The following is a 113,620-nucleotide window of genomic DNA, read 5'->3' as shown; positions in this document are numbered from 1 at the left end:
AGCCCTCTAAACTCTGGTGTGCATTTCTCCGCACTGACAAGGAGCTCTAGGCTTCCCCTCTACTTGCTGGGTGAGACAGCCTTGGTGCTAGAAAGTTCTCCCTTCTACTGAACTGAAATGCCTCTCGATGTGACTTCCCTCGCCTTCCCTCCCTCCGCACAACCCCAGCAAGTCAGCCTCCAGGCTCCTCGTGGCTTCTCCGCGGCACTCTCCTCTGCACAGCTGGGCCCGCATCCTCTTCTTTCAAACCTCACCTGCAGCAGCATTTCCTCCTCGCAGCTTCCCCCCATGATGATCTCTCTCTTCTGGCTTTTCCTACAAATCCTGGCCTGCGTTGCCGTCTGAGCACTTCCTCGATCATACGGTAATCACTGGCTCAGCTGCCCAGATCTCCCGTGAGCCGCTACACTGCTCAAGGGCCAGGGGCTTTTCATTCATTTCTCTGTCCCTGGAGTCCTGTGCAGTGCTTACTCCCGAGAAGGTGATCAGTAAGTGTCACCAGACTGGAAGGGCACTGAGAGGAGAAAGCCAGTAACACCCACACTGACCAGCTGGGGGAGCCCCAGAGAGAAGCAGCCAGGGCTGGACCACGGGCTCCCGATTCCCCAGGCCAGTGCACCCCATGTCACCATCTAGATGCAGGCAGCTTAACACACCACCAAGGGACACAGGCTCTCATCTGAGGCTTTCCAAAGTGAAGGACTCACAGGGCACAAAAGAGGCATATTGGGAGACACTAGAACCTTCCATCACCGGCATTCACCTCTTTCCATAAGCACTACCTAGTTGTTGATCTCGAAAGACTCCAAATTACGGTGGCCACAAAGTAGACTCCCCTTTGTTGTGTCTGCCTCGCACCTACTCAGCCCCAGCAGTTTTGTTCACATTAGCTGCTTCAGCCCAGAGAACTTTCTAGAGTGACCTGGGTAAGGGAGAAAAGGAGGGAAAAGTGTCCCTCCTTTTGTCCTCTACTGCAGCCTGTCTCCCAACTAACTCTTGCAATACGCCTCGTCTAGCAGGTACTAGGAGACACAGGCGCCGTTGGCCGTGGCGGGGGAAGTCGGGGACCATCAACGCAGAAAATATTAACTGACCACGCTAAGTCCAAAGGGATACAGAAGTGACCAAGATAGAGCCCTTACTCTCAGTGAGTCCCACAGAGAAAGTAACAACTCAAGTGCTCCTTGCCTCAAGAGCAGAGGTCTGCAAACCGTGAAGTCAGGGTCACATCCTGCTTGTTGCCTGGTTCTTTTACATATTGTCAATGGCTGTGTTTGTGCTACCTCGGCAGCGTTGACCAGTTATGACAGAGATCATGCGACCCACAAGCCTAAAATAGTTCATCTTTACAGAAAAAGTTTGCCAACGTCTGCTTAAGAGTGACCGATACGCCAACAGGCACATGAAAAGCTGCTCGACATCACTGATCGTTAGGGAAATGCACATCAAAACCACAATGAGATATCACCTCACACGCATCAGGATGGCTACTATCAAAAAAACAAAACAAAACAAAATAGAATGAGACCGATTTGGCCAACTTGAGGAAGAATAGCATTCCACCTTCCAGGCTAAGGGAACCACCGTGGGCTCTGGCTAGAAATGGTAGGAGACGAGGTTGCAGGGGTCAAGGAGCTTTGACTTTCTTGCCCCCTGGAGAGTGACATGGAGCTCACGGTCTGGTGAGGGAGGAAGAGGTAGTTATTAATGACAGAATCACAGTTCATTACAAGTGGGCTCAGTGGTCACAGAGAAGCTGCAGCCTGAGGCAGCAAGCATTGTCAGTCAGTGGTACTCTTGTACCCAAAGCAGATTTCCATGTCCTGCTCGGGCAACTCGAATCCTTCCTCCGTCTTCCCCTCCGTATTCTTCTTTGACGGTCGTCTTCTCAAGGGCAGATTTTCTTTGACTTTAAAGAACCCTCCAGCTCCTGACCCAGATGATGCTATTCACACCAATGACACTCCAGATTTGTTAAATGATTTTGATAGGAGAGGACTGGAGAAAAGGCCAAAGAGGAATGCAGAGCAGGATGACAGGAGCAGGGTCTTAGGGAGCGGGGCAGAGGGCTGGCTTTTGTTCAGCACCTCCTCAGCCAGCACATTCCCAGATATACGGATGAACAGACACACGGGTCAGTGTTCTCTTCTTTGATCCTCACAACAGTCCTGTTTATTCTAATCCCCACTTTGTACAGGGAAGCCCAAAGCCTTGGGCGGGGGAGAGGGGTTCTCTCAAGACACACAGCTGATTGAGTCACAGTTGTGCCTTCACCCCAGGCTGGCTGCCCTCTGGCCCAACTTTCTTTTCCCCAATGGCTTTCCACTCTCCCAGGATAATCCTGAGTGGCCTGAGCCCCTAACCCCTGCACTGGATGGGAATACTAGACGTATGAGTTTCCTGTGGCTGCTGTAACAAATTACCGCAAACTTAGTGGCTTAAAACGATGGAAACTTATTCTCTTACAGTTCTAGCAGTCAGAAGTTCAAAATCAGTTACACTGACAGAAAGTCAAAGTGTCAACAGGGTGGTTGCTTTTGGAGGCTCTGGGGGGAAAATCCATTTTCTTGCCTATTTCACTCCAGTCTCTGTTTTCCATTGCCACATCTCCTTCTCCTCAAGATGTAGACATCTTTGGGAGCCATTAATCAACCTACCACAGTGGCTAATGAGGTACATGGGACCTAGAAAGGGATTCCTCTGGGCTGGTGATCAGTGGGGTAGGAGTGTCCTGGTCCTCTAACATTCGTCTGGAAAAACCAGTCAAGCATGAGGTTCTGTCTGAACCCAAGTGCAAGGCAGTGAGACAACTAGCTTAGGCGGTGGCCAGGTAGAGTTGCAACACTATGGGTAGATGCATACAGAGGGTGCTGAGCAGGCCATTGAGGCATGGGAGGGGCCCAGGTACGTGGCAGGCCCAGCTGGAAGAGGGAGCCAAAGGGCAGACAAGTCCTGACAGGCTCAACAGCCGTGAATCCAGTGTGGGGCAGCTCCTGCAGAGCTGGCTGGAAGAGACGAGGCCCTGAGTAAAGCACCAAAGGGCTGCCTACCTAACGGTCTAACCTGCCTCTACTGGGCCAAGGGCTTTGAGCAAACTGCTACATCCCTGGAGCCCTGTCTGCCAAATATTATTCAGATCATTCACCGGGCTAGTTTGGCACAAGTGATGATTGTAAAACCTGTACGGAGGTCACTAATAGGATGGCACTGGCTTAGCAGGTGCTGAGAAATGTGGGTGGATCTGTAGGGTGGGCTCAGAAAGGCCTGAGAATCCAGTGGCCCAGGTGAGCAAGTGTTTGCTCCAACACTGCCTCCAGGCCCGGGACCAGGGCCCCTGATTCTGGACTGGGCCTTGGGTCCCAGTAGGGGAGGGACTGGGATTTGGACATGCTCTTTGTGCCCTGTTTGGGGCTGGGATTAGCATTCAGAGGAAGGAAGCTCAGAGGCTAAGCGAAGGCCAACCAGCCAAAGGCCATCTAGCCAGAGCCAACTAAAGGGGCTCCCAGTATGGGCCCATGTGGTGCTGATAGCAAACCCGTAGAGACTGGGCCCTGCCAGAGAGGCAGGGACAAGACCCAAGGCTCGACGGCACTGCAGGCTGTGCAGGAGAGGGTGCCCCATGCCGCTGCAGCGCCAAGGGCTCCAGAGGTCCCTGTCCTGTTAACATGACTGTCTGATCGCTCAATTTTCCAAAGCCAGTTCTGGCTCGGACCACTGGATGTTGAGAGGCTGTTTTCAGTGTGGAGGGGCCCAAGGTAACCTTTGACATCTATGGCCGGGGGGGTTCCATGCGCACTCTCCCTGGAATGCCTCCTGTCCCCTTTGCCTGGGCTGGCAGCCTGGCCAGTTGAAGGTCCCGCTGTGCCCTCCCCCAAGCTCCCACTGTGCCTGCTTCCTCTACCACTGGCACTGGCCCAAGATTCCTGGCTCTTATGCCTGCATCCGTCTAGACTAAGGAGTCCTCCAAGACAGGGCCCACTCAGAACCTCCCTGTGACCCTTGAATTGCCAGTACAGGCATTGGCACCCTGGAGCCTACCTCTCCCCACCTCAGCATGAGTGTTCCACAGAGCTGAACTAAATGGAATTGAAGAGCAGTACAGTAATGAGAAAGCAGTAATTACCCAGGGCTGAAGGGATTCTCCAGGACCCAAGTTCCATGAGTCCAAGTTGGCCTAAGACTGCCTGGGAACAGCCAGGCTCTGCCTAGCGGTCTTCAGGGGCCAGAGTCCAGCACCCAGTCGGCTGAGCTTCCTACTCTAGGGTCTGGAACTGAGTGAGGGCACCTAGGTCAGCCCCTTCATCGCTCAGATAAGGGGCCAAGACTCAGGAAGGGCTGAGATTAGTCTAAGAAGAAAAGCCTATTCATGAAAGAATAGCTATTACAATGATAATCCCATCCTAGAGTCTTCTGTCCAGCTCCTTCTAGAAGTCTGTGCTGAGGAAAGTAGTGAGGGAGGGTAAGTCACAGGAATAAAGCTCTCACTGACCCCTGGAAACCAGATGGGCACTGTTACCAGTTGCCTTGTGTTCCTCCAAAAGACACGTTGAAGCCCTAACCCTCAGTACCTGTGAACGGGACGTGATATGGAAATGGGGTCTTAGTAGACAAGCAAGTTGAGACGAGGGCATTCAGGGGGACCCTCATGCGATAAGATGATGTCCTAATGAGGAGAGGAAAGAGAGACATGGATTGCCATGTCGAGATGGAGGCAGAGCTGGGAGTGATGCGGCCACAAGCCAAGGAAAGCCTAGGGCCACCAGAAGCTGGAAGAGGCAGGAAGTATTTTCTCCTAGAGGTTTCTGAAGGAGCACGGCCCTGCACATACCTTGATTTCAGATTTCTGGCCTCCGGAACTTTGAGAAGATAAATGTCTGTTGTTTAAAGCTCCCCCGCACCCTGCCCTGCATACGGCACTTTATTGTAGCAGGCCCAGGACACTCCTATACGCGCTTTGACACTTATCTCCTAGTAGCCTCACAGCAAGTCAGGGACAGAAGCCTTGCTTACCTTCCCATTCCAAAGTCACTGCTGCGCCCCAACCATGAGTAAACAGCGCTCCTCGGCTTCGAAGCGCTCCGGACATACTAATTAACTCTCGGTTAATTTGGAAGAAACAATGTGAAGCTCTAATGACATCATCTCCATTCTGTGCCCAGATCTAGCCACAAGTGAAGTCTGGTGACTGCTGGGCTGTGAGCTTCATCTTGTGGTAACATGTTGTGCCTTTCACAACCATCCCTGGAACAGCAGTCTGGGAGGCCCCTCTACCCCTCAGCTCCACGGGCTTCAGAAAACCGCCAGCTGTGGGCACTCTTGGTCAATCAAGCACATGTGACCCAAATGGTTTCTGTGATTAAGCATGTGCGTGTGTGTGTGTGTGTGTGTGTGTGTGTGTGTGTGTGTGTGTGTGTGTGTGTGTGTGAGAGAGAGAGAGAGAGAGAGAGAGAGAGAGGAAGAACCACACAGCCCTGCACTGTTCCATGTCACTGAAATGGTCTTACTGGAGGTTCTAAACAGCAGCCTACAAAAATTCAGGTGTATCTTCAAGTATTCCACCACAGGAGGGCCTTCTGTTGTTCTGCGACCCTCAGGGTCTGGCCACCCCCTGCCTTGTAGAACCAAAGGGAGGAATCCCTCCACCCTTTATGTTCAGGACCTCAGTGGGTGATCAGTACTTGAGCTGGGCAAGTAGCTGCTTGCAAGGCCTGGAGGCAGGAGCCTGCCCTAAGTCAGTGGGGAGAAACTCAGACCAAGGCCCGCTGGGCATAGCAGGGAGGGGCAGGGCTGCGGCTGTCCCCACAGCACTGGGGGCCCCAATAGATTAGACAGTGGGCACAACACTGATTAACCTGGGGGAGGGAAGCAGCCCTGGCCCAGGTCTCCCTGACTCCGCACAGGCTCCCCTTTGTCCCCCACCCAACAACCAGGGGCTCCGTGCAGCAGGCGGGTCTGGTCCTGCCAATCCCCACCAAACACTAGGCAAAGGCTTCCGGCTGCCCTCACCAGTATGTCCCAGTGGGTGCCCTGGGATACCATCGGTGGTACAAAACCATCGTTGTCCAATAACAAAGGAAGGAAGGCCATCCCTGCACAATTCTTCTGCCAATCCTTCAGATTATTTTTTAAAAAAAACAAAAACTCCAAGTTTGGTGCCCTTGTGTTTTTTTTTACTTTGTACTGAAGCAAAATAGACACTAAAAAGAGTGCAGCTTGATGCCGGCTCACAAAGAGGACACTGTCTGTACGAAAGCACCCAGATCAAGAAACAGAATATTACCAGCACCCCGCAAGTCCATCTGCCAGGTCCCCTCCCCGAGGGGAACCGCTCTCTTGATATCTAGTAGCAGACATTAGCTTTGCACATTTTTACGTATTACATAAATGAAACCACACAGTATGTGCTCTTATATGTCTGGCTTCTCTCACTCAGCATTATGTTTGAGGGCCTCGTCCATACGTTTGTGGTTCTGTGGAAATGCTCTGATGGGCATTGGGTTCTTTTGACTATTATAAATCATGCTGCTATGGCTATTCCTCGTGTGTGCCTTTTGTTGAGCATATATATGCAATTGTGCTACATGTGTACTGTGTTAGTCTGCTCAGGCTGCCATGACAAAGTACTACAAGCTGAGTGGCTTAAATGACAGAAATTTATTTCCTCCCAGTTCTGGAGACTAGAAGTCTGAGATCAAGGTGTGCACGGGGCTGGTTCCTCCTGAGGCCTCTTTCCTTGGCGTTTAGACAGCTGTCTTCTCCTTGTGTCCTCACATGGGCTTCCCTCTGTGTGTGTCTGGGTCCTCCTTTTCTCTTCTTATAAGAAGTCATATTGGACTAGAGCCCTCCCTAGTGACCTCATTTTTACTTAATTACCTCTGTAAAGACCCTGTCTCCAAATACTACAGTCACATTCTGAGGTATGGTGAGTGAAAACGTCAAGATAGGAATTTGGGAGGAACGCTATTCAACCCATAACACTTCAGAGTGTTTGGGATATACTTTTACCTCCTCTTTCCCTGGCCCCCACTCCCAGCTTCTATAACGGTCAGAGAACATGCATATTAAACTTTAGTAGACAAGGTCAAACAGTCTTTTAAAGTTCTTGTACCCATTTACCCTCCCTCCAGCCATGCATGAGCATTCTAGTTGCCCTCACATTCTTGCTAACGCTTGGTATTCTCTGTCTTTTTGTTTTTTGTTTTTGTTTTTTGTTTTGTGGTACGCGGGTCTCTCACTGCTGTGGCCTCTCCCGTTGCGGAGCACAGGCTCCGGACGCGCAGGCTCAGCGGCCATGGCTCACGGGCCCAGCCGCTCCGCGGCATGCGGGATCTTCCCGGACCGGGGCACGAACCCGTGTCCCCTGCATCGGCAGGCGGACTCTCAACCACTGCGCCACCAGGGAAGCCCTCTCTGTCTTTTTTAATTTTAGATCTCGTGGTTTTAATTTGCATTTCCTGCGAACTAATGAGACTGACCACCTTTCCATATGTTGAACCATTTGCAGTGGGGATTCATCAGCAATTTTTCCATATGAATACACAACTAGGTGACCTTGTGTCCTTGTAAGTGTGTCATCTAGATGTTATTAATTTTGATTGCCCAATCAAAGTGATAGCCAATTTCTCCCCTGTGTAGTTACACTTTCCCCCCTTACAACTAATAAGCAATCTGCAAGAGACACTTCAGGACCATATGCAAATAATTTTCATGAAACTTGCCCCCCTCCCCCATATTTAGCATCCATTGATGATTTTTGCAATGATGATTTTGCAAAATGATGAGAAAAGTGTTTTTAATGTCATGTTACAGATAATATTTATTGGAAAATCCATCCTTTTCCTACTGCCTTGCACTGTGCTGCTAGTATTTCACTAGGTCCTCAAACACTTGTTAAATCTTCTATCTTTAACGATAAGAGAGCAGACCTCAGCCTCAAAGCATTCATCAGATAATAATATTTTAGACGATTTGTCATATTATTTCCTTTTTATTGTAATGTTTCTTTTTATGGCAAAAATTGGTGAAAATAGCATGCAAGTGACTAAAGGGTGGGCAATACTGACCTCCAATAAATGTTCTAGCTCGTAGTGAGATATGCAATATCCTAAGCTCCCCTGTGGCAGGTACCCCCCAAACACCATTATTTATCAGACACATACTATAAAAGAACTACATTTATTATGTTTAAGGAAATGAATGAAAAACTTGAAAAATATCTACAGGAAACAGGATTGAAATCATATGAAGTATATACCCTGTGACAAGAATGCAATTAAGCTACAAATTGGTAACAAAAAATAGCTGGAAAAATTGTGGCATGTTTGGAAATTAAGCAACATGCTTCTAAATAACTGTAGGTCAAAATTTCATAATAGAAAGTTGAAAATATTTTGAATGTTTTGATAGGGAAAATACTACATACCAAAATTTGTGGGATACAGTCAAGGTCGTGCTTAGAGGGAAATTTTAGCCACAAATGTGTGTGGTTCAGAAAGAAAGAAGGCTAAAATTAATGAGCTAAGTATTCCTCTCAAGAAATTAGCAAAAGTAGAGCAAAATAAACCCCCCAAAAGAATGAATGCATGAAGATAAGGACAGAAATTAATTAAAAAGAAAAAAACCTCAATGCAGAGGGTTAACAAAACCAAAACTTACTCTTTGAAAAGACTAATAAAATTAGCAAAACTTTGGTGAGATTAATCAAGAAAAAAGACAGAAAGCCCAAGAATAGAAAAGAGGCTGTAATTTTAAATGCTATGGACTTTAAATGATAATAAGAGGAAATTATGAGCAAAAACAGGAAGTTTGAAATAGAATACAATTCGTAGAAAAAAATGCAACTTAGAAAAGTCCAAATAGTCTTGTAACCATTTAAAAATTGAATCAGCAATTAGAAGTCCCCCAACCCCGTGATGGCCAATTTTACGTGCCAACTTGACTAGGCTACAGTCCCCAGTTACTCAATCACGCTTCTAGGTGTTGCTGTGAGGGTATTTTATAGATGTGATTAAAACCCATAATCAATAGACTTTAAGGGAGATTATCCTGGATAATCTGGGTGGGCCTGATTCAATCCATTGAAAAGCTCTAAGAGCAGAGAGTTCTAGCCTGTCCTTCCTCACAGCCTGCCCTACAGGTTTCAGGCTTCCTAGCCAGCCCTCAATTCCTGACAATACATATCTTCATATATCTCCTACTGACTCTGTTTCTCTGGTTGAACCCTGACTGATACACTCCCCGCCCAAACACAACTTCCAGGCAAAGATGGTTTCAGTAGTGAATTCTATCAACCACCCAAGGAAAAAATTCCAGTCTGACAAAAACAATACTTTCCAGAGACTAGGAAAAGAAGGAAGTCTCCCTAATAGGAACAGAATGGAAAAGAAAAATGACAGACCAATCCCACTCACCATAAATACACACACACACACACACACACACACGCACACGCACACGCACACGCACACACAAACCCTCAACGAAATATTAGCCAAGTGGCCACAGTCAAAGGATGTTACATCATGACCAAGTGTGTTGGCACCACAGTGCAGTTGCACACTGGGTCTTGCAGGGCCGATTCATATTGATGTAAATAATGAAATTCAATTTGGGAAGTAAATAGCACACCAACAGTTAAACTTTCTAATGAAATGCGTTTGAAGTCAACGCACGTCCTTCAATTACCTTCATATCCTTGGTATCCTTTCCAACTTCCTGAAACTCCACACGCAGTCCTCCAGGGTTATTTGTTTGAAGCCGGTGAGGTGATAGATGTGGAAGTTAGGAGTCCAGGCTCTGGAGACAGCCCAGGCTCAAATACTACCTCTACCATGCGCTAGCTGTGTAAGCTTGGGCCCATCTCCTCAACTGTAAAATGGGGATAATCACAGAATTGCCCTCAGAGGTGAGGTTTCAGAAGTTTCTCCTTTTTGGTTACTGAAGTTCAGAGGAGACTAAAATGTCAATCTCAGACTGGATTTAACTCTCCCCTCCCCCCCTCCCGCCCAGGGCAGCCTCCCTGAGACCCTCCTGCTGGGACGTTCATGGGTGGGGGGAGGTGTTGTGAGTTCTTTTAAGGGTTCTTTGGGAGCATCTCCACTGTCAGTCCCCTGTTGTGGTCAAGCCAGCCCTGCTCTTTTATCTCCCCTGGTGGGGAGAGGCATGGGGGTGGGGAGGGGCTGTGGCAGTGGCTGGTGACAATGGCAAGGCCTGTATTGCTACCTTTTGAACATCTCAGTGGAAGGTATCTGGCTGCCACTGTTGGTGGATGCCTTTAGACTGTGAGGACACTTAATGCCGCACGTTTCATTTTCAGCGTGGGGCTAGAAGAGTGCCCGGGTCTTAGTGGGAACAAATCAGTCATTTGCGAATAGCCCCTGGGAGCAAGCAGGTCAGAGCTGCAGGCGTCCTGTTCCCCTCTGCTCAGGCTTCCTGGCAACTGGATGAGTCTTGACAAAAGTGACTGCTCATGCCTGATCTCTGACCCCTGCTTCAAAGGCTCTTTCCTCATGGGGGATCCCTTTCAGTTTAGCTGGGCGGGGCTCCTCCCTGGCCTTCCTTATCATTCTACACACTCAACCCTCCCATACTGCCCAGCGGCCATCGCAAGCTACCTCTGCCCGCACGCACTTGGCCTCCACCCTGGACAGTGCCTCCGAGCCCCAGCCCCGTAATATCTGAGTGTCAGTCTTCTCCACCTGGTTGTTGCACAGGCCCCTCAGTCTCACTCCCTTCCTCAGTTATTTCACGAGGCTTCTCTAAGTCCCGAATAAAAGATTTGTGCAAGCAACTGAAGCAAGCAGGCACCCTCTCTGTGTCTCTCCAGTTCCCGACCCAAACCCCCTCTGGGCTCAGCCCATTTCTTGTTCTAAGGCCCCCAAACACCTACCTCTCTCTTTGTGGATGGGCCAAACGGTTCAGCTCCTCTGAACCTAGGGAGGACAGGGCTGGTGGCGGTCTCCCTTGTCAAAGCCGGGAGTGGGGGCCAGGGAAAGAGGAGATGCACCAAAGTGGCCACAAGATGAGCTAATTGAAGACAGACAAATGTGACTCCACGTTTACTTAGTTTTACGTGGAGTCTTGATTTCATAGTGAGGGGGGCCTTGGAAAAGCTGCTGTGAGTCCAACTTTTACATGTAGGGAATAAACAGCAAAGAACCTTGATGCGGGTGGCATTTCATCGACAGGAGACTTCCCACTTCCTTCCCTTTCTCCCTCTCTCCATCTTTTTGCAAACATCGACCGCGGCCCATGTCCCCTGTGGTGTAGCCAGGGGCCAAGACCTATGACCTGAAGGAGCTCTGTGCCACCCCAGGAGGACGTGATTTCACCTGCCATCTCCGTCTCCTCCTGCCCTGAGGCCTGAGGCTAAAGGGAGCTTGGAACTTCTTTGCAAAGGGGTCTGTGCCGTGGCCGGGCTCCCCCGAAGTCCACTCTTCCACGGCCATCTCTTTCACTTTTCCCCCAACAGCCCTCTGCCCGCTCCCAACTGGCACTAGTTCTTGCCTCAGGACTCAGTGACTTGTTGCAGTTTTGTCTCCCGTACGAGACAAACGTGCAGGCCACCCGAAGCCTGCCTTCCAATGTCATTTCCCTCTGTCCTGTGTCATGGGGAGAGGGCAGGGGCGGAAGCTCCAGGAGCACCTTCTGGGGTGGCATCATACCATCCTATGCAATTTTGATATTTTAGCGCAAGTATGTATGACGTTTAAGATGTAACTTGAAAAAGCACAATTTAACCTGTTTTAATAAACATACCAAGTATTTGCTGGGCTCCTCCAAATATTATCCTCACGCAAGTGTTAAGAGTGGCCAAACTCAGTAATCATGCAAGGACAGCTGAAGGCTGGTTCTGCCTGCCGCCCACAGTGGGGGAGGGGAGGGAGGTGGGCACTGTGAAGCCCCATACACTTTGTGTTCTGTGTGGCTGTTCTATTAAAGGGAAAGTATATGTTCAAGAGAGTCACCTCCTCCAAGCCACTCCCTGGGGAGGGCCTGCTGGACCACTGCAGATTGGACGGTGATGCTGGGACACCTCCAGCTCTGACTCTACCTTGACTTTTGAAAATGAGCATTTGCAAAATGGCATCTCCATTTTCTTTCCATACTGGAGATGATTCCACTCCGTTGACCCAACACTCACTGAGCACTGAGCGTGTGCCAGACCCCGGGCCTGTCGCGAAGAGGGGGGGTATGAATGGGAGCCGGGTTCTGCCTTCTAGAGCTCACGGGCTGTGGGGGAAACAGAGGCAAACCACACGACCACCATGTGACGTGCTCTGTGAAGGGACTGAGCCATGTATGTTGACAAGGCAGTGGCCAGCAGCTCAGAGGGGCTACTGTGAGGAGGAAGTAGCCCCTTCTCGTGGCCCTCAAGAAATGACAAAGTACCTTCCCATCGGCCCACACAAACCCACTGCCTAGACGCAGCCGCTCTGATCATTTTCATGTGAAACCTTCCAGAAATATAATGATGTCGTTTTTGAAAATCACTTTTTTAAACAAAAAAGAGATACGCACATTTTTCTAAAAAATCAAACGTCGCACAAAAACAAAAAAAGAAAGTAAAGGTAACTCAAAATCCATCTCCTAGAGATACCAAGTGTTAATATTCTCCAAGGTGTTTCTCAATGCCTCAGACAATGTTACAGAAATGAAATCACGCTATACATGCTGTCACGTATCTCATGGAAACTGCTTTTTCCCTCTTGTTCAACAATATGTTTTATAGGCATTTTCCATGGGGTTGAGAGAGAGAACATGTAGTTGCCACCTGAAGATAAATGCCAGTAACTCAAAACCCACAATGAGCTAACACTTCGTATCCTTTACATTGGCAACCGTAACACCTCTGGCAACACAAAATATTGGTGAGGATGTGGAACGCTGAGCGCTCTCGGGTACTGCTGATCGAAAGGAAGAGCAGTGTTCCGTTGTGCGGTTGAATATGTACGTATTCTATGACCCAGCGTTTCCACTCCTGGGCATAATACACCCTAGAGCTGTGGATCTCCAAGTGTGATTTCCCCACCAGTAGCGTCAACATCGCCTGGGATCTTGTTAGAAATGCAAATACATTCTAACCAAATTGGCATTTCTGGGGGTGAGGCCCAGCACTCTGGGTTTTAACAAGCCCTCCAGGGGATTCTGAAGCCCCCAAAGCATGAGAACCACTCAGCTAAAGAATCTCTTTCCCATGTGGTCAGATGTGTACAAGAATTCCAGAGCAGCCTTGTTCTTAACAGAAAAACCACCAGATAGTAGAGACGGGGAGAAGTGGCCAGATTTCTGTATCCCCAACTTCAGTGGGGACAACTGTGGAAGGAACAGGTTTGGAGGGGCCGATAAGGAGTTTCATCTGGGACACCAAGTACAGTGCCTAATAGGTATGCATAGAATAGGCCTTGGGATATAGGAATCTGAAATTAAGGGGAAAGGCCTGAGTTGGAGATATAAATTTGGGAGCTGCCAGTCTTCAGATGGTGTTTAAAGACACGAGATGGATAGAAAACACCATAAAAATGAGTATCATTGAGAAGAGTTCCAAGGACTGAGTCCTGGGACCCTCCGAAGTGAAGAGGTTGGACAGGGAGGGGAAAATGAGAAGGGGTCAAGTGAAAAGTGTTTCCAGAAGGAGTGTTTCCTGTGTCCAATGCAGCTGACATATCTAGTAAAATGAGAACTGAAAGCTGACCATTGGATTTCGCAAGATGGAGAGCACCGGTGGCCTTGACAAGAGCCAGTTCTGTGAAGTGCTGGCCACGAGATAGAGGAGTCAGAGACAGGAAGTGTAGATAGTTGTCTCCAGGATTGCTACGGAGAAACGGACAAGGGAAATAAATGGAGAGTAGCTGGAGGGGAAGATGCAAACAAGGAAAAGCTTTTTGATGGCAGGAAGAATGACAGCATGCTTGCATGTTGATCAGAAAGATCCAGCCAAGAAGAAATAATTGATGATCCAGGAGAAAAGGAAAAAAATGTTAGCGGGCCGTCCCCGACTAGGTGGCAGGAGATGGACTCAAGGGCCCAAGCCAGGACAGGCCATCCCAAGTACTAGGACAGAGGGCAGAAGGTGTAGGGAATGGCACTGGCTGGTGGGTAGACGTTTAGATGCATCACATTTTATATAATATACATATATGTCATTTCATATATATATCAGATAATAAAAAGATTTTTTTTAATTTTTATTTTTTTAATTTAATTTTATTGAAGTATAGTTGATTTACAATGTCGTGTTAGTTTCAGATGTACAGCACAATTAAGCAGTTTTATTTTGTTTTGTTCTTTTGGCCGTGCCGCACGGCATGCGGGATGCGGGATCTTAGTTCCCGGACCAGGGATCGAACCTTTGCCCACTGCAGTGGAAGCGCGGAGTCTTAACCACTGGACCGCCAAGGAAGTCCCAGAAGGAATTTTTTTTTAATTAATTAATTAATTTATTTATTTTTGGCTGTGTTGGGTCTTTGTTTCTGTGCGTGGGCTTTCTCTAGTTGCGGCGAGCGGGGGCCACTCTTCATCGCGGTGCGCGGGCCTCTCACTGCCACGGCCTCTCTTGCTGCGGAGCACAAGCTCCAGATGCGCAGGCTCAGCAGTTGTGGCTCACGGGCCCAGATGCTCCGCAGCACGTGGGATCTTCCCAGACCAGGGCTCGAACCCGTGTCCCCTGCATCGGCAGGCAGACTCTCAACCACTGCGCCACCAGGGAAGCCCCCCAGAAGGAATTTTTGAACGTTGCCATTGCTAGGTCAAAGGGAGTCTTCAACGTTCTTTTTGTTACGTATTTCTAGAAAGGTCACAACAATGAATCCTCCCACCTCTAGGGCCCCTGGGGCCCGAGGGTGACCATTTCCCCACACCTCAGGTAACCCCGGGTTTTGCAGATCTAATTTAACTTTGACTTCTCTGAGTCTGTACTTGTATTTCCTTCACATGAGGTTAATGCTGGCCCATTTTCCTATTGCTCGCTTTGAAAGGAGCCCTTTTTTATTTTAGGAAAATTAAGTCTTTCACTGTCACATGCAGCGCAAATAACTCTTCTTTGTTTGTCATTTGTCTAACTACAGTTATGATGGGTTTTGCCATACAGAAGTTTTTAATTTCTCTGTCTTTTCTTTTATGGTTTCTGGTTTTCATGACATACTTAGAAAGGCCGTCCCCACCCCAGGATTCCTTCTAGTACTTTTATGGTTTCATTTTTCTTTACATGAAATTTCTGAGCCATCTGGAGTTTATTTCGGTGTGGAGTATGAGGTAGGAAATCCAGCTTGTTTTTCCACATGGCCAGTCGTTCCAACGTCATCTACTGAGTGGTACACTTTTAGTTCACTGATTTGAAAAGCCAGTGTATTATTTGATAATACACTACATTTGACATGAACATTTATCCCTTCGTTCATTCATCTGGCAAATATTTCTTGTGTGCCCGCTCAGGAGCCCTACCAGGTGCTTGGGTGAGCAGGTGAGCATGAGACATGTTTCCTACATCCAAGTGGAAGGGAGGAGAGAGACAGGAGACAGGGACGCTGCAGGGTAATGAGTGCCGGGTCTTGGTGGTTAGGGATGACTTCGTGCTAGAGGTTTGCACATAGTGGGAGTTAACCAGGGCAGGGAGACCTCAGTCAACACTAAGGTTTGGAGACAGAGAACAAGGCTTATGTGGGGATCAGCAAGAAGTCCAGTGTGACGGGGACTTGGAGTTTGAGAGTTGGGAGAAGAGGCTGGAGGGAGAGAGGGAAAGAGGAGTGTCAGATGGTACCCCAATTCCCAGCTTGGAGAACTGGGTGAATTAAGTCACTGCATCGCTCAGACTGAGAGCACAGGGGGAGATTGCTCTGACTGATTGGAGGAGAGTAGATGCAGCAGGACAAGAGTGGAAACCAGAAGACCAGGGAGGAGGTGAGTGAGAGCGGTGGCTTGGAGTAAGATGGTGGTGGCAGTGGAAGCGGGCAAAAGTGGTCAAGCTCTGGGTATATTTTGAAGGTGGAGCCGTGATCAGGACTTGCTGATTGATTGGCTGTAGGAGATGAGGGAAGGAAAGAAAATCAAGTTTGCCACCTGGGCCTTTGGACGTGCACATCTGGGAGGTGCCACTGATGGAGATGAGGAAGACCTAGGGAAGAGAGGTTTGGAGGGTGTGGAATAGGGCACAAGAGCTCTATTTGTATGTCTTCAGTTTGAGTCAACCCTTGGACATTGTAGGGAAGGAAAAAGGTTTCCTCGACTTTCTCAGGGTCCCCGGCTAGGTCTGAAAATTAGACTGACAAAGAAAGATTGACAGGAGGAAAGCACACACGTCTATTTCACATAAGCTTGGGAGCCTTCATAAGGAAATGCAGACCTGGAGGAACGGTCCGTCCTGAGTGCTTTGATGCTAGGTTTGATGAAGAGTTTGAGCAAAGTGTAGTAAACTGGGGGGAGCTCAGCAAGGCCTGTTCGTGTGGATTCTTCTTGGCATTACCCCTGTCTTAGAGATAAGGATACTCCTTCTCTCCAGGCATGGGGAGGGCACCTCTTACGTGAGGGACTTATGACCTGCTTCCAGGGAGAAGGGCAGGAGTGTGGGGAAGGTCAGAGAGACCTTCTTGCTTCTGCCATTTTTTCAAACTCCTTCATCTTAAAATATTCAACATGCCAAGATGCCATGTTTGGGGGTAGTGTGTCTTGAACCCCATCAACGCCCATGTGGTGATTTCATTGAGCATCTCTCCATGTAACAAGCTCTATTGTTAGTACTTTTATCTGTTACCAGTATAACCTTCACAACAACCCCAGGAGGTAGATGCTGGTATTCTCACCTCCTTTGTACAGGTGAGAAATGGAAACCTAGAGAGGGAAAGTAACTTGCCCAAGGTCACACAGCTATTAATTGGCACAGCCAGGATTTGCGCCCAGACAGCCCCGTTCCAGAGTTTGTGCTCCTAACCTTCAATACCTTGGGGGAAGTGGAGTGTCAGGGAAGCCAAGAGAAGCATGTTTTTCCAGAACAAAGGAGTGATCAACTGTGGTTTAGAGGTTAAGCGAAGACAGAGGTGTGAGCACCAGGTTTGGCAACATGGAGATCACTGGTAACCTTGACAAGAACGATTTTAAGGGAGCAGTAGGGTTGAAATCCTGATGGGAATGGGTTTATGAGAGAATGAGAAGAAGCAGGGACAGAGAGTGTAGACAACTCTTTCATGGAGTTTTGCTCAGTAGAGGAGCAGAGAAATGGGACACTGACTGGAGGTGGGAGTGGGGTCAAGTGAGACTCTTCTTTTTTTAACTTTGAAGGGAATGCTCCAAATAAAATGGACCTTCTTATGATGCAGAAGAGAAAGGGATAATTACAAAGACAAAGTCATTGCGGAGGTGAGAAGGGGTGGGATCCAGGAATTTACATTGGCACCATTCTGCATGATTGTGTGAACTTTGCCAGCGCCTTCATCACCTTGGGACAGGCAGGAGGAAAGCAGATGGTTAGATTTGTCCAGATGTGATGCAGTGTCAGGTGGAGGTGACAGAGGGACAGCAAAGCAAGGGAAATTCAGATGTTAGCAAAAGAGGTGTTGAAGTGATGGGCCATTGACTCTATGCTGGATAGGGAGAGAAAGGAAGGGGAGTAAGGGCTAATGGTGGGAAGAAAGCAGACCAGCGGACAGGAGGTCCCCACAAGCTGGAAAGATAGTTGGTGGTGTCTTTCATCAGGAGGTAGCTGAACAAGCCCAGTAGAAAGAGAGAGCCCCGCATAGAGTGTCCAGAGGTGGCAACAAGATGTAGGCTGCCCCTGTGGGAAGAGGCAGCTGCAGTGGACTCGACAGGGTCTTCAGAGATGTCAGGTTCGAAGAACTGGGAGGCCTGAGGGTTGAGGATCGATGGTCCACAGGCAGGCATGCTGAAGTCTCACACTCACTACTCCTCGTCGCTACTGTCCTGTCCCATTCTCGCAATCCCTTTCTCACATGCAGTGACGTCTGGGTGGAAAAGAAGAATGAGCCCACTGCAAAGACTTGACTGAACGTTGGAGAGTGCGTTAGCCAGTTGGCCTGAGCCTCGAAGGAGGAGAGGTTTTCATCCAAGGACAGACTAGTCTACCCCAAGGTAGGTGGGGTGTGGGAGAAGGAAACGCCTCCTTTGGGTCAGGTTACGGGGGCACCTCGCTTAGTGGAGGGACCCCGGCTTCAGTTAAGGAGGAAGTTGAGAGCTTCCCTCTAAGGAGAAGTGAAGCAGCTAGAGTGGCGATGTCCATGGGGCTAGATGTGGCTATTGTGACTGAAGAACTGAAGGTTCAATTTTATTCCATTGTAATTCATTTAAATTTAAATAGCCACGTGTGGCCAGTGGAGCTCTACAGAGGTGTGCTGGGGAGGGAGCTGCAGTCTTCAAGGTCACAAAGGGGGCAAGCGGGGGAGAAAGGGGAGCGGTAGAGGGCACAATGCCAGGGAGCCTAGAGCCATGTGGTCAAGTTCCTAGTCCCCAAGTACAGGATACTGTCTACGCACACAGGGAGGTTTCTGGAAAAACTAAGGTGAGTCTCAGTAACCTGGCGCTCCCGTGTGAAGGAGTTTCAAGGATCCACTGCATTTCCCCTTCCCAGGTGGGCATTGCCCAAGTGCGAGGTCAATGCTTGACCCAAAGGAACAAATCAGCAACCCTTGGAGCTGGACAGACCTTCAGGTGGCTGTAGCCTCGGCTCCTCCCACGAGTGTTAGCCAGCCCAGGCTTAGCAGGGCCCCTGAGCGAGAGAGTCCTCCCTCTCCAGACAGATCTAGCTGTTCAGAAGTCAGTTTCCCCGTGCACCCTGCATCCTCGGCTAGGTCTCCCAGCCCAGGGCCCCAGTCAGGTCTGGGGGCACCTTCCTGTTTCTTGAGCAGGTGGTTGCTTCCACACCTTTCCTCTTCCTGGCCCGTGATCACAATGCCCAGGGGGCATCGGTCCTGCCAGAGGGGCCTGGGGGCCTGGGCGGCTTCTGGGGCCACAGTGGGGTCCCTGGGGGACAGGGCTCGGGCCCGGCTCGGGGGAGGGCCTCCCAGCAGGACCAGACAGCCTCCAGATTCCCCAGGCCGCTGAGCTCAGGGGACGAGGGGGCGCTGGGCAGCCAGCCCACTTTCTCCTCCTCATGATTTCCCTTCCTCTTCATCCCAGGAGCCTCCTTGCCGGCCAACTGTACTAAAACTCCGGAAAACCATGGCGGGGAGGTTTTCCAATTAGAACATTCTTTTTCCGATCTGTGGATGATTCTTAAAGCAGCAAAAAGCCATTCTTCAGGGCATGTGGGGATTATCCGCCAGCGAGGCCTTGGCTCGGCTCGCGCACTCGTGCTCCGGAGGCCTGGCCTGGGGCTGCTTCAGAGCCAGAGACAAAAGGCAGTCTGCGTTCCGGGGGCATCAGGTCACACAGGCCAAGACTGACGGCTGAGCGTTTCCTGGGCTTCTCCAAAGTAGTAGATTCAAAAGGGAGTGGGGAGTCCAGGCTGCAGGGGTGGGAGATGTCCATGTGGCTGGGGAGGCCTGCCTGTACAGTCTTCCTGCTCCTGGTGGGGCCACTGTCCACAGAGCAAGAGATCCTCGGGTGTGCATTCTGCCCCTTGGAGCTGAACTGGTCTGCCTTCCCTACCAGACTGGGAGCTACTCCAAGCCAGGACTGGGTCTGACTGGTCTCTGGGTGCAGTGGGGCTTGCAGTGCGGTGGGGGACAGGAGGTCCTAAACGGGGCATTTGGTGAGCGAGAGTATGTATGTTTGCCAGGGAGGGGCGGTGCAGGTTGAGGGTAGGGCTGGGGCCCCAAAGGCAAGACTGGGCAGGCGGGGTCTCAGGCCACGCACTGCAGGGTTGGACCACCTCCCAGCAACACAGAGAGCTGCTTACAGACTCAGAGGTCTGACCTGCAGGTTCGGGGCTCCGCAGGGGCCCCTGTGGTTTACAACCATGCCTGGGGACCCCTGCCCCGAGGGGACCCACCCTGCTTGGAGCCAATGGAGTCACCCAGCAAGTGGAGACTGGTTGAAGAGCTTAGCAGGATGAGGTGTCAGGGCGGGCCCTAGCAGAAGGGAAGGAAGGAGGGGATTAGGGTGCAAACAGAAGCCCGGCCCTCCCTACACGTGAACCTGAGCACCCTAGCTGGGTGAGGGATCCATCCGCAGCAAATGGAGCCCTGGTTTTAGTCCCGGCTCTGCCTCAGACTGGCTGTGTGGCCGCTGCTGCATGCCGTCCCTCTCTGGACCTGTTTCCCCCTTTGCACCGTGGCAGGGTTTGGGTCAGCTGTTGGTCTCCAGTGCCCTCCAATGTGGGGACACTCTGCCTGTGTTGGCTTTGGGGCCTGACAGTCTTCAGGGCCCCACCCACGGTCCTCCTCCCTAACCTGGGAACTCTTCGGCTAGACTGGCTTGCCTACATTCTGTTCCCAGCCCTGGAGATCTGAATGGGGCCATCCTGGGGCTGAGGAGCACTGGTGGCCGCTTCTTTCCAGACAGTCACCTGTCCCCATGTCATCTGCTTGCTTCCCGAAGAATCTGCCTCCATTGCCGGCTCAAGGCTCATGGCTCCCCTCAGCATATAGGGGGTCAACACCTGCCCGTTCCTGCCTCTACCTTCCAGGCAGCCCAGCCTGACCCTACCCTCCAGCCCACCCTACTTAGAGGCAGCACTTGTAGCCTCAGAGCAGGGCCTTGCTGAGGGCCTGCCTGTCGTGGGGAGACTGCTCGAGCTGGGGGCCTTCGGGAGGACTCCACCAGAGCCTGGGCGGCTGGCCAGCCTTGGAGCTAGAGATGGGTGTCGAGGCACAAGAGGAGCTGAGAGTAGAAAAGGACAGGGCCAAGCTCAAGCCAGTCAGGGGTAGAGCCCAGTCTGGGGGCAGCCAGCAGCCACAAGGGTCTTGGCCCTCGAGCTCTGGGAGAAGGGGAAGTTCATGGCGGAGCCAGTGTTATGGGTGGGAGGTCATCACCAAGGGGACATCTCGTGCAGGGGCCTGCTAGGACGAGAGCACTTGCTGTGTCTGGGTCCACGTGCCCGAGGGCAAGGAGTCAAAGAGGAGGCTGACGGACTCTGGCTGACGTGACTTCGGGTGGCCCTGGCAGGGGCGGTGGGGGCTGTGTTGGGGCAGTGAACAGGTGCGCAGGGCAGGGCAGGGCAGGGCAAGGCGCTTACCATTCGAGTCAAACCCGTTTGCAGGCAAGATCAGATGCAGGGCCTGGAAGCCTGGCAGGGAGGGAAGAGTTAAGGAAAGGCTGACTGGCACTGTCATGGCAGATCTGACCTGGCAGGGGCTGAATCACCCGGTATATGGGAAGAGCTTGAGACCCCAGAGCAGCCCAGCCCAGGGCAGCCCTCGCTCACCGGCCGTTGGCGGCTTTGAACAGCACACTTGCTTGTAGTCTCCAGCTGGCGAACCCAGACTCAGGGCTCGGGGGTGAGCTTGCCATTTCCTACTGGTGGCCTTAGAGAGAAGGGCCACCCTCTGTCTCGTCCTTCCCTTTACCCCTTCACCTCTTGTCCTCTCCATTCTACCTCTCTAAGCTAGGGGCTCTGGAAGGGTAAGGGGGCCCAGAGAGGGGGAAACACCCGCTAGGTCATATGGTGAGTATGTTTCGGAGCGAGGATGGCAAGCCAAGTCCATGGCCACCAGCAGCCTGGGGTCAGGGGGCTGGAAGGCGTTAGACACTGGCCGCCAGACTGGAAGCAGAGAAACGTTTGCTGGCAAGAGACACAGATGAACTGAGGTGACGTTATACTTTATATACGATCCCCACCCTCACACCGCACACACGTATTCACACAGACCCAGGGCAGTCTCCTCCCTACGTGATAAAGCCCGAGAATAACAAGGACAGCTTCCTGAGTTTCAATCGCCTCTCAATCCCCTCCAACCTGCCATGTTGGTTTCCACGTCCCAGTGATGACTCAGACAGGGCCCTACCCTCCCCAAGCTCATCATCTAGAACAATAAAAGGTGACAGCCGCTATGCTAGATTGATGTAATCAGAGGGAACTGGGGGAGCACACAGAAGGAAGTGATCTTCCCCCCCACCCCGAAACCCGGGTGGCCTGTAGAGTCAGGAGAGGATTTACAGACACTTGAGTAAAGTTTTGAAGAATGACTATGAGTTCACTAACCAGACAAGGGGACAAAGGACATTCTAGGGAGTCTGCCTCAGGGAGACAGGATGTATTCGGAAGGCGGAAGGAGCTGAGTGCGGCTGGAGTGCACTGAACCGAGGGAGAGCGTGGCTGGGTCTGCAGAGAGAGGTCGGCACAGCTGAATCCTTGAGCCCCTTAGAGAGTTTCGTTTCATCTCGAGAGCAGTGGGCATCAAAGAGCTGCAGGCAGTGGAGCCACGTGTAAAGTCTTCAAGTGACTTCCGTGTGGAGACTGGACGGGGACAAGGCAAGACCGGAGGCAGGGAAACCACCGAGGAAGCTGATCCTGGAGCCCAGGCCTGGACCAGGGTGATGGCAGTGGGCATGGAGGGAAGTGGATGGATTGGAGGGCCCTCTAGGACATCGATTTGGCAGGGATCGATGAAGAACCTGTTGCTCCATCGTTTTGATCCTGTCATCCCCATAGGCCAACTCTGTGCGGTCTCTTGGACAAGCCCCACGGGTAGGATTAGGGGCTTCTTCTGACGCTCCCTCCATCCTAGCCCCCAGCCCAGTGCCTTAACCATCACAAGTACTCCGCAAGCATGACAATGACACAAGTACTCCAAAAGCAGGACTGAATGACACTTATCAAACTGCACTGGCCCTCGGGGTCTGCCTGTGTCTCCCCACCCGGCTTGTGGGGGTGGCCTGGCTGGCTGACAGGGTGTTCACTGCAGTGTCTTGGGAACCCCAAGTCCCCCCAGGATGGTTTTCCAGGGTGAGAGCTTCTCAGGCGCGGCCGGGGAGCAGGCTTTTCCACTTTTTTCTCCTTCCGGCCTCCGGGACTTCCTGCATGATCTCAGCCGACAGCCCCCAGCCCCCCCTCCCCGCCCCTGTCTGGGATCTCCATCTGTAAAATGGATCTAGGAACAGTAGTTCTCGACAGAATTAACCCGCAGCATCTGTGCAAGTCATCGCCCCGAGCGGGGGCCAGATCGCGTCGGGCGCGGGCAGGGGCGCAACTGGACAGCCCGGGCTCTTCACGTGGCGGAGGCCTCCCAGCCCGGGGCCGCGAGCCCGGAGGAATTTGCCTGGAAGTTTTCCACCGCGGCAGAGCCTTCCGGAGCTCGCTTTGGGCTCGGTGCGGGGAACCCGGGCCTTGATTTCTCCAGCAGCCCCGCGGGGCGGGGCCGGGAAGGGGCGGGCGGGCCGAGGACACTGGCGGGAGAATGCGCGGAATGTGCCAGGCGCATCTACCTACCCCGGGAGAGGGCAGAGGAAGGGGGCCGGCCGAGGGGAGGGGCGAGGGGCGAGGCTCGGGCGCAGGAGAAAACCTGTTTGTTCTCCTGCGGGCGGAGTCCAGTCCGCTCCTCCTCGCCGCCCTGCGCGCTCCACGCCGCGCCTCGCACCCCGCGTCCGCTGCCCGGCCCGGCCGGCGCTGCCCACCTGAGGGAGCCCGCGCCCCGCGCCCGCCCGACCCTCCGCCCGCCCCGCGAGCTGGGCACCTGTGCCAGGTAGGACTGTCGAGTCGCCGTTGGCGCGGCCGGCGGAGTCAGCGCGGGGAACCCGGCCAGTGTTGAGCCGGGTGACAGGGACAACTCAGGACCTCAGTTTCCCCATCCATAACCTTCACCCTCTCTAAGCATCCCTCCCGGGCTTCCGCCGGCTGAGGCAGGGTACTTAGTTTTCTGGTTTTCACTTTGAGCAAAGAGACTAAGGAGAGAGGCACCTAAGGCTGGCCTGGTCCCGGCGTCCTCACTCTTTCTGGAAGAGAGGGTTTGATGGTTAGTAAATGGCCTGGACCCAGGGTGCTGTCTCACATCAGCTAGTTCTCCCTGTGTCCATTTTGTAGATGAGAAAACTGAGACCCAGAGTCCAGCTCACCCTGGAGCCCAGAGCAGGAGGCTCACCGGTTGCTTGTGATGAGCATGTGCTGGGCACAGGGCAGTCCCTGAAGGGCCACTGGGAAGGTAGCTTCTCAGACAGAAGGCGCCGAATCAAGCGCCGCTGGGTGTTATCGACGGGATCTGCAGTGAGCAGGCTCTGTGGCTGGATTGTTTCATGGGGGCAGGGGAGCCAAGAGCCTTGTCCTCTTTGGAAAGGCAGAGTGATACCTCTGCCTTGGAAAGAGACTGAAAGCTCAGCTGCTCTGTCCACTCTGCTGCTTCTGAGCCGGGGGCACCCAGGCAGCAGCTCCACGGTCCAAGGGGGTAAGACACTAGGTCGCTTCCCACCGGGGGCTGCTGGGGTCTCAGATGAGGTCGGTGGTGGTTGTGCCTGGGGTTTGGGACATCTGAGGCGCGATAGGAATTGTGTTCGCACTGAGCCGTTTGCACTTAGTCTTGACATCGTGGAAGGCCGCATCTCAGGACCACTCAGCGAACCCTGAGAGAGAGCCCCTCACAACCCACCTAGCGGTGGTTCAGGCCTCTGGCACCTGGACCCAGTCGTGCCTGGGCCTCATGGCCTTTTGGACTTCTGATCGTGGTACCTGGCTGGGGACAGGGGGCAGGGCCCCACGGGCCAATAGGCCTGGACAGTGGGGAGGGGCTCTGGGTTCCCACTCCCTCCTCACCAGGTCACTTAGAGCTGTGGTGGAAGGCGGCAGGGGGCGGCGGAGGAGTGTCCTACCTTCCCAGGGCCTCCACTACCTCACCCATAAAACCAGGGGCAGCTCAGAGGCCCTGCTCAGCACTTAGAAGCAAGTGGCCGGGAGGTGGATGCACAGACCAGGAGCCAGCTTGCGGGTAGGCCTGGGTACTTGGCCTGTTCACCTCATCACCCCGGGCCACCCCAGGGTGAGAAGGAGAGGATCCACCTCACCTGCCCTCCCCCCACTTTCCATCAATGCCCAGCCCCAGCCCGTGTGCCTTCCCGGCCTGGCCTTGAGAAGCCGGGGCCGGGCTGGGGGCTCTGTGCTCAAGTGTGGGGATCTGATGAGAGGCACCCAGCACAGGGCCAGGCACACAGTAGGCGCTCTGGATCTGTTCATCTCCACCCTCTGGACACGCACAAGTCAGCGACAGAGGAGGCATAAGCACGAGGGGCTGTGGGAGTCTGGGGTAGGGGAGGATCACCCGGAGCTAGGCAGCGGGGCGCTGGAGAGAAAGCAGGGGCAAGCCTTGCCCCAAGGAGACAGGCCGCTCAGTAAAGAAATTGTCCAACCTCCTTTCCTCGCCAACTCGAGTCCAGATTCCAGACGGAGTGCAGTGACCCCAGGAGCAGCCAGTGCTTCACCTCAGCCTCCTTCAGCCTGCCTTGCGTTTCTGCTTAGCGCCCCTGTGGCCTTCTAAGACCAAGCAGGACAGAGACTCTGGGCCCCCAGCAGCGGGCCTGGGACCTGGCTACATAGACATTGGCACCCGGTCCCCAAACTGCCCTCAGCTGCATGCCCAAAAAAGTTTCAGATCTGGCCCAGTGCACTCTGGGAGCCTGCCGTCTCCCATCCCCGCTCAGCCTCCACGGCTGACTGATCCCTTTGGTCTGGATCTTGCTTCAAGCCACAGCTCATAAGGTGCCAGCTCATGCGTAACACCAGCTTGCTTTCTGCTTGCTGAAAGCCAGGCCCCCTGGCATTGGACAGGACCGTGAGCAGCAACCCGGGTGTTCGGGCCCCTAAGGTTGGGGTCCATCAGGGCTTCTGCGTCCATTCCTGCTGCGCCCACAGAGAGCTGGCCGATGCCAGGACAAGAGCAGCCATGCAGGGACCCATGCGCCTGAAGTGACACTCAGGAGAGGCTGGCATCTTTGCTGCTGAGGGTTGTGAAGTGGCGACGGGAGATGGCTGGTCGTAGGGTGTGTGATGGGACACAGAGGCGCCTTTACAGCCTAGCGGTAAGAACGTGGCTCGGAGGTCAGACTGCGTTAAGACACCAGCTCGGCCACTGTCTAGTTGTGCAAACCTGAGTGCGTCACGAAAGCTCTGGAGGCCCCAGGTTGTCACCCGTATGCTGTCAGAGCTGTCCTCCTGCAGGAGCCGTGGTCGCCAGGAGTGGGGTTGAGGCCGGATTGGGAGAAACTGTTTTAAAATCCCTGCTAGTCTATGCCGACGATGCATACTGTGTCTACCCACAGTTCAGTGATTTGCTACAGAACACTTAATTCTTGGGTCATTTCTGGATGCCTACTAACATCTGTTTTGCTTTCTTTGACAATTTTCAATGTTTTTCTTTTTAACTTTTATCTTGGATTAATCAAAAGCTCACAGAAAAGTGGTAAAAATGGTACCAAGAACTCCCTTATCTGCATCCCCCAGTGTGAACATTTCTGATCGTTTTCTTCAGGAAGGGGGAAGTTGACGTGGGAGTACTTGTGTGACTGTCACCTTCCAGTGGTCATGGCAGGGTCAGGAGGTGGGCAGGGCTGGTGTCAGTTCATTTTTCCAAAGGGAAACTGAGGCACAGGGAGGAACTCAATACTCATTTGAGGATTAGGAACAGAGCCAGGCTACCTTAGCTCACAGATACGCATGTCCGTATTTGGCGCTGGGGCCCAGGGCGGACTGAGGGCTGAGGAGGACAGGGGTAGGGAAGCAGGAGGGGCAGGGCTGCGTGGAGAAGGGACTGGAAAATGAAAGGACGAGAGGCCCTGTGGGTGTCATTCTCAAAGTCTAATGGGGGTTGGGAGAACAGGAATTTGCAACTTAAGCCCACGTCCCCGGTGACCTGGATGCCAGAGGGACCCAGAGGCCACTTTCAGAAACACTGCCTAAGCTTTTCCTGTGGGGAGGGTGCTCACTTCCCATTTCAAGAGGGAGCCGGGCACTGGGGCTGCTGGTGGTGGCAGCCGAGGTGGCTGTGGGGCTGTGTGGCACACCCTGGGTCCAAGAGGAGGCCTGGCCTCCAGGGCCACCGGTGCGCAGGCCCCACGCTGCTGCTGTTGTCTCTGGCAGCCCCTGGCCCTGGCCACGTCTGTGGGCACACCTCGGGTGCTCGGTCCAGCAGCCTTGATCTGGTCCCCGTGATCACTGGCTCAGCTCGCCACTTTCTGATGACTAGGTCAGTTTCCCACGGAGCTTGATGGTGCAGAGAGCAGGCCCGAGGATTCCCAGCAGCAGAACGGGTATCCCTGGTGTAAATGCTTACCTCAGGCAGCGCCCGCTTTAAGACTGAAAGAAGCAAAACAAAACAAAACAAAAAACCAGGACTTGCCTTATCGCTTCTGCCCAGTGAGCTCCTACTCATTCTTTCATTCCTTCAGACGGCCCGAGCCAAGGGCACCTTCCTGGGAAACGCGGTGCCGCTCTAGGCTCCTGTCTGCCTGTCTGCCCAGCATGTAGCCTGGCTTCCACTTTCTCTAAAGGCTTATGGAATCAATGAATATGTGGCCTTGGGCAAACACTTTCTCCTCCCCGGGTCTCCATATTCTCACCCAGAAGTGCGGACAGTGATAAGAGGTCGGGGTGGAGCTCAGGGGACTCTGGGTCTGGGCTGGACAGGAAGGTGGGAAGGGAGAGGGCAGCGCCACTCGTGATCACCTGTGACTAGGACAGAAGGCATCAGCCTTGGCCAGTGTCAGTCAGGGGAAAACGGAAGGGACTTCCCTGTCACCAGGCCTGCTCTGGCAAAGGCTGAATGGGTGGCAGTAGAGAGGGTGCAGGGGTATTCCTGGGGTGGGAAGAGTTGTGTGGGGTGGAAGTGGGCTCCAATGACCCCTGGGTCCCTTTCAACCCCCTTGACTGTCTGTGTGCAGATGTGGATAGCATCTCTGCCCCACTGGGATGAGCTTAAGACCACCTTGGTTCCGGGCTGCAGAGACAACTGGGGTGTGTGGTGGGAGGGACAGAGCTGGCCCAGGCCCCACAAGACGGCTCCTGGGCTTTGTCTGGGCCCCTTCTCCTGGCACGGCAGGGGAGGTCGCGGCCCCGGGAATAGCTCATGTGCGTGGCTCCGGCAAAGGGTCCTGCGTGGGGTGAGGCCCATGCATGGGCCCTGCTGTCCCCAGCACGTCGGCCCCGCCCAGCCCTCTGGCCTCCACAGAGACATCTCAGAGGGTCCTGCCGGAAACCCTTGCTGGCCCTCGTATCTGGCCGGCTGAGCGCTAGCAAATGGGCACAGGAGTGGCGTGTGGCTGGGTGGCCGTGGCTCCTTTTGTCCTCTTGGGGCTCCAGCTCCCCACCGCCCGGAGGGAGCTGACCAGCCTCAGGTGTCTGCCTCCCAGGGCCCCTCTGGTGCTGACGCCGAGAAGTCTAGATTCTGGGGTGTTGGGGGTGGGATGAGGGGAGGTGAAATTCCAGACTTTCATTTACCTGTAAAGCACATTTACGAATACTCCCCCCCGGTCAATGCATTTTTTTTCCATATTACATTTTCCCTCTCTGGAACCCAAGTCTCCTCCAGCTCTTTTTTCCATGCGGTACGCCTCCTTCCTGCCACCCCTTGGCTTCCGGGCAGGAGGCCTGGGACTGGAGCATCACGGGCCGGCGAGATGCTCCACTCTGTCGCTCGCACAGGCCAGAGAGGCCAGCCAGGGCTCCCGGGAGCTGTGTGCTGTGCAGCCAGCTGAGGGGCTTGGACATAACCCAGCTGCTCAGCCATCGATCTGGAAGGCCTCTGAAGGGCCCCTTCCCCCTGGACCGCTGCTGAGCATCTCCGGATCCCAGGAACCCCTGGAGGAAAGCAGCCCGTCTGCTGGCTGTCCTCTTGCCGGCTGCTGCGACTGGGAACCAGGATGTCCTCATTCATGAGACGTGCTCTCAGGAGACTCCTCATAAAATGGGACGTTTGATCGTTCCAGCCCTTTTGGCCTGGGGAATCAGGTCAGCTGACCCAGTGCTGGCGTAAGTCAGCCTGGGTCCAGACTTTGACACCCAGCCAAGTGTGTGCCTTGAGAAAGGACTGGACGAGGACACCCAAACAGGGGTCCCCAGCCCCCTCATACGTCCTGCCTGGGGCCTCAGCGTCGCTCATCTGGGTCCAGGCCTTCCTTAGCCCAGCGCAACCTGGGCCCTCCCTACAGCGCTAGACCTTTGACCTCCGGGGATGTTGCAGAGGAAGGACAGGAGGCTGTGGCCCTGGTGATGAGCCGCACTGAAGCCTGTGCCTTACCCCCACGGCCAGGGGCAGGGGTCAGGGAGCGCTTTGAAGCTGGGGCTTCATCTTCAGCCAGAGGGGGTAAGTGACATGTCCGGTGACCTTTTCTGACAGAACAGGACTGGGACTCCGTGTCTCTTGCTCTTTCCTTTGCACCTGAGTTGGAAGAAACACCATGTGTGCCCCTCCTGTGAAGGGACAGATGATGGGCCTGGCCAGCTCATCTCTGAGCAGGCAGTGTCCCCACTGCCCCGTCAGCTTTTGTTTCTGCTGCCCCCTTCAGGCTCAAGGGGCTGCCAGGCCAACTGTAGAGGGAAGCTCTCTAAGGACGGACAGGGTGGGTGAAGGCACCTGCTGCCCGTTGGGTAGAGCCAGGGCTCTCCAGCGGGTGGGCTTTGACTACCTTGGTGTCACCCGTCCCCTGGTGATGCAGACTGCCCCAATTCTGGGACACCTCATTACCCTGAAGGACCGTGAGAGGGGCCTCTCACGGGCACTTACACACTAGGGGGACCCTTATGTTGAAGCTTCAAGGCATTTGCTTGAAACACACCCAAAGAGGGCCCAAGTGTCTCTTCTGGGAGGTAGCCACCGTCAGCGGGGCAAGTCTTCCGGTGGGTAGAGCTGTTGGACAGGTGAGGAGGGGCACGGCCTGGGAGGTCATGCACAGGTGTCCTCACTCCCTCCCTCCCACCCCCTTCTCGCTGCCGGTGGAAGCCCCCAGGTTGAATCGGGCCAGGAGGGAGGCGTGGAGGGACTCTGGCCAGGCTGTTTGTCATAGAGGGCCAGAGGGGACAGGTGTGACAGCTGAGGTCCCCCTGGCAGGTTTTGTTTCTTCATGGTTTAGTCATGACACCCCATCCGGAGCCAAGGCCCCATGGAAGGAAGGAGTCTCCTTCCTCCCAGGCCAGCTGTCTTCTCTGAGACCCCCCAACAGCACCCAGCTGAAGGCATCAGAACTGGCTGGAACAAGCTGCTGGGAAACAAGGGACTTTTCGCCACTTCACCTCTTCCCTCCCGCCCCAGATAGGAGCGCTGTGTCTCTGCTGAAGTGACGGGGGAGGCCATATTCGGGGCCCTGCGGCTGTTAGCAGTCCCTGCCCCCGAGCCGCATAAAAATGCTCGCAGACAGAGCTTCACTGAAATACGGCCTAAAGTTGGCCCAGCAACCAGCCCCCGGGGGGCCCGAAGCCTCAATGACATCTTCCAGATGTCCTCGTCACATCTGTATTTGGTCACTGACTTGGCTGCGTGGGTCACACTGTGACCACACCTAACGAGTCTGCCCGGAGCTGAGCCGTGGGCTCTGGTGCCAAGAGACAGAATCGCGTCTGATCCCTGCCAGCCAGAGATGGGGTCCCGCAGAAGGTCGATACATGTGAGGAAACACAGCCGGGCTTCCTGTCAGCTCCCTGGGTGCAGAGCGTCACAGCTCACCTCTGGGGAAGAAGCCCTGCCCCTCGCTCTTCTGCCAGTGGCGCATCCACACCTGCCTGTTCACAGTGGCCAGCGCCCAGCATACGCACCTGCAGACAAGCCCCAACAGCCGCGCCCTCTGGCTGCAGCTCCTGTGTGTGAAACGGTGTCCTGTGCTCCTGGAAAGCAGGACTAAAGGTGTTTTGTTCCTCTTCCGTCGCAGTTTACCTAGGAGGTCCCTGCCTGGCATCCAGCGCTGCCCCCCACTCATCTCACTGCCATCCAGGGTGGGGCAAGAGCAGTCACTCAGCCGCCATCTCCTTTCACACAAGGATCCTGGGCAGGGACCGGGGGGCGGGGCTGCCTGCGTTCTCAGGCCCGTCCTTGGTGTCCTTCCTGTTGTCCGGAAGAAGCCAGCCCGTCCCAGCTGTGCCGCGGGGAGCCGGGAAAGGTGTGGGGAGAGCAGCCCCAGGGGAACTTGAGGGCGCCTCTGGGAGATGCCTCCTGGGCTGAAGCTCGGGGCCATTTGTCAAGTTGGTAGCTGCGAGGGGAGACGCACAGAGGCCTGCTTGGGAAAGTGGATGTGCACGACATGGGGTGTCAGGCAGGCCGGCGATTCTAGAAAACTTTCTCTGAGTTAGTTTTCTCATTTTGGAGGCACAGCACGTCCTTGTGGGGTGACAGGGTGACCCCTCCTCGCTGTCTCTCTCTCCATCTCTGTCTCCTCACACATCAGCCAAGCTAGTCTGCCTGCATCAGCTCTGTTGGCCTCTGATGCCACCAGGCTCGCTGTGGCCGGGACCACAGGCTCCGTGCACGCCCCTCATCGGCTCCTTGCTTCTGTCTATCCAATCAGGGCTGGAAGCCCTTTCCCTGGGAGTTAGCACGGGAAGGGGTCCTGCCGAGTGAGGCTACATCTAGTGAGGATCCAGGGCTGTGCCATGAGGGATAGCTGTGGTAGAAGGTGGCACATAAGCCACCCGTTCCTTTGGTGGCCCAGGCCGGGCCCTTGGGCAAGGCGACGTGAGAGTTCCTAAAGAGTCAGAAGACTTCTCCCTCTCAAGGTAGAAGTGGGGCCATCGTCCTGAAACGGCGCACAGAGTGGCTGCCCTGACTAGACCGGTGCTCACATGGGCCGTTTGGGAGGTTAGGACACCCACCAGCATCCAGACACCAAGCCATGGCATGGGGCAGAACTGACACCAAATTCCAGCGAGTGGCACATGCTCTGGCTTGGAGGCGTCCTGCCAAGAGGAGAGCCGGCGAGTAGGTTCACGGGCTTGGCGGCTCCGCACCACTTCACAGATGGGGCTCAGAGAGTGGGACAACATTGCAGCCCTGTGAGGCCCCTTAGGGACGAGGAACAGAGCCGTGAGCCTGCTGGGCGGGGCTTGCTGTCAGGCTGGGGGGCCCTTCCTGATGAGGCCTCGTGCGCCAGGAGGGCTTAGGACGGTTTGGGAGAAGCCCAAGTGTCCAGACGAAGAGGAAGACTGGAAGGCCTGGGCAGCTGGGAGGACTCCTGCCCCACTTTATTATTTTTTTTTTTGCGGGACGCGGGCCTCTCACTGCTGTGGCCTCTCCCGTTGCGGAGCACAGGCTCCGGACGCGCAGGCTCAGCGGCCATGGCTCACGGGCCCAGCTGCTCCGCGGCATGTGGGATCTTCCCAGACCGGGGCATGAACCCGCGTCCCCTGCATCAGCAGGCGGACCCTCAACCACTGCGCCACCAGGGAAGCCCTCCTGCCCCACTTTTGAAGGCAGCTGGAGATGGAACATTCCAGTGATGTAGCGTCCATCTTGCCTCTTTCTCCACCTTCTGCGTGGGGTGAGTGGGGAGGTGCAGAACAGTTTCTCTCTTCCCATGTCTTCTTGAATTTTGCATCCTGCGTCTCAGGTGCAAGCCCTGGGCATAAGAGACCTTGGCACGTTGGACGTGGAGAGGGTAGAGTCTGGGGCTGCAGGGCAAGGGCTGCCCAGCTCAGAGAGGATGCTGGAGTCAGGAGCTCGGAGTTGGTAGTGAGGCTGAGAGTCCAGGCAGGCACCGTGTGCATGGCTGGCCTGAGTCCAAGAGTCTCCTCCCTGCCGCAGGTGTGAGCCAGCTGCTGGGGCCATGTGCCGTGCTTTGCAGGAATCATACTGGTGGTGAGCTGCCTGGACCCCAGGATTTTGCTCCAAGGAGCACTCCGTGATGTCGTGTGTGGGGTCAGCAGGGCTACTGTGCAGCCACAGCTGGGGCCCAGATTCTAGCTGGGCCCACCACCCTCTGAAAGTGTTGGAAGTGTGGCCTGGGGCCACTTGCCCAACCTCCCCGATCCCAGTTTGCTCACAGTGAAGCAGGACGATGGTATGCTTACTGCTGGCGGGTTGCCCTGATGCCTGGACTAGATGCTGGGACCCCACATCCCAAGGCCCCATGGACGGGCAGGACCAAGGCTCCAGTCAGCCAGGCTGGAGGGGGTGGTGTGGGTCCTCGATGCTTGGTCAGTTCTCCCCAAGTGAGGGAGGGAGCAGAGAGCCTCTGCACGTGCGAAGTGCCTTCATTCTCTGCTACTGTGTCTCTTGTGTTCTTGAGCCTGCTCCCAAGGGTGCTTCTGCAAACTATTTTTGTGTATGTCCTTTCAGTTGTTTCTTTTCCTGGGCATTTTTATGTAACTGTATTTTTAAGGAAATGGAAGCATCCCAGTAGTGGGATTGCCGGGTCGTGTGGTAGTTCTATCTGTAGAATATCGCATATATCAATATCATTTGTGATGGGCACATATCATCTGCTTGAACAGTAGATCATAATATGTTTAAATACAACTATTGGGAATTTAGATTATTGCCAAATTTTCACCATCATATTCTACACTGGAATGACACCCTCCTGTATACTGTGTTGTACTTATGCACTTGAATCCTTAGGAGAGGTTACTGTGAGGGGAACTGTTGGATCAATGGGCTTGCCCTCTCCAAAGCTTTTGACACACGCGGAGACCTGTCCTCCAAAAAGATGCCCTGACTGACCTGCCCGCCAGCAGTGTTTGAGAGCCGCCCAGAAAATGCCCTCCTGAGTGGTCCACCCCCCATCCTCCAAAGCTGCTCGTGTCTGCAGTGAGGGTTTTCTGGTTGCCCGTGGTTTGGGCGGCTACTTTGCCCTGCTTTCTGAGAAGGGTCAGAGGAGGGGAGTGGATGGTGGGTCTGAGAGGAGACCTGGCTCAAAGGAGCGGTGGCGCTATCGAATAAGTTAGGAGCACGGCCCCCGCCAGCCTCCAGCCCAGCGGCATAAGCAAAGGCGCGGGGATTGACTGGCAGGGCCACGTTCCAGGGATGCTGAGGCATGTGGTCCGCTTGGAGCGCACTGTTGACATTGAGGTGTGAGAAGTGGCTGGGTCAGAGGACTGGGGAGTTTGCCCCCAGTCTTGGAGACAGTGGGGGACCAGCAGGAGGGATCAGGGGCCGATGAGTGCTGCCAGAAGGAGGCACAGATGGAAACCAGTGGACCAAGGAGGAAGGCAGAAGTCACTGCAGCCTGAACCAGCGCTGTTGTGGGGAGGGAAGGCAGGCAGTGAGGTGGAGGGAGAAGCCAGCTGTCCAGCCGGGACATAGGTTCAAATGTCATGTGTGCGTCCGTCTGGCTGGGACTCATCACCTTAAAGTCTCCTTGTCCTGAAGCGCTGCGTTCTTCTTCAGTCCCATGAGGACACTCTACTTCCTGACTCAGATTTCTTGTTCCATGAAAAAAAACACTTGACTTCTGAGATGAGGCGTCGGTCCTGGTCTTTGTCTGGTGAGGTGGGACAGGAAGCTGTAAAGCCAGCCCTTGCTGTGGGCTCTCGGGCGCGTCCCTGCCCCTTTGGCTTGGGAGTCCCCAGTGGCCCCTCTGCCTCTGTCATTCTGCATGTTCATGCATCTGCCCTGATTTTGGAAGTAAGTGGCTTATTTGCTTCTGATTTGACAGAAAATTTCTAGGCAACGTGGCCAACAGGCTTGCTGAGGGGAAACTGATGAGCTAAGGTCCAGAGGAGGTGAGGGACTCCCGCAAGGCCACGCGGTCAGTCAGCAGCCCCAGGAGACGGAGGGGCCGAGATCTCAGGCGGCCCAGTGGGGCCATTCCAGGGGCTGCTGGGATGGGGCAGCTGGGCAGCGTGGTCCGACGGTCACCTATGGAGTGAGCTCTGCTCAACAGAACTCTGACGTGGCAGCCTTGGTGCAGGGCTAGGCACGCGGGGCTCCCGTTCGCAGTGATGAGGTGCCGTTCCTGGCACTCAGAGGGCTCGGGCCTGCTGGGCTGCTCGTTCGGTGCAGTTTATGGGAAATCCAGCTCTTGCTGACGGGGCAAATTTGGTTTCCTCTTGGCCCTCTGCCCTGCCCGTTTTAGTATGCCCGTGACCTCCGTGAAAACATTCCCGGGACTCTGCCAGCTGGCAGCATGGCCCCGGCTGCTCAGGGCCTGGCCCTGGAGGGGCCCAGAGGGCGGCAGGCCCCTAAGAGGGAGGTCGCTGTGCCTTAGGACTGTGTGGGCAGAGCCAGGGCCCCTGCTTCCTCTCACGCCCACTCGCTTAAGCCTCCAGCCCCTCTCCTGAGGCCCAAGGGTCACTGCCTTGACTAAACCCGTGCTGGGCCAGTCCCACTCTGGAGAGCCGACTTCCTCACCCCAGCGCCTCCTGGAGCTGGAAGGTGTCGGGGACCATGACGGCCCCCCCTTCACGGGCCACAGAAGGGCAGCGCCTGGCTCAAGGGCAGAGAGGAGACAATGGGGGAGGGCAGGGCGAAAAGACAGAGAGAGGAAGGGAAAGCAGAGCACAGGACGTTCCCTTCTTCCCCAACATGACCTCGTGCCCGAGGGTCACTAGGAGTTGGCAGTGGGGCCCCAGGCTTTCCCCACCGGAGATGGACCCAACCCCCGAACCACACGGGGTTGACACCTCCAGGCTGTGCTTGTGCTGATTAAGGACCCGCGAGGGTCTCTCCCAACAAGGATAGGTTGAGAGTCACGGCGATCTTTGCTGTCCTGGGGAGTGTTGGGCAGTTGCAAGAACAGTGGTGCCTTCTGTCCTCCCAGCAGTCCTGAAGGGTAGACACTGGGTCAGGCTGGAGAGGTTAGATGACCCGTTCAAGGTCTGTCAGATGACGACTAAGGAGTGAGAGAGACGGTCCCCCAAAGCGACCGTCCCCCAGCCTGTACCCTTCCTTCCCCCATCCCTCCTCCTGGGTCTACCAGTGTCGGCCACTGCTTCCACCCCTCCCCTACACTCGCTGGGCGGGAGTCTGGCCATCAGAGGTCTCCAAGAGAGTTGGTGGTCTGCCTGTCTCAGCCATCTCTTCAACAGAGAGCCCCTGGCAGGCCATGCCATGCTTCCCAGTGTGCAGCCCAGCGGCGGCCTCTGGCCAGACTCCACCCAAAGGACAGTCTGCGTGGTCTCAATTTGCCAAGGACCGTACGGTGACCCATGAGCCATTATAAATGCATGAAGTGACAAGCCATGTGCTTGCCTTTGCCCCCAGGAGCCCTGTTGAATCCACCGAGAAGGGACGTTCAGAGCAAACACCATGAGTATCTCAGCTCTTGGAGGAGGCAGCAAAGGTGAGGCCTGGGTGCCCTCTTGTCCGGGGCTTGGTACGTGGCTGCCTCCTTCCAGGCCTGCCCTGCAGGGCCACAGCACTGCCTGGGCAGCCGAGTGACAGCAACGTATTGGGAGGGCTGGAAAGGAGGCCTCGGGGTCCTGGGGCTGGGCTCCACTTCTGATGCTGGCTGGCCTTGCCGCCACCAGGGAAGCCTCTCCCACCAGGCGAGGAGGAACGCAATAATGTCCTCAAGCAGATGAAGGTTCGGACCACGCTGAAGGGGGACAAGAGCTGGATCACCAAGCAGGATGAATCGGAGAGCCACACCCTGTAAGTCCAGGAGGGCAGGAGGGCCGGCAGCGACAGGCTGGGCGTGGGGTGGCACTCCATGGGCCACACTCAGTCTAAGTCACAGGGTGAGAAAGGCGCGGCTGCCAGGGCGTGCGTGGACACACACGCCTCCGCAGTGTGGACGCAGGCCAGGGAAGGAGAAGGTGAGACGGGAACGGTGGGCCAAGTTCCTGGGGTACATGTAGTGGCCGCCCTCTTTTGTGCCCCCTCTTTCCTCAGCGAGCTGCCCTCGGGCCGGAGTCGTGCCATATCTTTTTCTTCAGCTGGGGAGGTCCCGAAGGCCAGGTAAGAAGTGGTGCCCAGGTGGCCGGTGGGTGGGCCCTGCGCTGCAGCCTTTGGCGGACGCTGAGTCATTTGAACTCCACAGGAAGGATGGCTTTTCCACTCTGCTCCTTCCTGGGAAAAGGAGTGCAGGAGTCACTGGGTCCAGGTCCATGGCTTCAGCTGTCAACTGGGATCAAAATTGTCACTGAGCATAATAATAAAGTCTTAGCTCCAAAATGCGAAGTTCTGCCAGAGCGTATGGGATTATAAAAGCAAATGCGCATTCTGCATAATACACATTATCAGGCACAGGGCCTCTCACCGCTGTGGCCTCTCCCGTTGCGGAGCACAGGCTCCGGGCGCGCAGGCTCAGCGGCCATGGCTCACGGGCCCAGCCGCTCCGCGGCATGTGGGATCTTCCCGGACCGGGGCACGAACCCGTGTCCCCCACATCGGCAGGCAGACCCCCCAACCACTGCGCCACCAGGGAAGCCCAGGCACATTTTTAAAAAGGCAATACCCACAGGTCTGGACAACTTCAGTTTTATGCAAATTCTGCAAGCTCTAAGACGTGCTTACTTGTCACTTTTTCGTTGTATCAGCACAGCGTCCCAAGTGCCAGGGGAGACTCACACACTTGCCCCAACTGTCTCCCAAGTTCAAGATGACATATCTTGACAGCTGGCCGAGGGGAACCAACTCTTCTCTCTGTTTCAAGGACTTTTGCATAATGGCATCCAGGGAGGCTCTGAAGGGTGGGCACATCCTGCCCGTATGGGGAGGAACTACTCCTGAGAAGTGCGGGGTTAGGGTTAGGGGGACCCCTCAATTCAGGCTTGATCCTTGCTTCAAAGAGCCAGCAGTTAGCAGTTGAGTGCAGGGCCAGTGCCTTCCTGGGGTGGTGGTACAGGCAGTGGCAGCAGCTGGAAGGCAGGCGTCCAAGTTCACTGCTAGCCACAGGGGCTCCCTCCGGCAACTCTGCGCTTGCCCGTAATCTCTCAATGACTCAGCACCTGTTACCTGCCAGGTCCTGTGTTGGGCACAGAGTACACAACCCTCTCCTCAGGGAACTGACATCCTCACCAGGAACACGGGCACGTCCTGAGTAGAGAGATGAGCGTGAAAGAGAGAATTGCGGACTGTGATAGCGGCAGTTGGCCAGAGCCTGAGCACAGTTCAAAGATAATCCATTCGTTGGAGAGTATGTTTACTTTGGGGGTGCAGTTCTCAGCCTGGGCTTTGGTTTGGGAGTATATTTGGAAAACACGTGGGATGAGTGACCTTTCTTTCTCGGGTTCCACTCCAAGCGTTCCTGTAACTTGGTCACCTCCAGGAGGCCATGCCCTGTTAAGGACAGGGTCCATGGGGATGGAGAACACTGGGGCTCTGCACTGCCCTCCCAGCTGCTCCAGCCCCAAGCTCCCCTATTCCTGGACAGAAGAGCCATCTGCCTCTGATCCCAGAACTCACCCGAGTCCTCTGAGCCCCCGCCCAGGCGGAAGGTGCCCAGCACATGGAGGCTAATGTTTTCCAGGCACTGACCAAGCCCTGGCCGTGCCTTCCGGTCCCAAACTCCCATCAAGACTTGTGACGTGGGCATCGCACGGGCTGGGGGAGGGGGGCTCAAGCGGAGCGGGAAGGAAAGGGCGGCTGGCTCCTGCCTGGCTCTGCCCCTTGGGCCCTCATAAGTCTTCCTGGAGGGGGCTGGGCAGAGTAGGGGGTCAGATCAGGTTGGGGGCTCTGCCTGACGTCGCCTCAGCCCCGGACCTCTGAGCACAGAGCCTCCAGCCTGAGCTGGGTCAGCTCTGAGAGGGGAGGGGAGGAGGGCTGTCAGAACAGGGAGAAACCGGACTTTGGAGGGGACACCTCTGTATAAATGCCCTTCCTGGGCACGTGCTGTGAGCCAGGGCCCCGAAGAATCGGCCTGGGGTACCTTTCTTGGGGGGCATGAGGGAGACAGGCAGAGCAGGACAGGTAGCCCAGCTAGGGGTGCAGGCGTGGCTGGATTTCTTGGGAAGCAGCTGGCCACTGTCGCTCCCCTCGTTCTGCCTGCACTGGGACACCCAGCAGCCAACCCACTTTGCCGTCACTGGGCAGCCTGGCTTCACACCATCCCTTCTTCTCCCTTGGCAGGCCGCCGAGCGCGAGGGCTCCCACCGGCTATATCATCCGGTAGGTGACCACAGGACCCTGCCCACCTCCCCATGCCCGCCCGCACTGCCCCCAGCTTCTCCAGGGGGGCTCACGGTGCTGCTTCTCCCGGGCTCTCTTTCAGGGGAGTGTTCACCAAGCCTGTAGACAGCTCGTCTCAGCCCCAGCAGCACTTACCCAAGGCCAACGGAGCTCCAAAACGGTGTGTTCACAGGGTGCTGGCCAGTTGGCCCGTGAGAGGTGTGAGGGCCCAGGCCACGCTCAGGCCAGAGAGAGTCCTCTGCCTGTCACTGAGGGGGTGGGGGGGTGGGTGGCAGGTGTCTTCCTGTGTAAGGCAAGGCCCTGGACCACTACCAGTGCCCTTGTCCTTGAGACAAGGTCACTGAGACAGAGGCACCGGGAGGAGGCTGGGTGGGAGCCCTGACTCGCTGATACCTGCACTGAGCTGTGTGCTTTAGGCCACCTTCTTCCCGACGGGCTGAGCTGGCACCGGGCTGAACCTGGGCTTCATCAGAAAAGCAGGACCAAGGTGGCTGAGGGGTCTGTGGCAAGAGGGCTGCTCTGCACAGCTGTTCTGGGTATCTGGCAGGGCTGAGAGCAGAGAGGAAAGGGCGCCAGCACCCCCTGTCCACCTGCCACATGCCCGCTGGGCCACGTAGGCAAATCTGGAAGCAAGAGGGCCCTGCGGGTGGACTCACAGAAATTCCTTGCCTCTGCAGCGCTGCCGGGCCTCCCCGCCCCTCCTCCTCTGGCTACAGGATGACCACAGAGGATTACAAGAAGCTGTGAGTATGCAATCACAGACTGAGCTTGGTTCCCTCCTCCAAGGACGAGCCCGAACCCTGGGCCCGCTGAGGGCAGCTGGCTGCTTGCCTCTGGGCACAGCCAGGTCTGAGCACAGCCCAGGAGCGCAAGTCCTGTCGGCCTGACATCCCTGCCAGCTGCCACTGTGGCCTGGAACCCACCAGAGGTTGACAAGCTCCAGAAAATTGGACAGTGTGCACATTGTACTTCTGATCTGAAGCAAAGCAGGGGCTGTAGGAAGCTTGTAGAAGGAGCTAGTGGGTCTGGAGAAAGTGTCATGGGTCATGGCCCTAGCTGTTTCCTGGGCTGGGCCGAACTGGGCGGGCACCTGGTGAGCCCAAGCATTCTGCTGGCCCTGGCAGCCAGTCACCTGTGGGCACTTGGTGCCTAACTCTGGCCTGCTTCTTGGATATAAATCTTTGGGATTCCCTCTGGAGCTCCCCTTGTGGCCCCCGTCCAAGCCCCTCCCTCTCCTGTGTGCCCAGGGCCCGCATTCCCAGGGCCCCACGTCTTTATACTGTTTGTCCCTTGTCACCATCATCCAGTGACACAGAGCAGCTAGGGAATCTTTCTGGAGAACAGATGAGGCTTGAACTGGGTCCTTTCGAAGAGAAAGAAGCGGCTGAGGGTGGCGGCCTGTGACAGGGGGCAGGGGCAGACGTAGAGGGAGGAGCGGCCATAACTGCCAGCTTCTTCACCCCCCCCAGGGCACCCTACAACGTCAGGCGCAGCTCAGCGTCAGGGGCTGCTGAAGACGAGGAGGTGCCCTTCTCTTCTGATGAGCAGAAACGGAGGTAACGGTGCCTGCTGGGCGTCCCGTGGGCCGGGCGGGGCTCAAGTCTCTGAAGCCTGGTGCACCACATGCGGAGCATCGGTGCTGGTCTGTTGGCTGGAGGGTCGCTGCCAGCACAGGTGGCACTCCTGGAACCCCAGAACTACCCACTCAGTGCTGGGCCAGCCCAGGGGACCCTCTTATGAACCTTCTAAGAGGGCAGAACCTAGGTAATGAGGAATTTCTATAGTTTGTTAAAAAGGTTCCTAAGCAAATTGGACCAAAATAGGCAGTGCGTGGTGCCCTGGTAGAAGTCTCCTGTATGTGCCTGGGGGCAGGGCCAGGCTCCAGAGGTGCCCACGCCCCTTGTCCCAAAGTGAGGGTTGGATGCTTGGGCAGCAGCTCGGCTCCGAGCTCAGCCTGCCCTCACTCCCAACATCTGCTGGCCCCTCCGTGACTTGGGAAACACACCAAAGCCCCCCACGCTGAAGGCCCAGCAGACAGGCAGTCCTAAGGGCAGAGTCAACAGTAGCAGGGGTCCCCAGGCCTCGGAGGTACCGGGGAAGAGCCGAGAGCTCCAGAGCCAGGCTGCCGGGCATCGACGGCCCACTCTGCCGCCCTCTAGGTGTGGGGTCTCGGGCAGCTCCCTAAAGCTCCCCCTGCCTCCCGAGTAGCTGCCTGGCTAGGCTGGCAGAGCAAGCCCCTCCTCATGCCATCAGATGCCCCCTCCCTGTGCCACCCCAGGTCAGAGGCTGCCAGCAGTGTGGTGAGGAAGACAGCTCCCCGGGAGCATTCCTACGTCCTGTCGGCGGCCAAGAAGAGTGCCAGGTGAGCTGTGGCTCAGCTACCAACCCGCTCCCTGCTCCGGGCCACTTCCCTTCCCTTCAGGGCTCTGGTCTTCCTCTGGCTGGTGACGGGCGGGTTGAGAGGGCCCTCCTAACCAGACCTTCTGGGACTCTCAGATCTACTTTCTGGAAACCTGAGAGGTCTGGCTGCCGCCATCAGGGTAGGCAAGGTGCTGGGAGTGATGTCACCTGGCTGTGGGTTCTGCCCAACTTGTCACCTCTCTGCCTTCTTCCAGCAGCCTCGCCCAGGAGACACAGGCCCCGTTCATCGCAAAGAGGTAAGTGTCGGCAAAGGGAAGGTCTTCCATTGGCGGGGGTGGAGTGTGGGGAGAGCAGGCGCAGGGTGGGATGCGGTCACTGTCCCTGAGTAGAGGGAGCTGTGAGGGGCTGGTGGCTTCTGTTTGGAAGCCAAGGAAGCACGTGGGTGGCAGCCAACGCTGCGCAGGCAGGAGCTTGGCTGAGAGAACCCGGCCCCCGACCCAAGATGGAGCTTTAGGTGTTTCCAAGGCCTCTGGGGTTCTGCAGCAAAAGTAGCTACTGGGCTACAGAAAAGTCGTCCCTTTGCCCTGTTGCCCACCCTACCAGGGGTGGGCCGGACAGTGCCTTGGTGGGACGGATCATTGGGCTGGAGTCCAGAGGCTTGTCATTGGGGGCGCCTGCCTGACCAGGCCCTCGGAAGTGACCATGACACTGGAGATGGACCCTAAAGGGTGAACAGGGTTCAATGGGCCATGATCGGGATATCAAGACACTCCAGCTGAATGAGGGAGGGATGGTACCATCCGTTGACAGGACATCTTCTGGGAAAGGGGAGTATTTGGGGAGGAGAGGGAAGAAACTTCTGGCCAGTTGAAATTTAGGGGTATTCTACTGGGTAGAGAGGGAAGATATCCATGACGAGCTGAGGACTGAAAAACAAGGAGGACTCGGCATACCAGGTGTTCCAGGCAGAGAGTGGTGGCAGCATGACGGGAGTGACAGATAATGCTGTCCTCCTCCTGGCTGCATGAGGTTCCTGGGACTGTGATATCAGAGTACCACAAACCGGCACTTTGCGGGAACTGGCACAAGGTCCAGGAACAGATTGTCTCCCAGTTCTGGAGGCTACAAGTCCGAGATCAATGTGTGGGCAGGCTTGGTTCCTTCTGGGAGCTGTGAGGGAGAAGCCATCTCAGGCCTCTCTCTCGGCATCTGCTGTTGCCGGCAGTCCTTGACTTGTAGACACATCACTCCTATCTCTGCCCCCATCATCACATGACCTTCTTTTCTCTGTGTGTCTGTGTCCAAATTTCCCTCTTATAAGGACAACAGTCATGGATTTAGGGCTCACCCTACCCCAGTGTGACCTCATTGTAACTTGATGACAAATTGATTGCAAAGACTCTATTTCCAAATAAGATCACATTCCCAGGTTCCAGAAAGACATGAATTCTGGTGGGATGCTATTCAACCCAGTGCTCTGCCCTTATCCCAAGCTGGAGTTGCTAAGCCATAAACACCACTGAAAGAAAGCATGTCCTTCAGGGTCTGCAAGCTCCGGGGCAGCTTCGCAGGCCAAGAGTGCCCTGAGGATAGCGGCGCATCTGTTTCTCTTCTTGCCCAAAGGATTGAGGTGGTGGATGAGGACGGGCCTTCCAAGAAAAGCCAGGACCCACCTGCTCTGGCGCGATCCCCTCCCGGCTCGAGCAGGTAATCAGTTGCTCATCTCCGCCCAGGGCTGGTGACTGCCAGGTCATCTCCCTACAGGACCTCAGGGTCAGTGTCCCTGTATGCCCAGTGACAGGATGGGGCCCAGAAACCAGTAAGGGCCTCTCTGGCTGGATGTCCTGGGGTTGAAAGGCGCAAAACAGCCTGGTCTCCTGGGAGACAGTGCTTCGGTCTTGTCTGTTTCGTGCTTATCTGTGTCAACTTAACCCTTCCACCACTGAGTCCAGTGGCATCCCGAGGAAAAGTACCAGCTGTGGGATGTGAGGGGGTCTGTGGCCAGGGCACTAGCCCTGCTATTCTCAGGTGGGTGCCAAGAACTGGCTCTGGCCTCTGAGGCCATCAGGTGGGAGGGTCTGGCAGCGGGGTGACAGGGCAGGGACAGGCTGAGCGTGGGTAATCTCACTCCACGTGGGGCTCTGATTTGCCCTGATTTCTGAGCCCCAGAGTCTCCGGGCAGATAATGGCTCTCTCTTGTGTGCAGGCCAAAGGCAATCAATACCTCCTTGTACTTTGAGCTGAATCATGCTAAGTCCTGCCGACAGTGCCACTGCCTCTGGGGCTGTTACAGGTCTTGGAATTGCCACTGCATGTCCCACACGCCCCTCCCCGACTCAAGCCCCACAACCATTTGTATGTGACCTCGGTCCTCGGGGCCGCCTCTTCTGTGCCGGGAGGGAGACAGGACACCCTAAGAACTTTTGAACAAGTAGGAAAATTTGAGAGCTCTTTGCGAGGTAGCATTGATGGGACGTGGTGATTGATGGAACATGGGGGCTTAGTTTGCCAGAGCTTTTGTAACAAAGTACCACAAACTGGGTGACTCAAATAACCCAGTTATTGTCTCCCAGTTATGGAGGCTGCAAGTCCAAGGTCAAGGTGTTGTCAGGGTTTCTCCTTAAGACCTCTCTCCTTGGCGTGTAGACGCCTGTCTTCTCCCTGCGTCTCTTATAAGGTCTTCCTCTGTGTGTCTGTGTTCTGACCTCCTCTTCTTATGAGGATATTAGTCGTATTAGATTAGGGGCCACCCTACTCAAGTATGACGTCACCTTTATTATATCTGCAACGACCTTATTCCAAATAAGCTCACGTTCTGAGGCACTGGGGATTAGGACTTAAATATACAAATTTTGGAGGGGACACAATTCAGCAAAAACAATGCACATCTCTGAATTCTCCTTAATTTCTCTTTTGAATAAAAGAAAGCGATTAATGTTGGTTTCAGATGCCTTCTGAAAGAACATAGGAGGAGGAAGTAGGTTGTGCTATATTCTCATTTGAGAGGCATTTTAACATTTATTCCAGAATATTCCTTTGGATGTTCACTACCCGTCACCTGCTGTCATAGCAAGATGGCTGTCTGTCATGCTCAGGCTGCCATAACGAAGTCCCCCAAACTGGTGGCTCAGACGATGGAAATGTATTGTCTCACAGTTCTGGAGGGTGGTTTATGGCAAAGTAGGAAAGGAGAGTTTCACAGCCTGGTCCCCAGGCCCCTCCGCAAGCGTGTCCCTGCCCCATCCCCCTTGGCTTGGGTCTGAAGGTCAGCTTCTCAGCCACCTAGGAGGGGCTCCCCTGTCTAGGCACCAAACCCTTCAGGGACTTCAGAGGGGAGCAGAAGGAGTGCCGCACAAGGATGCCCTGTCTTCCTCCGGACCCCTGACCTGCCTGGGTGCCTCAAAGGCTTCTCAGCACCAAGTGTACAAATCTGAGCTCCTGTCTCCACCATCAGCCCCCTCCCCTCCCCCCTCCACCACTCACCTGTGGCAATGGCCCTCCCTCCAGGCACCATGGGGCTGGTTTCTTGGGTTCAGCTCATTTCCCCACCTTCCAAACTGAGCTCACTCAGATACCTTCTGTCAGCGAAACTGGCCTGTGTGAGAGCCCCAGGCCTGGCTGCTGCCCCATCACAGCGCCGCTCAGGCTTTCTTGGCTCTCTGCCCCACCTGATCAAGGTGGGGCCTGGAGGCTGGGCCCCAACATGCTGCCTGGCAGAGGGGCTGGGGAGCAGTGAGTAAGAGCACAGCTTCTGGCACAAGGCAAAACCCTGGCATTGCCCTGTACTGGCTGTGTGACCTTGAGTAAGTCACTTTACCTCTCTGTGCCCCAGTGTCCTCATGTGTGAAATAGGGAGCAGTGATACGTACCTCCAGAGGCCGTCCCAAATCCCATATGAGATGATAGTACACATAAAGCCCTTTGCACATTGCCTGGGTGCTGGTGTGGTTGGGCGCTTCCTGATTTGCTGGGCCCTTCAACAAATGGAGAGACCAACGTCGGCACCTGCTGGTCTCAGAGGGAAATGCCGCTGTGGGTGCCTGAGAAGGAGCTACTGCCTCTGTATGAATTTGCTGGGGCTTCCGTGACAAGGTACCCGAAACCGGGTGGATTAAGCAACAGAAAGTTGTCCTTCCACAGCTCTAGAGGCCAGAAGTTAAATGAAGGAAGGTGTCAGCAGGGCTGTGTGCTCCTCCGAAGGCTCTGGGGTAGAATCTGTTCCAGGCCTTTCTCTCAGCTTCTGGTAGTGCAGTCAACCCTTGGCGCCTCTTAGCTTGTAGGTGCATCCCTCCACCCTCTGCTTCTATCATCACGTGGCTGTCTTCCCTCTGTGTGTCTGTGTTCAAATGTCCCCTTTCTGTAAGGACGCCAGTCATATTGGATTAGGATGCATCCTACTGCAGTACAACCTTATCTGAACTAATTACCTCCGCAGAGACCCTATTTCCAAATAGGGTCACGTTCACGCAGATACCTGGGTTAGGACTTCAGCATACCTTTTAGCGGGGACACAATGCAACCTGTAACAGGACCCCTGGAAGAGGTACCATTTGAGCTGGGCCTTTGAGAAGAAATCGCTCAGGAGCAGGGTGCTGAGGGACAGGCGCCAGCCGGGGTCCCCATTTCCCCTCTGACATAGCTAGAAACGCCAGGGAGAAGGTATGCTTTACTTGCCTGTGACGTCCCCAAGTGGGACGTGTCCTTGTTCCCTGGCACCATGTGCTTTAAATGGGACAGAGTAGCGACAGCAGCCCGGGGCTTTACGCTGTCTTCGTGGCTATCATGGAGACAGGCGCAGGTCAGAGCTACCTGCGTGCACCAGGCCCTCGCTGGTCTTTCATGTGCAGAGAGGCCCTGTCTCTGGCAGCCCTTCCATTTCCTCTGGTCATCTGCAGTGTCCAGGAGGGGCAGAGATGAGCATCCCACTGACCTGGCCTCCACGAGCTCCTAGTCTAGGTTGGAGCCAGATGCCACGGTCAACTCCAGGGGGACTACTCGGACGACTCAAGTCCCTGTCTCCACCCTGTACCCCCCACCCCTCCTCCTCTTGGGACCCCGGAGTGTCCTTTCTAACGTGCCAGGTTGATCATCTCAAGACCCACCCCGAATCCCCACTTCAAGCCCATCTTGTGGCTTCCCTTCGCCGCACTCAATCTGGTCTCTGCTTTTAAGTCCCCCACCAGCCTCCACCTCCTACCCGTATATGCCCACAGTTGGCCTGGGCTGGCCTACTCCTCCGTGGAGCTTTTCGGGTGCACAGCCCATGCCACTCAGCCCTCATCTTGCCCCCTGCTGGGCTGGGGCTTCACCAAGGCAGACCTGGGGCTCACCCCCATCTGTAGCCCAGTGGCCAGGTGCAACCAAAGGAAAGAGTGAGTGTCTGTGATGTGGACCTGGGTAGGTGTGGTTTGGAGTGAGGGGGAACCCCAGAAAGCCAGGGAGTTCTAGATTCTCTCCAGCCCTAGCCATCACCACGGCCCGGTCCTGCTGGGCGTCAGGAGCTGCAGTGGGGGCCCAAAAACACTGGAACTGGAGGGCTGTGTGCAGTCACCCTCGGACCAGCCTCTGAGGGCTGAGACTGTCTGATCCTCCCTGGTCTCAAGCTCACCGGCACCTTCTCTCTGACCTTCATCCCCTGAGTCTCCCACATGCCCCTTCCACCGGCTCTCACTCCAAATTCGGTCTGTAGGTTTCCTGGGTATTTTGTTCATCACCCGTTCCCGTCAGCCCCTGAACTCACAGATAGCCACTTTGGATGCTGCAGTGCGGCCACGGGCAGGGCGCACCTCTGCAACTGATCAGCAGCACGGTCTGAAGGGGGCTGGGGTCGAGGATGGGAGACTGGTGAGGGGGTCCTCCAATGCCTTTCCTCTGGGACCTGGAGGTCAGTGGCCCGAGCTCAGCCCAAAGAGGAGACGAGAGAGAAAAAACAAGGGGGAGGGGCGAAGGCAATGGGTCTGGGTGTCCCACTGCGCTAGCCAGGAGGCTCCTCAGAGAGGACACCCTTGGATCCCCAGCACAGATGGAGAAGCGGAGGCCTTTCTTACCACCGACTCTCTGACGCTCTCCTTTGGTCACAGCGCAAGAGGTGAGGAGACTGTCCGCCTGCAGATCACAACACCCGGGGCGGGACTCCGCCTGGTGGCCCCAGACCTGGAAGAAATGAGGTACAGGGGCCCTGCTGCTGCCTGGGCTCCTTACACACGATTCTAGAGTTGGGGGCAGCAGGGTCAGGGTGCAAGCGATGAGGCCTGGGGGCTGGTTGGTGAGAGACATGAGCCACCTGGGTTCTCTGCCCCCATCCCATTTCACTCCACAAGTCCTGGGGAGCGAGCACTTGGTCCATGGGAGACCAGACCCGGCCCTGGGGACCCGCTGAAGTTGCTGACTGTCTGCCTGTTGGGGGGGGCAGATGCAGACACAAGTGAGATGCTGAGCGTGTGCCAGGAGCCCCTGGAAGTGATGGTTCACCCTCTGGGCCCTGTGGATGGGAGCAGCCAGCCGTGCTGGGTGGGGATCTGGGCTTTGCAGAGCCCCATGAAGCCACTGAAGCAGCTGTGGCGGGGGGAGGCACCAGGAACAGGGCAGGGTCACTAGGTCAGCCTTGACAGTTCAAGGGACAGGGGAGGGGGTCGGGGGGGCACAACCAGCAGGGAGCACGGCAGGCCCAGCCGCTGCCCCAAGGTAGGGGGCAGACAGTCAGGTAACATGCAGGCAGGGTTCGGGGGGCTGGGAGCTGGGCCCCAGGGAAGCTTGGGTGGGGGCAAAGGGAGATGCGAGCAGGGAGGGGCCGCTTGTTCCCGGAGGGGCTCTGACTCCTGATCATTTAGCTACTCACCCAGCTCACAGCAGTGAAGCCGACAGACTGGGACCCCACCTTGTGAAGCCAGCGTCTGGGGAAGGAGGCCAGAGCATAAGCCCAGGCTAATCCTTGGGGCGGTGGGAGCTCCGATCTCTGGGGCCGTTGACTGTCTTCACTGGCCCCTCCCTCTCTACACCCTCGCCGCAGTCGGACACTGAGTCCTGTCCATTCTATTTTAGAGATATTTCTGTCCCTAGTGCCTTTCCCCTGGGGCCAGGCCTCCTTCATCACTCGCTCCATCCCAGAATCTCCTTCATATTTCTACCTGGGTGCCATTTCTAAAGGGCAGCAGTAGTCCTATGCCAGTCCCTGGGGAAAAACCCTGCAATGCCCCCTCCCCTTTAGGCTCCGCAGCCTGAACTCTCTACCTTGCCCGGCGGGGCTCATCCACCCGCTCCCCAGGTTCCCCTCGTACACGCTTCCTCCCTGGGCCCTCCCCACCAGCCTCCCCCAGCGCCATTCGTCTGCGCAGGCTGTAGGATGCCCTTTCCCATCTGCACTTTTCAGTCTCAGCTCAGATGTCTCCCCTTGTAGCACCTCCTTTGCTTGTGTTTCTTTCTGAGGCAGCGCCTGTGAGGGGCTTTCCGCGCTGAGCTCACACAGCGCTGTGTTCATCCCTCCACCAGAGAGTGTTCCACACGGAGTCACAGTTGTCCACTCACAGATGGCTCTGCCCCAAGGACTCCAAGCTCCTGGAGAGCGCAAGGCCTGGCTGGCCCAGAACAGGACTGCAGGAGCATTTATTGCTGGAATGATTGAGAATCACCCAGTGTGACAACGTCTTTAATAAGGCAACACTGGAAGCTGCTTCACTGGTTTCCCTAAGGTGACCAGTCCCTGAGAAACAGGGGCAAAGTGACCCTGAGAGATGCAGCAGGAAGCCAGGCTGTCTCTCAGGAAGGTCTGTGCTGTGCGCCCCATAAGGCCTCCACAACCCATAAGGCCTCTGGCATTTTGTCTGGGAGTGACAAAGCTATAACAGCCCTTGGAGATCCTCTGAGCACCCCTCCCCCACTTTCCAACAGGAAAGTCATGTTGGAGAAAAGGAAGAAAGAGGGAAAGCTAGAATTCACTAAGCCCTGCCCTGTCCCAAACAGCCTAACACGTGTCCCCATGCAGGATGTAGATGCAATCACTATGCCCATTTTACAGATGAGGAAACTGAGACCATGAATGCTTAAGTAACTTCCTCAAAGCCACACGGCCAAGAGTAGGCAGATCCATGACTCCCACCCCACTGCCTGACTCCCTCCCTGCGCTTTTTGCTCCATAAGTCACTACAGTAGTGGGAACTAAGGGGAGGGGGCAGGAAGGGGTGCTATAAATACTTAGTGCTTTCAAATGACTATATGATGAGTTTATTTGTAGGCATCCAAATGCAAATTACCAGGAGGCTTTTGAGGGTTTCTGGTGGAGCTTTGGCAGAGAGATCAGGGCTCAGGAGATTTCCATGTTCTGTGCAGAGGGATGAGAGCAGAAATAATGGGGTTCAACGTCGATATTTACATGGGGTACAAAGTCAAGGGACTCGAGGAGAGAGGAGCCGGCAAACTGAGCACAGATAGTATCGTGGAGGTGGCAGCTGCCTGGTCATTCCCCTGAGGGCAGCTGGTGAGGGTGGTCAGTTCTGGCCATGTTGAGGGTGAGGTGCCTGAGGGCCAGTCCCGGAAGCAGTGAGGGTACGGGTCGGAGCACAGAGGAGAGGTGGGAACAGGCAGACGTCATTGGCTGAAGAATGACAGTTGACGCCATGGGAGCAGAGGAGGTGACCAAGGTAGGTGGCAGAGCATGCAGATGGAGAGGGGTGCCAGGAACACCATTTAAGCCAGTGACACAGAGTCATGATGGACGGATGGGGGACAGAAGGCGGGAGTGGCCCACTGGGTCAGTGGTCCTGAATGGTGAGAATGATGGGAGTGTCTCTGTTGGGTTTGACACCATGAGGCTCCCTGATGACCTCAGAGAGAATAGAGGGAGGTTGAATCAGGAGTTAGGATCAGTCTTACACCATAGAAGATTATAGTCTGGAACTCTGAAGTCAGACTGCTTGGGTTCAAATCTCAGCTTTTCCCCTTGTTACTTGTGGAACTCGGGGCAAGTCACTCCAGGCTCTCTGTGCCTCAGTTTGCTCATCTGGAAAGTGGGCATGGATAAGAACAGTGACCATGTTGTGGGGTTGATGCGGAGAGCTAATGCATTCAGAGTCATGAGAATGGGGTCTGACCCTCAGTCAACAGCAGCTGTTGGTAGATTTTGATAATTAGCCAATCCTGCAATGTCAGGCTTTGCGCTCTTTGGAGAAAGCTGGCATTTGGGGATGAGGTAGCTGCCCCCACCTAAGTATGGTTGGCTGATGGGTAGTTAACTTATGTTTCTTTCCACCATAGGTCTTCCCCAGGCTCCAAGGACAACGAAGCCTCCAACCCCAGAGAGCCCAAGAGAGACTTGACTGGTGAAAGGGCCTTCAAGGGCCTTGGTGCAGACTCTGAAAGGTAACTCAGTGCAGGGACACGGAGCCCATGTGGCACCCCCATCCAAGGTCAGTGGATGGAGCTGGGACCAGGACTGTCCCATTCTTCACTGTGTCCCCAGTGTCGGGGGCAGTGCAGGTCCTCAATGAATATCTGCTGAAAGAATGAATGAAGGAATGCATGAGGCCTGGAGAAGGGCAGGCCCCTGCCAAGATTCCTCAGGGAGCCAGCTGCAGAGGAGGACAAAACTCTAGGCCAGCAAGGCCGCCAAGCTGGAGGTTTCAGGAAGTCAGTGACCAAAGGATTCGTGGACCCCAGCAGAGCATCTAACAGGGCCTTCCAGGGTGGCCTGTAGGCGAAGGGAGACGCGGAGGGGGTGCAGGGATAGGAGGCAGAATGATAGCAGGGGATGCTGAGTCCAGAGGGGCTGCTTGTGCGCCAGCCACCCCACAGCCATCCCACTGACCTGTCCTTCAAGCCAGACCAGGGGAGCCTGGGGATGGTGACCAGTCGCTCACAGTTGGGCACTTCCTGAACAGGAAGTAATGGATAAGAGCCTACAGCCTTGTCTGCTGGCCACTGTCTTCTTAGTGCGCAGCCCTGGGCCCCGTGGAGCCCCAGCACTGGAATGGGGGAAGGGGACCCAGGATTGTTCGGGGAGCCTGTCTCAGCCCTGGGCTCTGTTTCTTGGCTCCACTTGTGCTCCCAGCCCATCAAGTTAGGAAAAAAGGCAGAAATATTGCTGATATCAGCTTGGCTTCAGTTGGAGCGGTGCAGGGTGGCCGCTGAAGGTGCCCACTCTCAGGACATATGAGTTACATCCAATGGAAACCCGATCAGCCAGCAAATGTTTCTCTTCCCATAACAGATCAAGCGATGGCAATGTGGGATCCGGAGCCACGGGCTCCACACCTGAAGGCTTGGCTGGAGCAGACATCAGCTCTGGGAGAGGAGGGTGAGCTACCTGAGGGAGGCCCGTGGCCCCAAGTTGTTGATTCTCTCCTGTTCCTGGTCAAGTCGCCACAGCTGCTTGGGCTGCTGGGGGCGGGGCACTGGTCATTTCCCATAGTCCCGTCTACTGCTTCTCCCATCTCCGGCACTCCCGCCGCCAGCACATCCTTTGTCCCCAGACTTTCCACTTCTGAGATTTACCCCTGCTTCAATCTCGCTCCTTCTCCTACCCTCTTCCACTGGCTCTCAAGCTCCTCCCAGGTAGGCACGAGGGCGGGCCTGGGCGGGCAGGATGCACACGTGGGGAAGGAGGGAATGATGGATGAATCGCTGCCTTCCTGCTTCTTGGCTGAGCTGTGAGGGCAAGCTGGAAGGCGGTCCGTCATCCCTTCCAGAAGCCCCAGAGCCTCCTCCACCTTCCTCCTCTGGCCAGCTCTGCTCTCAAGTTCAGTGAGCGGAAAAGCAGTGGCCCCAGTGAGACAAAGTAGGAGGCAAGCGTGTCTAGCTGGGCTCTGACTTCTTGGACCTGGGTAGAGTCAGGGGCCATTTTCTCAGGTGATATGCGGAGTGGCAAGGTCCCACTTGTCCCCAAGTGGTTCCAAACCAAGCATGACTTATCCCTGGGGACAAAGGTTAGGTGTACAGATGTTGGCACAGATAGTTCAGCTGCAAGCTGTGCTAGAGCCCTTATGGTTCAGAACAGATGGCCAGGGAGGAATGGTGAAGCCGGTGTCTACAGAGAGCCACCAAGGCACGCTGCCAGCCGGCACGCCTGCCCTACAGCAGTCTGGCCGAGGAGAGAATCTCCGCTTTCCCAACTGGCCCTCTCAGCTGCCCCTACTCGCCCAAGCCCACCGGGAGCCCCTTGCCCTGACTAACTTTACTAGTTTGCAACTGATGCCTGGACCCCCAAGGCCCTACTTCCAAATCGGTAGCACAAGCCAACACGGGAAGAGGATGACAGGCCCCAGCGTCTGCCCACTGAGCCTCAGCCAGTGCCGGGAAACGCCACGGGGCCGGGGCCTCGGTTCTCTGAGCTCCCGCTAGTGGGGAGGACTGTGGAAGAGCCCAACACCCGCGGCCTGCATCACGGTGCCGGCCAGCACGGTCCTGCAGGTTGACTCCATTCTCCGGTCCAACATGACTGGGCCAGAACATCCTTCTTGCCTCTACCCCCTCGCAAAAATGAAGTCTTTGCTTTCTGCATTGTTTCCTTAAAATGAAGCCAAAGCTCATATTAACTTGCAAAATTATCTTAATATCTTCTAGACTTTTATGACTTTTAACAGTCTTTTACATTGTCTCTTCTGTAGACAATGATTTTCAAGAGACTTGCTTTTATGGTCTTTGCAAAAAAAAGGTTGTTTGTCATGAAAAAAAATACCCACTCTCCTTTTCCATTCATTTTTATGAGTTTCCTTAATAATTGAACTCAGTGATTATGGTTGCAAGTGCAACTGGTGTAAGTGGGTGTGGAAACAAACACGAGGAACTCTTAGTACGCATGCTATTCAAGTGGAGGGTGCAGGCTCGCACAGGTAACTGCTCGGCATGCTGTGAGTCACAGAGAGACATGGAGCTCAGCCGATACCTGGGAAGGCTGCATAACACAGCACCCACCGAATCTGTGTCAAGTTGACGGGCACAGACGGACTGCAAAGGGTTGCTGCTTCTACAAATGGCCACAGGGCCCAGTGATAATCTTCTCAGCAAATGTGTGAGGCAGACACAGTTGTCACCCCATTTCACTGATGATCCAACTGAGGCCCAGAGAGGTCACTTGATGTGCCCAAGGTCACATAGCCAGAAGCTTAATAAAGCTGTGATTTGAATCAGAGGAATGTGCCCCCCCAGGGAGTGTGCACTTCACCACGAGGCCACGCTGTCCTGGTGTCAGTCAGCTGTAGGATGTGAGTGAGTACCGTACTCCAAGCAACCACTTGAGGAACTCCTTAGTGCCCAGCATGTGTTGGGAACAGAAGCCACCCTCTCGGGGGGTGTAGACATAAGGACGCAAAGTCCTGAACCAAGACCGGGCTTGGCCTCCTTCCACAGGCTGTGCTCACCTGCTGTCTTTACGCCTCTGCTGGATGATCAGGAGGTGCCCAGTGCCAACTCGCAGCCTCATAAGCCTGGACCAGCAGCCACCAGGTAAGGGTGGGGCAACTGCTCAATGACCAATCCCATTGCCAGACAGCCTTAGGCTTCATCCTCACGTCCAGCACCCCAGGGTCCCCCTTGAACCTCTCAGCTCCATGGCATCTTCACATCAGGTGATCACTGCAGGACAGAGAAGGCTGGGAGGCGAACCCACCCACCAGGGGCAGTGGAGGAGTGGGTACAGGTGATAAGTCAGGGGACCCAGACAAGTCAGCACCTACCCAGAGGGACGCAAGCTGAGGAGGCAGAGAAGAGGGCATTGAGAAGTGTAGCTTGGGAAGAGACCCTGCTAGGAGAAGTCGGTGGGAAGAATCCCACGGACAGCCAGCCGGCAGCAGAGGGCCCAGCCCCAGGGAGCATGTGGAGGTGGCTGGGGAGGTGCAAAGGTGCAATGGGAGGAGGTTGTGCATTCCCGGGCTGCAGGCTTCTGCCCTATTTCCTCTACCAATCCACCAGTGGGAAGTGGCCATTTTGCTGTGGGTGTGTGCAACATTTAGTAAGGAACGATCGTTCTAGATTCCCACAGAGCCCCGGGAGGTGTAGGTCATGCAAGGACACTGGAACCGCAAACTAGGAGGACACTTCCCCAGGAATTCCAAGCTGGTCACGGCCAGATGTAGGTCCTCCTTTCCTGTGAGAATGCAGCTGGGAAGGGGAAGACCTGGGCTCCAAGTCTCCTTTGGTCTGAGGCTTCAGAAGGTCTGTGTGCTTCCTCCTTCAGCTCTGGTGCCACTTCTCCCTCTGCTGTCCTGGCTGGCAGGAAGAGCAACAGCCCGGCACACCTGGAGGACATGGAGACGGACCCAAAGGGGTAAGGCATCAGCTAACAGTGCTGAGCTCGTGCGGTGGAGAGGGGCGGCTCAAGTGTACATTAGCCTTTGGCTGGGAAGGTGAGGCCAGTGAGGCCCAAGGAACGTGGCGAGGGCTGAAGCCCCAGCTGGAAACCTCTGGCCTCTGCCAGGAAGTCCTCCATAGTCAGGAAGTCCACCACTCTGTCAGTCAGCAGCTACTTGGAAGGCACCTGCTCTGTGCTGGAGACGAGTACACAGACAAATCGGACAGGGCTAATGGGCGCAAAACCTGGTCCAGACTGGAACAGGGGAAGGGGGCCCCAGGACGGCCTCATGGGAGAGGTGACTTTTGAGCTGAATCTCGAAAGGTGAATAGGAGTTCTCCAAGCAAAGGGTACGGGATGTACAAAGGACTCCAAATAACCTGCTGTTTACTGGGCACTGTAAGTAGCTAAGCGTGGAACATGAGGTTTCTCAAGGTAGGCGGGGGCTATGCCAAAGCATAAAGTAGCCTACCCGGTGAGGGGGACCATAGATGGAACCGTGCCCTGGTAAAAGCCATGAGAGGGAGATTGGATCTTCTTTCAAGTTTTAAGCCAGAGAGGAACACAGTCTGATTTAGGTGTTTAAGAAGTGAGTGAATGTTTGCAATTTCACACCACATTACAGCTACGTTTTTACATTTGTCACCCCTACATAAACCGTGATGCTGGGGGTGGGGTGGGTAATGGATCTCTAAGGTATGAGGCCCTATTATGTGACTTTTTTGTTTCAAATTGCCCTGACAATTAACAGAGTGAAAACAAAAACTGACACCTATAGTGCACTCTGCCAGGTGCTTTGCTCTTGCCAGCAACCCTGTGAAATTGATAAGATGGGGAAACTGAGGCATAGAAATGTTAACTGACTTGTCAAGGGATTCCAAATGGCAGAGCTGAGTCGCAACTGAAGAGGTTCTAAGAAAAACCCCAGGAAAAACTTTGAAAAGCTAGTTTATGAACTCTGTTCTTTGGAGCCTATTCTCAAGACCCAGAACCAGTAACTGTCAGATGGTTAATGTGTACAGCATGCCATCTGCACAATCGCGTGTAACATTCCCCAAACCTGGGGAAGGATCTGGCTTCTTATTACGCAGTTTGACAGTGGAGGAAACGGTGGGCTCCTATGAAGAGCAAAGCTAGGAATAGAGCTCAGATCTGGCTAACTGTAGAGCCCAGGCTTAGAACTAATTTTCTCTGATTAAAAGTTCACAAAATCAAAACAAACTTTCTTGATCAGTGTTTCACAACTCTGGCTGCACTTGATAATCACCTGAGAAGTGGTTTTTTTTTTTTTTAAGTATCCTGTGACCCACACGGAGAGATTTAGATTCAATTGTTCTAGGGTAGTGGTTCTGAAACAGGGGCATCTCCCCCACCTCCAACCCCCCAGGAGTCACTTGGCAATGTCTGAAGACACTGTTGATTGCCACAACTGGGAAGAGGGTACTACTGGCAAATAGTGGGTGGAGACCAGGGATGCTGCCCAGCGTCCTACAGTGCAGAGGACAGCTCCCACCACAGTTATCGAGTCCAAAATGTCAATAATGGTGAGGCTGACAAACTCTGTCCTAGAGCTGTCACGATGTCATGGGAGGCCAGGAGATTCTGAAATGGGAAGAAAAAAAGGTGGACAGAGTCCCCACCTGCTCTGCATGGAACTGCGCAGGCGGCACAGAACGTGTGCGCTTGCGCACGAGCGCCTGCACGAACTTGTACGCCTGAGCACGCGCGCCGGCACGCACGTGTGCGCCTGCGCACGCGCGCCAGCACGCAATGTGAGCGCCTGCGCACGAGCGCCGGCACGCACCGCACGCGCGCCAGCACGCAATGTGATTGTCCACGCGCGCCGGCACACACTGTACGCCTGTGCACGCGCACCGGCACAGAAGTGTGCGCCTGCGCACGCGCGCCGTCACAGAACGTGTGCGTCTGTGCGTGCGTCCTCGACTCGCGCATGCCTGCACGCTTTTGGGTCTAGACCAGCGTGAGATCGTCCTGTGTGCGCCTGCGCGTGCGTGCTCCGGGAGGGTGCGCGTTTGCGTTCAGCGAGTGTGCGCCTGCGCTCGCCGCCATTTCCTGCAGCCGCGAGCTTGGTCCGGTGTGCGTCGGGAAACGGGACCGTCAACACAGCGAAATGGCTACCATGGGCGTGAGCGGCCTCGGCGGCGCTTCTCCCGCGGTCGTGCGCGCGCTTGCCGCTAGATGGCGCGCGAGGATCACAATTGGGCCGGGCCGCCCGTCTCGGGCACCCTGGGCTCTCCCTGCCCTTCCCCCGATGGCCTGGAGGACGTGGGTGGTTCCACCGGCCCTGGGGCTGAAGCAGTCCCCCCCCCCCGCCCGACCACGTGTGCACCCTCGCCGCAGTGCCGGCAGAGGCGGGAGAGAGGAAGGGAGCTGGGTGCCCGGAAGGAGCCAAGGGGGCTGTTTGGCGGGGTGCCCTGGTGTCGGTGGTCTCTGGGCGCTGGCCTTCAGAGCTGGCCGGGGCCAGGAGCTGTGGACACGCGGGGAGGGCGGCTCGACCCTCCAACCACGAGGGACCTCGGGCGGAGATGCTGCTCTGGGCGCTGGGGCTCCGTGGGGAAGGGGCTTGTTCCTAAGAGGTGGGGGAAGGAGGGGAATGGGGTGGGCAGGGACCTCCTGCAGAGCAGTGGAGCTGTCCCAAAGTTGAGGAAGTCTACCCTAGTCTAACTTGGTTTGCTTCATCACGGTACAGGTACAGGAAGAGGTGGTATAGTATAGTGAGCACGGACTCCTGTGCCTGGGCTCAAACCTAAGCTCTGTCAGTTACTTGCTATGTGGTTTTGGGTGTCGTGCTCATCTATGTGCTTCAGTTTCCTTACTTGTAGAATAGTGGCCGTAATGGATCCTACCACGCAGGGTTGTTGTGAGGGTTAAATGCGTTTGCATGTAGGACATTTCCTGGCACAAAGTACTATATAAACGTTGGATTCTCCTTTTATAAGAAGTTACAACCAAATAAAGCAGTCCCAGAGGACTGTCTCTTTCCGCCAGAACTATTTAAGGACACTCAGAAAGCTGGCCTCTGGTCCCCTTTACCAGCCGTATTGGCCTGACTTCATTTAATAAGATAGATTAGCTCACCTTCTTCCCACTAAATTTGTGTTATTAGACTTTACATCTAAAGCATCTGCTGTTTTCCTCTGTGTTGCAAGTCTGGGATTTTCAGGTTTCTATTCTCTCTGCATCAGGAACAGGTGAACTTTAACCACATTTGTTTACCGCGGACAACTGTCAACCATTGGAGGAGTGTGATGGAGGTAGCACAAGAGTCGAAGGGGCTGTGTTCTTCCATGTAGAGAGTGTGATTGTGTCCAGAATTGTCAGTGGCTGTGTTAGGTTTCTGGATCTTTGGTCTGGTCACAGCCACAAGTATTACCTTCCCTATCTCTAATTGACTTCCAGGCAATTCATTAGGGGCCTGGAAGACCTCTGGGTTGCTACACTGCTCAGCAAGACTTCCTGTGACTGTTCTACTAAGATTTCCTTGTTATGGGTTAGGTGGGTTATACCGCCTAGAATTGTAGTGAGTCTGCTCTGAGGCCTAGGGTGAAGGAGCCTTATTCATCCACTTGTCCAATGTGTCGCAGTGGACATCCAAATTGCTCTTTGCTGAGAATCTTGGCTTTATTCACAGACTTGGTGAGGATAACTTCTGTTATCGTAATTCTGTAGGGGATATGGGTTGATACAGGACTCCGATTAAGTCCATGGTAAAGCTAGCTCAGGGCTTCCAGAATTGGGAAGCAAACTCTTAAGGCCTTCTTGGTTTGCCTTTAGCTCCAGCCTGTATGTCCCAGGCAGGGTGGGGTGGGTGTGTCCGGGCACTCTGGGGTAAGGGGCTGGCACTATCTGAGGAGAGCGTACCCTCCGAAAGGTGTGAGCTCCACTCCCCTTGTTATTCCAGCTTGAAGGCAGCGAGCCTGCCTGCCTACTAGGGGATTCACTTCCATGAATAGAGCCCCGGGGCTGGAGGTGGCTGGTGGTGTGATCTTGTCCTAAGATGCTGTTAGGAGGGTTGAGTTCGGGCTGGGCCAGGATCGAGGTGATGGTGAACTAGATCCTCATCATGTTCTCGATAATCTCACTGAGTCTTGGCCCCGGCCAGTGGGCATATGACATCTTGGGTGTTTGAGGCCACCAGGCAGCAGCGCCGTCCCACGGGACGTGGAGAAGGCGGCAGCACTGAGAACAAGGCCCTCCAAAGCACCTCAGGGTGGGGATGGTGATGGCAGGGATGTGCAGGGGTAGCTGTGATGTGAGGCCAGGAAGGAAGAGCTCCCAAAGAGCCTGATGCCAAGGACAGCAGGGAAGGCGCTCCCCGCTTGCTGGACTGAGGGGGTGACAAATGCATCTGGGCTCAGGCTTCGTGTCATACACGTGGGGACAGCCGTTGTTGGTGGGAGGGGAGCAGCGGCGCTGGGGTCCCCCTGAGGAAGACACGAGCTCTCCCCGAGGTGGGGCCATGCCGGGCTCCTGTCTGCCCCACCTCCTGGGAGAGGAGCCTGCTATGGCCACGGGAGGGGATATCGGTGTGTAGTCGGTAACCAAGGGCTTATTCTCCCTCAGTACCTCGGCTGATTTTGAGGAGGAGAATGTGGTCACCCAGGTGGGAGACGCCTGGCAGGGGAGGCCTGGAGCCCAGCAAGATGACCGGGGAGACCCAGCTGCACCCACCCATAAGCCGGCAGATCCCAGCAGCCCCGAGCAGCAGAGCAGCCCCAGGAATCCTGACCAGCACCTGGAAGTGGACAACCAGGCCAGCAGGTAAGGGCCACTCTGTGCTGGACTCCTAGCTGCCTGAACCTGACTTTTGTCAGGGCCCGTAGGCCAGAGCAAACCCTAACACGCTAGGCATGCCAGCTACCTTCTGCAGGTGTGATGGGCTAGGAGCCCATGGGAGGCTGACAGCACCAAATCTGTTACACCAAACCTGCCAGAGAGAAGGCGCCCAGAGAACCCTGCTATCTGGTAGCCACAAGGAGCGTGAAGACCTGGCTTGGCAGAAGGATACGGGGTGCTTTGCCGTTCGTGGGGCTGGAGGATTTCTAAGCTGTGCCTTGTATGGTACCATTTCAGTGTTCTCTTAGCTCTACGGAGATCTTTGCCCAAAGTGGTCATGAGTTTGGGAATAACCCAGAGACGATATACAAGTACTTCGTATGAACCAGTTGTAGGTAGCGGCCATACACACACTGAACACGATGGCCAGGCCCCCAAGCACGCCCTCAGGAAGCAGACAAATACCACAGCAGTAACACCACGGAAGGAACCATTAGTATTTGCTGCGAGCTGAGAACGTGCAGGCCTCCTTCTCATGCCTTATGTGTCCTCACTCATTTAGTTCTCACACCAACCCTATGAGAGAGGTGCTGTTATTATATCTGTTCTATGGTTGGGAGGCTGAGGCGGAGGGACGTTGAATAGCTGGCCAGTAGTCACCCAGCCAGGCAGTGGCCTAACAGGGATTAGAACCCCGGCAGTCAGCCTAGAGCCTGTATTGCTAATCACTGTGCTATATCCGCTGCCTCTCCATTTTTTTTTCTTTTTATTTTATTTTTTTGCGGTACGCGGGCCTCTCACTGTTGTGGCCTCTCCCGTTGCGGAGCACAGGCTCCGGACGCGCAGGCTCAGCGGCCATGGCTCACGGGCCCAGCCGCTCCGCGGCATGTGGGATCCTCCCGGACCGGGGCACGAACCCGCGCCCCCTGCATCGGCAGGCGGCCTCTCAACCACTGCGCCACCAGGGAAGCCCATCCGCTGCCCCTCCAGTTTTGATAAGCCGGCTTCTCCTTGTGCTTCAGGCCTCCTTGCCCCCTCAGCTCTTCTGTCCCCTCGACTATCATGCTGTGTATGCGTCAGAGGATTCCAGACACTTGCTATAGCTGTTCAGTCAGAAGTGGATGCTGTTTCCTTCCCCTTGTACTCAGTCGTCTTCTGACTGTCTGGTCCTGTACTTTATCCCCCGTCTGTCTCTCCACGTTCCCATTGGGCCTCCCCTCCCAGCCCGTCCACCTCCTTCAGTCTGCATGGTGCATTCCTGTGTCCTAGAGTGACATAGGACTAGGCACAGGGTGACTGGGCACATTGAGGCAGGGTACCTCACCCAGCCTGGGGTGACAGGGCAGGCACTCTGGGAGTGGCTTCCCCGAGGACAAAGTAGTGTCACGTGCAAAGGTCCGCGCGACGTGGTCTGGGAAGATGAGGCTGGGAAGCTGGGCAGGTGCTGTCATGATTGTTCTCTACCCTCCCTCAGCCTTGTGCTCTCCAGAAACTTCACTGGAGGTTGGGGGCAGGGAGCTCATTCCAGGAAGGGGCTGCCCCACCCACTGAGGAGGTGAGCGGGGCTGTGTCTGTCAAGCCCTTGCTAGCCCCATAGCTCTGCTGTAACCAAGTGAGTCATGGGCCAAGGCCCTTGGCTGCAGGGATAGTTCTGGGCACACACTGGAAGGCTGGGGTTTTGCCACCAACTTACAATGTAACCTGGGTCACATAGCCTGGGTTTTCTCATCTATAAAATGAGTACTTCTACCCATTGATCTCAGGAGCCTCAAGGAACAAACAGCTGAGTGATTTTCAAGGGTTGTTTAAAAAGCGTCAGTGTTCTTTTAAACTCTTTGAAGTGGCAGTCTCGGCATTAGCCCCTGATAACCCTGCTGGACCCTGGAAGGCACCAGCTCTCAGTGTCGACACCCTTGCTGCTCCCTCCACTTCTTTCAGGGCGAGGAACCCCTCAAGCTGTATGGTCACTGTTACTGTCACTGCCACCTCTGAGCAGCCTCAGGTTTACGTGCCAGGCTCCCCAAGTGAATTGGAGTCTAACTCAACCAGGTAAGAAGGGACAATCTGGGAGATGTTCTGTGGGCTATTTCCTCCCTGGAGCTAAAGGACTCGGCTTTTGTCCCACGTTACTTCCCTGATATTAGCTCTAGTACCTACTCCGATTCTCAGCAGCCCATTGGTCGAGGGGCCACAGAGCGTAGCCCAAGTTCCCCTAATATAAACTCCTGTGTGTGGGCCTGAACAGTCTCCCAATGAGAAGCTGAGGTAGCACTTCCTAGGGCTCTGCCATCCTTTGGACCTTGCTAATGTTTCTTGGGGAACATGCTTGTGAAGTCCAAAGAAATCCCTTTGAGGTCAGGGCCTATGTCTGTCTCTCTCACGTTATCTGTTGTGAGAAGAGGCGCATAACCACTGCCTCACCTGAGCTTCTGTCCTCACCTGCCATCTTAGAGTGCAGGAAGGGAGCCATTACAAGGAGGCTGAGTGAACTGTGTGTGTGTGTGTGTGTGTGTGTGTGTGTGTGTGTGTGTGTGTGTAGGAGAGATCAGAGGAGCGCCTACTGCCATCAAGCCAGCAGGCTGGAGTGCAGAGCATGAAAATGGGGCCAAATTTGGTGTCATGGTGAGGCCATCGAGAGGTAGACCTTGTTCCCAAAGTTGCCAAGGGCTTGTCCAGGGTGAGGCAACTTCCTGAGCTCACCCTGGAGCTCCAAGAGTGGGAAGGGAGAGGTTGGACTGCTGCTGGAGATTTGACAGTGTAAGATGAGGCTTAGAGGTGATCTCGGTCCCAGGCAGAAGGGAAACAAAATGAGGTCAGAGAGGAGAATGGAAAGTCCACTGGACTGAGGTCTCAGGAGGGTAGCGTCCCACCACTGGCTGCGGGGAGCGTCTTTCTAGCGCTCTCACATCCACACACAGCAGGCTGTAGTCATGGGCTTTGAGTTCAGCCCGAGTCCACAGTGGGCTCAGCAGCCTAGCAGCTCCTGTTCCCTGCTTCTGCTGCCCGCCGGGGGCTACAGCACCAGCGCCTCTGCGCCCAGGCATTCCCATGAGCTCCTGCACTTCCTTCAAACAAAATGGGGGTCCTTCCTGTCCTGGACCCCTGCTTTGGGTCAGGCCCAGTCCCCTGGAATCTTCCAGTATACCTCTTTCAGTTCTGCTGTGGTTTTTTTCTACAGCAAAGGGATTCTCTTTATGAAGGAGTACGTGAATGCTGGTGAGGTATCTTCCGGGAAGCCACTGTCTTCATTCTACAGCAGGTGAGAAGTCCCAGATCTTTCCATGTCACGGCCTTCTCCTGCCAGGCCCTGTGCTGTCCTCATTCCTGCATCCCCAGTACCTCATTAAGTACTTCACCCAGAGTACCTTCTGTGTAATCATTTATTGAATAGGTAGATGATTTAATTGCTCACGGACAAGATTTATGCGTTTCCAGACGTTCTGCCTGACTCGGTGCCTTTGCACTCCCCTTTTGTCATTAACTCATCCTACACTCCACCTCCAGCAGCAGCCGTTTCTGCCTGTATTTGTTTCTCGGTAGACTACAGGCTTTCTTTTGTGAAATCCTGAGAGCATCACTCATGACAGAGCTGGTGAGGCCCCTAAGAACCATCTAGTTAATTCCATGCTGTTCCAGAACTCAGGGCTCCTCTCTTCAGCTCGCACGCTCCTTCCAGCATGCCAGGTTGCCTCATCTGAACACACATGGCTTGCTTCCGGATGCCACCTCAGCTGAAAACTAACCCACACTGAGACAGTGTATTCCTGGGATTTTTTTTTTATGACACGTCCATCACCCCACTGCTAGGGCGAGGATTTTAGTAACAGAGAGGTGCATCCTGGCCTTATTTCAGGATTGGGCCTCTGGGGACTCCAGACCAGCTTTCACTGCTGCTGCGGAATGATGATCATGGGCGTAGGGTCAAATTCAAGTGTCTGTTCAGCCCCCATTTGTTGGGTCATTTTGGAGAAGACACTCAACCTTTATGAGCCTCAGCTTCTTCACTTGTAACTCCTTAGAGTGATTTTTCCTAGTAGCTTTATTGAGATATAATTAATATATCATAAAATTCACTCTTTAAAGTGTACAGTCCAGTGGTTTTTGGTATATTTACAATGTTGTGCAATCATCACCACCATCCAATTCCAGGACGTTTTTATCACACAAAAAGGGAACCCCAGACCCATTAGCAGCGCCCCCAGCACCACAAGCCACAGCCCCTGGCCACCACTATTTTCTGTCTCTGTAGCTTTTTTCAGGGAGGTGGTTTTTTGTTTTTGTTTGTTTGTTTGGGGGTTTTTTTTTGACATGCCACGCAGCATGTGGGATCTTATTAGTTCCCTAGCCAAGGATCGAACCTGTGCCCCCTGCAGTGGAAGCTCGGAGTCTTAACCACTGGACCGCCAGGGAAGTCCCCTTGCTGTGGCGCCATCTAGCGTTTGCCCCTATGAACTCTGTCCATCTCCTGGTTTTTCTTCTTCCAGTCCCACCAGTATTTTGTTTAATGGGGCACTTAGAGTTGTGTAGTCCAGCGTGTTTTTGCCTTTTGCTTTACCTTCCAGGAGGCTTAGAGGTAAGCTTAAATCTCAAAAGAAATCAGAAGCTGGGCTGAAATTCTGGCTCACCCCTTACTCCAAGCATGACCTTAGGCAGGTCACTTAACCTCAGAAGGTCATCACACAGCTCCTGTTAGCATGACAGCTTCACTAAGCCATATCCCAGAGCTTGTAGCTAGTTGCCCTTCCCTGGAAATAGTTTTTTTGATCATTATTTTTTATTATAAAAAGTCATATTATTGAAAAATGAAGATGCGAAAAGGAAAAAAACAAATTAAAAATCACCCCTAATTCCACTGTGTAACCCAGCACAGTATTATGTTGGAATGTTTCCTTGTTTTTTTTGTTCCCATTCTTAGTTGATTCCTGCAGTGAGTGGGCCCCTGGCGATTGTCACATTATAACCGAGGGCCGTATGTGGGGAGAAAAGCCATGGTCCTTTCCCACTGGTCCGTGAAACTGACAGTTCTCCAGAACCCTAGCCACCCCCTTCTCATCTCCTCACCACAGCAGGTCTTCTTTGCCCCCAGAGAATTATGCCTCGTTGGCACCAAGTTCATTTGGCATAACAGATGATGGCTGGTCATGCAGAGTCATGTGTTAATCAGAAAAGCATTCTCCACTCATGACTGCTCTCCTCTCTCCCATCACACTCCCTGCAGCGTCAGCAGCATTGAGGACTCACACAACATGGAGAAGACACTCCCACATGACAGTACTCCATACTCTGAGAGGTAAGTCTGCTGTGTTACCAGGGAGCTCACAGGTCTCCAGAAGGAGAAGCAGGTGAGGGAGATTTACACGCTGAAAGTCCATTTGCTTTTGTCTGCCGCTTTGCTACTTCTGGTCCATTTCCAGATGGGATGTGTCACACCACAGCATAGGGCACTGCTTCCCTCATCAGGCTGTCACACTTGTGGCAATGAAAGCCTTTGAATCCAGCTAAGACCAAAGGGCAAAAACAGTGAGTTAGTGGCAGAGCTAGGGCTAAACCCCAGGGCCCTGAGTACTCCCAGGTAAGGGGTGTTTCCACTCTGCCATCTGACTAACTGTGGGCTGGGACTGGTGGTCGCAAAATAGGAGGGAGGAACAGGGCTGTGACGAGGGCAACACTGTCAAGAGCCCGAGCCCTGGACCAGCAGCAAGGCAGGCAGGGACTTTTGACAGGTTCTGTCTGAGGAGGAAAACCAGGGGGTGACTTGAGGAACAAAGGCAGGGATCCTGGAACTGGGGAGATACTCAATCTACAAGTCGGTGTCTAGGACTTCAGTATGAGGTCCCAGCAGGCTCTACAGCCACACTGATTTTGTGATAGTCCTTGGACCCATGCTGCCTCTGTGGTACTCCAGGTAGGACTCAGTGCTCCCAGGCATGAAGAGAAGGGCCATCAAGACAAGGGGCCAGGTGGAGCATACAGAGACGTGTCTCCTGTAGGAGAAGACGTATGTCTTCCTATTCTAGGTGGGAACAGCCCCCCAAGCAGATATGCTAGGCAGAGGGACAGAGGCAAGCAAGCTGCCTGGAATAAGCATCAGATCGTGGTGTCCAAACGTACGATAGAGAGTAGCGTGAAGACACAGGACTGGTTTCTGGAAACAGTGTGACGGTCTACAGTGGGCTGCGGTCCAGTCTGGCCCAAGGCTATGTGGCCAGTTCACAGCACAGGAAAAGATGGCAGGCTGGGAATCCTGGCAGCAGCCTAAGCCTGGCTACGTCAGACCACAGGACCTGGCTGCGTCACAGCAATAGTCTGCGTACCAGCCTGACCGCGGATTCTTGTTTTTCATTTCCCAGAACAAGTGGAGGGGTCTGTACTTACTGCAACCAGGAGATCGGAGACTGTCCAAAGATTACCTTGGAACATCTCGGCCTTTGCTGCCATGACTATTGCTTTAAGGTAAGGAAGACAGGTGGTGTTGCTGAGAACGTCATCCAGAGCTGGGGAGCCTTTTTGGGTGCAGAGAGTGTGGAGAAGGCTTTATCTCTGTATGAATGTGCTCCATCTCAAAGGCTGTGCAGAACTGGGAGCTGAATGGGCTCCCAAGTCAAAAGGAGTACTATGTGCTTAATACTTTGAGGGAAACAAAAGCATTCTTCTGGGGAAAGACTATTCCCAGCAGACAGCCAACAAGTGCATAGGCCCTGGGGCAGCAGCATGGAATAGTTTAGCTCGCGTGGCTGGAATGACATGAGTGAGGGGTGAGTGGTAGGAGATAAAGTCTAAAGGATGGCTAAGAACTGGATCATGCAGGCCTTTCAGGACACAGAGAGACTTTGGGTTTTATTCTGAACGCAGTTGGAACCTACTGGATGGTTTGGGTCGTGGAGAGACAGGGTCTGACTCATGCTTTTCAAAGGATCCCTCTGACTGCTAGGTGAAGGAGCGAATGTAGAGGGGCAGGAATGGGAAAAGGGAGATCAGTTAGGAAACTGCTGCAGTAGATCAAGCTAGAGAAAGCAGTCACTTGATTAGGGAGTTGGCAGGGGACATGTCAAGGTGGTGCCTGGATCGGGGATACTGTTTGAAAATAGAGCTGGTAGGTTGTGGCTATGAGAAAATGAGAGGAGTCAAAGGAGATTGCAAAGTTTGGGGCCCAGGCCATTAGCTGAAAGGATGGTGGCACCTTTTACCGAGAAGGGAAGGACTAGAGGGGAGCAGGTTTGAGCAGAGGGAAGGCAGAGATGAGTGAAATTGAAGATGCCTCAGTGAGAGCTATGTGAGGAGCTCACATGGTCGTTTGGATATGTGAGTTTGTGTTCCAGGGTAAGGCTGGAGCTGGGAGTCCGCAGGGCATGCTTTTTCCCTGAGCCGTCCCTGACCTGATGAAATCACCTAAGGTGTGAGTGGGTGGAGAGGGGGGCTGACGCTGAGCCTTGTGGCTTTGTAGCATTTAGAGGTTGGGAAGAGGAGGGGGTCCACAGAGGAGGGTGAGAAGTAACACAGAGTGCAATGCCCCAAGTGACACAGTTTCTCCGAAGACTGCATTGGTCACCCTGTCAGTGGTTGCTGAGAGATCAAATGGGATGAAGCCTGAGAACTGACCTTGAATTTTGCAGCATGGTGGTCATCTGTGACCTCAGTTGGAGCAGTTTTGCTGGAGTGAGGGGGATAGAAGGTTGACTGGAGTGGGCTCATGTGGAAATGGACAGAGTGAGCCTGGAAGACTCTCCTGATGGGTTGGCTTTGTAAGGGAGCAGTGCAAGCAGACAGTGGGGCAGAGGTGCCAGGCATGGGTTGGTGCAGATGGGAGCGATACAGTAGTGAGCAGACACTGATGACACAGGAGAAAGAGATGTTGATGGTGATCATGATGTACGTCTGTAGGAGAGAAAGATGGGTACCAGTTGACACATGGCAGGAATAGGAAAGGCCAAATCTCTGCGCCACATGCAGAGAGGTTCCCAAGTTGGCTGGTGGAAGAATGAAGAACTTCAGTACTTGCTTCTGTTTTCTCAGTCGATTAGACTGAGTGAGGGTGGGCAAGGGGTGTTGGACACTCGAGGAGAAAGGGGAGTCTGTGAAATGTTGTCTCAGAGACAGGGAGGGTGGATGGGCTGTGCAGAGCCCGCTTGAAGGGAGGGCTCGTTCGTTCCTATGGAGACCGGTCAGCATGTACTGTGTTGTTCCCTAGCCAGACTCAGCCACAAGGGTGAAGCAGGGGCAGTTGCATTTACTGGGGCGGAGATTATGCCAGGTGAGTTGGCAGGGTTTGGTCTGTGTGCAACGGAACAGTAACAGTGAGGCGGTGAGCTGGTCCAGTAATGGAGGTTCCAGCGGTGGCAGAGGCCTGCCAAATAAGCTGGAGGACATGGAAGTCAAGCAGTGGCGTGTATGACTTGTTGGTTGTAACGAGATCTAGAGCAGCAGTTCTCACTCTGGAGTGTGCATCTCACACTTGACCAGCCCCTGAAGGGCTTGTTAAGACAGAGTGCTGGGCCCCAGCCCAGTATCTAACTCAGTACGTCTGGGTGGGACCTGAGAATTGGCCTCTCTAACAAGTTTCCAGGCAATGCTGAGGCTGCTTGTCCACATAGAGTCTGGCCAGAGCAGTGGCCGAGGTAGAGAGGGGCCCAGAACATTGGAGGAAGGGAACAAGAGGCCACGTGGTGGGAAGCTCTTCCATCTGCGTGGATCCAGAATTGACTCAGGAGTGCTGCAGGGAGAGACTGTGACATGTCATTTGGCAAAGAACATTCTGTTTCCCCGATTCCTGGACTTACATGAAAACTTATTAGAAACTATTATGAACAATTACATACCAATAAATTGGACACCCTAGAAGAGGTGGATAAATCCTTAGAAACATACAACCTACCAAGACAGAACCAAGAAGAAATTGGAAGCTTGAACAGACGAATAATAAATAAGAAGATTGACTCAGTAACCAAACACCTCTCAACAAAGAAGAACTCAAGGCTGGGTCTTCACAGGCAAGTCTACCAAACATTTAAAGAAAAATTAATACCAATCCTTTTTATACCCTTCCAGAAATGGAAGAAAGAACACTTCCAAACTCATTTTATGAAGTTAGCATTATCCTGACACCAAAGGCAGGCAAAAAATTAGAAATAGAGCTACCAGATGATCCAGCAATCCCACTTCTGTGTATATACACAAAGGAATTGAAATCAGGATCTCAAAGAGGTGTCTGTATTCTCTGTTCATTGCAGCATTGTTAACAATAGCCAAAACATGGAAGCAACCAGATTGTGCGTTCCCTGATGAATGGCTGAAGAAAATGTGGTATATAGGGACTTCCCTGGTGGCACAGTGGTTAAGAATCCGCCTGCCAATGCAGGGGACACGGGTTTGAGCCCTGGTCCGGGAAGGTCCCACATGCCACGGAACCACTAAGCCCGTGCACCACAACTACTGAGCCTGTGCCCTAGAGCCCCACGAGCCACAACTACTGAGCCCACGTGCCACAACTACTGAAGCCCGTGCACCTAGAGCCTGTGCTCCACGACAAGATAAGCCACCGCAGTGAGAAGCCCATGCACTGCAATGAAGAGCAGCCCCCACCTACACAACTAGAGAAAAGCCCGCGTGCAGCAACGAAGACCCGACACAGCCAAAAATACATTAAAAAAATAAAATGTGGTATATACACAAAATGGGATATTATTCAGCCTTTAAAGAAAGAAGGAAATCCTGCCATTTGCAACAACATGGATGAACACGTAGGACGTTGTGCTAAGTGAAGTAAGCCAGACACAGAAGGACAGATACTACCTAGTACCACTTATGTGAGGAATCTAAAACAGCCAAACCCATAGAAGAGAGTAGAAGGGTGGTTGCCAGGGGCTGGGGAGGGGGAAATGGGGAGGTGATGGTCAAAGAGTACAACGTGTCAGGTACCCAAGATAAGTAAGTTCTAGAGATCTAGAATATTTTGTCAATTTTTGGTTATATACTTTAATTACAGGGCACCCCGTTAAACAGAGAGCAAAATTACGGGAGTCTCAGACCTAAGCAACTCTGGGCACATTTGGTCTCACAGAGCCAAGTGTTGGGTTAAGGGTGCAGTTGGAGTGGGTTGGGGTCCCAGGAAGGCTTTGTGAGGGAGGTGGGTCCAGAGTCAGAGGTGAAGAGGTGTCCAAGGGTATTTTCCAGGTGGCTAAACAGGTCTCCATCGTGCGTACAGAGGGAATAGGGATGAAGAGGCAGGCAGGAGGCTGGCAGGCCTGGGAGGAGGAGGCACAGAACGGCAGGGATTTTAAACTTGCCTGATTGGAGCTCACACAGGGCTGGGGAACTTGGAGTTGTGGCAAAATAGGCCTGATATTCTTGGGGAATTCTTGGAATGTGGGCAGGGTGCCTGAGAGCCACCCCTGGGGTCCGTGAGCACAGAGGTGAAGAGGATATTATTTTCGTAAGATCACACAGCTGCTCAGAACCGAGGATGGAAATCCCGGTTCCGATACCAGAGCCAGTGTTGTCTCAGCTACACCCTGCAGCCTCCCAGGATATGCCATTCCATTGCTCAAGTTCATTTGTACAAACTAATCTGTCACTATCCTCAACTGTAGGTTTATCTTACCTTTGTTAGATTGACATAACATTTTAAAATACTAGTTTGTAGGGGACTTCCCTGCTGGTCCAGTGGGTAAGCCTCCGCGCTCCCAATGCAGGGGGCCCCGGTTCAATCCCTGGTCAGGGAACTAGATCCCTCATGCATGCCTTAGCTAAGAGTCCGCATGCCGCAACTAAGAGTCCGCATGCCGCAACTAAAGATCCTGCGTGCCGCAACTAAGACCTGGTGCAGCCGAAATAAATAAATAAATGAACATTAAAATAAATAAATACTAAAATAAATAAATAAAATGGAATACTAGTTTGTTTTGTTATATTTAGGAAGAAAGAGCAGACATTTATGGCCACAGCATCACAACAACCTTTTAGGGTCCCTGTTCTCCGCAGTGTGAGGAATGTTGCAAGCCCAGATTGTTGATTTTTTTCCTGTGTTCCCAGAGGTGACCCCCTAAATGGATCAGCACCATTAGCTGGCTAAGTTGAGGTTCAAGTCCTGGTCTACAGTAACTAGAATCACAGAGGGCTGATAAATTTACAGTGAAAAAATGGCCAGGAGGATAGCCTCATCTACCAGAGGGCAGACAGCAGAAGCAAGAAGAACTACAGTCCTGCAGCCTGTGGGACAGAAACCACATTCACGGAAAGACAGACAAGATGAAAAGGCTGAGGGCTATGTACCAGATGAAGGAACAAGATAAAACCCCAGAAAAGCAACTGAATGAAGTGGAGATAGGCAACCTTCCAGAAAAAGAATTCAGAATAATGATAGGGAAGATGATCCAGGACCTCGGAAAAAGAATGGAGGCAAAGATCAAGAAGATGCAAGAAATGTTTAACAAAGACCTAGAAGAATTAAAGGACAAACAAACAGAGATGAACATTACAGTAACGGAAATGAAAACTACACTAGAAGGAATCAATAGCAGAATAACTGAGGCAGAAGAATGGATAAGTGACCTGGAAGACAGAATGGTGGAATTCACTGCCACGGAAGAAAATAAAGAAAAAAGAATGAAAAGAAATGAAGACAGCCTAAGAGACCTCTGGGACAACATTAAACGCAACAACATTCGCATTATAGGGGTCCCAAAAGGACAAGAGAGAGAGAAAGGACCGGAGAAAATACTTGAAGAGATTATAGTCAAAAACTTCCCGGCGTCCGTGCCCGAGGCTCGTGGGTCTGCGGCCGCAGTGCGTGGCGCCGGAGCTTGAGGGGGTGGGGGTTGGGGGTGGGCTGGCTGCCACCATGGCCGGGAGTCAGGACGTGTTCGACGCCATCGTGATGGCGGATGAGAGGTTATGATGGTGCCAATTACACAGCTGGGCCTTCAAAGTTAGAGCCACAGTCACGGTACATTTTGTGATCATCTGATGACGTTTCTCCTTGCTAGTCTCCTGAGATGTGATGGAAAGCCCAGTTTCATGGGGAAGGTTATCAGGAAGGCTATGAAGAAGGAAGTATTTTGGGTATGATTGAAGGAAGACAGTATGGCATGTTACATGGAGCTAAAATCGGATCTGAGATCGGGTGCTACCAAGGTTTTGCTTTTGCGTGGAGATGTCTCCTAAACGGCTGGGCCACTGAGAAAGACAGCAAAGAGATGAAGGTCTTAGAATCGTTGATTGGAATGATTCAGAAATTCCCTTATGATGACCCTACTTATGATAAACTTCATGAAGACTTAGACAGAATTAGAGGGAAATTTAAGCAGCTTTGTTCATTACTAAACATCCAGCCCGACTTTAAAATTAGTGCAGAAGGTTCCAGACTTTCATCTTGAGGATGACAGACGCACAAAGATGAAACGTCAGGGAACAGATGTTCATATGTTAAGTGTTTAAAAATGTGATTAAGGGCAAAACAATGATGGGGGATTCATTGTTTTGCAGGGAGGGTTCCAGCTTGGCCGCTGAAAGGGCTTCCTTCCCCCGAGGTCTGCCGGGTGGCCTCGATGCCCCCCACGGGGCCCCTCCGCATAGGCCCGTCCTTTGTTGGGCCCTGTCTGCTCTGCAGCATGAACGTGGCCCTGGCAGAGTCCTCACCGGGCTGCTCTTCTCTGGTCCAGGGTCCAGGCCCCAGGCTCACGGGTTCTCGTCATCTGGCAGGCCTGGCTGGATCTAGACTTGGGTTGGCTCTGGATATGATAAACCTTGCCTTTACCCCCCCGGGCTTTGGTCAGCGCTCAGAGGGACGGTTTTTTAAAAAATGAGAGCCACAGGGTTGACACAAAGCAGGTTAATGGGAAGGAGTGATGGGTACTGGACATTTATTGACCCTTGAGATGTACCAGTGCTGTGACCTGCTTCTCATGTTTTATTTAGTCCCTTCAGGAGCCCATGAGGTAGGCGTTATTCCCATTTTATAGACAAGGAAACTGAGGCCCAAGAGACTGCCTGGTCCAAGGGCAGTGGGCGGCAGAACTGGGACTCCAGCCCTGTCTCCTGGTGCCCGCTCTGGAATGCACAGTCGCACCCACAGTCTCGGGGTCCCTACCCGCAGGTCCTCGCTATGCCCCGTGGAGCCCTGGGGCATCTCATGTCACCATGGACATGGGCGTCTGGCTGAGAGGAGCAGAGGCCAGCCTTGTCCCCAGGAAGCCGGGACGAGCTCTTCCTGTGTCCCCAGGTGGGTGGGGCTCTGCAGCATCAAAAATGGTCAAGGGGAGGAGACTTTAAGGCCACCATTCTACGTGCAGAAACTTTGGAGCCTTACTGCATGCAGCTTCCTTCTAGTGTGAGTTCTTCTGTCTTCTGCCCGGACTTAAAAGGCATCATCTGTACACGGTGCACGGCCTCAGGTGCGCCTTCGTCACAGACACCAGCAGCGCTTATCTCGGGCCGGTGGGATGGAGGGGCTTTTGTTGTCGTTTACCTGGGTGGATTTTTGTGCTTCCTAAGCTATCTGTTTAGATAATGTATTATTTTTATAATTGAAAAAAAAGAGTATAAAGAGTATATTTTAAAGCAGAAAAAAAAAATTCCCTAACATGGGAAAGGAAATAGCCACCCAAGTCCAGGAAATGCAGAGAGTCCCATACAGGATAAACCCAATGAGAAACATGCCAAGAAAAAGACAAAGAAGAATTATTGAAAGCAGCAAGGGAAAAACGACAAATAACATACAGAGGAACTCCCATAAGGTTAACACCTGATTTCTCAGCAGAAACTCTACAAGCCAGAAGGGAGTGTCATGATATACTTAAAGTGATGAAAGGGAAGAATCTACAACCAAGATTACTCTGCCCGGCAAGGATATCATCAGATTCGATGGAGAAATCAAAAGCTTTACAGACAAGCAAAAGCTAAGAGAAGTCAGCACCACCAAACCAGCTCTACAACAAACGCTAAAGGAACTTCTCTAAGTGGGAAACACAAGAGGAGAAAAGGACCTGTAAGAACAAACCCAAAACAATTAAGAAAATGGTAATAGGAACATACATATCGATAATTACCTTAAATGTGAATGGATTAAATGTTCCAGCCAAAAGACACGGGCTTGCTGAATGGATACAAAAACAAGACCCAGATATATGCTGTCTACAAGAGACCCACTTCAGACCTAGGGACACATTCAGACTGAAAGTGAGGGGATGGAAAAAGATATTCCATGCAAATGGAAATCAAAAGAAAGCTGGAGTAGCAATACTCATATCAGATAAAATAGACTTTAAAATAAAGAATGTTACAAGAGACAAGGAAGGACACGACATAATGATCAAGGGATCAATCCAAGAAGAAGATATAACAATTATAAATATATATGCACCCAACATAGCACCTCCGTACATAAGGCAACTGCTAACAGCTCTAAAAGAGGAAATCGACAGTAACACCATAATAGTGGGGGCTTTAACACCTCACTTAACATCAGTGGACAGATCATCCAAACAGAAAATTAATAAGGAAACACAAGCTTTAAATGACACAACAGACCAGATAGATTTAATTGATATTTATAGGACATTCCATCCAAAAACAGCAGATTACACTTTCTTCTCAAGTGCACACGAAACGTTCTCCAGGGTAGATCACAGCTTGGGTCACAAATCAAGCCTCAGTAAATTTAAGAAAACTGAAATCATATCAAGCATGTTTTCTGACCACAACGCTATGTGATTAGAAATCAGTTACAGGGAAAACAACGTAAAAAGCACAAACACATGGAGGCTAAACAATACATTACTAAATAACCAAGAGATCACTAAAGAAGTCAAAGAGGAAATCAAAAAATACCTAGAGACAAATGACAATGAAAACACGATGGTCCAAAACCTATGGGATGCAGCAAAAGCAGTTCTAAGAGGGAAGTTTATAGCTATACAAGCCTCCCTCAAGAAAGAAGAAAAATCTCAAATAAACAATCTAATGTTACACCTAAAGGAACTAGGGAAAGGAGAACAAACAAAACCCAAAGTTGGTAGAAAGAGAGAAATCATAAAGATCAGAGCAGAAATAAATGAAATAGAAACAAAGAAAACATTAGCAAAGATTGATAAAAGTAAAAGCTGGTTCTTTGAGAAGATAAACAAAATTATTAAACCATTAGCCAGACTCATCAAGAAAAAGAGGGAGAGGACTCAAATCAATAAAATTAGAAATGAAGAAGGAGAAATCACAACCAACACTGCAGAAATACAAAGGATTATAAGAGATTACTACAGACAACTATATGCCAATAAAATGGACAACCTGGAAGAAATGGACAAATTCTTAGAAAGGTATAACCTTCCAAGGCTGAACCAGGAAGAAATAGGAAATATGAACAGACCACTCACAAGTAATGAAACTGTGATTAAAAATCTTCCAACAAACAAAAGCCCAGGACCAGATGGCTTCACAGGTGAATTCTATCAAACAATTAGAGAAGAGCTGACACCCATCTTTCTCAAACTCTTCCAAAAAATTGCAGGTGAAAGAAAACTCCCAAACTCATTCTATGAGGCCACCATCACCCTGATACCAAAACAAGACAAAGATACTCCAAAAAAAAATTACAGACCAATATCACTGATGAATATAGATGCAAAAATCCTCAACAAAATACTAGCAAACAGAATCCAACAACAGACTAAAAGGATCATACACCATGATCAAGTGGGATTTATCCCAGGGATGCAAGGATTGTTCAGTATACATAAATCAACCAAAGTGATACACCATATCAACAAATTGAAGAAGAAAAACCATATGATCATCTCAATAGATGCAGAGAAAGCTTTTGACAAAATTCAACACCCATTTATGATAAGAAACTCTCCAGAAAGTGAGCATAGAGGGGGAACCTACCTCAACATAATAAAGGCCGTATATGACAAACCCACAGCAAACATTTTTCTCAATGGTGAAAAACTGAAAGCATTTCCTCTTGAGATCAGGAACAAGACAAGGATGTCCACTCTCGCCACTATTATTCAACATAGTTTTGGAAGTCCTAGCCATGGCAGTCAGAGAAGAAAAAGAAATAAAACGAATCCAAATCGGAAAAGAAGAAGTAAAACTGTCACTGTTCACAGATGACATGATACTATACATAGAGAATCCTAAAGATGCCACCAGAAAACTGCTAGAGCTAATCAATGAATTTGGTAAAGTTGCAGGAGCCAAAATTAATGCACAGAAATCTCTTGCATTCCTATATACTAATGATGAAAAATCTGAAAGAGAAATGAAGGAAACACTCCCATTTACCATTGCAACAAAAAGAATAAAATACCTAGGAATATACCTTCCTAGGGAGACAAAAGACCTGTATGCAGAAAACTGTAAGACACTGATGAAAGAAACCAAAGATGACACAAACAAATGGAGAAATATACCGTGTCCTTGGATTGGAAGAATTAATATTGTGAAGATGACTCTACTACCCAAAGCAATCTACAGATTCAATGCAATCCCTATCAAATTACCAATGGCATTTTTCACAGAACTAGAACAAAAAATCTTAAAATTTGTATGGAGACACAAAAGACCCCGAATAGCCAAAGCAGTCTTGAGGGAAAAAAACGGAGCTGGAGGAATCAGACTCCCTGACTTCCTACTGTACTACAAAGCTACAGTAATCAAGACAATATGGTACTGGCACAGAAACAGAAATATAGATCAATGGAACAGGATAGATAGAAAGCCCAGAGATAAACCTATGCACCTATGGTCAGCTAATCTATGACAAAGGAGGCAAGGATATACAATGGAGAAAAGACAGTCTCTTAAGTAAGTGGTGCTGGGAAAACTGGACAGCTACATGTAAAAGAATGAAATTAGAACACTCCCTAACACCATACACAAAAATAGACTCAAAATGGATTAGAGACCTAAATGTAAGACCAGACACTATAAAACTCTTAGAGGAAAACATAGGAAGAACACTCTTTGACATAAATCACAGCAAGATCTTTTTTGAGCCGCCTCCTAGAGAAATGGAAGTAAAAACAAAAATAAACAAATGGGACCTAATGAAACTTAAAAGCTTTTGCAAAGCAAAGGAAACTACATACAAGACGAAAAGACAACCCTCGGAATGGGAGAAAATATTTGCAAACGAATCAACGGACGAAGGATTAATCTCCAAAATATATAAACAGCTCATGCAGCTCAATATTGAGAAAAACAAACAACCCAATACAAAAATGGGCAGAAGACCTAAATAGACATTTCTCCAAAGAAGACATACAGATGGCCAAGAAGCCCATGAAAAGCTGCTCAACATCACTAATTATTACAGAAATGCAAATCAAAACTACAATGAGGTATCATCTCACACCAGTCAGAATGGCCATCATAAAAAATCTATAAACAGGGCTTCCCTGGTGGCGCAGTGGTTGAGAGTCCGCCTGCCAGTGCAGGGGACACGGGTTCGTGCCCCAGTCCGGGAAGATCCCACATGCCGCGGAGCGGCTGGGCCCGTGAGCCATGGCCGCTGAGCCTGCACGTCCGGAGCCTGTGCTCTGCAGCGGGAGAGGCCACAGCAGTGAGAGGCCCGCGTACCGAGAAAAAAAAAATCTATAAACAATAAATGCTGGAGAGGGTGTGGAGAAAAGGGAACCCTCTTCCACTATTGGTGACGATGTAAATTGATAGAGCCACTATGGAGACCAGTATGGAGGTTCCTTAAAAAACTAAAAATAGAATTACCATATGACCCAGCAATCCCACTACTGGGCATATACCCAGAGAAAACCATAATTCAAAAAGACACATGCCCCCCTGTGTTCATTGCAGCTCTATCTATAATAGCCAGGTCATGGAAGCAACCTAAATGCCCATTGACAGACGAATGGATAAAGAAAAAGTGGTACATAGATACAATGGAATATTACTCAGCCGTCAAAAGGAACAAAATTGGGTCATTTGTAGAGACGTGGATGAATCTAGAGACTGTCATACAGAGTGAAGGAAGTCAGAAAGAGAGAAACAAATATCGTGTATTAATGCACATATGTGGAACCTAGAAAAATGGTACAGATGAACCGGTGTGCAGGGAAGAAATAGAGACACAGATGTAGAGCACAAACATATGGATCCCAAGCGGGGAAAGCAGTGGGGGGTGGTCGTGTGATGAATTGGGAGATTGGGATTGACATGTATACACCGAAGTGTATAAAATGGATGACTAATAAGAGCCTGTTGTATAAAAATGTACATAAAATAAAATTCAAAAAATAAATGGCCAGGAGACAGGAACTGAAAAACGGAAGAGCGAGCCACTAGAGAGGTGCTTGGTGAGAACCCGCAGAGGGACTTGGGGACCCTTGCGGCCGCTCTCCGCTGCTCTCAGCTGGAAGCCAGCAGCCTTAGCCAGGCTGGGCCTGGAGACAGCTGGAGTCTCAGAAACATGGGGACTCTTGGTCTCCTCTTAGTTGAGACTGTCTGCAGGCCACCCTGCTCTGACTCCTCGTACCAGGAGGGTCTGCTGCAGATGACTGACTGTTCTCATCCTTTAGACGTTCGCTGGAGAGACGCCGGAGCGGCTGGACTGCTGAAATAGCTTTACCTTTCAGTGGGCCTTCATGTCACCTTCTTTTGGACTTTCAATGTCACAATTAAAGCCCTCCTGTAGCTGAGGAAATGGAGGCTCAGGGAGCCTCCGTAACTTACCCAAGCCCACCTGGCTAATAAGTAGTGGATTTAGGGCTCAAACCCAGGCCCAATTCTGAAACGTGGGCTCCTAACCGCTGTGTGATCATTCTGCCTGTTAGGTTCTTTTTGTTTGGGTTTGGGTTTTGTCTCTGTTAGCCATTTTTAAATCGTCTGCTTCGAAGTCCAGGATGTGCGATCAGCTTGGAGCCTGCCCGCTCCACTCGCTTATGTTGCTTCGCTTGTGTGCCGACCTCTAGCTTGTTCTCTCTTCCAGTGTGGGATCTGCAGTAAACCGATGGGTGAGCTTCTGGATCAGATCTTCATTCACCGCGACACCATCCACTGTGGGAAATGCTATGAGAAGCTCTTCTAGGTGGGTGCTGGGAACTTACTAGAGGGCAGAAATGGGCTCTGGTCTCTCCCTGAGGCTTGACCTGGGACAATGCTCTCTCTCTTAGCCTTTATGTTCAGGGGACCCCGAGTCCTTGTGTCCCTATGCCTTGTGATACTTTGAAGTCTTAGGTGGCGCAGATAAAGACCCTCCCCGTGGACATTTCCAAGTTGCAGGAGTCATTGTCTCTTCCTGTCAAGAAGCACCTTCCATGCAGCACCTCGGCTAAGCCCCCTAGCTGCCCTGAAATGCTGGCCAGGCCTATGTTGTTAGCCTCATTTGGGAACAAGGAAGTAAAGACCTAGAAAGGAAAAGGACACGGGGAAACGCCTGGCTTGTAGACGGCAGAGTCAGGACCTCAACCCAGGACTTCAGATTCAGGTCCGGGGCTCTCTACCACATTCCCTCGAGTCGCCTCCAGCATTGCTCATGTAGCATCAGATCAGGCCTCAGCCGAGGTATTCAGTGAAACAGATGCACAGCTGGGTAGCAGCAGCAGGTAAAGGCCAGGATGCGCAGGCGTGTGTGGGAGATGATGGTGCTGTCCCGGCGCCCGGGCGGCCCCTGGGCCACATTGTGAACTCTGCCTGAAGTCAGGTTTGCATGCTGAAAGCCCGTGGGATCGACCCCGGTGTCTGAGCTTCACGGGGCCCAGTGACCCTCCTCAGCCAGAAGCACAGAGCAGAATATCTCCCTTGAAGGCAGTGGGGATCGGTACCAACCGGGCCCTCCACCAGCCACAAGCTGTTCCGCCTTTTCTCCAGAAGACATTGACCTGGCCTGTCCCTCCCGGTGCCTGGAGCAGTCCCCCTCGCCAGGGGCTTCTGACTGCTCACTGGATCGGCTGTGTGTTTTCCAGTCTCATGGATACTTCTATTTCCTTTTAGCTCCTCCAGGCTAAGAAGAAGCTGATAACTCCTGGACAAGTTTGACTGTCCCCACGAGCCCCAAGTTGCTGACTCCTCTTCCCTCACTTCCTCTCTCCTCCATGTGACTGCTTCACGTTTTTGCTCTTCTTAAGTTGAACTTGCTTACGTCCAGTAGCATATCTTAATGATGTTATGATAATTACTTGTGTGTGTAGCTTTTTAGAGCTTAGAAAGCACTTCCCATCCATTATGTTACTTCCGGCTCAAGCAAAGAGGATTGAACAGTAATTCCATTTTGGCTTCCCTCAGACTGATCGGCTTCCTGATGCGTTTAGGTGGCCTGGTGCGATAGTCACGGACAAGAGCGTGGGGTGCGGTGCATCCTGACTCTTGGGACAGAGAGCAAATCACATTCTGGTTCACAGCTCTGAGTGTACCTTTGGAACTTGACAGAAGAAGCAGACCTCCTGAAGCTTCTGAGGGGTTAAAGACTGTTGACGATCCCTGGTGGGTAAATTGCAGACGCTGAATGCTAGGGATTGACATAGGCTAAAGTTCAGCTTGTCTATTTGCCATATATATTTTTTAAACTTTCCGTATACTTTTACAACTAGTTAGTTGCTTTTGATTGAGTTATATAGCAGATTTTAATGACCTCCTACCTACCTACCTTTCAGTGTAGTTGCGTTTTGTGCTGCAGGCATGTGGACGTGTATTAGAAAGTTTACACGTTAGGTTTAAATTCTATAGGATGTGATTCTTAAGAGGCTACTGACCAAAGGGGCATCTGTGTCTGAACCTTGCTGATTAATACCTTTGCCCTCAGTGTCCGATCCCTAAACTTTACACAGAAATCCCCTAAAGCAAGTTGTAGGGTCTATAGACTCCAGCAGGATTATGAAGGGAGAAAATCAGCTAACATCTCTTGAGGCCTTACTGCGTACCAGGCATTATCACAAGGTGGTGGCATTAATCCCCATGCTAATCGTGTACAGAGGGTGTTCTTCTCCGCAGTTCGCAAGTGAGGACGTTGAGGCTCGGGGAGGCGGTCATTGCGTTGTGCACAGCGCACCCATGTAACGCTCTCTAGCACCCATGCCCTCTCCAGTAACAGTAATGCTGAGTATATGTGAAGCACTGTGTGGAGGTGACACCCGGACGCACACTTTTACAAAGAGGGGAAGGTGGGGAATTGCACCCCTCCTCTGGGCATCCTGGGTCCCCATAAAATACCAGAAGGGCCAAACTGGCCCTCTCACCTCCCTTTTCCATGAAAACACTTCTGAACTGAAATACTCTCAGCTGGGAACAGATTTGACTCACAGACCTTCCCAAAGACGAGCTTGTCAACCCAGGGGAAGCTCCAGTAGGCTAGCGGATCTGGGCACAGGGCCCTCAGTGACCTCCCATCTTCCAGTCCAGACTCTGTCCCATGCTAGTGGCAACTACTGAGACCCCAGGTACTTGGAACAGGGATACCTGTCGGCCAGCTGGACAGATGCAGGCCCATTCATGCAGTCAGCTGATGCTCTGCTCAGGTTTGACTGGGCCCCTCTGCCTTTGGGACCAGCATCGCTGTGTAAGTTCCTCGAAAGGACAACCTGACAGTTTTTATGATGAAAAATGAGGGCGTTTTCTCTTGGTTTAATTAGAAAGTGCCTCTCCATCTCTCTCCAGTTTCTGAGCCCTGTGCACGTTGGCTGGTGGACTTCTTCTTCCTGCCAAATGAGCAGAGAGGAATGTTCCATTTATTTCCATAGATGTGCGTCAGATTTGCTGTGGAGTGGAAAACTGGCCATGTACTCGCACAAAACATGAGCTGGTTTTCCTCAGGACGGTAGGGACTGACACGTAGGTGCTGAATGAATGAGTGAAAGGGAAAGAAAGGTCGTGCCTTTGGGTGGGAGGCAGCACCCCTGAGTCTTGGCAGGATCAAGAGGTGCCAGATAGGCTGGCTTCCCTGCCTTCTAGTACACTCTGCCTTTAAGAGAGTTTTAGAACCAACATGCAAGATATTGACTCCAATCTGAAAAAGTCTCTTTCATGTTTAAATGGCACAGAATTCTTTCGCTTCTTTTTATTTGCCTAGAATTTTTAATCATACTTGCTTAACTCATTAATGTACACAATTATAATAAATGGTAAGATATTTCATGTGTAAATGTTAAGGTTTCCTTTTATAGGTGTAATAACTTGGTGTATTTGGCTGTGTGATTTATTTTCTCCTATTACCTGAAGCCACTCTCTTTACAAAAGCAAATAAATACTTTAAGGAGTATCAAAGTTTTCTCTACAGAAGCAAATACTTTTAAGAAGTATCAAATCTAAAGAGAAAACAACAGCATTATCTAGAAACTATGCATGCACAGCGAGTGTGCAATTCTAGGCCTGTCAGATCGAATGAAGGAGATTTTATTCTTTCGGGCCCATCCTTCCTTTCATTGTCGACAGTCCTTATTGAACTCTTGCAGTGACCAAGAGCTCAGTCCCTTAAAAGCCCATTCTGTCTGGGGAAATGCATTCCTCAGCTGACTTACAACCTGTTCCCTTTAACTATCACCCACTGGTAATCTGTAATCCCTCTTTTATATGCCAGCCCCTAAAATCGGTAAATACACTTGTTGGGTTCTTCCTCTGTCAACTCTTCTCCCATTTAAACACCCCTGATCCCATCAACTCTGACAGGAATTCTGCGTATGCATCTCTTAACCCTCAGAGGTGCCCCCAACCGCACGTCCGAACCCATTCCTCCAGATGTGTACCGACAGGCAGGACTTTCACCTTGCTCATTAAGGCTGGTGCCCAAGCGGTCAGAATCCTGTGGAACAGTCATTCTGCCTATCACGTGATCCATGATTCCAGGTTTTGTTTCCGAAAATATAATTTGCATGTCATCGATGTCTTGATCCAGCCTGGGGCCAAAAAGGGTGGTCAGGAAGTCAGTCCAAAGATAGAAGACATGACAGAGAAATCCCTCTACAACTGAGCAGGGGCGTTGGGACCCAGTATTCAGTAGGTATTGAACTAGTGTCCCTCTAGCTACTTTCTCACCCCAACCTCAGCCACCATCTTGGCTACGAGTACATTTGGGAAAGGAAGAAGAGGTTTTACCACTTCAAAGGCAAGAACTATAACAGTAGCTCCTAACCAGGACGTGGAGTCTCTGTTGGTGATAGCATGTGACACAAAGACCTAGAAAAAAAATAGGGTAGTTATTTTGAAAAATGGCTTAGCAGACCAGGTTCCCACCAAGCCGGTCGATCCCCAGTACCCAGCCTCCTCCCCTATTCCTCCTTCCCCTTTATAGGTCCACACCTGTGAGGGCCCCCAACCCATACACCCCCACGTGGGGTCCTCCGGGGGACTCTGCTTATGAATGTATTCCGCCTGTGAATTTCCACACGCTCCATTTCTCTTGTGATGTTTCTCTGCACAATATCCTTTTCCCATGAACTTCCCAAGGGAGGAAAGCTTCCACCAGGGGACCCAACACTGGTTACATTGAATTCAAAGTTGGGATCACTACGTGGCCATTTGGGGCCCCTCTTGCCACTGAATCAACAAGAAGGGTGTTATTTACCTGCCGGCTGAGCGCTCCTGACAATCGAGGGGAAAAGGGTCGCTGCAAGGACCACGTAGCAAACCCCGGAGGAGAGTCTTCTGGGGGTGTCTCTTAGTGCTCCCACGTCCAATAACGTAAGGTAACGGATGACTGATGACTCATGCAGGCAGGACCACTAAGGGATCAGATTGGTTAGGAATAAAGGTTTGTATCTTACTGCCTGGTAGACGACCACAGCCAGCTAGACGAGGTCATAGGGAACTGAAATGCTAGTGGAAAAGGAAGTTACAAATACTATGACCTCATGGCCAGTTGCAAAAATAACAGCTACGGAAGCTATGCATACTTCGTCTTGCTTTGCTATTATATATTTAAATCTGCCCCATTACTTTTCTTTCTCCCGTTTCCAAATCTCGCGTTTAAATTGTGTGGGTGGTGCTTAATCATATAATTTAACCTGTAGATTACAGTATGTCAAAGTGGAATTATGACAGAACTAGAGAAGGAACAGACATCCCCCAGAGAATGAAAGTGTATCTAATGGGACTTCTGACGTCCCCCCTTCTTGAAGAAGGCAAAGGCATATTCGTGTATATGAGGTATGGTTGCATCATGCTAAGCAGAAGCATAGTGTCACTGTTATCATTTGTAAGAAAAATATGGGGTGTCAAAAAGAGGGTACACCTGGCTTTTTTCCCGGTGCTTTCTGGGAAACCTCCTGCAAATTATCCATGACAGTCCTGCGGGTGGAATTGCTGGGGGCTTTTTCCTCGTGTACCAGCAGCAGAGTCTCCCTGACCTTCACTGCTCCAGCCTTCTACTGCTTGTGTAAGCCACTGATTCCTTGTTCTCAACCCTTCCTGCTAGGGAAGGAGTGGCACTGCTTTCCTGATGGGCTCCCCTGTTAATGCTGTCTCCACCCAACCTTCTTCTGTACCGCATGTCCTGCCTGTGAATGGCTTCCGGAGCATGCACTCTGCCTGTGAGTGTTTCCCACCATGCCATCTGTCCCATGAAGAATCCCTGCTCCAGCCCTTCCTCACTGTACACTCTGTCTCGGAACACCTTCTGCACAGTGCTGTCGCCCAAGGAGCACTTTGTGTGCCAGGCCCGTTATCTAATGCCATCTGCAGGATTCCTTTCCTTTTGAACATCCTCTGAACACTGAGCCCTGTGAATGCTGCCCGTGTTCCCTCCCCATCCCACCCCCCACTGCCCAGGAACTCCTGTCTGCTGCACTCTTCATAACGTAATCAGCGTGACCTCCTCCTCTGGGTGCTTTCTGCGTCTAACTCTCTGCTTGGGAATGTGTGGGTCTCTTTCTTAAGTCCTCTGGCTGTGAGACATTGCTACAGGCCATTCTAGTGAAGATTGTCTGCACACTCATATTTTTAACAGCTTTATTGAGATATATTTAACACACAAGAAACTGCATACATTAAAATTGTTCACTGGGCTTCCCTGGTGGCGCAGTGACTGAGAGTCCGCCTGCCGATGCAGGGGACGCGGGTTCGTGCCCCGGTCCGGGAGGATCCCACATGCCGCGGAGCGGCTGGGCCCGTGAGCCATGGCCGCTGAGCCTGCGCGTCCAGAGCCTGTGCTCCGCAACGGGAGAGGCCGCAGCAGTGAGAGGCCCGCGTACCGCAAAAAAAAAAAAAAAAAAAGTGTTCACTTTTTAAAATTAGTTTTGACACATGTATGTATCTGTGGACTCATCACCCCATTAAAATAGCGAATATATACATCACTCTCAAGACTTTCCTCCTGCTTCTTTGTAATCCTTCTATCCTGCAGCCACCTATCTGCTTTCTGCTACTGTGCATTACTTTGTATTTTAAAGCATTTTACGTAAAAAGTTTTATATAAAGAGTTTTACATAAATGGAATCATACAGTATGCACCCTTCGATGGAGGGATGGAAACATTCTAAACCTTGATTGGGATGGTGAGTATATACGAATGTATACATTTGTCAAAACTCATCATATGTACACTTAAAATGGATGTGTTTTATTGTCTGTTAAGTATTGTCAAATAAAAAACAAATACAGACTCATTAAGGAGAGACTTTTATTCAGAAGAATCGTTGAAAGAGGGGGAAGGGACTTTTGCAACAGAGGGAGGGGGACTTCTACAATAGGGAGAATGCTGTGCTAGTAAATTCTGCGAGCATCTGAAAAGTTAGGAAAAAAGTTTTTCTTTTTTAAAGAGTAAGCAAGTTTAGAAAGAATTGGATGTGGGGAAGTGGGATGAAATGGTGGCAAGATCGCATAGAGATGAGAGAGGCCAGTCTATTCTCAGGAGGGGCTGTCTGCTGACTCAGGCTGGGGGTGGGCCAAAGTTCAGGGGCCTGGAGGAAGGAGAGAAGCTGAACCAAACTTTGATTAACAAGCATTTTTTTTTTCAATTCATCTATGCTTGAAGACAACTTAGAGTCTTCATAAGGATCTAGGCAGTCAGCTTTTAGGTCTGTGGGGCCAAATCAGGAGGGAGAGAGGAAAATGAGAAATGTTCGTTTGGAGGGTTGTAGGCAGATATTGAAAGAAATTGGAATAACTGAAAACTTCTTAAGTGTGGACAGTGTGCGCAAGATTGCAGGATTCAGTCCAATTTACAAATTCTTACATGGTAACAAAACCATGACGTTCTACAAAGAGGGGCAAAATAGCTCAGAGACAATGAACAGGACCAGAATGTCATAACCCACATCTCACAGTATTTTCTAATGAAATGCAAAATTTCTCTCAATGGTCACCCTCCTTTTGATCAAAGATCATCTCAAATAAGGTTATTCTCGATTGCAAACTAACTCTGGTCTTACTAGCTTTGACCTGATTATTTGCACAGGTGCAGCAAGGATGGTCATTGGCCATACAGGCCTTTTAAAGTTCGCTTTGCTGAAGTTTTTATAAAGAATTTCAGATTGGACTGTTAAAGCCTCTCGAGGCTGGTAGGCCAAGACCAGAACTCACCACCAGATATCACCCGTGCTTCCTATATATACATATTGGTGAATTCCTCTCTTCTCAAGGTACCCAAAGCCACCTGAGTTTCCTGGACTTGCCAAGGAGAGACCTTCCTTACTCACCTATAAGGCTGGGAACTCTGTAAGCCAGGTACCAGGTTCCCAAGGGAGTTTTCTAAGACTTGGCTTCATAAACTCAACCTGAGTTCCTTAAAATTGTCAGGTCACATGTGATTCTATGAACATCATTTACAAATACGACATTCCAGTCAAAGCCTTGGTTATATAACCAGTGTTTCCAATTATGTCCTGTTAATAAGAAAGGCAGGTTCTTATTGAACCTATAGGCATATAACTGTATGACCATGAAAATAAGAGCGCTCAAAAATAATTTCCAAATTCTAGAGGGATTGGGCAGAGAGGAAAAAATAAATGGTTTGTGTCCATTTATGAAAGTATAGTCTACTAAATTGTTATCAGTTATGGATAGCTTAAGAGAAATGAGAAAGGGTTCCTTATATCCAGAATATAGAGCATGAAAGCATTGGCAACATTCCAAACAAAACCCGTAATCATCTTTCATGAGTTCATTAAGTCCTATGTCATGAATTCTTGTTCCGCTCAGTCTCATGAACCCATCAGCTTCTTCACTAGAGTTCTGGGAATTCTGGCTTAGTCCAGTGACAGGATTTCAAAGTTATTTAAGTAATGGCATCAGAAGCTCGTGCCTCAGAGCATGTGGCGTAGTCCTTTCCATGGGGGTCTGAGACAATCCCTTTTTCTTGCAGGTGAAGCATTCTGGCCTGTAGCTGATTGCAAGCTCTTTCAGGGAAGCCTTAGTGCATGACAAAAGATTTTAAATGCTCATGGTTAAAGATCTGATGAGGGTTCATCGCAAAAATAATGCAATTGACAAGGAAATTTTGTTGTTTCTGTGGCATGCAACATTTTAAAAGATAACTACAATTATGATTGATAACACTACACTCTTTAATATCAGGCAAAGCAATACCAGGACGTATCACGAACACTGAGGGCATTGACAAACCGCCAGGAAATTAATACGGTTTCTGAAACATTTATATTAATGACATTTCGCTCACACAAACGTAACCTAGAGAAGGTTAGGCATCTCTTATGATATGACAAAGCCTCCCATGAAACTCAATATATCAAATAAACCTAATTATTTCTGGCACCTCTGTTTTTACAAGGGAAGAGATACTTTGTGATTTTCCAGGCTCTATCTGGGAAAACTCAAATAAGCTTTGAGATCAGGAATATACCACTCAGGGGAATTCGCTGCCGTTCCAGTGGTTAGGACTCAGCACTTTCCCTGCCGAGGGCCAGGGTTCAATCCCTGGTCAGGGAAATAAGATCTCACAAGCCACCGGGTGCAGTGAAAAATAAAGAAGAGGAAAAAAAAAGAATATATCGCTTAGGATTTGAGCGTGGGGAAAGTAAGATAAAAAAGTTGTCAGAAGGTTTGAACACTTGGTTAAATAAGATCATGTGTCAGTAAGAAACACTACTTGTCTATTTAACCAAAGTGACAAAATATTTTAAAAGTAAATCTTTGGCAGTAATGCAATTATAAAGAACCTTAGTTCTTTCAAAAGTGACAAGACTTGGTTGAAGGCCATGATAAAGTCAACATAAAGCAAAGAAAATTATTCTGATAAGAAAGGCTCTTTGGCCAGAGGTGCGCCCCGGGGCCGCGGGACAAGCGGGCACAGAGGTCGCCTGTGTTGGGGGGCGGGGCTGCGGCGAGGTTCCAGCGGTTCTGCCGGAGCATCGGAGCATCGTGGGTCCGGGGCTGGGGGCGTCCGGGCTTGCGATGCTCTCTGCACTCTCCCGGCTCTGCAGCCTCGAGAACACGGCTAGGCAGCGGCAGTTTAGTGGGGAGTTGGCCTGCTGGGAACTAGGGGCCTGCTGGGGTCTCAGTTCTTGGCTGGCCCCGGAACATGAGGTTGCCAGGCGTGTGACGGCAGCAGGTAGGAGTGAGCCGCTGGTGCGGTGATGAGCAGGAAAAAAAGGACACTGGCTGTTGGCCTGTGAACCTAGGCAAGAACGAGCAGCCAACACAATCCAGACCCAGGTCCGAGGGCCCAGCTCGGTCCTGTGCGGCTCGTCGGTGGAATAGACCTGCAGGTGTGGCTCTTGTCACTCTAGGACTGGCTTCTGGACAGATCCTGCCGATGAGCCCAGGGCACTGTCCTCAGCTCTCCAGGAGAATGCGCCGGAGTGGAGCCAAGGGGGGGTGCCTGACTCAGCACCGGCGACCACGCACGTCCAGTCTGCTGGCAAGGGCAGTGGGGAGCCGGGGGAAGTCATGGCCTTGGGAGCGTCCTCTGATGAAAAAGAACCTGCAGGCTTATCAAATAACTTTTGTGTGGAACGTTGGTGTGCTGAAAGCAGTTCTGTGTGCTTTTCCCCCTTGGTGTGGATCAGCAGTGCTGAGGCAGCAGGTGTGATGCAGAAGTGTGAGCAGAGACTGTCTGGAACCCCCAGACTCCAGGGAAACTAAAGGTCACAGCCAGCCTAGTGAAGAGGATGGGGGGCGGGGGCGGGGGCGGCGGGGCAAGAAGGCGCCCAACGGCAGCAGGGCCCATCTGTGGTGGCGGCAGCCCAGCAGGCGCCCCTCGTCTCAGGGCCCTAATCCTGGCTCCAGCCGGGTGGTCAGGGGAGCTGCAAGGTCTTCTGGGCGAGCAGAGCCCGCGGTCCTGAGCTGTTCTTCTCTGTGTTTGGGTCATCTCCCCCCATCCAAGGGGAGAAATCTAGATGAGGTTTAAGAATCAGTGCTTTAAGAATGTGGATCTCGTAGTTGAAACCTTGGAACACGTGTTTTCAGCACAAGGTGTTAAAGTGAATGGAAGGATTTAGCGCCTTTTCAAGGAGGCTGTCTCCATGTGGGCAGAACTAGAGAATAAATGGGTCTTGAATAAAAAAAAAAAAAAGAAGAAAGAAAGAATCTTTGCTTTCTAGGCAGATTACTCAAAAAGTAAAGAAAAATCTTCTACTACCTCTTATGAAGAGCAGACCAATAATCTAAGGAAATGTTTCCATTTTAACAGAGAAAATCAAATTCTAGTTTTGCATCAGTGTACTATTTGATATTATAGCTCATTTTTTTAAATCTTATAAACAAACCCACTGAACCTTAGCCAGCTTTGACCACAAGAGATAAAATCTCCTCTGAGAACCATATCCATTCAGGTTTTGTCCTACACTTCCATCTTTTTCATTCTGGAACAACTAGTCATTTTACTTTAGTCTTTTATTTAACAAAAACACATCCTGCATAGTTAATTTAGTATAAGTGTAAGGTTTTAAGTGAGCAAAAGATCTTGGAAACTATCTTTAAGACTGACATACTACATATGAAACAATTACTGCTAAAATAAAGTTTTGTGAGAACAAATTCACTGTCACTAATTCCTGAGAATTTTGAGGATTCAATTTATAAAAGCACTTAAGTATCTCTAAACCAATAATAATGGAGCTCCTTGAAAGACTTTTATAATCTAATTTGGTAATACCATCAGGGTAGGAAACACTATATACACATACATACACACAAAAACATAAAATAGATAAGTCCTGGGGATGTAATGCACGGCCTGGAGACTGTAGTTAATACTGTGCTGTATACTTGAAATTGGCTGAGAGAGTAGATGTTTAAAATTCTCCTGATAAGAAAAAAAAAACTATGTGTGGTGATAAATGTTTGCTAGACTTATCATGGTGATCATTTTGCAACATATACAAACACCCCTGAAACTAATATAATATGTTTTCAAACATATTTCTTAACCTCCACTGTTTTCCAGCATGACGGTCAGAACCCCGCTTCCCATGGTATCACCCTTTATGACACCTTCTCATACCTGTAATGCTACGTGGCTGAGTGGGGGATTCATGGAGCCACAGTGGGCTAGTGTTATGAGATCCCTCAAGTAAAATGTCCCACTTGGAGTCCATTACTTTCTGACACCAGCAGGCAACCCCTTTTTCTTGGCATGGAAGGAGAATGATTTAACAGCCTCTCAATAGTACGTTCTAATTAAGTAAGGCATGTTCAGGTCTGTGTTCTCCTTCTCTGATATAGGAAATATCTGGACTTAAAGGTAATCTTTAATTTAACGTTTTTGTCTGCTTTTAATATTTTATTAAAACGTTATGGAAAAGCCTCTTCTTCTGTGTCCCGAATAAAGCAAAAGAAATCTATTCTGTCACCAGATGACCACAACTTCTGGTCCGAAAAGTGACTACAGGCTTCAGAGCCTTGGTACTCCAAGCGTAGTCAGGGACCTGCAGCATGGGAGTCACCTAGCTTTCGAGAAACGCAGAACCTCAGTCCCACCCCAGTCCTCCTGAATCAGAACTTTCATTTTTACCAAGATCTACCAGATTTGCAGACTTCCAGTGCGATAACCTGAGCTCCCCCCACGCCGTTCTCTGGAACAGCCAGTTAAGAGTCCCGCGGGCCCCAGGGAAAATGTTCCAGTCTTCCTTCTGTGGAAGAAATTTTCTTTGGAAAAGGGCGGGAAGCAGTTTGGGTACTAGGTGGGCAGTACTAGGTGGGTAGTACTAGGCTGTGAAGTCAAGGGAATAATGGGAGAATGTAATCCTTTGAAAGTTTTCGGTCTCTTGGTGAATACGAAAATTTTTCCTGCCCTTGCATTTTTCCCGGAAGCAGCTGTATTTCTGCTGTCCGCCTCTAGAAAACAACAATTAAAAAAAAAAAACGATCAGGATTTCATTTAGTAAGCACCCACCGGGCTTTTACTTTTGCACCCGGCCCTGCGCTGACCTCTTGGAATATTCAAATAGGGAAAGCGACTGGTGACTGTCACGCCACAGCTCCCGCTCAATGGGGAACAGACATGCTAAACAAGAGCCAAGATGGCTGCTGGGCCTGGCGTGGCACGTGGTGGGTCTGGCGGTCTCCTTCCAGGGACCGGCCTAGGAATTGCAGGGGACCCTATTGCACACCTAACCCCGCTCACAGTCCAAGGCTGGATCCTGTCCAGCTCTGCAGTTTAAGGTGCCCCGGTTTAATTCGAACTCCGTCCGCCTAGTTGCGCACACTGGCGCAGGGCGGGGCGAGGTCTCCCCCTTCCGAGGGGAAACGGTGGGCGCCACGCTGCTAGGGCGCAGCCGCGAGTGGGCCGTGTGCAGCTCTGCGGGGCGGGAAGCGGGGGGAGCGGGGGCGGGGGGCGGGGAGTTTGTAGCCCGACAGCCCCTTTCCACGGGCTCCCGGCCCAGTGTGCACCGCGCGAGCCGTGGTTCCGGACGCGTGGTGGTCGTGGTGCACAGGCGCTTCGGCCTGTAGGCACCTCCAGCAGGTACAGAGAGCCATCCAAAGCGCGTGGGGTTCCGCACAATGACCCTTGCCATCTCCCTTGGCGTCCCAGGGGTTGGTGGCTACAGGTTTCCCCTGGAAATGGGATCCCACTACACCAGGCATTGGCACCGCATCCATTCCGTGCCATTTCCAGGCACCGCGACCAGCCTAGGAATTGCAGGGGAACCTATTCCACACCTAACCCTGCTCACAGCCATTGCGGTCAGGACTAGTGGCTCTGGGCCTTATCCTAGAGGGAAAGTGGCTTCAGCCCTTCCTCCCCTGGCCTCCACCAACTTCCACTGACCACGTGTATTCCTGCTCTGGAATGAGGGACGTTTGAGGTAGCGGGTGTGTGAGGGGTCGTGGGGACTTAGGGAGGAGGGCTGAGGTGTGGGTGGGGGCAACAGGGGAATGAGGGCGGGAGGCTTGGGGACAGTAGTTGGACTTGAGTGAGGCCAGGGCTTGGGACGGGGATGATGCTTGGGAAGGGGGGGGACATGGCTTGAGTGGGGGCAGGGATTTGGCTTGGGTGGGGGCAGGGCTTTGTTAGGGATCGGACTTGAGTGGGGGATGGGACATGGGAAGGGGTGGGGCTCGGTGGGGGCAGGGATCGGACTTCCATAAGCGTGGGGCTTGGCGTCAGGGGCTGGGCTTAGGTGGGGGTGGCGCTTGGGTGGGGGTGGGACTTGGAGGGGGGACAGGGCTCAAACTTCCGTGAGGGGAGGCTTGGCGTCAGGGGTGGGGCTTAAGTCCTCCGTCGTGCGTCAGTGGGGGCAGAGTTTGAGGGAGGGGGTGGATTGGAGGGCGGGGCAATAATCATACTGTAGGATCCCTCCCCTACTAGCACTGTACACCAGTTGAGAAGTTTCGTTTCTTTTTTTTTTGAATTTTTGAATTTTATTTATTTTTTTTACAGCAGGTTCTTATTAGTCATCCATTTTATACACATGAGCGTATACATGTCAATCCCAATGGCCCAGTTCATCACACCACCACCCCCCGCCCCCTGAGCAGTTTCCTGTATCCCTGTACCAGAGTGCCTCTGTAGGCTCAGAATGGGCACAGCCTGAGCAGGGCCGTGTGGGGTGGAACCGTAGCACAGCACCTCTGCCTCGCCTTGGACAGATGAGGCAGTGAGGCAGTACCACCTCCCAGCACCGCGAGCTGCCTCTGGGCAGAGCTAGAGGGCAGGCCTAGTGTTGCGTGTGGGTGGAATCCCCGTATCTGCACTGCCGGTGGGTCCCTAGTCAGCATGGTGAACAGCTGTGACGTAGACCTATGTCGGGAGAGGCTTCTGTAACTTCCTGGCAAAAAGCCGGAGGGGTGGGGTTGCCTGCCAGGGTTTCCAGGGTCTACAGGGTGGGGTCACACCTAGGGTGAGGGTTGTCTGTTTCAGCGGTGTGGCACTGTAGACCCTTTTTGGGTCCCTTTTCTGTCCCTGATTCTAGCTTCCACACAGTTTGAAACGGTAGGCTACTGTTTTTCAGCACGTGATCCTTGCCGCCCACCCCCCATGTCCCCTCCCCTCCAGCGACAACAGGACACTTCTTTGGTTGGAGGCCAGTGACATCCCCTGTTGCTCCTTAACCTTTACCACATAGCACCCCTCTGCGATGGAAACCCATGGTCCCCGCCCTTCTCAGTATCCACGGCAACACTGCAGCTTGTCACACGTTCTCCACACCCACCAGTTTCATTGCCTTGTGCAGAGAGAGCTCCAACCATCTTTCTCATTTGTCAGACATTCTCTGAGAAAGGAGGGAACTCACATCTCCGTCCTCCAACCTTTGCCCCAGAGAAGTGGATACCGGGTGCCCTGGGCCTGAACAGCCCTGAGGCAGGGAGTGGGACAGCCTGCTGTCCTCTCCCGTTTGGCGGGCTTTGTCAGGCCCCTCCTCCTGACGCTGACCTTTTCACCACAGGCACCTGCAGTACACACAGAGGAGTCCTTGGACTTTGAGGAGGAGTGCACGGCAAGCCGAGGTCAGCAGGGAGGGGAGCTTGGCCTAAAGACACCTCTCCAGCAAATGACTGGGGAAGCCCTGAAAAGCAGGGCCTGAATCTCTGTGACCAGAAGTGGGGGTAGTGCGTGGACTTTTAGTCGGGGTGGGAGGGTGCGCGTGAATGATGCTCTCACCCCATTTGCATTATAGGCTGTGCAAACCCGGAACGATTCTGCCTCCATACTCGGCGTTGACTCAGAATTCCCTGAGTCCCGGTCCAACTCTGTGAGCTGACTACTGCCCCTAGTGTTAGATCAGTCCATAGACAGTGGGAGCAATGCCTGTGAATCTGTTGGAGGATTGGTGCAAGGGCATGGACCTGGACCCCAGGAAGGCCCTGCTGATCGTGGGCGTCCCTGTGGAGTGTAGTGAAGAGGAAATTAAAGAGACCCTGAGGGCGGGCTTACAGCCCCTTTGTGCCTACAGGGTGCTGGGCAGAATGTTCAGAAGGGAAGACAGCTCTAAGGCAGTTCTCATTGGATTGGCCGCCCAGGTCAATTACGCTATGGTGCCGAGTCAGATCCCAGGAAAGGGAGGTACCTGGGAAGTGGTGGTGAAGCCCCGTAACCCAGATGATGAACTTATCAACAGACTGAACCACTTCCTGAAAGCTGAGGGCCGGAGAATGGTAGATGTGGTCAAAACCCTGGGGTATATCACTCGCCCTGAGGAGGGACAGCCAAAAGGCTTGGCCCAAGTCAGGCCGCCAGACCCGCAGCCTCTGCAAGAAAGCATGTGGTACCGAAAACTGAAGGTGTTTTCGGGAAGCACTTCCCCAGGCCCGGGCGAAGAGAACTTTGAAGCCTGGCTGGAGCAGGTGACGCAGATGATGCAGATGTGGCGGGTGTGTGAGGTAGAGAAGCAGCGGCGTTTGCTGGAGAGCTTGCGCGGCCCCGCCCTGTCCATCGTGCGGATGCTCCGGGCCAACAGTGGCTCCATGACCGTGGCACAGTGCCTGGACGCCCTGAAGCAGATCTTCGGGAATAAAGACAACTATAGAACCGCACGTTTTCAGTTGCTCCAGACCTTGCAGAAGCCCGGAGGGAAAGTCTCTGCCTTCTTGCTGCGGCTAGAGCCCGTGCTGCAGAACGCTGTGCGGCACAGCCCCTTGCCAGTGAGAAGCGCAGACATGATTCGCCTGAAATACACCCTAGCCCAGGCCCACGTGAGCACCGGCCTCCGGGACAAGCTCATGGTCTTGGATCAGCGAGGCTGTGCGCCCCCCTTCCTGGAGTTGATGCAGCTCGTTCGAGACGTGGAGGAGTGGCAGACCGCCGCGGCAGTGACCAGGGAGAAGCAGAGGCAGGTAGGAGGGGGCCACAGGGCCTCTGGCACCCAGGTAGTGGCAGAAACCAGTGTCCCGGTCCGTCCGGTCATGGTGCGGGCAGGGCAGTTCCATGACAGCAGCACTCAGACCGTCCAGGAAGGGGCTACCCTGTCACTGAAGCGCAAGCAGGTGCCACGCTGCTGCGAGACTGGGGAGGAAGGCCACAGCCAGGCCGCGTGTCCTAGGGCCGAGGACCAGTCCCCGGCAAAGCAGGCGCCTCAGCCTGCAGCAGAAGAGTCGGGAAACGAGATGCGGGCTGGGGCCGGGAGCCACCCCAGGTCCCAGGAAGCATAGGCTCAAGGTATCCAGGCACCCCCTCCCCTAGCAGGCAACACAGATATTTCAACGAGGGGAAGGGGCAGCCCACAGAAACAGTGGGGGCCTTGACTGGGGCACAGGGGCAGGGCAGCCAGGCCGAGGCCCCGCCCCAGCCCCCGCAGCGTCCACCAGCTGTTAGGGACTCCACCAAGCAAGCCGAAATCAGCTCAGGGAGGCACCGGCGGCACAAGCGGGAAGCCGCCATACGCAGCACGAGGCGTACCCGAGCCTCAGACACAGACCCCAGCACAGCAGAGGCTGACAAAGGTATAGTCGGGGGCTCTGGCGTCAGTCCTGTCTTCTGGCCACCCTCAAACGCCCACCCTGGGGGCTCTGAGCTAAGGGTGTTGATGGGTCCCCAGGCCACGCGGGGCCTAGAGGCGCCTCCCCCGGGGCCGCCCCTGCCAGAAGGAGCCGGCCTGGCGAGGAAGGGCTGTGGGGCAGAGAGGAGATGCCCCGGAGGGACACCGCAGGGTCCAACTTCACGATCATCTACAGCGCTCGAGGGGAGCCCCGGGAAGGCAGCACCCTGGAGCCTCTGTGCAGGTGAGGGCAGGAGCAAGTCTCCTGCCCCTGCAGCCTGAAAGGGCAGTAGGGGCAAGGACAGCAGACACTGAGGAGACGATCCCACGCGAGAGCGTCAGGTCAGCTTGGCAGGCAGGGCGCTGAGTCCCTGGTTGCCCAGTACCCCACAACTGGCTTTGGTGTGAGTGGGGGTGCAGGGAAGCGTTTGTTCCAAAGGAGGAGGAGGAGGGAGGAGGAGGAGACGGAGGTGGGAGACTCGGAGAAGAGGGGAGGGGGAGGGGCGGGAGGGGGAGGGCGTCCGGGCAGGGTCCAAGAGAATTAGTTGGCGGGAGGAAGGAGTGTTTAGTTCTCCCTAGGTTTGTGCATGGCCACTGGAGACGTGGGACTGGCCTGGAGAACCACAGCTCACAGCTGCCAATGCCAAGGCCAGCCCCAAAGCCTGCCACTTGGGAGCAGCCCTGAGTGGCCAGCCCCGGCCTGGGTGAGGGGCACCTGCAGATGGCTGCCACCCACACTGGCCTGGGAGTCGTTAGGGGCCACTCCAGGTGCCTGGGCCTCCCTCCTGAGAGGGGACCCCTATTCATCATCCCCTGGGGCAGGTTGCTCCCTGTACTGGCAAGCCCAAATGTGTCCCAGTAGGCCCCAGAAGGACCCAGGTGTCAAGGAACCCCCCAGCCCCCGCTCCCCTCCCACCAACACACACACCCTAGCCATCGTGCCCCCGCAGAGCCCTGAGGTGCGCCACGTGCCAGCCAAGGCTCTGGTCTCTGTGGGCCAGTGTCGTGAGCTCAACGTGTGCTTTCTGGGCATAGATTCAGGCCCAGCGCTGCCTGTTGTTGTGGAAATGTGCATGTGTTATCCTCTGAGCAGTTCCCCCAAGCCCTGCGCGGCGTGGAGACCCCGAGCCCAGTCCCAGGAGCCGGCGGGAAAGACGGGATGGACGAGGTCACAGCCAGCGTCCACCCCAGGACCTGGGATCCCACCTGCGACCTTCGGAAGGAAGACCTTGACAGGGGCTGCAGGAGGTCTGCGGGAGGCCCCCCAGGGCTTGTGTTCTGCTGGGCCACCCCGTTGTTCCTCGGGACTCCACGTCCCCGGCTCGGTGGTGTGCGCCCTGCTGTGGGACTGTCCTGTGCCCGCCATAGGGCAGGGCCAGGCCCCGGGCATGTGGGCCAGAAATGGAGGGTCTGCCCTGGGGGGAGCGGGCATGGCCGGCGCCCATCTTCCTGGCGAGAGGCCACCCGCGGGGCCCTCAGGAAGGGAGACTGTGGGGAGATGGAGGGCCGCCGGGTGGGGTGTAGCGGAGGCACCTTTTCGAGGACCCTGGGGTGGGGCGGGACCCGTGAGCTCCGGTGGCCGTTAGAAGATCCTCTGTGTGTTGTTATGCCCTGTGTTCAATGGTTTCAGTTAATGTTTCTGTTTAATAAATTTCCCTGAACGTTTCATCTGAGTTTGGCCTCCGCTGTGGGCAATGGCGTGAAGGGGCTGCTGTGGTGGGGTCAGGGTTGGGGGCAGCAGCAGTGGCCTGGCACCCCGAGTCGGCACAGAGGTACGGTCCGGGCAGGGTCCAAGAGGGTCCATGTGGTCTCCTCGGCTGGATGGAGCAGGGCGGCAGGGCCTTGTGGGCACGGGCCATGGCTGGTTGGGTCCCCGGGAAACTCGGGGGGTCCCCGGGAACCAGTGGGTTCGGTGTCAGGGGGAGGGGGAGGGACGGCAGGCAGGACCGGAAGCTCCAGGATCCCTGGCAGCTCTGTGGGGGCTCGGGGCACCCAGAGAGTTCAGAGACGTCACGTGTGCCCTCCCAAGGACCAGCCGGCCACAGAAGGGTCCGGGCGTGAGGTCAGAGGCCCCTGCCAGGAACGCAGTGCAGGATTCCGGGGTGGGGCTTGTTTGCCCACCTGCCTGAGATCCGTCTACCCCTGCCATCCCGCAGCGGCCCGCCCTGGTCTAGGCGCTGAGGGACGTTTGGGGACCTGGGGCTATGGGGTGGCCGAGGGAAGGAGGGCCGCCCAGCAGGAGTTGCAGAGCCCTCAGGCCCTGGGTGGGGGCACAGAAAGGCAGGGAGAGCTGTCCTCCACTTTAAGTCCCGGGCGGGGCGGTCCCCCGAGGGGCAGGGGCGCCCCCTCCCTGTCCCACTCCCTGCATCACTCCTGTGTCCTGGGAGCAGGCAGGAGGCGGGGGGTGGGGGGTGGGGGTCCTGTGAGTGGGAGGCTGTAGATGGGGCCCGGGGATGACCCCTTCCTGCCCAGAGGCTGGCTCTGGACCCCCGGGGCCCTCCGTGCCACCTGAGGGCATCGGCCAGGGGTGGGGGCCCTAGTGATCCAGGAGAAGCCTCCCTGACCCTGAGACCGTGCCCTGTGGTCCTGCGCGTGCGTGCCCCGGGAGGGTGCGCGTTTGCGTTCGGCGAGTGTGCGCCTGCGCGCGCCGCCATTTCCTGCAGCCCCGAGCTTGTGTCCGGTGCCTATCGGGAAACAGGACCGTCCACACAGCGAAATGGCTACCGGGGGCGCGAGAGGCCTCGGCGTCGCTTCTTCCGCCGTCGTGCCCGATCCTGCCGCTAGATGGCGCGCGAGGATCACAATTGGGCCGGGCCGCCCGTCTCGGGCATCCTGGCCTCCTGCTGCCCTTCCCCCGTTGGCCTGGAGGACGTGGGTGGTCTCGCCGGCCTTGCGGCTGAAGCAGCCCCCCCCCCCCGACCACATGTGCACCCTCGCCGCAGTGCCGGCGGAGGCGGGAGAGAGGAAGGGAGCTGGGTGCCCGCAAGGAGCCAAGGGGGCTGTTTGGCGGGGTGCCCTGGTGTCGGTGGTCTCTGGGCGCTGGCCTTCAGAGCTGGCCGGGGCCAGGAGCTGTGGACACGCGGGGAGGGCGGCTCGACCCTCCAACCACGAGGGACCTCGGGCGGAGATGCTGCTCTGGGCGCTGGGGCTCCGTGGGGAAGGGGCTTGTTCCTAAGAGGTGGGGGAAGGAGGGGAATGGGGTGGGCAGGGACCTCCTGCAGAGCAGTGGAGCCTTTTCCTAGCTCAGAGTTCATGGAGCCTTTCCTTGTTCTGTGGTCGAAAGTGAGTAGAAGAGGACTGAGGGGACTGTCCAGGTTACCGAGTTGCAGAGCTATAGGTTCTTAAGTCTGGGACCTGTGCTGCCTTCATCACATTACGTATTGCTCCCAGTTCGTGGGACCTAAGGCCTTGGTGAGCCTGGTGGACCCATACTGATAGCTCTGGCAGTCTGTCCAAACGTGAGGGAGGGGTGCCTCTTAACCTGTCCTATTTGTCATCTAACCTCCTGCCTCCCAGATGCTAATGATGGTTCGCCAACACCGCTATTCTATGTAGACATCTAGCATTACTATTCGTGCCTGACAGACCCTCTGTGTCATTTAACTAAAACTCAACTGTTACACTCTGGGTGACATGATTGTGGCTCTCGTTGTCTCCCTTTCCACAGTCAGGTTCTGCCTTTCAGCCTTATTTGATTTTTATTCTTTCTAGCAAAACTTCTCCCTGAATTAAGGCCAGGCACAGCACAGGTAATTTTGAGGTTTATATTTCAAGTCCTAAGAGCCCCCATTTCCCATAGCACCAGCAGTTCAGGGAAGAGTACCACCCCCATCCCTTATTCTCGGTAGAATCGGGCCTTTCCTTTTCAGCTAGCCCTCAGTCTTCCCCTTGTGCCCGATATCTGGGCAAGCTGGTAAGAAAGCCTGGGTGCTCCTTCCTTTGGCACCAGAGGGAGATTAGAACCATGTATGCCCCTGACCACATGTGAGAACTCTCCCCTCGGCCCCGCCCCCTCACATGGTAAAATCCCAGGCCACTCTCTATCCTTTGCTCGCACAAGTCACTTTACAACTGCTCTCTTGAGAACCCTTGATTCTGTAAGTAATGAACCATTTCTTGACTTCTTGGTGTGTGTGTGTGTGTGTGTGTGTGTGTGGTGTCACTGGTCTCCACATCCAAAGCAAATTTTGGGTGGGGGTCTGTCTGTCAGGTTACGTTGGTGGAAATTATGTGCAAGTCTATGGAACTGCCCCCCCACCCCCCACACACAACCAAGAGAGTCAATTACAGACAATATCACAGGAAGCATGGCAGAGACTAGAGCTGCTCTGAAAGATGTAGGATGAATTCCATAGAGTGACTGTATACCCCAGGCTTCACCAACTATCAGTTCCAGCTGTGGATGCTGTGTGCTGGACGTGGTAGAATCGCTCAAGCAGATGAATGAGGCCTTAGGTCCATGTTACGTGGCCGTTGATTTGATGAGTGCATTCCTTTCTATTCCAACCAATCAAAGAAAGAGGATAAGAAGCAGTTCACAATTATGTGGACATCTTTATTTACAGTTTGGTCCACTACCATGTTAACTCTCCTGCCCTATGTCATATCTGTACTCTCCTATAACATAGTACAAAGAGATGTGGATCATCTAGGCAGCCCACAGAACATCAGTCAGATCAGTTACACTGACACCGTCATACTGATTGGACGGGAAGAGTAAGAGGCCTCTCTAAGACACATGGCCTCTCGAGAGCATGGGAGATAAACCCATGAAGATTCGGGGACCTGCCATTTCAGTGAAGTGTTTAGGAGTCCAGTAATCAGAGGCATGCCAGGATGCCCCCTCCAAAGCACAAGACAAATCATTGCGTCTTGGATCCTCCAGCACAAAGAAGAAAGGAGCACACCTGGCAGGCCCCAGGATCGTTGCTGCGGTCCATATATCAGGCGACACAGAAGGCTGAGAGCTGGGCTGCAGGACAGGAAGCTTCAGCAGAGCTGGGGTGCAGGAGAGGCGCCTGCGGCAGAGGTGGGGTGCGGGAGAGGAACCTGCAGCAGGTCCAGGCTGTGGTGCAAGTAGCCGCGTGGACCATCTCATACGACAGACCCCGTGGTGTCAGAGGTATCAGTAATGGGCAAGGATGCAGTGTCAAGTTCAAGGCCAGCCCCTGTAAGAGAATTGCCACTCAGTCCCCTGGGGTTCTGGAGGAGGGTCATGCCATCAGCATCAGAGATTCTATGTCTTTCTAGAAATAGCCTCTGGTGTGTTTCTGGGCCCCGGTAGAGACAGATGCTTGACTATGGGACACCAACTGACTCTGTGTCTGGAACTTCTCATCATGAGCTGGGTCCTGCCAAGTCAAAATCAGATGGCAACTCACTGTAGGATGGCAGTGGTGCATCTGGAATGCAGGCTGGGCAGGGACAGAGGTGTGAGTAAGGTTTGTGAGCAGTAGCACAGGCCCTCATGTTACGCATCACAGTCATACCAGAGCTCCTCCCTCAGCTCACACTATGGCCACATGATCCCATACAGCCAGATGAAGGAGGAGGAAAAGGTCTAAGCTTGGCTTTTGGACGGATTTGCTTGGTCTTTGGATACAAGTTGAAAATGGATGGCAGTTACATTCTAGCCACACCTAGGGATGTCCCTGAGAGACAAGGGGGAGGGAAGATCTAAACCCCTACGTGGGTTAGGGTGGAGGGACAAAGGGTGTTTTCTGTTTTTCTTTTGTCTGTGTCCTGGTTTTATCGTCCTGCAGCAGAGTGCCCAACATTGAACATAACTGCAAACATGTGGTCGTGCCTAAGTACGAATGGGAGACGTGGTTTTTTAAGGTAAATACTTACAAAGAAGTTGGTCCTGTGACCACCTGAAGTCTAGGTCTGGTAGGAGCGGCCTCACCTGTGGACCCATGAAGACATCACGATTCCACTCCCTCCCTAACCAATACATGGACACAGGGTGCCAGTGGTCGTGATCACAATGAGCCTTTCGCCAGAGCCACCTCCAGCTCTCCACAAACATGGTGAAATTTCTCGAAGGTCAGTGGTCCATAAAAGTTAAGTATTCTATGTGGTTCTCTTGGGTCTGTGTGTCCAGCGGGGTGGGGCCTAGATGACCTCCTTCAGGTCATCGTACGGGACCAGCATGAAGGCACCACCCATGAGGCAGAGGACGTTGGACAGGCGCCCTTGAAGAAGGCTTTGCCCCTTTCGTCTTTGAAGACCTGCTAGCAGTTAAGAGGCCCCCTGTACATGATGTTGGCTCCTTTGGGCCCTGACTGCATCATCATCTGCTGCCACTTGGTGTTGAGGGGGCAGGAGACCATGCTGGCCACCACTGTCACGTTCTTGGAGTCAAGGAGCATGACTGGTGCTGTCGTACATGCCGGAGTAGGTGGGCTGGTAGATGACGATGCTCCGCACGGAGAGGCTGAAGCCCTGGCATAGGCCCCGGATGCCATCAGACCTGGTGATCTTCACCAGTCTCCTAGTCCTCTGAACTCGATGTCAGATTTCCCGAAGTCAGCCGCCAGGTGGGTTCTGGTGAAATCCAGAGGGTAGACGAAGCAAGAGGGAGGTGGCTCTGGCCACCCCACCAGAGGCCAGATTGCCAGCAAAATACTTCCAGAACTGCGTGTGCTTGTCCAAGGCCCCCAGGAAGATCTGCTTGTACTTAGCCTTGAAGGCGGAGTTGAGGACTTGAGTGGGAAGTAGTGTATGACGCAGGCTGTCCGTCCAGAAGGACAGCACACCCTGCTCCTTGGGGCTGCGCACGGTGCAGTCCACGATGCCCTTGTCCTGCTCGTCGGCTGTGATCTGCTTGCTGGTGTATTGTACCCGCACAGCAGTTTTGCCCACTCCATCGGGGCCACAGCCACCTTGGAGATGGTGGCGGCAATGCCTCTGGCCAGGAAGTCCTTGGCAAAGGAGAGGGCCTGTTTCGTTGTGGTGGCAGAACGGGCAGCTCAGTGAGCGGAAAACAGTGGAGGCACAGAGAGCTGGAGGGTGGGCACTGCTGGTCAGCCCTGCTGCCGCTGGGACCGAACATGCAGGCCTGGCATCCCATGCAAGATGGTATACTGTCAGGGGATATACTTCAGACTGAAGGATGTGTCTGGGCGGGCGCATGAGCATGGGATCCTCTGGTATCACACGTTCCATCACCCAGAAGCTGCTAGCTTTGTAGCATGCCACAGTGTCCTGCTGAAGGTGCAGCTGAAGCACTGCAGTGATGGGGTGCCGTCCTCCAGAATGCAGTATATGCACTGCATCTGAGGCCTCCATGTGGCACTGTGTCCCCAATAGGAAGAATACGTGGGACTGGGATCCGAGGGGTGGAAGCCAGAGTGGCCCCCCTTTCCATCTTCCCTAGTGACCTACTCAGGTGGACATTGTGTGTCACACCTCCTTAGCTCTGGACTTTGCAGGAGAGGATATTCTGGTCCCTAAAGACAGTGCACTCTCACCAGGAGACACAGCCAGAGTCCTGTGGTGCTTATAGATATGACTGCTGCCCGGCATTTTTTTGTCCCCTGTGTCCAGAGACCAGCAGGCAGGAAGAGTCGCCATTTCAGCAGTAACCAACACTTAATCAAGGAAGAGGGAGAACTGGTCTTACAGCTGGAATATGTGCGGAACACAGATGATGTGCTTAGGTGACTCGTGGTACTCATTTGCCCAGTTGTGCCTGTGAATGGCCAAGTGCAGCGATTCTGCCCTGAGAAGGGTATGGATACCAGGGACTCAGACCTCAGGGATGAAGGAAAGTGGCCAAGACTGCGGAGGTGATAGCAGAGGGTGAGGGAGACCTAGAATGGGCAGTGGAGGAGGGAGCTAATGAGTAGCTGTCACAGCTGCAAGACCAACTGCATCAATGGCGTTGTACTGGGTCCCACCAATTTCTCTCTTCTAAGTGGACACTCAAGAAGACAGGCACATGGGAACCACAGAGAAACTGCTCCCTGAACATATGTATATGGAATAGTGGATCTGTGTGGCACAAGGGGTGGACCGGGGCACCTATGGAAGTTCACCACTTAGATGTCACTTTAAGACAGGAGTGCAGTCAGCTGACAGCACCCAGATGCAATGCTTTCAGGATCCACTGCAGCATTTGCACAGAGGTCATGCTATTCCCAGGCAGCGCCCAGTCTATGACTTAGCACAGCAGGGCTACTAGAATTATTTCTGCTCAGTGTGGGACTCCTCAATGGGCCGTCTTTGCACCAGAGCTCCCAGTGGGCTGGCCAAGACTTTCTCAAAGCTGCACCATCGTCTAAGGCGCTCCCTTCCAGCCCTTCTTCCATCTCCCTCCTTCCACAGGTGTCTTACATTCACTGTGGTCTGAAGGCTCTTCCTGCTTACCCCCCTTTATCTTTCTCAATAAATCTTTTGCACTTTCTAACTCCATATTGGCTTCCTGGCGGACCTGAACTGACACATCTATTTGAGGCTAGAGAGTACTCCTCTTCTTTCATGGTGAAGGTAGGAGAAAAGCCAAAACACTCTTTCCTCCTAAAAATTTCCTTTAAAAATTACCTTCGAAATATTTTATCTTCTCTTAACTAGCATTGATGGGGTGGTGCTTGCTGAAGTGGCTTTGCCATGTTTTAGTTTGAGGGATTTGGGAGCTGCTCACACGCAACAAGCTTTACTGGGTTGCGTGTGCTCCGTAGCGTGAGACCATCCAGAGGCTTATGGGTGGGCTAAGGAAGCGCCACCCAGAAGGAGAGGAGGGTAGGGTAACTGTTACGGCACTCAGCAGCACGGCGGGGGGTCTCCAGGCCAGAGAATTCTGAAGGGCAGCAGTGGCTTGGCGTCTTATCAATGACCAGCGGATGTGGGGTAAGGTGTCCTGGGAATTGCAAGGCAGGCAGGCCCTAATTGACTAATAATCTGCTGGCTTGGGCTATTTTAAAAATAATTTAATGTGTAAAAACTGGAGTTTGGCACCAGTGGGATTTTGAGCTAATGAATCTCAGCCCGCAATGAAGAAATAGAAAAGTGAGGGGCCAATACACAGAGGCCATCTGAGGCTGAGTTATATAACAAGCATTTCGATGTATTTCTGTTGAGAACGGAGACCGTGCAGGGACTTGGCACCTCCTGTCCTCAGGTTTGGGCTAAAGCCCTGAGGAGATGGGCGACATTCCATTTAACATCCTGTTATGCATTTAATAAATATGTATTCAATAAGTATGTATATAGCTGTGCTCCGCCCCAGGTGCTGGAGGTGCAATGGACAGCGACACCACTCATGGTTCCTGTCATCATGGAGCTTTGAACTGCGGGAGGAATTGCACAAATACACATGTAATCATTATGTTAAGTGCTTGAGAAAGGCAAGTACTACGAGACTGCTACAGAGTGTGTTAGGAACTTAAGTTAGATGGAGGCAGGAGCGCCACTTGAGCTGCCCTTGGTGAAGGGACATGGATGCTGAGACCTGAAGGATGAGTAGGAGTTGGCCAGGCAAAGAGGGAGGGAGGTTGTGCTCAGGCAAGAAGAACAGAGTATGCAGTGGGCACAAAAGTGACCTCTACCTCAGCCACCCACTTCTGCTGTCACTTTCCAGGCTTTGTCATCTCCTGTAACTGCCCCCACCTTGATAATCAGTGATTCAAGCATCCCCGCTGTGGTCATTTTCCGACCTCTTCAGGGCCTTCAGGCATTGCCTTTCTGTCTCTACCTGTCAGCCATCTCCTTTTCCACTTAATCTTTATTTAAAGTGTACAGTTTGATAAAGCTTTCTCATACCCTTTTGTTTTTCTTTCTTGCGGTACGTGGGCCTCTCACTGTTGTGGCCTCTCCCGTTGCGGAGCACAGGCTCCGGACGCGCAGGCTCAGCGGCCACGGCTCACGGGCCCAGCCGCTCCGCGGCATGTGGGATCCTCCCGGACCGGGGCACGAACCCGTGTCCCCTGCATCGGCAGGCGGACTCTCAGCCACTGTGCCACCCGGGAAGCCCTTCTCATACCCTTTTGAAGTCCCTCCCTCCTGTATCCTGCAACCTTGCTAAACTCACTTATTACTTCTAGCAGCTTTTTCTTGGTAGATTCTATGAGATTTTTCTACACAGAAAATGTTGTCTTCAGATAACAGCAGTTTTCTTTTCTAATAATGAATACCTTTTATTTCTTTTTCTTAACATGAGACAAAACTCTTCTCTGTCTTAGAAAGGCTTTCTGCTTAGCTCCTTAGCTTCTGACTCAGTCCTCTATCTCTTCTTCGTCATTGCAATCTTGGCTCCTTAAATCTCCAATTTTGTGTCTCCAGGCCCGTGAGACCACTGAAAGCTGTGCTGGTTTTTTGGTCCCCAGATATATCCATCTACCTGGATGAAGCCTGAATTCTCAGCCTCCTTCACTGCCCTAGAATTGGCAAATGTCCCCAGAGGAGAAGCAGCTGCAAAATACCAGTGTACCTTCCCATGGTTCTCCTTCTCCTGCACGGTGGCCCTTTAAGTTCTGATCACTTCAGGAGGTCTCCAGTGGTTCAAACTGATCTTTTTCGTCATATTTTTAAAAATTGTTTTTGCTATTTAGAATGTTATTATTATTAAATATTGCATATATACAAAAGAAAGATAATGTATCGTGTACATTAACAGTCCAAGGAAGAGTAGAAAACCAAACGCCCATGAATCTGTAACAGAGAAGAACAAACCTAACTCCATATTCGATCTATTCCTTTAGCTCTAATCTCTGTGCTTAGTCATGCTGGCTCTGAACCTTTGTCTCTTCAATCAGTAAAAGAACATTGCCTATAGCCTGAAATATACAATAGTCTTTTCTCAAGGCTCTGCCTCCCAGGCTTAACCTTTAAAGCCATAACACTTTCATTCATATAGACATAAAAACTTATAGAACAGAAAATAAAATTTGTCTTATTGAAGGTTTACAGGAACTTCGTGACCTGACCTACCTGGACACCTGCGAGAACAAGGGACTATCACGTCCTCTCTGAGGTCTGGCCAGCACCGAGAGGTCTGCAACAGCCAGCCACACCCCCTCCCCTTTTAGTATAAAAGGAGCCTGAATTCTAACCTGGGTAAAATGGTTCTTTGGGATATGAATCTGCGATCTTCTCAGTCTGCTGGCCTTCTGAATAAAGTCGCTGTTCCTTGCCTCAGCACCTTGTGTCTCCATTTATTGGCCTGTCATGTGCCGAATAGTACGGGCTTGGGCTCGGTAACAAACCCACCATGAAGGTAAGCTTTAGGACAGAGCCCCCGACCCTCCTCACTTATATTCAGTCCCGGTCCACCCTCATGCAACTATTCTACATTATTGTTATTTTTAAAAATTCATTTAAAATGAGATATAATTGATGTATAACTGTGTAAGTTTAAGGCGTACAATGTGTTGACTTCATACATTCATATGTTGCAATGTGTTACCACCTTAGGGTTAGCTAACATGTCTGTCACATCACATAATTTTCATTTATTTTTTGTGGTGGGGACACATGTCATGTTTTAATGGGATTTTCCTGTTGTTCTCTATAGGAGCGTTTGTCTGCCAAAAACTACCCTGTCGTACCCATAAGCAGAAGTCAAATCAATCAAATCATGACACCTTCAATGGTTCTCAAATTTTACCACCTGTTCTCATCTCTTCTACCACCATGTAGTCCAAGTTATGACCATATATCCCCTATACTAGTCCAATAGCCTCCTAAATTGATCTTGTATCCACTTTGCCTCCTTCTTATGCATTCCTCATATAGCAGCCAGAATTATTTTTAAAAAACAAATCATATTATGTTACTTCCATGCTCAAAACCCTTCAATTCTTCCTACTGCTTTCTTAGCATAAAATGAAAAACATTTTTAATCACAATAAATGGCATTGGCTGAGTTGTGATAATGCTCAATGTACCAGGCACAGTATCGTTTGATTTTCATAGTAATGCAAATGATTATTTCCCTTGTTTATACCAATGAGTAAGTAGAAATCTATAAAGCTGAATTTAATTGGTTAAGGACACAGTTAGAAGTGGTGAAGCTGGAATTCCAAGCCAGGCCTTTTCAGCTCTAATGTACGTGTTTGAAACAGTTTAGATATATAGGTACCTGACTTCTTCAGGGCAGGCAGGTAGACTGGAGACCCAGGGAAGAGTTAATGTTACAGCTTGAGTCCGCACGCAGTCTGCAGGCAGAATTTCTTGCTCTTTGAGGGACTTCAGTCTTTTCTCTTAAGACCTTCAACTCTTTGGATGCAGTGCACTCAGATTATGGAAAATAATCAGCTTTATTTATAGCCACTGATTCAAATGTCAATCACATCTAAAAATACCTTCACAGCAACATCTAGAGACATGTGTAACCAAGCAACTGGGCAGTACAGCCCAGCCAAGTTGGCACATAAAATCGCCCACCATACTACCTGACTGTATTTTCATTGTAAAGAATTCAAACAGTGGGAAGTATAGAGAAGAAACACTGAGAGTCACACTCCCACCTCTGTCCCCTTTACCTCCACAGAGATGAACACTGTCAACCTCTCAGTGAACATCCTTCCGGAGCGCTGCCTATTCCTTTAACATTCATACATATAAATATATAAATATATATATATATATATAAAATTTGGTTTATTTTATTTAAATGGGATCATTCTATAAGTATTGTTTGTGTCTTGTTTTCCCTCTTGATTGGTAAGTCACATATATTTATCTTTTATTTTTTTACTTAGACAAACAAAACATTTAGCGCTTACAATATTAGGTGATACAATTGAGTGAAAAGCAAAAGTCCATCTTTGACCCCCTTCCTGAACCTCGCTCTCTTCCTCAAAGGTAAACGCTGTTATCGTTTGGTGTGTACACATGCAAACTTTGGACACAATATTACACACGGAGCTGAAGATGACAGAGTGTGACCCTGCATCCCCTTCCTGTGCTCTATTCTTCCCCATCTTTACCCCTGCATAACTTATGTCAAGAATGGCATGTTATGACATTGAGATTATGTCATGAGACAAAGTCTATATTAATAAGAGAGAAGGTTGTTTGTCTTGCAAGTGTGACACTATGAAGCATATGAAAAGTTTAAGACTATTCCTATGGAGGACTGTCAGTGGCTGACGGCTGTAAGCATCACCCTTTCCCTTCAAACTTGGGGCCAGGAGCTATTAGGTCCCAGGTTGGGGGATGGGTATATAAAGGTCAAGAATAATTTTTCAACCAGAAAGCCAAGACTTTGTTTTACTGTGTGGATTTTTTACACAATTATCCGCAGGAAGTTTCCAACAGAAGATATCAGGGGAAGGGAGCATTTTGAGATGGGGAGTTTATCCTGGGTTATCAGGATGGGCCTTAAATCCAATCACAACTGTCCTTATAAGACAGAAGCAGAGGAGATCTCTCTCTCTCTCTCTCTCTCTCTCTCTCTCTCTGTCTCTCTCTCTGTCTTTCTCGCTCTCTCTCTGTCTCTCTCTCTCTCTCTCTCACACACACACACACACACACACATACAGAAGAGGAGAAGGTGATGTGAAGCAGCACAAAGAGATTGGAAGATGCTGACCTTGAAGTGATGCAGACACAAGCCAAGGAATGCTGGCAGCCAACAGAAGCTGGAAGAGGCAAAGAAGAATTCTACTCTAGAGCCTCCAGAGGTAGCTCAGCCCTGTCAACCTTGGATTCAGCTCAGTGATAATAATTTTGAATTTCTGGCCTCCAGAACTGTGATAGAATAAATTTCTGTTGTTTTATACCACCCAGTTTGTGGTAATTTGTTAGAGCAGCCATAGAAAACTCATACAGGACCAAGTCTAACTGTTTGAGTGTCAGCCACAACTTCCACACACACCTAGTGTGCCAGTGCTAAATGTCAGATGGTCACAGAGGAGGCAGGAGCTTTGGAGAGGCAACTGCCAACATGCTTGGATGCCCAGGCTCCAGCGGTAGGAACAAGGCATAAAGATTTTGACCTTGGGGATCTCCCTGTGACTGAGGAATGGACAGAGAAATTAAAGGGGAATCTGAGGACTTGGATCAATGTTTACGCCCCTGTGAGTGGTTTGTGAGGTAGACAAACGCAGGCAGCAGTGAGTAGAGTTACAGGGTCCTCATTCTTTAAGCGAGCACTCTAGGGGAGAGGCTTGGTCAGAGGCCAATGATTCGAGGGACCATATTAATAAATTCTTAATTAATTAGTGGCACTTTGGCAGAATCTTAAAGCTGTAATGAATCTGCCATCACCGTGGTGCACAAGAAATCTAGGGGACATGGGATGGCTATGCATGGCAGGATGCTGGGAAAATGGAGACAGAGACTGACTGGAGATCAGGATGCCCTAGACCACGTCAGAGGCCGCCTATGGTTGTACGTAAGGTTCAGGGGAAAGGGGGAAGACATAGAAATAGTCACTGCTATTTGTACTCTGTTTAATGCCCTTTAAATCAATCTTATGAACTTTAAAGCAACCAGATAATAATAATAACTTTAGAAAGACAAATGGCCAAGATTGCTCTGAATGAATATTCCCTTGTTAGTTCTGGATTTGACAAAGTAACTTTCCCCAAACCTTTAAACACTGGCTACAAAACTAATCAAACACTCCTAAGCATTTAAGGAAAATTACCTGTATATCGGACTGTCTTTACTGTTTCAAATACCCTTAAAAGCCTGGAGGAGAGAAGCTTTAACTGTCAGGCTCACAGAGACAGGGGGCTAGATTCCAAGTCTGTGACCGCACTAGGACCTCCCACCAGCAGAGGGCAGTGGTCCAGACAGCGCGGCCTCTTGACTGGCCGAGGGGGGAAGGCTCTGAGAAGTGATGGGGATGCTGCTAAGCCTGCTGCAGCCCCTCACAAGCCTGAACGGCTCAGGAAGTGCTTTCCCCACAGTATGCTGGGGAACAGAAGGTGTTTCTCCTCGATTCCTGCAGGGAACACGTGTGTGCGGTACACATACCGTCCAAATGGGGGCGGATCACAAGCAGTCCGGATGTCCCAACCAGAGTTAACGTGGGCTGGCCGAGGCAGCTCTGGGGAGCTGCTCTGGGCGGCGATGGATTCAGCCAGGTTATAACGCTCTGGAACAGTTTTTTCCCATTGAGAACACTCAAGGAGGAAGGCAAGATCCGATGGAGCACTGCAGCTGGAGAGGCGTGGGGGCGGGAGGAGCGGAGACACGCAGTACAGGGAGCTCTCCACATCCCAAGGGAAGAAGTTGTATTCCTTTTTCCTTTGTTTCTCTTTTGGGAAATCCTGTTAGTGCTCTTTTCCTCACGGTTTCCACTTCTTTGTCTTCCTGGGAGAGTTACTCAGTGTTAACTTTCAGCTATCTAATTTAGTCATCAATGGTATCATTCCTTCTGTTGGAATATTTTATTTTATTTTATTTATTTTTGGCTGCATTGGGTCTTCATTGCTGCGCTGCACTTCCTCTAGTTGCCACTAGCGGGGGCTACTCTTCCTTGCGGTGCGCGGGCTTCTCCTTGCAGTGGCTTCTCTTGTTGTGAAGCGCGGGCTCTAGGCGCTCAGGCTTCAGTAGTAGCAACACGCGGGCTCAGTAGTTATGGCACGCGGGCCCTAGAGCATGCAGGCCTCAGTAGTTGTGGTGTGCAGACCCTAGAGTACGCAGGCTTAAGTAGCTGTGGCGTGCAGGCTCAGTAGTTATGGCACACGGTAGCTTAGTTGCTCCGCAGCATGTGGGATCTTCCTGGACCAGGGATTGAACCCGTGTCCCCTGCATTGGGAGGCAGATTATTAACCACTGAGCCACTAGGGAACCAGAATATTTTCTTAATTCAGGCAACAGAAGTTTTAAATTTCAAGAATTCCCATGACTTCTTTTCAAATTAGCCTCTAGTATTCTCCAGGTTAGTTAGATACGTCCCTAGTCTGTGGTTAGTGGCAACAAAGACACTGCACCCAGAAGGCTTCTGGAGTGAGCATTGACATTTGCAACAACCTGTAGGAGACTCCCTGATTTGACATTGCAACCCATGCAGGGATAGGGCACTAAAGCTGTCACTGCACAGAATGGACAGCTAATGGTGTTGGTGCGTTTAAGATTTTAGTTCGTTGACTAGCCTGTCCAGGGCCTAGAAGCTGTCTGGGCTGGCTACCTATTAGCTTCAAGGGCCCAAATACCTGTGGCCATAGAACCTCAATACTTAATTTGCAAAGTGAACAAACATGCTCAAAGTGAAATCTTTTGGAGGCTAACCAGGTCTGGAACTTTCAGACTTGCCTGAGGAAATACTGTTTTGTCCTCCCCCGAGCACACTCAGCGCCAGGGGCTCTCGCTTCTCGTACCCCAGACGCAGAGCCCACCCGTCTTGCCCCCGCCCACCCGGGAGCCGGAGCCCCCTAACTGCCACGAGCGTCCTCCCCCCCCACCCCACGCCCCGCCCCGGCGGGAGCTCCCCTAACGCCTACCGCACCCGCGCCCGGGAGTCCTCCCCATCGACCCCCGCCTCAGCCTTCCTCCCGCCACACCAGCAGCCGTTAGCCCTCCCCTCCCGTCTCGGCCCCGGGGGTGGGGCCCGCCCGTCCCGTCCCGTCCCGTCCCGTCCCGTCCTCCCCACCCCCGCAGCCAGTCGTCCTCTCCTCTGGCCCCCAAAGCCGGCCCCACCCGACCAGCAGGAAGCCCTCCGCTCAGGCCCCCCCCACGCTTAGCCATTAGCCCCACCCTCTGCACCCCGACTCCAGAACGCCCCCCACCAGCCACCCCGGAAGCCAGCGGTCCTCCCCTCTGACCTGCTCACTGGGGGACCCTTCCCTCAGCCCCCCTTCAGCCCGCTACCCTCCGCCGCCGCTCCCCCACTCCCAACCGAGCAGCCCGTAGCCCTCCCCCGACCTCCACTCCTTCCCGGGGCCCCCGGTACCTGCGGAGTCCAGCCCCCGGCAAAGCCCCCGCCTGTCTCCTGACTCGCTCTGACTCTGTGGATGGCTCCGGAGTCCCGCTCACGAGGGGCTGAAGAGCTCGTCTCAGCAGAGCAGCCAGGAACTGTGCCGCCGACTGTCCCAGGCACTCTGTGCGAACGCCACGTGGGCTTCCGGGTGCTCCCGGAAGCCCCAGGAAGATGAGGGAGAAAGTTCTAGACGTCTCTTTACCGAGAAACTGGTTGGATCAGAAGAGCACGTGAGGAGGCGCTCTGCTACGGAAGCAGCAGTAGCCATGCGCACTGAGGGCCTGAGGTCCCAAGGCTTGGCGCCTCCGGAAGCAAAAGACACGCCCATTGGCCTTCCACCAATAGGAAGGCCTCCTGCGAGGCTGCGGAGTTGGGGGAGCGAACTTGGCGATGCAGAGCCCGTTGTGGCAAGTACGTCCATTTGTCTTTACAGGTGGTTTTCTACTGTGATTGATAATGTCATAAACCTATTCTTATTTCTTTGGTTTGTTTTGAATTTTATTTTATGTATTTTTTTATACAGCAGGTTCTTATGAGTTACCCATTTTATACATATTAGTGTACATATGTCAATCCCAATCTCCCAATTCATCACACCCCCCGCCCGCCCCCACCATTTTCTCACCTTGGTGCCCATATGTTTGTGCTCTACATCTGTGTCTCTATTTCTGCCCTGCAAAGCGGTTCATCTGTACCACTTATCTAGGTTCCACATATGTGCATTAATACACGATATTTGTTTCTCTCTTTCTGACTTCCTTCACTCTGTATGACAGTCTCTAGATCCATCCACAGCTCTACAAATGACCCAATTTCGTTCCTTTGTACGGCTGAGTAATAAATAATAGTAATAAAGCTCTTCTTTATATAGACTGGTTTCTTGTCTAGTTGTATCAACTAGCCATCTTCTCACATGGCACAAGAGGATGAGGCAGCCGTCTGGGGCCTCTTTTATAAGGGAGGTAATCTCATTCATGAGGGCTCCCCCCTCATGGGCTAATCACTTCCCAGGGCCCCACCTCCAAATGCCATCCCTTTGGGGGTTAGAATTTAACAGGTGAATGAGGGGGAGAGGTTTACAAATATTCAGTCCATAGCAGTGTCTGTCCAATTATTGTTGCTCCTATGTTCCCTTTTTCCTGCTGAGATAATCAAGGTTTTCATTTACATTTTAACTTCTCTACTGCCTTTTTAGGCAATTATCAGTTTTTGCTAAAACTTTACAATTCACCTATGAAATGGAAAAAAGCGCTCACCATCTCTGGGTCTGCAAAGTGCCTACCTTACCCTCTCCCTGGAGAGGTGTCCCATGGGTGCTGAGCAGGAATCGGACTCTGGACCCCCGCCCTCACCCGCAGCAGCCCTTTCCCTCCATTGCCCACAGCAGAGGCCAGACTCAGATGAAACGTTCAGGGAAATTTACTAAGAGAAACATTGACTGAAACCATTGAACAGAGGGCATGATAACACAGAGAGGAACGTGTAACAGCCACCAGAGTCCGGGGGTCACGGCCCCCCCCAGGGTCCTCAAAAAGGTGCCTCTGCTACACCCCACCCGGCGGCCCTCCATCCCCCCACTGCCTCCCTTCCTGAGGGCCCTGCGGGTGGTGTCTCGCCAGGAAGGTGGGTGCCGGCAATGCCCGCTCCCCCAGGTCAGCCACTCCCCCTCTGGCCCACATGCTCGGGGCCTGGCCCTGCCCTA

The 113,620-nt window shown here is 52.6% G+C and overlaps 3 protein-coding genes and 1 pseudogene across 3 annotated transcripts; 3 read left to right on the top strand and 1 right to left on the bottom strand.

Annotated features, from left to right (window-relative positions):
- Positions 1-23,514: 23,514 nt before the first annotated feature.
- ZNF185 (zinc finger protein 185 with LIM domain) lies at positions 23,515-81,374 on the top strand. The gene is made up of 21 exons (XM_060292309.2): positions 23,515-23,567; positions 35,988-36,066; positions 36,254-36,377; positions 36,618-36,683; positions 38,796-38,834; positions 38,938-39,015; positions 39,533-39,598; positions 40,325-40,411; positions 41,134-41,217; positions 41,474-41,512; positions 42,840-42,923; positions 50,466-50,570; positions 51,418-51,504; positions 54,382-54,471; positions 59,080-59,277; positions 61,231-61,341; positions 62,471-62,551; positions 64,511-64,582; positions 65,643-65,745; positions 78,233-78,331; positions 79,237-81,374. Exons 2-20 carry the CDS (start codon positions 36,033-36,035, stop codon positions 78,329-78,331), a joined length of 1,647 nt encoding a protein of 548 aa, XP_060148292.1. The 5' UTR covers positions 23,515-23,567; positions 35,988-36,032; the 3' UTR covers positions 79,237-81,374.
- LOC132594603 (protein LTO1 homolog) lies at positions 71,129-71,672 on the top strand. The gene is made up of 2 exons (XM_060293036.1): positions 71,129-71,178; positions 71,300-71,672. Exons 1-2 carry the CDS (start codon positions 71,129-71,131, stop codon positions 71,661-71,663), a joined length of 414 nt encoding a protein of 137 aa, XP_060149019.1. The 3' UTR covers positions 71,664-71,672.
- Positions 81,375-92,847: 11,473 nt separating the features above from the next.
- On the top strand, positions 92,848-96,642 carry LOC132594516 (paraneoplastic antigen-like protein 5). Its single transcript, XM_060292417.2, has 2 exons — positions 92,848-94,726; positions 96,139-96,642. The coding sequence occupies exon 1, from the start codon at positions 93,376-93,378 to the stop codon at positions 94,717-94,719; it is 1,344 nt and encodes a 447-aa protein (XP_060148400.1). The 5' UTR covers positions 92,848-93,375; the 3' UTR covers positions 94,720-94,726; positions 96,139-96,642.
- A 4,517-nt stretch (positions 96,643-101,159) lies between these two features.
- Positions 101,160-102,620, bottom strand: LOC115849314 (ADP/ATP translocase 3-like; annotated as a pseudogene).
- Positions 102,621-113,620: the final 11,000 nt, after the last annotated feature.

Source organism: Globicephala melas, chromosome X, assembly GCF_963455315.2.
Source record: "Globicephala melas chromosome X, mGloMel1.2, whole genome shotgun sequence".
Taxonomy (NCBI): domain Eukaryota; kingdom Metazoa; phylum Chordata; class Mammalia; order Artiodactyla; family Delphinidae; genus Globicephala; species Globicephala melas.
The sequence above is the reverse complement of the archived record's forward strand: the minus strand, read 5'-3'. Positions and strand labels throughout refer to the sequence as shown.

What these genes read in the sequence shown, in the direction of transcription:
- LOC132594516 (XM_060292417.2), top strand. Translation starts at nt 93,376, where the DNA reads ATGCCTGTGAATCTGTTGGAGGATTGGTGCAAGGGCATGGACCTGGAC.
- LOC132594603 (XM_060293036.1), top strand. Translation starts at nt 71,129, where the DNA reads ATGGCCGGGAGTCAGGACGTGTTCGACGCCATCGTGATGGCGGATGAG. An exon ending in ATCGTGATGGCGGATGAGAG is followed by an intron (nt 71,179 to 71,299) that starts GTTATGATGGTG and finishes ATGGAAAGCCCA; the next exon opens with GTTTCATGGGGAAGGTTATC.
- ZNF185 (XM_060292309.2), top strand. Translation starts at nt 36,033, where the DNA reads ATGAGTATCTCAGCTCTTGGAGGAGGCAGCAAAG. An exon ending in GAATCGGAGAGCCACACCCT is followed by an intron (nt 36,378 to 36,617) that starts GTAAGTCCAGGA and finishes CTCTTTCCTCAG; the next exon opens with CGAGCTGCCCTCGGGCCGGA. An exon ending in GCCAACGGAGCTCCAAAACG is followed by an intron (nt 39,016 to 39,532) that starts GTGTGTTCACAG and finishes TTGCCTCTGCAG; the next exon opens with CGCTGCCGGGCCTCCCCGCC.